General features: G+C 44.9%; 1 protein-coding gene across 1 annotated transcript; it reads left to right on the top strand.

Annotated features, from left to right (window-relative positions):
- Window positions 1-27141: 27141 nt before the first annotated feature.
- On the top strand, window positions 27142-137543 carry MARCHF4 (membrane associated ring-CH-type finger 4). The gene is made up of 4 exons (XM_083153681.1): window positions 27142-28774; window positions 98915-99076; window positions 104042-104234; window positions 136159-137543. The coding sequence occupies exons 1-4, from the start codon at window positions 28322-28324 to the stop codon at window positions 136521-136523; spliced, it is 1173 nt and encodes a 390-aa protein (XP_083009807.1). The 5' UTR covers window positions 27142-28321; the 3' UTR covers window positions 136524-137543.
- Window positions 137544-144179: the final 6636 nt, after the last annotated feature.

Raw genomic sequence — 144179 nt, 5'->3', positions numbered from 1 at the left:
GTTTTGATTTAACTTCCAAGTCCAAAGTATCAAAGCCTGGTCCGACCATGTATCAGGGAGGATATCTATACTTTGGTATGTTGTATGGTCCATTTGTCACATCAAATGAATCTATTTTAGAATAAGAATTGTGAACTGAGAAGTAGAACTTGTCATCACGTCCTTAGGGGTTTTGGATTCTCCATACAGCATAAAAATCTAATTTGGCTAAAAGATTACAAAATGCAGAGGAAGAGCCTGTAGAAGGAATGGCCCTGAGAGATTGGTCATGCCTGATTTATCAAGTTTAGGATTCAGCACCAAATGAAAATCACCCATCAGTATCCAAGATCCTTTAGCAGATTTTTGGATCAGAGAACATCATTTACAGAGAAAAGACATTTGGTTGGAGTTGGGAGCATACACCAAAGTAACCATTTTATCATCTGAAAATATTGCTATAAGTACTTTATATACCTCCCATTTTTATCACTTATTTGGGATTGTTAAACAAAATACATCTTATACTGGGTACACACCAGGACGACAAGGGTCCGATCCCATCAATCTAGATCCAATTCCAACCGATTGGATGTAGATTGTGTGGTAATTGGGCCCTTTTCTGTCCTGGTGTGGTCCGATACTGATCCGATGCGCGGTCCCGCGGGTCGGTCGTTATTCAGATCCTACCTGCAGCAGGTAGGATCTGGAAACAACCAAACTCCCGGGTGCGGGTCGCCATCGGATCGGACCCACTCACGGTGCACATCGTGAGCGGGTCGTGCCCCCCGCGTCATCGTGAGCGGGTCGTCCTGGTGTGCACCCCGCATTACTACTAAATAAGATAGCAACCCCATTACATTTAAAAGGCTAATTAGCAAAATAACCTAGGAGGTATTTATGATCCCTAAACTGATGGACTACAATTACATTTCTAAGTCTCATTTGCTACTACAGACACACACAATGGAACACATGTGCTGTGTGACTTAAGCTATTTATACATATAAGCAGTTGAATGATTTGAATAACTATCTCTTTGTGCAAACATTGAGTATTCTCAGAATCATGCCCCTTGTCTCTCCCCCTCATACCTTACTCCTTGTCTGACCTCACTCATGCCTAAATGTTCTTGTAACTTTTTTCTACCATTAAGCCTGTTCTTTATTACCATTGTCCCTCCCCCTCATGCCTTTTCTCCCTTACACCTTATTTAGCCCCTTTATTCCTATTTTATATTAACCTTTTTTCTGACTGTTTTACATTAAATCTTGTTCTCATACACATTCTCATGTAATACTTGTTTGACCCCCTTTTGCCTGCATCTCTGTATTGTTATGTGCGTCCCCTTCATTCCATTACTTCCTTATTCATTGTCTCTCCCTTTGAAGTTTGTTCACTCTTACCCTTTGTCTCATATTCTCATTCCTTTTCTCCTATATCTCTTGTCTGACCTCTCATTTCTGTTCTCCATTATCCCTTGTCTTACCCTTGCACACCCGTTTTCCCTTACCCCTTGTCTATCTTCCATATGGCTGTTCTCACTTACTCCTTTAAACATGTTATCTGTTGCCCCTTGTCTTGAACAACCCCTCCTCCTTTTTGCCCATTTTTCATTTATACTTGTCTTATTCCCATCATGCCTGATCACCCCTTGTCTAGACACTCATATTTGTTCTCCATTATTCCTTGTCTAACTCCTGCAAGCCTGTTTCCCTTACTCCCTTATGGCTGTTCTCACTTATTCATTATCTCTCCCATTCAAACCTGTTCTCTGTTGCCCCTTGCTTCTAACCAGCAGCCACCCCCCCCCCCCTTCCCCACCAGACCATTCTCCATTTACCATTGTATTACCCTCAGCAATCCTGTTCATCCTCTCCCGTTATATCTTGCTTAAATGTCTGGTCACTCCTTGTCTAACCCCTTATAACTGTTCTCCCTTAACTCTCGTCTTTCAACATTATGTCTGTCTTCGATCTATTACCCCTAACTCATCCCCTTATTTCTATTCCACCTTAACGATGATTATCCTCATTTCTGTTTTCCCTTACACCTTGTCTGACCTCATGTCTGCTCTCCTTAACCCTTATCTCGCCCCTTCATGCAAGTTTTCTTTTTTTTTTGCTTCTTCATTCATATTCTCCATGATGCCTTTAATGGACACATCATACATCCTCTCACCTTTTATGCATCTAGTGCCTGTTCTCTCTTACTTGTTGTCCGTCATAGCAGGAATACAGAAACTGTAGCATATGTGAGTCACAGTTGGGCATTGGTTCCCCGTGGTTGCTAGAAGTTATGTTTACCCACTGTATCCCATTGTCACATACTTGCAAATCTTTTCTAATATCATGGACTAATATCATGGACTGTGACATATTTTAATGGTTTAACTTTAAATATGTAGTAACCAATAGCAATGAATTTGTCATAATTATGACACTGGATTCCTGTTCATTAGTATTTTTGCTCATTGCGAGACTAAGCACTGCTGGTTCTTTGTATACTGAATACAGTTTTGCTCATCTCATTCTGTTCTCCTCATTCTTTCAGAACGCACTATTATTAAAGGGGAGTTTTTAAAGTGGACCTCTCACCTACACAGTGGAGGCAGCTATGTTCTGACAATTAACTCCATTAGAATGTGGTCATTGTTTCAGTAGAGTAAATGGATAAGCTTTAATTGTACCATGATTGATGAAGCTCTATGACCACTCTCAGTCATGGTAATAAATAACAAACATGTAGAACAATCCTTCAGAATAATAAACATACTGCATGTGTGTTAAACCATACAAAGATGATAACAGTTGCTACTCTTTCATTATGTTGCTGAAAAATCATTGCAACCTATATTTACTGTTGGAACACAAAGGCGATTTTGCAGCAGGAACTAAATGTCAAAGCTGGAAAATTATTTAGTGTTTTGTGACATTTCTAAGAACTGAATTGCTAGTCCTATTTTATTCTTCATTTCACCTGTTTTTTTAATGGTTTTATTTGAGGATCATTAAATACACACATACTATGGCACAGGTAGCAATACAAGGAGTAGTATAAAACATTGCAATCCATATATCTTGATGCAATATGAATACATTATGTGAATTAAAAACAGGGATAATCAGGTAAACAGTTTTTGTTTGTTATGGTGGGGATTCAGGGCCTGATTCAGATGCTCACCATCGAATGATTTATCTAGCCTTCCTGAATAAAAGTAAATCTAAAGCAAAAATCATAACATACTAGATAAATGACTCAGTAGCACATACTATGGATGACCATTGACCATCAATGATTCATAATCATCAATGGTTTATAGTCGATGTATAATACTTTTGCCATTGATGGGTGTAGGTTTCCCCACATCGATGGTACAATTTTTCTTCCCCCCCCAAGGTGTCGGCTCCACCACTGGCACTCGTGAAGCCATGCAACAAGGTTCTAATTAGGCCAAGGGCAGTTGGTTAATAAAAAGGGGTGACCATTGATTGGTGAAACCCTCAATGGTCATCCATTTCACAGTATCCTGCCATCGATGGCCACTTGTCCTATCACTATTTATGCTTGGGAGAAAATAAACATCATAATATTAGCCCAAGACATGGCAAAAACATACCAGCTAGCGGAGGAGTGGGCACACATGAGACATACAGGTGAGAGACTGTAAGAACTTACATTGTAATTGGAGGGGGGGTACTTGTGTACATTCACGGCTCCCACAATGTGCATCGTACAGGGAAAAATCGCATCGCATCGCATCGCATGCGATCTCATGCGATCTCATGCGATCTCATGCGATGCAATGTCATTTTTCACTGAAATTATGAACATGAGTTGACATCATGTAAAATGCACCCCAAATGTCATTTTTCACACTGTACCACCCTCATTATCAACGCCAACCCGAAGCGTGGCGAGCGCAGCGAGCTCGCGAGGGGCAGCGGTACGCGTCCTACGACCTTTTCATTCCCCCACTATCCACATCGGCGTGGAGTTGAGAATAGAAAGTGTGGCGAGCGCAGCGAGCCACCGAGCCCGAAGCGTGGTGAGCACAGCGAGCCCCGCAAGGGGACACGGATACCTGTGAAGCCCGCGAGGTTACATTATCGACTCCCTAAACGCAAAAAAAAAAATCCCCCAATCAATAATCTCTATACAGAAAATAGCCAAAGTCACACATCACCGTCCTATACCAGATTGCAGTATAGAAATACACATTACAATATATTATTATTGCAAGCTTTTATTATTATTTTATTTATAAGGCGCCACAAGTGTTTCGCAGCGCCGTACAAAGGAACAGTACAGGGAGACAAAACTTGGTGTTTTTGGTAGGTATCAAAGTTGTTATTGTGCATACTGTACACTGATGTGCCAAAAGTCATGGGATAGCAGTATGTAAAAGTAATTGTAGGGGACACCACCGTACTGTGGCGTCTTGGAAATGCCAAGACCTGCGCCAGACATTCCATTTCTGCAGTTCACACATTCAAATTTCCTCGATCTACGGTGTCATGAGTTTACCATAAATAATGTATAATTGTCCCTCAAATACTATTGCCTGTCACTTAGACAGATGCAATATTCAGATATTCTTTAGCAAGGAGCTTGTACCAGTCAAATGCATTGATCTACAGTGAATGCAGTTTGAATAGGTTTAAGAATACAGATTAACTGTAAATGCTGCTAGATTTGGAATGTCCTTATAAACTCTAAATTAGTCCTAATGCACTAATATACTTTGATGGCAGCCTGAAGATGTAGCAAGCACTTTTACCGTATAATCTACATGTCACACTGTACTCTAGTCTTCTATAGAAATAGAGGACTTCGCAGAGTTCTCTTTAGCATTTTAAAATGTCTAAGACACAGTGGGCCTAATTCAGAGAAGTATGCTATCCTACATACTATGCTATCCTTGCAAACATTCCTGATGGTGGGTTGCCTGTACAGGACCAGTTCTGCGTCATTGCACGGACCCACACATCCAAAGTGATTTGAACTGTGTCCATCTCTGAATCAGCCCAACATTTGGGATCAGAACTGTAATAGTCATCACTGACTTGCCTAAAGGCACTTTCCACATTGTTCATCAGGCTGAATAAGCCCTGTGGTGTGCTGGCACTTAGGGGTCAATTCAGGATCACACATAGAATTCGGCCCCTGTCCCGCTATTCGGGTTTGCGCATGCGCATTTATGTGCATGTGGAAACCCTGATTGCGAACGGCTCTGCCAAGTTGCTCACTCACCAGGCAGTTCTCAGAGGAGAGGGAGGGACTGGGGTGGATGGGGGGAGTCCCCATGAAAACGCTGGATGTTCCCAAGGGTACGCGGATGGGCCAATGCCTGCGGGTGGGCCCGGGCGGGCGGCTGACTTCACATGATGTTAGCCGCCCGCTCTGTCTTCATCCAGGGGCACCCGCAAATAAAATCAGTTCAGACTGACTCTTATTTGCAAATGCAGGAGAAATCATTCACTCCTGGATAGAGAAAACCAGTCATCTTCGGGTAGACCTTCATAGGAACCACCATTTTGGGTGGGCCCATTTATAGTTATCTCCTGTGGATAACTGATCCTGAGCTCAGGAGGACCAGGGTGCTACATAAGCATGATCTTAAAATGTGTACATCTCCACATTAGCAGCACATGCCTCTTATCAACTATGTGTATTTGAGCTAATGTGATATCAGGTGCTAACCCCTCTTAACAGGCTTATATACTGTACATGTTTCAATCGCTAATGTGCCCAGTCTACACGAATCCACTGTCCCACCCATCTACCCCTGTTTACCTTATCCAGTAATTTTCACTATGGCCCTTATTCTGGTCGGTGCGGATATATCCGCGTGCGTTCGGCCCGCCGATGTTTTGTGTCTGCGCATGTGCAGAGGCGTCTCTGCGCATGTGCGAGCGGGGCGTACGGCAAAATCCCGCACGATATGTGAACACTCCGAACAGGGGGTGGAGAGGGGCGTGAAGGGCTATTTGGGCTCATTATCATATGCATACGCCCTGCGTTTCATGGGCGTTCCCATGCAAACGCTGGGCGTACGTATGGTAATGCGGCCGTGACGCATGTGTAGGGGGCGGACATATGACATCGCCGGATGTCAGCTGCCCGCCCAGATCCCTGCTTTTGCATGGAAAAATGTCCGTGTGGTCTGAGGTTGCGGGAGCTGGTGGACCACTCGGTCCTGCATTCGATGGTCTGCGACCATCGAATGATGGGGGAGGTTCCCTCAGATGGAGGAGGCGTATTCCGTTAAAAATACACGTGCGGTCCGTTCGGCCAGCTTCTTACCGCGTACGGACGGAGTTGGCGATCCGTATGGAAGGCGGGGTTTCGCACGCACGGTCCTGGCCGCATACTCGGATCCGGCCGCACCGATCAGAATAAGGGCCTATGTCCTTCCTCAGAAAGTCAATGTTATGATGTCACAATTTTTCTAATTGTTAAAATCTTCAAAATATATTGGCATTTGCCATAAAAACAGTTGAAATGACAACAGTAGTGCTAGGGCTAGAATTAGGTTTAAAATTAGTGTTAGGGTTACCTGAAAAATACCATTTGAACATTATGAACATGTCAGCATTTCACCATTACAGTAATGACAACTTTGCATATTATGGGTGACATTTAATAGAATGCGATTTTATTGCACATTTTTAAAATCGCACCATATCGCCGCACATCGCACTTTTTGAAATCGCATTTTTCCCTTGTAATACGATGTGGTGCGATTTTATGACACATAAATGTGTGATTTTTCCCTCAGGTCATATGCAAGTTTTGGGCCAACTGGAGTGCGAATTACAACACTGCCTCCGCATGCCAAATAACCCCCTAACCTATTGGCCCACCTAAGTCCCATACATTATGCATCACACCCCCTATATAAAGGGGCACAGGCGCCAATTTGACTTTTGAAAGGGAGTAAGGAGCATGGAGAGGAGAGGTGTGATGTTTGGGAGAAGTCGAGTGGCAGTAAGTAGTGGTGGCAGAGGGAGCAGTGGCCCACTGACAGGCAACAGCAGTGCTAGAGGAGCCAGGGGCAGAGGCAGCAGAGGAATGCTAACACCCAGCACATTGAGAGGGAGAAGCAGCAGAGTGGCAGGCAGCATGGCCACAGCAAGGCCAGGCCCAGCCCAGACCCCGGAGGAGCAGGCAGAGCAGGAGGAGGTGGAGGACCCTCTTGCTTCCCCATCCCATCCACTAACCCAGGACCTCTTCACCACACAGACAGAGGAGGAGGGTCACATCTCAGATGTTGACTGGCCTGAGGTGGAGGAAGATGGAGGTGAGGAGGAGGAGGGTAAGACTGCTCTGGAGGAGGAGGCAGACATGGCCACAGAGGAGCTGGAGGAGGAGGGAGAAAGTGGACGCACCCAAAGTGGCCAGAAAGTGAGGTTTTCTTATGATGAAAATGCTGCACTAGTCAGGGCGATTATCCTTGTATATGACCGGCTGCTGGGCAAACATAATAATAGAACCACCGCACAGCGCAAGAGGGCCATGTGGAACTCCATTACAGTACACACACCCATGTTACATACACAATAACCTAGATTACATTCATCTCTTGCTGCTACATACCAACGGAAATTAATGTAATGAGAACCAGCCATCACTCTTATTATCAATGTTAACATTACATAAAGTCACGGGGTACATGTGTAAGTACATAATACCCATTGTTATGTGACATAACCCTCAATACACCTTAGTAACATGTAAGTACACATATACTGCACTAGTATGGTTGAATACTTACCAATTTTTCTGTATCCACAGGATCCTCACAACTAGGGCAACAACCCATGGAATTATTGGAAAATATGGACAAAGATATTGAAATAATTCTCCAGAGTCGTTTTTACCTGATGAAGAATGTGTCAACTGTGGTGACACCCAACCAACCCCCACACACGCAATCACCCCACACACCTTCTACCCCTGAACAGATAGCTCACTCATTGCATACATTTAAAAGTAAGCAGATTGAATTCATTGCCATGCAAAGCCATCAAATTGGCAATATTCAAGGGTACATTAGAAATTTGTTTTTCAACAAGTTAAAAAATTGACCACCAGTGTACGTGTTGCTGTGGGCACACTTCAGGATGGCTACCACCCTGGACACACGTTTTTCAGAAATTACTCAGGCCCTACGGGAACACAATAGTCATGTTGCTTAGTGAAACTATTCTAGAGCAAAATCAAGCTATTACTGCACAGACCAATGCCTTAATTGCTATGCAGCGTCAAATAAATCATATGGAGCTGAATTTGTTAGGGGCAGCTACATCTACTGTAAGTAGTGTCTCCAGTACACCAGTGAGTGGCTCACCCACTTCACCCCCACGTCGGAGTGTTAGGACCAGGGATGGTCTGGGGTCAGGGACGAAGGGAGGATGTGTACGTCCTCCCTATGTGTACGTAAATGATTGTTTAATTTACATATTTGTATACATGTTAATGAGCACTTGCAAATTGATTTTCTTGTGACATGCTAAATGTTTGGCCCAGTAAAAGGAGCCTATTTTTCAAATCCATGAGTAAAGATGTAATTTACCATACAAATGTCTCTGTGGTTTATTTACTCCTAATGTCTTTTTAATAATAGTTAAATGGTTTAATGGTATATGGTCATGTGTATGTATGGGTGTAAATTGAAATTGATGTTGTGGGATTGTATTTAACTTGAATAGGTATACAAACTTTTAAAAATGTACTTACCAGCATGTATTCAGCAAGGGATCCCTCAGGTTATCCAGCTTCTGCTATAGGCCTCTGACTACTCCCCTAAATATTGATGAAAATGTATGGGTATTGGTTTATTGTATGTGAACACACTAACAGCAAAGGTACATGGTAGGATAGAGTCTACTGAGAAGTAGCACCTGATGATCTCACTACGCATCAGATCCCCCCTCTGCATACCCCTCACTACTGTAGGTGTGGTAGTTTGAGCTTCCTGCACGACTGCTGCATTGTCATCCTCAACATAAGAAGGTTGGGAGAGGGCTATGTTGTGTAACATGCAGCAAGCCTGGACAATCATCACTACTTTTGCTGGGTGGTAAAGCAGTATTCCTGATAACCTGTCCAAACACCTGAAACAACTTTTCAGCACCCCAAAGGTGCATTTCACAACATTGCAGGTGGCCACGTGTGCTTCATTATAACGGTGCTGTGCAGGGCCTTCTGGGGAACGCAGAGGTGTCATGAGTCAAGACACCCAAATCCTGCATCACCTTTACAGAATAGATGAGGTCAGTGCAGTATATGGTAACGTATGTGCATTGGGCTAACATGAGTAAGTGGGACAACAGCAATATGCATTAAAAACTGGTAAAGGAGAGGGACTGCTTCCACCTATATATTGCACATATCAGAGGGGGGTACACAGTGCAGTGCCATTTATATGTAAAACAACATGCACATTAGTCCAGGGAACACTTACTTTTGGTAATGACTGGTTGTAACAACAGGCATAGGCATATTTTTGGCAGAATTACTGCATATTGTAATGGTAATGTGGATTTAATGTAGTCGTGGGTATATTTAATACAGTATTGGGACACTCCCCAGGAGTGAAGTAATTTCTTAGTATCTTAATTTACACATTGTGGTATAGGCGCCCGACAGTCAGGATCCTGACAGTCATTATCCCGATATCAGGATCCCGACTGGCTGGACCCAGACAGCATGGTGAGCGCAACTAAGCCCCTTGCGGGCTCGCTACGCTCGCCGCGCTGCGGGTCAAGCTAGTGGAACTCATAGGACTTGTTTAAGAAGATCTCTCTCATGAGTCTCTCACAGGGTTCAATTCAATGTTTTGGACGTATTTACCTTTTTCAAGAACATATTCAAACATCAGGAGAGTGGTGGTACATACTTATTTATTTATTTACAGTTTCCATTGCACTTTACCAGGGCCGGCCTTAGGCATAGGCAAACTAGGCAATTGCCAAGGGCATTTGGAATGCCTAGGGGCATCAGCAGATTCTGCTGATTAAAATGATATGCAGCATGCCTATATTCTGTGTGTGAGTGAGGCTGTATCTGCATATGAAATAGTGTATTCATGGAAATCACTGTAACATAGCATTCCGTATGCAGTTACAGCCACAGTCGCACACAGAATATAGGCATGCCACATATCATTTTAATCATCGGAAGCTCCTTGTGTGTGCTCGTCATAACAATGCAAAGAAGACAAATTTTCAGCAAAAAAGGCCCCCAACGTTAGCAGAACTGGCCAGGAGCTGCATGGCCTATTGAGACAAAATGTATGAGGAAACATCTGTATCCAAGCAGAAGCAGAAGTCACAGTGTTAACGGCTGTAAGAGTGCTGTCTGCGGGTGGGTTGGTTGTGCAATAGTGTTCGGCATATGTGTAAGGGGCATTATGTGTGTAATGTATAAATGCATTAATAATGTGTGACATATGTGTAACAGGCATTATGTGTGTCATGTGTATAAGGGTATTAATAATGTGCAACATATGTGTAATGGGCATTATGTGTGTCATGTGTATAAGGGCATTAATAATGTGCAACATATGTGTAAGGGGCATTATGTGTGTCATTATGTGTATGAAGGGCATTAATAAAGGTTGGCATAATGTGTAAGGGGCATTATGGTTATAAGGACATTAATAATGTGTGTCATGTGTAAGGGGCATTACTGTGTGGTATTATCAGGGGTGCCGAGAGAAAGGGGTAGGGGGTACAAATTACCCAGGCCAAAGTCTGATGGGAGGGCCCAGTGGGGGCCCCGGGCCCCCTCCCCTTAAGTGACAACAGCAGCTGCAGCTCTTCTCCTCTGCCCAGCACACACTGCTTTGTGCTGGGTTGCAGTGTGGCCATGGAGGTGGTTAAAATACAATATTTTCTCAGGATTTTTTTCTAAGGGTATAATGTGAGGAGTAATGTATATAAGGTAAAGTGGTACTACAGTGTGATGTAACGTGAATAAGGGACACCATCGCATGATATAATGTGAATAAAGTTGCACTACTGTGTGGCATAATTTGAATTGGGGGCAAAATTGTGTGTCCCTGTTTGGGCTGCGCACCAAATGTGTGCACTGTTTCTATTTAAAATATTGCGGGTAGGGGCACCAAAATGATGACTGCTATGATGAGGGTTGATGGTGCTGGTAAAGGGGAGCAGGGTCAGAGGCGGAACTAGTGGCGGTGCTAGGGGGCACCAGCCAAAATCTTGCCTAGGGCATAATTTAGGCTAGGGCCGGCTCTGCACTTTACAATTGGATATATTGTTTATTTATTATTTATTTATTAACAGTTTCTTATATAGCGATATATATGTGTCAGTACCTGAGTATTTTGTGAACCCGAGCGCTGGACAGGATCGGTCGGGGCTCGGAAGGAGGCTGGTTGAATGTAGGTCTTTCTCATAGGCCGGACTATGGCAGGTCAGCCGACACAGGATACACAGGATGCAGGACGACTCCTCAGGAGGCGCTGATAGCTGGGGCAACCGGCAGTCAGGATTTCCCTGAAGCAAGACACTGAAGGTGAGCAATTGCTGGCAGACGGGGTTTCACCAAAGCAAGACGTTAAAGGTGAGCAGGTGCTGGCAGCCGGGGTTTCACCGAAGCAAGACACTAAAGGTGAGCAGATGCTGGCAGCTGGGGTTTCACCGAAGCAAGACGCTGAAGGTGAGCAGGTGCTGGCAGCTGGAGTTTCACCAAAGCAAGATGCTAAAGGTGAGCAGGTGCTGGCAGCTGGGGTTTCACCGAAGCAAGACGCTGAAGGTGAGCAGGTGCAGGCAGCTGGAGTTTCACCGAAGCAAGACACTGAAGGTGAGCAGGTGCTGGCAGCTGGAGTTTTACCGAAGTAAGACGCTGAAGGTGAGCAGGTGCTGGCAGCCGGGATATCACCAAGGCTGTGGAGCTGAGGGTAGACAGGTGCTGGCAGCCGGGTTTCCACCGAGGCTGGGAGCTGAGGGTGGACAGGTGCTGGCAACCGAGGCTGGGAGCTGACAATATGGTTGGGTTTTATTGGGGTGAGGTGCTATCCAGCTATCAGGATGGTGAGTATTTGTTTGATTGTCAACTTTGACTATAATCTTATGTGTATACACCTTGTAGACTTATACTACTTAATAAAATAATAAATTAAAACTCAGTGATCAATCATATGACACAATTCATTGACGGTACTCCATCAACAATGACAATACATTTTTCTAATATCAGATACTCTATTGCAGTTTAAGTATGGCAATTAAACTGGCCCTTTTTGGTCGGTCAATCAAAGTTGACAATCTTAAACAAATAAATGATGGATTGCAACACCCCCCCCCCCCCCCCCCAAAAAAAAAAAAGAATTAAAAAAAAACAAAAAAAAAACCACACATCCATACAAAACCACTATTGTCCCAAGTCCCACTAACAGGGAATCTGGGAAGAGCAGCTGCCTTGGTTCATTCTCATAACAGACATGTATAATTGGGTTATACAAAAACCACATACTGTGTACTGTGGCCCTTATTCAGATCTGATTGCAGTACAAATTTGTTCTCAAAATGGGAAAAACCATGTGCACTGCAGGTGGGGCAGATGTAACATGTATAGAGAGAGTTAGATACGTGTGAGTTATACCCTTTTTACACCGCTGCAAAACCCCAGGCCTTCGGCGGGTCAGACCCTGGTCAGCGGCTGTGTAAATGGGACTTGCCGTGTCCTTTTACATGGGACTTCTACCCAGGTCCCGGCTAGGACCTGGGTAGAGGGTGGTGTAAATGGATAATATTTACATTAATGGGGGACGTGGGAGCACAGACAGCCTGCGCTGCTGTCTGCTATACTCTGCAGAGTATATAGAGGCAGCAGAGGAGGTGAATGGATGCCTGTGTGCGGCATCCATTCACCTCCCGGACAAGTGCTGGGCTTGCCCCCAGCGCATCGGTCCGGGTCCCGCTTGGAGATGATGTCATCTCCAAGCGGCGCCTCAGGAACCACCTGCGCCAGGTGGGGGGGGGGGGGGGTTGCGCTGGTGTAAAAGGGACCAAACGCCGGTTCGCACCCAGCTTGAAGTTGGGTCCAAAAACCCGGGTGCGACCCAGCGTTTTGGTATAAAAGGGGTATTATTTTGTTTCTGTGCAGGGTAAATATTGGCTGCATTATTATTATTACACATATTATTATTACACAATTTAGATTTTAGTTTCAACACACCCCACCCAAATTTAACTCTCTCACTGCGTCATGTGACAGGTCTTGTAGCCCACTTGGAAATAGACCTAAACATTATGCCATTCCCTTGGGAGGCGGGACGGGCACAGCAATCGTTTTACACTGCTGTGCACAGAACAAGCATATGTAAGATACACAGTAGTATACTAATACTGGTTTCACATTACAAACCTGCTTTCAACCCGTTTTTGTAAACGTGTCTTAAAACGGGTCAAAAGCCAGTTAAAGCCCTTTCATATTGCATGTTGTAAAAGGTATATTGCAGTTTCAATTCCGTTTTTGTACCTTTCAGATTCAACCCGTTTCACCTATAGAAAGCCATACAATGTCATTTTAAATGTTTATTTCCTGCTTGTGGGTGGGGATCATGCAGGGAGATAATCTATGACCCTTGTGTGGTTATCATTTGTAGCAAATACTGTTTCTGAGCTGTTCAGACTGCAGGGGAAACGGCTCAGAAACGTGTAGGATCCTGCTTTTAACACATTTCAAAATACCAGTATTCTGGAACTGGTAAATTGACAATGGAGCTTTCACACTGCAGCTGTTCTCGTTTTAAAACGGTAAAAAAATGGCAATATACCGTGTTAAAGCTGCAATGTCATACTGGCTTCACATTGCAAACCTGCTTTCAACCCGTTTTTGTAAACGTGTCTTAAAAAGGGTCAAAAGCCAGTTAAACCCCTTTCATATTGCATGTTGTAAACGGTATATTGCAGTTTCAATACCGTTTTTGTACCTTTCAGATTCAACCCGTTTCACCCATAGAAAGCCATACACAGGGCAGCCGAGAGGAATGCCGGACCCTGGTAAAATTTTTGGGGGGTGGCCTAAGTGTGGGAGGTGTGGGCACTCCCCCAAAATGTTTAGAGGAGGGTGAAAGAAAACTCTAAAAACTGTAATCTCAGCAGCAGCACACACCTACAGCATGTGCTGTGCTGACAGCAGGCTCAGCATGACCTCTCACGCTGTCACGCTGGAGATAACCTATCACCCATGTGTGGTTATCATTTGTAGCAAATACTGTTTCTGAGCTGTTCAGACTGAAGGGGAAATGGCTCAGAAAAGTGTAGGATCCTGCTTTAAACACGTTTCAAAATACCGGTATTCTGGAACCGGTAAGTTGACAATGGGGCTTTCCCACTGCAGCTTTACCCATTTTAAAATGGTAAAAAAAACAGCAATATACCGTGTTAAAGCTGCAATGTGAAAGGGGTATGAAAGGTGTTTTAATGGTGTAGAACTCTGCATCAGCTCACATGTATAAACCCACACCAATGACTATTGTCAATATTTTTCAATTAGCCTTAAAGCTTTGATAATAGATTAGCTTAGATAATACATTGCTGCATTAATAACTGAGCTGCTTGGAAGGCATATAGTAAAGAGGAGAACAAAAAAAAAGGAGTGCTACCTTTCCAAAAGGGAACAATCTTTTATACAAAGAAGTTATCAATTCCGATATAAATGTAACCAGAAGGACAATAAGTGAAATGCGCAGTATACGTAATCTTTCCGTAACTTGCGTACCCTTTAACCTAGCTACGTTCGAACAAAGCGTAGCGCAACGTAGCGGACCTTTTCCGTGTATTGTACACGCTGGATCAATACCAGTAATTGAGTATCCCTTCGCTGTACTTAGTATCTGAACTGCAAATACCTTTTAAGGACAATGGAGGTTATTCTGATCGGAGCGGCCAAACGTGCGTACGTTCCATATTAGCGTACGCTCTCCGTACGCGGCCGTTGAGGTTAAGTCCACCCACAACTCAGCCGCATACGTACGGCCAGAAACAACGTCAAAGGGGAGTGGCGTACAATTGAGCGTACGCCAACGTACACGGACGGCCCAGCCCTTACACTCCGTCAACTGGCGTACAACAGAGCGTACGCCACCGTTTACGGACGTCTCTCGTCCGTCTTCCCACCGACTTCTTGCGGAAATCTGAGCGTACGCCAGCTTGCACGGACGGGTCGCTATTGTTTTCAATGGAAAACTCAGCTTATGTCACCGCTCGTGAGAGTGAGCGTACGTCCGTGTACGCTGGCATACCCTTCACATATATGGACCTGCAAATCTTGCCTTTCAACTAAAATTCAGACAATTAATTAATTATTCTAATTGTTATTCAATTATTGTTTTCTATTAACTCAATTGTCTACCTTAATAAAGACCCTAATAAAACAAAATTTTAACCCTCATTACATGTATATTTGTTATGTTCTAATGTGGCATTTTAAGCACTATCTATGTGTCCCCACATTGCTTTTACTTGTAAATAAATTTATGTTGGTGTTTGTGTGTACGTACTAAATTATGTCCATAATTAGTTTGTCCAAAATGTGTAACATGTATACCTACCCTGATGTTATGTGTGATGTTTTAATCGAACAACATTACACATTCATGCATTTTCACTATGTGTTATTTAACTCAAAAACACACACATTCACACATCAATCGTTACCCCTCACCTCAAATTACAAATATAACTGACATTACACATCTGTATGTACCTGCCCTTACAAACCCTCTCACATATTTATGATGAAAATCACAGGCAACTTCTAACTGAACATCAACTTTTTTTATTAATAATATAAAATTTAAATATTAAAAAAAATTAAACAAGGGCCTGCAGTTAGGCGAAAAGAATATGCAGGTACAGGATGGTCAGGAACATTTCTTGGAGTATATGGGCCACCTCCTCCTGGTGCTGTTCAGTGTCTGTAGTGAAGGGAAAAAAAACATTATATTTAATATATCATATACACAAATGTTTGTTGTATTTGTACATAATAAGAAGTTGTGAGTTAAGTGTGAAGGCCACATAAATTTTTCAACTACATTGAAGAAGGGTATGCTGTAAACACAGTACTAAAAACTAATATGTTAACACACACATACTGTACATATTACATAACATTAAATAGATTCCTCCTTCTTGGATGAATGTATGCTGTATCCCAATTGGTAGTTTTGTTTTGGGGGACTCACCTCTAACCTCACAATTAGGCTGTGCTATTTAAGGGTTATGACATTGTTGTGGCTTAAGCACTCCTTACTATTTAAAATTTAGGACATTGCTGTACAAATTATAGGCCTAAAGCTATGTTTGTAAAGCATGCATCCGCATGGCCTCACACACTATTAACAAAACAATCTATAAATTTATGTTGCACATCATGCTGGGAAGTGGAGTTACACAACACCTGGATCCACATAACTACAACACCACTAATGTCGGATATGTCATTGGATGTACTGTTATGTCAATTATTCAAGGGGTGAGGCATGGCCACACTCAAAAAAAACCACCAAGGGGACCCTTGTTCCTGGAGAAGGACAGGCCACACCTCATGGTCGCCCTGCAGTGATATGTTGCAACTAATGTTGATGTTGGATACACATATGTGGTTGTTGTGATTGTTTATGTGTAGAAATGTGTAGGTAAACATTAGACACATTATTTACTTACGGCTAGTTGAGCCATCCTGCTCGCCGCTGGTTGGGTGTGCGGTGGTTGGGGGGGTCAGGAGCAAGGGGGATGGGATAGGACTTGGGATACTGGTAGTGGGTTGGAGTGGGGATTGGAGAGGTTTGGGGGTGGGTGGTGGAGAGGTGTAGGGGGGTTGGAAATGGGGTGGGGTGTGGGTGGGGGTAGGGGTGTGGGTGGGGGTTGGGGAGGGGGTGGATTTTGGGGAGGGGGTGGGGGTTGGGGAGGGGGTGGGGGTTGGGGAGGGGGAGGGGGTGGGGGAGGGGGAGGGGGTAGGGGTGTGGGTGGGGGTTGGGGAGGGGGTGGGGGTAGGGGTGTGGGTGGGGGTTGGGGAGTGGCTGGTGGAAGGGGATGGCGAAATTTGGTGGGCCCCAGCTGGACCCATTGTCTCCTCCTCTTCCTCCTCCTCTTCCTCCTCCTCTTCCTCCTCCTCGTCTGGCTGCTCCTGGGCTGCCTGCTCCCGGGCTTCTATGCGTGCCCTTGCCCGTGCTGAAATGTTCATGTTGATGGCATAGAAATCGAAGATTGGGTTTCATAAAAAAAGGGGGAAAGAAAAATTCACATTAGTCATGCTCATAACCTTCCAAATTATCATTGCTGTTATATTTCAGACATTTATCATGCAAACTAATTGATATGCTACACCCAAAAACTGAGCAACTACTTAAACCCCCCCCATATACACCCCATATACACCCCCTATACACCCCCTATACACCCCCTATACACCCCATATACACCCCCTATACACCCCCTATACACCCATATACACCCCATATACACCCATATACACCCCATATACACCCCATATACACCCCCTATACACCCCCTATACACCCCCTATACACCCCATATACACCCCATATACACCCCATATACACCCCCTATACACCCCCTATACACCCCATATACACCCCCTATACACCCCCTATACACCCCATATACACCCCCTATACACCCCCTATACACCCCATATACACCCCCTATACACCCCCTATACACCCCATATACACCCATATACACCCCATATACACCCATATACACCCCATATACACCCCCTATACACCCCCTATACACCCCATATACACCCCCTATACACCCCATATACACCCCATATACACCCCCTATACACCCCATATACACCCCATATACACCCCCTATACACCCCATATACACCCCATATACACCCCATATACACCCCATATACACCCACATACTCAGGAACATATTTATAAAAAGTACAGAAAACATTGCAAAAAAACGCAGACATACTAGTAAATAAAAACTTACATCAGGCAATATGGCGGCGAATAGAGCAAAGTAACACTGGCTGCCGCCGGCGCAGGTCAGACCAGCGGCGCTCCACCTGTGCCAGGCTTCTGCGGACGCCGGTCCTGGTGTATATTAGGCGGCGGGCAGCATTATACGCCCGCCGCTTGTCCATGTTGGACACATATGGGCCCCTGGGCCCCAGCCGACGGTCCATGACCTCAACCAAGGCCAGCAGCTCCTGGGTCGAAAACGCGCGAGCCCTGGTTGAAGTCATAGTGGCAATGGCGCAGTTATTAATTGCAGGTACATATATCACTTTTGGTGCTTGCTGATTGGTGTAAAAAATTGTTTGTTTAGTATTAACTTTATTAATCCCTCTTACATGAACAAACTGGATGCGAATAGAAACTTACGCGGACCGTTCCGATATACACACACCATAACCAACAGCATGCATTCAATGTATAGAGAGGAACTGTATATACAGTGTGCGTAAAAGAATACACGCAACCGTCTACTAATAAATACGCTGCTAAAAGGGGCACAATACACCGATTTCCATGGAGAGACGTACTGTATATACAGTGTGTGGAAAAGAATACACGCAACCGTCTACTAATAAATACGCTGCTAAAAGGGGCACAATGCAACATGTTGGTGTATGACAATTTCATACTCATTACATATGTAAGGAAAGCATTATAACGTGATGTTTTGAAATGTGACTCACAAAGCATACACGAACTCCAACAGATACCAGCTGACAACACTCATCATTGGAATGACAGGTGCACACATTTCACGATGTAGCACACAATGCTCCACAACCTGTGTATGTGCATATAAAGGTGATTGATCAGGTGCGTTGAGACCTGCGTAATTTAAGCGGCAATTATCGGCGGGAAATATCGGCGTAAATTAGCAACTACATTGCAGGGAAAAATATACGCCCCCTTGTTCATGGCGGGAGATTAACATATAAATATTCAGTCAGATGCAGGCCAGAATTGCTGCAAACATGTCTAGCTCAGACGATTCCGCAGCTGAGGACGCTCTACAGAGAGCTACAGCAGAATCCCTGCTTGAAGCTTTGCAGAAGAGGGAACAGGAGCGGAGAAGGAGGGCTCAAGAGAGAAGTAGCCTGCAAGACCAAGCGGGCCCCTCACTAACAGGCCCTGTTCAACCTCCACCAGCTCCACAAGGGCCAAGCAACCAGCCAGAACAAGAGGTTGCATCTCTCCAAACAGGTGTGACCCAGCAGGTGCATGGTGAGAGAACTGGGGCCACCAGAAAACGAGCTGCAACATCTAGGGTGAGGACTGAGCAGGATACCACCACCAAAAAGAGAAACCCTGCATTTGTAGAGGCAGAATTAAGAATTTTAGTGCCCAGAGCACGCGAATGGATCGAATTGCCAACCAGGAAGCCGGGTGCCAGTGCAAGGAGAAACCTTTGGGACAAGATCACAGAGGAAGTGAACCAGGTGTCACCAGTGGTCAGAGATTGGCAAGCGGTGAAGAAAAGGCAAGTGTGTTTGTCCCCCTGATAATGTCATATATGTGTACATATGTTACATGTATGTTTTGAGAATAATAGAAAGGTGTGTTTGTAGATAGTGCTACACTTCAATGTCACATGTGAACACAACCATGTCTAATAACCCACATTGATATATGAAACATGCACCATTGGTGTGATGTGAGGTTATGGGCACAGTTCTGCTCATGTGAAGTATGTGATGGGACAAGAGAAAGTGTGTTTTTGAAAGAGTTGTTGTAACATGTTCCATATGATGCTACTGAAACAAGAATGACCAAACTGTGCACATGTAGCTGGTGAGAAACTACACATCCCAGTATGCCATCCCATAGTTAAATTACTCCATAATAACCACACTGTCAAGCTATGGTGGAATGTGTAGTTTCACAACAGGTGGAGGTGCATAATTTGGCCATGGATGATGTCATTTCTGCATAGTGATCTATGTATGTGCATTTAGTGGCCTAATGAATGAGATGAGACACTGAAATGCCTCCTAATGGAGACATTAATGTGTGTGTGGGACACATATGGCTAAAAAACATAAGATCACCCACACTAGGAAATGTCACGTAGCACAGTGGTGATATTTGTATTTTTAAACTTGTAGGTGGACAGACTTTAAAACGACACTGAAGAGAAAGATGACTGACCGGTACAACCACAGCATGTCCACCGGGAGAGGGCCTATGCCAGATAATTTGGAGTATACCCCCCTGGAGCAGGACGCCTTGGATGTCATTGATGTGGCCGAGGTCAGGGGGATATCCAATATGGATAGTGAGCTCCCGGCGGAGGTCTTTGCTGCTGCTTTTGATGGTAAGTCACAGTAATGCATTGTATTTTGAAAGATATTTTTTTGTGCGTATGTGATGGTGACATTGTTTTCAATTATTATCCTAGAAGAAGCAGAAACCCAGGATGAACCGGCAGCATCTTCCTCTGCAGAGCCACAGGTGGAGCAAGTGGTCCAGCCTCCACCAAGACGACACCCCCAGCCACAGGAGACATGGGATGCCAGCGTGATGGTGATGCTGGAGAGGATCGAGCAGCAAGGGGTGGATGCTGCGATCCGTCAGCAGCAGGTTGGGGAATTTCTGGCGGATTGGAAGGCCACAAACAGGCAGCAGTGTGAGGCCTTCAACCGCATGAATGACACTCTGGCGGCTGGCATGCAAAGCATTGGCCAACACCTCAGCCGCCAGAATGAAATTCTTGCAGAGCTGCTGACCACCGCCAGGTCCCTAAGGGACAATCCCCCATCTGCTGGCCCACCCCAAGCTGCTCCCCAACCTTCCACCTCTGCTGACCCTCCTGTGTCCACTAGGGGAAGACGCCGCAAGCCATCTGAGCCAAAGGCCCCTGTCCCCAAGGCCCCATCTAAAAGGGGGAAAAAAGGGCCCAAATAATGAGACCTGGTTCACTTCCTCTGTGGTTGGACCCCAAATGTTTAAATTGCACTGGACATCCACTTCCTGAGTTGGCCATCGATCCATTTTCGTGCCATGGGCATTAAAGTTCTTATTTTGACCTCTACAAATGCAGGATAAATTTTTGGTGGTGTGTATCTTGCTTAGTATTCACCCTGGTTGTTGCAGTACGTATTCTGGTGTCCCCATTTCTTTCACCATTGCATTTGCAGGGTAACACATGTTTGGAGATATGCAACCTCTTGTTCTGGCTGTTTTTTTATTTTTGTGTCTATTTTATTTGTTTATTTGATTTATGACATGAAAGTGTCAAATAAGCTGTGATGCTGAACAGCAAATAAATTTATTTTACCAATTAAAACAAAATTGTTGTATGTGTAATTTCTTGTGTGAAACAAATACTAGATTTATGTGTACTTACTGACCAGGGTATTTTTGAACATTTGTTGAAGTGTGGTAGAAGTTTCCCATGTGTAACCCTCTCCATGGCCATTCCCATGTTCCTATCCAACTTTTCCCTGCTAATTAGTTTGTGTCAGCACATGTGCAGAGCAACTTAATAGGTGAGAAAGCAGTTTGTGTGCAGGTGAGGTAGCTCCTACAGTAGTAGGTAAAAGCAGGTCCAGAACAATGCTTTCCTCATGGAGTGGGTGAGGCAGACAAACAAGGGTCAAAAGGTACATTTGTGTAGGAATGCATATGTGTCCTCCCTAAAAAAAGATGTGTGAATCGGCCAAACATGAGAAAATTGCTTGTGAACAAACATGTATAACTTTTTAAATATATATGATTTTACAGTGTCATAAGCAGATGTAGGAATCCTTTGTTAGAGAGATGTGAGTGCAATAATGTGATTGGTGGCATCTTACATCCAGAGTGTAGTAAAATCCAATTCATAGCAGATCAGATAGTGGTACAGTTCTGTATTTTGGGTACTATACAAAGATTGTGTGCAAAATAGTGGGCATGGGCTTAAAACATTGCTGAAACATACTTTGTAGGTGTTAGATGTGGTTTATGTTATTGTATCATAAATACAAAACCTATGTTTGTATTAGAGTGAACACGTTGACACATGTCGACTTGTGTAGATTGAGTGTGCTACTGTGTAAAGTCTATGAAAGCACGTAGTGAATGTGTCTAACTGTTTAACAAATACCTACCTTAGCATATATAAGCAGGTCTTAAAAAGATTCTTACCTTAAATTAAACAAACCTTTAAATGTAGAGAAGTATAGAAAGATAAGCTTCCAATGTGTTTGAGTGCTGTGTGTGGCTTGCAGGTAGTGAAATCATGGTTTGGACTTAATAGACTGCAGCAGTGCTTATTACATTCAGGTGTATGTGTTTGAGTAGTAATCAGCGTTAATTAGCAAACCCAGGCGCACGCAGGCATGCGGTATCTGTAGGGGTGGTCTGAGCTAGCGGTTGGCGGCCGCCTGTTTTGTGTCCGAAATGAACGGTGCTTTAGGCGATCGTGCGGTAGTAGCACCGCTCATTTTTGGTGCACACCCCCGTGTACGTCCATATTTACGCCCATTTTCCCTCATTATTTCGGCCGCTCCCCTCAACACGCCCCTATGCCGCCCCCAATGCCCGTACTCTCGCGTACAGGTTTTTTCGCACGGAGAGACCCGTCCGTAAGCGTTGTGGAGTGTTCGCGCCTGCGCATTAGCGAATGTACGCATGCGCAGATCATGAAAAACCCCGGAACGTACGCGTACGGCCCGGCCGCACCAACCAGAATAAGGCCCAATGTCCATAATAAACCTTTACCTCCAGATGCGAATGAGAGTCGAGACAAAGATGTAACTCAAAGTGAGGAGATTGAATCTCCTAATAATGGGGCAGATGTATCAACCAGCGTTAAGTGCAAAAATGCACTTAACGCTGGTTAACTGGGGGGATTACGTTTATCCTAATGTATTACTAGCGCACCTAACGTGCGCTAGTGACAGCCCGCCGAGTTACGCTCTGCGGGGCTGTCCCTGCAATCCCACCCAGGGATTAACGGCCGGGGCGATGTATTAACAGCCTTCAAGGCGTTAATTTGCCCCGGCCACTTCGCCAGCTCAGGGCTAGCGTTGTCCTATCCCCCACTATGGGGATAACGCTAGCCCTGCATCTGGCTTGGGCTGCGCTGGAGATCTCGCAGTTTTAGCGAGATCTCGCGCATGCCCAGAAAGCCGGCCGGGGGGGGGGGGACGGTGAGTGCGCATGTGCGGGGCGGCGAGGGAGACGATAAGGAGAGCCGTTCACGCTGGGGATAACGGCTCTCCTTAACAGCTGGGATGGGGTTAATACATCTGCCTATAACCATTGCCCGCTTCTCCACGTAATGCTGGCGAAGCGGGAATCGTTATTCGCCAAACGTTATAGGCAGATTAATACATCTGCCCCAATGTATTAGTCCCTAGCGGACAACAGGGGGTTACAGAAAGAAGAAATACAGTTTAACACGTGATACAATTCGCTTAACAATACTAAATACAAATCAAACACTACTAGGGGAAAGAAACAGGTACAGAATACAATCAGCCAATAAACAATATAATATAAGTACAAGGAATGCAACCGTTTACCGTCTCATCAAATATGCGCAGCGCAGTCCGGTCGGAACTCGCTATGTTCAAATAGAACTTTAGCCTGGTCAATGGTGAAGGGATAGATGCAGTGCCGAAGTGACCGAGCCAGCTCAGGGATTGCTACTGTATATTTATAGGGTCCAAAAGGGGGGGGGGGTCAAAGGCCGTTTCCATTGGTCAAGGGTTCAAATGTCAAGTCCTCAGGGATTGGAGTAAAGTATTACACTTGATTTGGATTGGTGCAGGGGGAGTGTACTTCGGTGTCCTTTGTGTGATGGCATCGTCGTCGGGGTTGTAAAAAGCAACAAGAACTGGTTATAACTTGATTCCTTTGTCTCACACAGTTCTAACAGAAATAGTACATGGAATATGGATTTTGTCCGTAATTATGAGTTGCGAAGTTTTCGCTACGACCGGAGTTCTGCGCATGAGAAACGGAACATAACGATACTAAACATTATACAGACATAATTGTGTATTGCTGATTAACCTATGTGTGGTGCACTAAACCTTTAATTAACTATATTTTATTTTGTGTAAGTATGGTATTATGAATTTATGTGTATTAGTATGGCTGCGCTTATGGTCCACTTCGCTACACAGACTCGGGTATAATACTTTATTTTCGCAACTCTGCGAACCAAAATGGCGGCCATACTATCCTAAAATGGTCTGTGTGCAACTCGACTTTAACAAAGTAATGAAGCGCTGCAATGGAAACAAGCAGACTGTATAAAAATAATTTATTCTAATCTGTTTCTTGAAACATTTGTAGCAGGACTTTTTGCCCATATACTGTAGATACATTTCTGATATAATTCATAAAAACATTTATTTTGTTACAGATTTGTTCTGCACCTCATATACAATAAAAAAAATATATATAATGTATAAAAAGAGCATAAAAAGCGTATAGAAAGAAGAAAAAAATTAAAATTGACACCAACCGCACATACCACCACACTAACCGACCACTTAGTATCAATACTGGTAACACCAGAGCCGGCCCTAGCCTAAATAACACCCTAGGCAAGATTTTGGCTGGTGCAAAAAAAGGGGGGTTATACAGCGCTGGGTTTTTCTGAATGATGATGATTAGACACTTGGTTTATGAAAATACAAAATACATTTATTGTACAGTATAACAATGAAGAGAGTACTCTCTTCATTGTTATACTGTACAATAAATGTATTTTGTATTTTCATAAACCAAGTGTCTAATCATCATCATTCAGAAAAACCCAGCGCTGTATAACCCCCCTTTTTTTGCTCTATATTCTCTACGGGGAGACTTACACCCTCCCTCATACAGCAGCTTTAATTGACTTTGAGGTTCACCCTCTTCTTTCAAGATTTTGGCTGGTGCCCCCTAGCACCGCCACTAGTTCCACCTCTGACTCTGCTCCCCTTTCCCAGCACCATCAACCCTCATCATAGCAGTCATCATTTTGGTGCTCCTACCCGCAATATTTTAAATAGAAACAGTGCACACATTCAGTACGCAGTCCAAACAGGGGTGTGTTCTTGCTGAGAAGGGGCATGGCCACACAATTGTACCCCCAATTCAAATTATGCCACACAATAGTGCAACTTCATTCACATTATATCATGCGATGGTGTCCCTTATTCACGTTACATCACACAGTAGTACCACTTTACCTTATATACATTACTCCTCACATTATTCACATTATACCCTTAGAAAATGATCCTGAGAAAATATTGTATTTTAAGCACCTCCATGTCCACACTGCAACCCAGCACAAAGCAGTGTGTGCTGGGCAGAGGAGAAGAGCTGCTGCTGTCACTTAAGTGGAAGGGCCCCGGGCCCCCACTGGGCCCTTCCATCAGACTTTGGCCTGGGTAATTTGTACCCCCTACCCCTTTCTCTCGGCCATAGGTGCCGATTTCTGTTTTTGCTTGTGGGTGCTCAAGCCAAAAATATAGAGGAGTGGCTTCATGGGGAAGGGGTGAGGCCACAAAATGATACCAATTTATATTACGGAGCACAGTTGTCTCAAAAATTCAAATTACGGCAACAGAGTTCCACATACATAAATGCCCCCACAGTGCAGGTACATAAATGCCCCCACAGTGCAGGTACTCCGCGGACAGAATACACTCTTCCCGGCATACTGTTTCCCAGGTGGCAGGTCCGGCAATGTGGGTGCTGCAGCCACAAATTAGTTAATATGGTGGCCCAGCAGCGGGACTGGCACCTATGCTCTCGGCACCCCTGATAATACCACACAGTAATGCCCCTTACACATGACACATTTTTAATCTCCTTATAAACATAAGGCCCCTTACACATTATGCCAACCTTTATTAATGCCCTTCATACACATATGTTGCACATTATTAATGCCCTTATACACATGACACACATAATGCCCATTACACATATGTTGCACATTATTAATGCCCTTATACACATGAGACACATAATGCCCATTACACATATGTTGCACATTATTAATGCCCTTATACACATGACACACATAATGCCTGTTACACATATGTCGCACATTATTAATGCATTTATACATGAAACACAGAATGCCCCTTACACATATGCCGAACACTATTGCACAACCAACCCACCCGCAGACAGCACTCGCACAGCCGCTAACACTGTGACCTCTGCCTCTGCTCGCATACAGATGTTTACTCATACATCTTGCCTCAATAGGCCATGCAGCTCCTGGCCAGTTCTGCTAACGTTGGGTGCCTTTGTTTGCTGACAATTCGTCTTATTTGCATTGTTATGTAACCAGTATACATAAGGAGCTTCTGATGATTAAAATGATATGCAGCATGCCTATATTCTATGTGCGACTGTGGCTGTACCTGCAAACGGAATGCTATGTTAAAGTGATTTCCATGAATACACTATTTTGTATGTAGATACAGCTGCACTCACACACAGAATATAGGCATGCTGCATACCATTTTAATCAACAGAAGCTGCTGGTGCCCCTAGGCATTCCAAACGCCCTAGGCATTTGCCTAGTTTGCCTATGCCTAGGGCCGGCTCTGGGTAACACTGCGAAAGGTACGTGTGCCTGCTGGTGGGGAAACCCATTAATAGAACAATCAGAAATCAGCCCAGACAGTTCCTCTCATTTATTCCTATTTATCAAAACACTGGACGTTGTACAGATCATTTGGATATCATAGATCACCAAAAAGGAACTTTGTAATTATATACAGCTAAAAATGCAGTGCAAGAAATTCTTCTTTGTCATATACAATTAATGTTTTTTTTAACAATTTTTTCTTCTCTCTATATGCTTATTATGCTCTTTTATATATATTTTTTATTCTAAATGAGGTGCAGAACAATTCTGTAACAAAAATATTTTTTTTATACATTATCTCAGAAATGTATTTACTGTATATGGTTGTTAGCAAAAACACCTGCAACAAATGTTTCAAAGAAACAGATCAGAATATATTATGTGTACACAGTCCGCTCATAGTAAAGAGGATCACCATGTCAAAGACTTTCTCTTGTCTGGAAACTAATCCATCAGCTCCAGTTCCCTACCCCACCCCTCTTTCTAGCTGCCTGCGTCAGCACCTCCAGCAGGGTGACGTTGCAGACTGGGAGGGAGCTGTCCACAGGAACAGAGTGCTGAAACTGCAGCAGCTGCCGTCCTGTAACTCCCAGCAGCACTCTGCGCTGCCCAATCCATTCCCCTTCCACCCATCCCCCAGACACTGGTGACTGGTGCATTACTGTCCGTGTTTGAACCAGGAATACCAACAGTCCCAAGGATGCAGGAAATCATATATTTCCATCATATAGGAAGTGGAGACCTTCAACGCTGAACAGGAATCCTTCCCCTAGCATCCCAGGGAGGTAGCAACAGCAGCAGAGCCAACAGAAGGATCCTCACAGCATCAGCAGCAGCAGCACAACCCGGGCGAGCACACAGCATCAGAAGGGCAGCATCCTGAGAGGAGCTTGGTATCCTTGTAAGGATTATCAGCATCTAAAGAGCTTGCGTGCATTCAGGGACTGGTGCGGAGATGGTGGCATGCCATGCCAAGGCAAGACAGCCCCGTCAGCGGCATAGGAAAGGCTCCTGAGCTGCTGGTATTGCATTCCTTTGCACGGAGGTTGGCTACACACACAGACTATGCAGTATGACTGCTGCTCAGGCGTTATTACTTTGGGGCAGTATTCTGCTCTTGGTGACGTTGCTGCTATGATGAATGGAGGAGACGTGAGTCAGAAATTGAGACGTTTGTTGGAACCAGAAGAGCTTACACTCTCGTTCTTGTAAGGATGCTGTGCAGTGGTACCGTCCCCTCTCTCCCTTATTCCAGGAAACAGCAGCAATGTGCCTATGACATGCACACAGGCTCGGGTTAGAATTAGAGGTTGGGGACAAATGGAGTAAATGGGGAAACAGTTTGATGATTATTCCTGAAATGTTGCTGATGTTGTTGCTTGAAGTCAGTGAGTGACTTGATTTTGATAATAGCAAATTTTTATTCTCGCCGTGTACTTTTTATTACACTTGTCAGTAAATTGCTGGTTAGGAGGAGGAAGCAGACTAGGAAGGGTTATGTTACAGCTGTCTGGGTGCTACATGTCCTGTTTTATACCAATCATTCTCCTTTGCTAAGCAGATAAGTACTTTCTAAGCGATCAGGAACTGGAGTTGTTTGTAGATAGGTTACTACTAGAGAGTGAGCAGAGCCCAAGCTGATAGCACACTCCTCCTGGGCGCTGACCTGGGTCTTTCTTACTTTATATCTTGGAGAGAAAAGCCCGCACATGTTCTTGAGAACCGTCCTGTTCTTATGGTGCTGCGGATTGCTGAGTCCAAGACAGATGTTGCGTCATCAGGGTCTCCTCAAGTGCCGCTGCCGCATGCTCTTCAATGACCTGAAGGTCCTCCTGCTCCGGCGCCCTCCGCAGACGCCTTGTCTGCCTATGAACAGCTCAGAATGTGACTTAGGCGCCGGAGGAGGCTTGGCGGCCAACAACAATACCCTGACCGCACTGGGGAGAGCCTGGAGGGTACGAGCAGATGGCAGTACAGCAGAGGAGGACTGGTGTTACCCAGCTACAGCCCCGGGGCTTCAGCACCAGCCGATGTCCATGGTCAGTAGTAACTCCTCGGATGAGTTCTACAAGGGGAAAGCGGAAGACAGGTACTCTCTTGGCAGCCTGGACAGTGGCATGAGGACCCCGCTTTGCAGAATCTGTTTCCAAGGACCAGAGCAGGTGAGTCCCATCCTTGTAGAACACATTATTTTATTATTGATCAGGGCTTATCTAAATGTAGGAAACCATTGCCAATAGATCCTGTCTGCAGCAGGCTATAGAGTTCTCTAATATGATAATGAATGAGATAATCGTTACCTGGACCCAGGGTGAATCTGAGTTAAGTGAACACAAATTGATTGTTAGCCATGATGACTGCATTGATTCCACATCTGTGTCAGAACTCCCAATAAAACAAGTGAGCAAACCATTTCAGGTCAGCAGGCTAATGTATGGGTTTGCAGCCAGAGATGATCTACAAGTCTCAGCAGCTAGTTGGCAGAACATAGAACAGAACAGCTGATGTTTTATATCAGCTGCATTTTAGGAAGGCAATGGATAATGCTTGTGATCTTTGCTGTAGACCTGTCAATCCCTGACCAATTCATTAGGGAACAGAGATTCAATGTGGAATTTGTGTTACCTGCTGCCTAATTATTTCATACTGGTTTATCTTTGCTCATGCTTTCTCACTTTCCCCAATAAAGCAGATAATATGGTGTAAAACAGAGATGGAATGTTACTGATTAAATACTGTTTGAAAGCACAGTACTTATATGTTGGATGGGCCGGGCGCCCACTATAGTTTGTACGCTCATACCCCCACTATCCATGTCGGCATGGAGGTGATTTTATATAGTGTGGCGAGCGCAGTGAGCCACCGATCCCGAAGCGTGGCGAGCATGGCGAGCCCCGCGGGGGACGTGGAAACCTAAGCAGATAGCTTAGTTGGCGCACAACTAACATATAAGTACCGAAAGCACATGTCTGACACATGTTCTAACTTCTATATTGCATATTGTATTGTATGGAGACTGCTGCAGTACTTTCTTCATGGAATACAATCTGTTTCCTGTACACATCCACTTGGCATGTCTATGGTGCTGTATATGTATATTACGCTTAAATACTGCATGTTATCTCCTGCAGTTCAGAATTCCTGCTTTAAGGCCCCCATCCACTAGTGTGATATGGCCACTTTCAGCAGCGTAACTATAATTTTGGCGCCCCCCCGCCGATAATAAAACACGCGCCCCCTCACCCTCACCCCCACCCCGGACGCCGATGCCCCCCCAACCCCCCATCCCCCGCATACTTACCTGTATTCGCTGCGCTGGTCCCGGCTCCCATTCTGGCTTCATTCTGATATGAAACACGGACCATCACAAAATGGCCGCCCCCATACAGCAGACAGTTTCAAAGAACTGGCTGCTATATGGGGGCGGACATTTTATGGTAGCCCGTCGCAATAGCAGAATGAAGCCAGGGGAGCCGGGACCGCCGCAGCGAATATAGGTAACGCTGCGGGGGATGGGGCATTACGATAGCACCGCAGCCCCCCGGCGCCCGCACTTACCCAGCGCCTCCCCGCGACCGCGGGGGCTGCGGTGCTGTAGTTACGCCAGTGGCCACTTTTTATGCGATTCCGTTGCGTCACATAAAAGTCACACTTCAAATTTCATTTACCAGCGATTGCAATGTGAGGAGCTTTCCCGTGCACCTCGCATTGCAGTCGCAGATCCTATGGGCTGCAATGAATATTTGTTGCAGCCTGTAGCCCCTGCTAGGATCGCATGAGATAAATTCTATGCAAAAGAATCGCATACAATGTATATAATGTAATTGTGTCCCCCGGGAGCCGCTAGGTAAGATGGCGGGGTATCGCATGTGAGGTACAGCATGAGATATCTCACACTCGTGTATGGTCGTCTTTACTTCTATTTTATGTTGCGGTGTCAATATTAATGAAGTTTACATTTTCTGATAGATTTCTGAACTTTTTATGTGCAGTACTGTATAATTATGTATAATATCTCACATATTATACATATGACTCCTCTTGCTCTTTCTAACAAAATGCTACTGATGTGTCAACGATTGCGTAGAAAAAGTACTGCATTGTTTATTTCTATTATTATTATGTACCATCTACAATTGGGCCCTTATTCAGATCGCTTCGCTCGGATGCAAATTCGGGCAGCGCACTGATGTTGTACGTATACACATGCACACAACCTTTTCTGCGCATGTCTGTATGCAGGGAACGTGAGAACTCGGCAAGAAGTCCGGTCGCCGAGTGCTCGCTCCTGGCCTTCCGAGCAGGGGTGGAGAGGTGCATTGCGGCCTGATCAGGGTCATTACCATATACACACGTGTGTGCGTATGGAAATGCTGTCATGACATGCGTGCGGGGGGTGGACAGCTGACGTAACCGGATATCAGCTGCCCGACCATATCCCTGCTTTTCTTCGCTCATATGTATGAGTGGTCTAGACCACTTGTACATGGGCGAGCGCTTTCCACATCATTCGATGTGGGCCTTGGTTAAGCTGTGAGTTCCAACTGGAAAATGAAAATTATTACCCAGGGCCCTCTTACTTCTTGGTCTCTCTTTAAATCCCAGTCTGATTTGATTACTGTTTTGTTGACAATTATAAAGTGCAGTGGAATTTGCTAGCACTAATTAAATAAATATTAATAAATAATGATAAATGGCAGAGAACATGATCTAAAGCAGGCATGTCCAACGTTGGCCCTCCAGATGTTGTGAAACTACACATCCCAGCATGCTTTGCCATAGTTTTAGCATTCTCTAATAGCAAAACTGTGGCAAAGCAAGCTGGGATGTGTAGTTTCACAACATCTGGAGGGCCAACGTTGGACATGCCTGATCTAAAGTGTATCGGGAAAGTGTAAATATTACCTGGAAAGTCTAATAGATCTTAACATGTATAGTTTGGAGCAGAGAACGGAAAGGGGGGACATAATGGAAACTTAGAAATAGAACAAGGGATTTAACAGGTGGGAGACATTATTCAAACAAAGAGAAGTTTTAGAACAAGAGACATGCACTGAAACTGGAGGGAGCTAGGTTCAGGGGAAATCTGAGGAAAATTGCTTCCCAGAAAGGGTAGTGCATAAATGGAATAGCGTCCCGTCAGAGGTTGTAGAGGCTAAAAGTAAAGTTATTTAAACATTCTTGGGATAGGCATATAAATATTCTCACAAAAAACAAAGGATTAAAAAGGTGTGAGATTAGTCTGCCCCTCTTTTTCCTAAAGGGAAAAGAGATGCAGACTAGATGGATCAAGTGATTCTTATCTGCCGTCAAAGTCTCTGTCTGTATCATAATAACAATTTAAATTACACCAAAGTTATAATCTTTTCACGGTTACTAAAACTAATGCAAGTGTGGGTTGATTAGATAATTCCATCTTCAGAATGGCATTAGTAGAGTAGCCTGGTTGGAGAAGGATCTTGTGGGCAGCTGCTGAATGCATAGCAACTTTTATACCGCTTGCAGTTGTGCTTTAATTTCCAAATCCAGAAGTAAAGTGACCTAGTGACTTACAGTAGTATCTCACTTCTTACTGTAACATTCGGTGTCTTGGTAACTATAGATTGGTACGTAGCCTTGGAAAGGTACTGTATGTAACAATGCTATAGCTGCATCATGTGGAGATAAGGACTGTCTGGGGCAGATCACAATTTTATTACATACCCCTTAAAGAGTAGCAGACAGGAGAAAGACAATGGGCCGGATGCACTAAGCTTCAAAAGTGATAAAATGGAGAGTGAGAAATAGCTAGCCAATCAGCTTCTACCTGCCACGTCACAGACAGGAGCTGATTGGCTGGTTGTTTATCACTCTCCATTTTATCCCTATTGAAGCTTAGTGCATCTAGCCCAATATCAATTTTCATGAAAATAGAACCTTTGAGGTAGACTTCAATGTGGTACTTCCTATGTCATGAGGCACTGGTTCTTAGTGACTGACAAGGTGTGTTCTCATAGTTGTAAAGTATGGGACAAACAATAACAAATCTTCTGTTGACAGCCAGAACTGGTGAATGATGGGCCCAGGTGCACCAATAGGTTTTGCGCCCAGGTCAGTAAGGAGGGTAGTGCTGGCAATACGGCATGGGTGAAAGCAGTAAAGCTCTCAGGGAGGGCTGAGCACTAAGGAAATTGGGGGCTGTGGAGCAGCAACACAGAGAGCATGGATGTCATGTTAGGGTACTATTTGGGCACCCCCTATGACACACAAATTGGAGAGGATGGTGTAGGGCAGGCATGTCCAAAGTCAGGCCTGGGGGCCAAATGCGGCCCGTGCTGTCATTTCAAGCGGCCCGCAGCCTCCAGCTGGAAGCGGGCAGAGCATCAGATGTGGGAAGCACAGCACATTACACTAAAAGTGGGGCCCCGGCGAGCGTGCCTTTACCTTGCTGTCTGCTGCAGTGAGGTGGTGCCGGCCGCCACAGTCAGATGTGTTTGGCGTCCTACCACTGCTGCAATCATATATCACCCTACTCCACAACATACTTGCCTACCTGACCCTCTCTATGCGGGAGAAAATGCTCTATTTCTGGACTTCCCTGGTAATGTATGATTGCCATCACCTGTGGGGAGCTAGGCAAAGGTGTTTCACCACAGGTGATGGCAATCATATATTACCAGGGAAGTCCAGGAGCAGTGCATTTTCTCCCGCATGGAGAGGGTCAGGTATGCAAGTATGCTCCACTATCACAGTGACAGCAGTGTTTGGGGAGGGGGGCAGCAAGGGGGAAGCTTGCTCCCGTAATATGCAGAGTGGAGGAGGGCGGCAGCAGGAGCCCAACCATCTCCTGTCCTTGCAGTTCCTGCTTTGCCTCTCTGTCCTCTGGCTCACACAAGGGGCTGGGAAACATAAAGAGAAGGGAGGGGGTAGGCAGGGGGACATACAGTCAATGGGAGCAGAGTGGGGGACATACTGTGAAAGAGGCAGTGATGGCCATTCAGAGAAGGGGGAGCAGGGCTGGGGACATACAGTGAATGGGGCAGAGTGGGGTACATAGTGAATGGGGGTCATACAGTGAATGGGAGTCATACAGTGAAGGAGGGTCAGGCCTGGGGACATACAATGAATGGAGGCACTGATGGACATTAAGAGAAGGGGGGCAGGCTGGGGGACAGAATGAATGGGTGCAGAGTGGGGAACATACAGTGAATGGGGGACATACAGTGAAGGAGGGGCAGGCTGGGGGACATACAGTGAATGGGTCAGGCTGGGGGAAATACAGTGAAGGGGCAGGCTTGGGGACATAGAGTGAATGGAGGCAGAGTGGGGGACCATTCTGATGTGATTAATGATTCAAAGAATGTCGGGCTGAATGGTCGGCCCCCACACATTTACACTTCACCAAATCTGGCCCTCGTTGCAAAAAGTTTGGACACCCCTGGTGTAGGGAATCCTGTGTACATCTAAAAAATGTGTGCATTGTCGATTATCCGCTGCAGACGCTATATAAATAAAGGATCATATTAAGAATATTACTACAAATATAAACTATATGGTCAAAAGTATTCAGACACCTGGCCATTACACAAACAGGAACTTTAATAACATTGAATTCAAATTGATATACTTAATATGGAGCTGGTCGCCTTTTGCAGCTATAACAGCATGTACTATTCATTTCATAGAGGGCTTTCCACAAGATTTTTGTGTTTCTGTGGGAATTTTTGCCCATTCATTCTGTCGAACAGTTGTGAGGTCATGCACTGATGTTGGACAAGAAGTCTCGGCTCGCAATCTCTGTTTCAGTTGATTCCAAAGGTACTTGATGGGGTTGAAGTCTAGGCTTTGTCTGAGCCAGTTTTTCAACAGTGAACTCATCAAACAATGGGGCAGATGTATGAAGTGTCGTTATGGGGGAGAAGGGGCATCAGCGCACGTTATGTGGGCTTTCCCCAAACTGTTGCCACAATGTTGGAAGTATAGCATTGTTCAAAATATCTAAAATATCTTAGTAATCTAAAGCATTAAGATTTCCTTTTACTGAAGATAAGTGTACTAGACCAATCCCTGAAAAAACAGCCTCATACCATTATCCCTCTTCATCAAAGGTCACAGTTGACATAATTGAGTCAGAGAGGTAACATTCTCCCAGCATATGCCAAATCCAGACCCACGCATCGGTCTGCCAATCAGAGAAACGTGATTTGTCACTCCTCAAAACACGTTTCCACTGTTCCAAAGGCTAGTGTGAGTGTGCTTTACACCACTCAATCTGATGCTTGGCATTGGACTTGGTGAAGTGAAGCCTGCATGCAGCTGCTCACCCATCGAAACCCATTCCATTAGGTTCCTACCGCACAGTTTTTGCTCTTACATTAATGCCTGTGAAATTTCTGATCTCTTCAGCTATGGAATCAACAGAGCATTCCAGAGCATTGCTCTTTCTAGCAATATCCTCAACAGATCATAACACTAACAACCTGCGGGAACGTGCATTATTGATGATATAGTGGGTACACACTAGACGATGTGCACAAAATTATTGTTAACGATGGTCGTTATCATGCATATCGTTCCCAAACTGTTCCTTGGCTCAGTTAATATAATTTGGCCAAGAGGTGCCGTGAAAGATTTTTTATATCCCAGGGTGCTGTGATTCAAAAAAGTTTACACATGTAAATATAGCCAGAGCTAAATTAGAGCTTCCGGGAGGCCTGGGGCACTTAACACATGTGAGCCCCTATGGTCTAAAATATCAGTATAATAAATAAATATATATATATACATACATACATACATACATACATACATACATACATGCACATTGTATTATTCAAACCTAATCAGCACAAGGCACATGGATAATGGGGGGATTCTGGTTGGTTTGCAAAAGCAAACTGCTTCCTTAATGGACAAAGGGCCTTATTCTAGTTCACTCTTAGAGGCAAATTCCTTCTTAGCTGGACAAAACCATGTGCACTGCAGGTGGGGCAGGTGTAACTTGTGCAGAGAGAATTGGATTTGGGCGGGGTTTTCTTCAAAGCGAGATCTATATTGCAGTGTAAAAATAAAGCAGTCAGTATTTTCCCTGCACAGAAACAAAACAACTTACCCAAAGTTAAATCTCTCTGCACAAGTTACATCTGCCCCCCTGCAGTGCACATGGTTTTGTCCAGCTAAGAAGGAATTTGCCTCTAAGAGTGAACTAGAATAAGGCCCAAAACCATGTGCACTGCAGGTGGGGCAGATGTAGCATGTGCAGAGAGAGTTAGATTTGGGTGGGATGGGTTCAAACTGAAATCTAAATTGCAACGTAAAAATAAAGCAGCCAGTATTTACTCTGCACAGAATCAAAATAACTCACCCAAATGTAACTCTCTCAGCACATGTTACATCTGCCCCACCTGCAGGGCAGCATGGTTTTATCAAGTAAAGGAGTTTGCTTTTGCAAACCAACCAGAATCACCTGCAATGTTCACACATCATCTTCCCACAGTGATCCTCTATTAGTAGCTGTACAGCCAACAACTGAAATTTAGAGCCTAATTCAGACCTGTTCGCTAAGCTGTGTTCAATCGCAGTCTAGTAAACAGGTCAGCGCCACCCACCACCCCGCCGGACACCCCCCACCCGTATCGCCTCAGTAACATGCGAGGGGATGTGTCTGAGAACACATCCCCTCGCATGTGGCCGAAGGGAAGAGAAATCATTTGATGTTTGCCGACCATCAAATGATTTCTCTCCCCTTTGGAAATAAAAGTGAAAACTGACTTTTATTTCCATCACTGCTCACTGAAATGTGGGCGAGCGCGCCCATGGGAACGCCCAGCTTCCTAATACCAGTGTTTCCTAATACCAGTGCTTCCCAATGTCAGTAGTTAATTGGCTCTATCCCAGGAGTCTTGCTAAAACCTCCAATAGGGAACCAGACAGCTTCTGCATGGTACATACTTGACTACCCCCCCCCCCCCCCTTCCCGTCCGGGAGGCTCTTGAAAATCAGGTCCCCCTCCTGGCCCATTGGGAAGGTGGGTGTGTTTCCTGAATGGTTCCTGGAGCTCCTGCACTCCCTTTCTCCTCAAGACAATTTCAGGAATTTGTTACTCACCAGGGAGGGGTTAAAATGATGCAAATTGCACCATTTCGCGTAATTTTAGCCGCATCTCCTCTTAGCAGACACGAAACGTTCCCCAGCCTGTCACTCAGGCAGCGAGCTCCCCGGTGAATAAAAAATTTGCCAAAGGCACTCGCTGCGGGGGTTTGCACATGCGAATTATTGCGCAAAGCCCCACCAACGGGGATGGGGTCGAATTCGGACCTGTGCGAAAAGGACTAATTCAGCAGACTAATACCTGTGCTCCCCAATGTCGGTGCTTTGTCATTTCCAGCCTTTGGCATTTTCTCTGTGGTAAAAAAGCTGAAAGCCTCCCAATGCATAGCAATGTTCCCATGCAGCTTGTTTTATATTAGGATGACTCACTCACAAAATGAGCAAATACCCACAGATTCAGAGAAATCAGTGTGGAAAATGTTCTTATTATCTGAAGAGAATTTCAAGCACTTTTTAAGTAGGGTTGCAATTCAATTGTTTTTAGTGTAACCCCAATACTGTCCAATATTGATACTTGCTTATTTTAGGTCTATACTGTATACAGTACTGTTACTATTTTGTACAGTACAAAAACAAAAAAAAGCAGCAAATTCATCCATCTAATGCTGCTTTCCCACTGCCTACACGGGTAAAGACCCAGTTTTTTTAAACGGGTCTTTAAACGTGTAAAAGCCATAAAGCCTCTTTCCCACTGCAGCTTTTAAACGGTAAATTACCGTTTAAAAGCCGTTTTTGTCCCATTCCCACTTACCCGTTTAAAGACCCGTTTAAAATGATAGTAAAGATGGAGGGGGGGGGGGGGTTTAAAAAAAAAAACAAAAAAAAACGGCATGGGATCCCCCCCCCACTGCCGTAACCAGTACCAGGCTGAAAGAGCCGGGGCTGGTATTAAAAAATCAGGAAACCCGACAAATAGGGCTTCGCTGATTTTTTAAAACCAGCCCCAGGCTCCAGGTCCGGGGCTGGTTCCCAAAATACGGGGGACAAAATGACTAGGGGTCCCCCGTATTTTAAGAACCAGCCCCAGGCCAAACCAGCCAGCAGGGTAATGCCATAGCCGGGGGACACTTATGATATAAGTTCCCACGGCCAAAGCATTCATCCCTACTGACCAGTCAGCCTGGCCAGGGGCCCTGGGGGAGTGGGGACCCCCCCAATGAAGGGGTCCCCCCCTCCAGGACTTACCTGACCAGGCTGAAGCCTGGTACTGTCCCCGATGCCCCTGGGCGGTGGGCATCGGGCTGATGGAATGGTGTAAAAAAAATAGAATAAAAACTATTGTCTTTTGCTGTGGAACTATGAGTCCCAGCAAGCCTACCCCGCAGGCTGGGACTTGGAGAACCACAAGTCCCAGCCTGCGGGGCATTAAAGGGCCCGCTGGCACTTGTAGTTCCACAGTAAAAGAAAGAGTTAAATAAACACACTGACACACGTGAAAAATAAAAGTTTAATACATACATACAAACACACTGATACTTACCTATCTTGAGCCCGTAGGTAGCCTTCAGTCGGTGTCGGCATCCGGTGTCGGCATCCTCCTCCGGTGTCGGTGTCCGGTTCCGACGCAATCCATAGGTGTAGCTGTGGAAGGAAACTATACTTACAAGTGTCCTCCGGCGAAGATCACGTCCTCTTCTGTCCATGTAGCATCCCCGGGACTTGGCAAAATAACAAACCGGCTTAACGCGAAACCCACGGACTGTGAGCAGAAGCCGCACGGTGTTTGTTTACATTGTGCGGCTCCGCCCCCGAATGCCGCTATTGCCGCCTTGCGGCCTAGCAGCTCCTGATTGGCCGCTAGGCCGCAAGGCGGCCAATAGCGGCATTCGGGGGCGGAGCCGCACAATGTAAACAAACACTGTGCGGCTTCTGCTCACAGTCCGTGGGTTTCGCGTTAAGCCGGTTTGTTTTTTTGCCAAGTCCCGGGGATGCTACATGGACAGAAGAGGACGTGATCTTCGCCGGAGGACACTTGTAAGTATAGTTTCCTTCCACAGCTACACCTATGGATTGCGTCGGAACCGGACACCGACACCGGAGGAGGATGCCGACACCGGATGCCGACACCGACTGAAGGCTACCTACGGGCTCAAGATAGGTAAGTATCAGTGTGTTTGTATGTATGTATTAAACTTTTATTTTTCACGTGTGTCAGTGTGTTTATTTAACTCTTTCTTTTACTGTAGAACTACAAGTGCCAGCGGGCCCTTTAATGCCCCGCAGGCTGGGACTTGTGGTTCTCCAAGTCCCAGCCTGCGGGGTAGGCTTGCTGGGACTCATAGTTCCACAGCAAAAGACAATAGTTTTTATTCTATTTTTTTTACACCATTCCATCAGCCCGATGCCCACCGCCCAGGGGCATCGGGGACAGTACCAGGCTTCAGCCTGGTCAGGTAAGTCCTGGAGGGGGGGGACCCCTTCATTGGGGGGGTCCCCACTTCCCCAGGACCCCTGGCCAGGCTGACTGGTCGGTAGGGTTAATGCTTTGGCCGCGGGAACTTATATAATAAGTGTCCCCCGGCTGTGGCATTACCCTGCTGACTGGTTGTGCCTGGGACTGGTTCTTAAAATACGGGGGACCCCTAGTCATTTTGTCCCCCGTATTTTGGGAACCAGCCCCGGACCTGGAGCCTGGGGCTGGTTTTAAAAAATCAGCGAAGCCCTATTTGTCGGGTTTCCTGATTTTTTAATACCAGCCCCGGCTCCTTCAGCCTGGTGCTGGTTACGGCAGTGGGGGGGGATCCCATGCCAATTTTTTTTTAACGGGTAAAGGGCTACCCCTTTCCCACTGCCGAAAAAACGGCTCTTACACAGTAAAAACACTGCTTTTTACCCGGTTAACAAATACCGGTATTTGTTACCCGTGTAAAGCAACCTGGAGCTTTCCCACTGCAGCTCTAGCCGTTTAAAAAGGCTAAAAAAACGGCATTTTACCGTGTAAAGCCTGCAGTGGGAAAGGGGTATCAGGCAGGCATGTCCAAACTGTGTCCCTCCAGCTGTTGTGAAACTACACATCCCAGCATGCCTTGCCATAGTTTTGGCAATCTCTAACAGCAAAACTATGGCAAGGAATGATGGGACTTATAGTCCACAACAGCTGGAGGGCCATAGTTTGGACATGCTTGATCTAAGGGGTTTCCCTTATAGGGTCTAAGTCAGTGGTTCCCAAACTGTGTGCCATGGCTCCCTGGGGTGCTTCGGGACACATGCAGGGGTGCCCTGGGTTGGTGGTCCAGGACCATCTCTAATTATTAATGGTTAATTATTTATGAGCAAAACCAGTGCTGGTGGCTGCCAATCATAAAATATGTACAAACAGAAGCAATTCCTGCCCTTTACCACCAGGGCCGGTGCTAGGGTGTCCGGCGCCCTCCTGCAAACCATACATTTTGCACCCTTTCACATTGCCATTGCAACAAGCTGTAGCCCGATTGTGGGAGTGTATGCAACATTCAATCCTATGGAGGCTCTCGGGTGCATGTACATGTATGCATACACCTTCTCAGTGCTGTGTCCGCAAAATGTTGCAGGCACTAAAGGTGCCCATACACACTGCGAGAATCGCATACGTTATGGGCCAGATCGAATCGCATCGCACGACATGCATGCAATGTGTGTGCGATGCGATCCGAAAGCAGTACAAAAAGTATGTGCAGCACTCGTGACTGAGGGGGAAAAGAGGGGAGAGAAGGAGGAGATGGAAGAAGAGGGGAGGAGATAGAGGGGGTGGAGTGTTGAGGGCTGGCAGCGGCACTGGCACAGCACACTGAGAAGAGGGAAGGAAGGGGAGGTGGCGCTGCTGCCTGTTCGTCATTTGATTGACAGCTGACAGGCACAAGGAGCAATGGGTAGGGGGCGGATCCGGACATGACATGTCATCCAGGCATTCACAGACAGTGCTACATGCCTCAGAGCAAGTGTCCGTGAGGAAGAGGGGGCAGGTCGCAGGAGGAGGACAGTGTGTGCGCGGTGCAGGGAGCTGCTCAGCCTCTCCATACTGCCACCCGCTGTCAGACAGGCGCTGCGGGTGGCATGCAGGAGGCAGTGACAGTGAGGGCTGAGGCAGCTTTAGCAGAGCAGGGAGGGAGACAGCGCCTTTTCAGCATGGCGCCTCCCTGCTTTGCAGGAGCTGCTGAGTGGGTAGCGCCGGCCCTGCTTACCACATAACTGCACTTAAGAATCACATATAAACCCAATCTAATTAATTTATTTTTGGCCTAGGGGTGCCGTGAAAAAATTCTGATATTCTAGGGTGCTGTGATTAGAGAAAGATTGGTAACCCCTGGTCTAAGGTAAAAAGAGATTCATACATTACATGTCTTCGACTTCATCATGTCTTTTGTCATTGAATGCTACTGCATTGACATTCTGAGAAAAGCGGACATAGATAGAATCCCTGAGAGGAGACTCTGCAGTTGTTCTGGGAGCTGGACTTTTCATAATTAAGCCCTGCCCCCATTTCGGCAAAATGCCGCTATTCACAGCTCTTAGGGGAAAAGGTGGTACTAAATTACGCGATTTGCTGAGTGCCTTGCTTACCCTTCCTTGAGGCCATGAGGGGGACACAATTATCAGGACCCTCCCGGCCAGTCTGTGATTTTCTGAGCCGACATGTGCTGACAGGCGGTATTTCATGCCCTACCATCCACTAGGGTATGGAGGGAGAATAAAATAGGGTTCTTGTGTAGTTGCCATGCTGGCACCGTGAAACTACACAAGTACCTAAAATAGTGTGCCGAACATAGCGAGGCACCGTTCCCTAAGCATGGCGAGCGGACGCGGTGCACCGATATGGTGCCAGTGTCGAAAAAAGTGAAAAACCCATGTTGACCTTTTGACTGTCGAACTTGCCAATGTCAACCTAATGCTTGTGTCAACCTAAATGACCCTGTCAACCTATCCCCATGTCAACCTAAGCCCACTTCAGTGGTCGACCCAACGCATGTCGACCTCGGTTGTGTCAACCCTTTGACCCTTCTATGTCTCTTGCTTTGGTTTCTCCTCCCACTCTCTCTATCTCTCTAACATCAGTATGTTTCAAGGGCCTGTTTATGAATTTAATATAATTATATGCTGTCCATTGTTAAAGTCTCTAAGGAGGGTATCCTATTGTCATTTACCACACAGCAAAAACAGGACTGCTTATCAGGGATTATGCTTTGCTTGCCTGAGCCACAGGCGGAAACATAATGTCTGCTAAGTGCTAGCATTGGGGACTCATCCCACAGGCATCAGGGTAAATAGGATAGCCCCTGCTGAGCCTATTGGCAGTGATATATTACCGCTGTTTATAGGATATCCCCAAGCAAATTTTGAATTTAAAACATAATAGTCACAAACTTCAAACGATTAAATGGTCTTGCACAGGAACCCCTGAAGGTCTTACAATGTGTGCACATCCTCATTGCAAGTGGCCCATTTCTCTCTTTTGTGGTTGGCCTCAGTGATTTACATCCACACTTACAGTATAACCAGGGTTGTCAGAATGAAGGGGGGTGGGGAGCAAGGGGACAGCTTGCTCCGTCCAAACATTAGAGGCACTCTTTGAAGGAGCAGAGGACCGACGAGGGTGGACGAACCCCTGAAGCAGCAGGCTTGTAGTGTCCCGGGCTCCATAGTAGTTTATCAGCCCAGCAGTGCTGCCAGAGGTTCAAAAAGGGTGCAGAGCTACACAACACTGTACAGTGCACAGCCAGTACAGTCTATACAGAATGAGCAGTGGAGGAAACCTCCAGAACCAGCCTTATCCACCCTAAATGGTGATATTTTTGACTGGATGAATGTGTGTATGACATTTGCCTGTGTGTGTGTGTGTGTGTGTGTGTGTATGTGTGTGTGAAAGTATATGTGCATGTGTATAGGTGTATGAATTTAACCCACCACTTTCCGCAGCCTAACCCTAACCTCCTCTCATGCAGCCTAACCCAGCCCTCCCACAGCCTAACCCTGACCTCACCTTGCGTAGTCTAACACTAACCTCCCCTCATGCAGCCTAACACTAACCTCCTATCCCGCAACCTAACCCTAACCTTCCCTCACGCAGCCTAACCCTAACCTCCTCTCACACAGCCTAACTGTAACCTCCCATCCCACAGCCTAACCCTAACCTCTCATCCAACAGCCTAACCCTAACCTCCTCTCACACAGCCTAACCCTAACCTCCCATCCCACAGCCTAACCCTAACATCCCATCCAACAGCCTAACCCTAACCTCCCCTCACACAGCCTAACCCTAACCTCCCCTCACACAGCCTAACCCTAACCTCCCATCCCACAGCCTAACCCTAACCTCCTCTGACACAGCCTAACCCTAACCTCCAATCCCACAGACTAACTGTAACCTCCCATTCCACAGCCTATCCCTAACCTCCCCTTTAGCTTCCTAACCCTAACCTCTCCTGCAGCCTAACCCTAACCATGCCATGAACAGGAAATGGTTGTGACACCCCTTGTTTTCCTGAACGCCGGCCACTTTCAACCCCGTCCCTCCTCATGAATGCCTCTGTCTGTCAGGCAAAGGTGTTTGCATTTTTGAGATTCAATAGCAGGATCCTTTCTGAACACAGGATAATTGGGAAATTGTGCTACTGATTGCCCTTTGAACAGTGGAAAGATTCAAATGCTAGTCTTCTGATGGGATAGTTGGGATAATCTGGAAACTGTGTTACAGATCGCCCTTTGAGCGGTGCCAAGATTCAGATGATGGTCTTCTGAATGCCAGCATCTTGATAATCGGGATGCCAACCACATTCCCATTGGAGGTTTTCAAATTATCATAAAGACCTCAAGCATGCCACCATGTCTAGAGATGTCCACAGTAGTTTACAGCCACCACAAGTTCAACTATTATTCACTGGTCTCTTGTTTTGATGTGAAAGCCAATATGTTTTATTTTGTTACTTGTGGGGACCACAGAAATTGTTTTTTCACATGGGGGTCAATGGATTTTTCTTTGTGGGGGCAAATGTGTTTTCCCTCTGGTGGTCTGATGGTGTCTTGGCAATTTCAAAATCTCTTACTTTTTTGGGAAAGGGGATTGTGGGAATGGACCAGTGCACAGGTTGGTGTTAGTTTTAATGAAAGGAGAGGTACTAGAAAATACGGTACTTATGTAGTATCTGGGCTGCCGATTTTTTGATTGTATGCCTTAAGTTAAGGCATACAATCAGATGCGATGCGATATCGCATCGCATCGCATGCGACCATCGGATGCGATGACCCGATTTTTCCATAGGAATCAATGTTAAAATGGACTGAGTCCATTTTAACATGGAATTCAATGGGAAAAAGGGGTCCTTTTCATACCCCTACTATCCAAGTGGGCATGGAGTTGGATATAAACCTGTGGCGAGCGCAGCGAGCCACCGAGCCCGAAGCGTGGCGAGCGAAGCGAGCCCCGCGAGGGGCCGGTATTCTGTGTCCCCTCGCGGGGCTCGCTACGCTCGCCACGGTTCGGGCTCGGTGGCTCGCTACGCTCGCCACAGGTTTATATCCAACTCCATGCCCACTTGGATAGTAGGGGTATGAAAAGGACCCCTTTTTCCCATTGAATTCCATGTTAAAATGGACTCAGTCCATTTTAACATTGATTCCTATGGAAAAATCGGGTCATCGCATCGCATCGCATCCGATGGTCGCATGCGATGCGATGCGATGTACCCAATTTAGAAATCGGCAGCCCAGATACTACATAAGTACCGAAAATACTCTCTCTTTGTTGGGGCAATTCGTAAATAGTCCTATGGATTTCAACAAGGAGGAACTACAAGGAAAACCTAAACACAGAGTGGTTGTTTAGAAAGTTAGTGATACAATATTTTAATCTTGTACGTGTAAATTTAAAAAGATTTCTTTATTAGTAATTTAATTAAAATTAAGCACTAAACATCGACAAACAAACACAACCAGACAGGTACATATAGCAGGAAATTTTTGGTGAGCTTTTCAAAAGTGAGCACTTAAGTCTGGAAAAAAATTAACGGTATGCTCTTCAAGAAACACACACCTTACCACAAAAAGGTGATGGGTGTGTTTATGCACAGTTCACAATTCAAAAAGTGATGCTCTTCAAAAATTACAACGCTCTACTATAGACGGTAATAGATTATTCAGAAATCACAAAATAATGAGCATGTGACAGTATGGGCATAGAGGAACAGTTTTGCGGTCTATTCAGCAGATACTGTAACACGTTTTATGGCTTATAGTAGTGAAATCACACAAGTCAGTTATATGCAATCGTACATGATCATTGCGGATGGCCTGTGCATATCTCACCTGTCTTGAATACAGATAGATGCCTAGCTGTAAATCAGCATCTTCACAACAGACGATCGTTTCGCCCTGGATGCATTGAAAAAGCCTTCAGGGCGAAACGATCGTCTGTTGTGAAGATGCTGATTTACAGCGCCAAGGAGACATTGATCATTTACAAGTGCCTCCGTTTACCGCACATGTGTGCATGCCGGTGAAGCACTCCCTGCTGACAGGCTGACTTGCGCCGGCTCCAGAGCATACAGGAGAGACGCTGATTGACGGCGGCTCCGGAGACACGCTAACACAGAGCGGCACGGACACCAGGGACAGCGTGTTTCTCTTGTACAGTGGCACACCCGGCGGAGATCAAGGACTTGATCCCCTGGGTGAATCTAGAGGTATCCACTGTCTCCTCCTCCCTTTCTCCCTTTCCTCTCTCTCTTTTTTTGCACACCAGCATTATCCCACACTTGTCTTTACTTATAACAGCCGGACTGCATGCTGGATGCCGCTCATCCTCCACCAATACAGTTAAGTAAGTAAGAGTGCCCCAAAATAATTTCAAAATCTCATTTGATGTGCCGCAAGTTGAAAAAGGTTAGAAATCAATTCTCTAGAAGGAGAGGGCTGTAGGTAGCATTTATCTTCCCATCCTGGCTACTGCTCTCATATGAATACGCAGAGCATTGGGTGAAGGAGCATATTGTTTATTAACTTGTGTAAAACATCTTCCCTTTGGCCCCAGTTGGGCCTCACTATCCCTTTTCCCTACTTTTGATTTACTCATCTGCTTTCTATCCCTCTGTATCCTCTTTACAATCCTTAACACTGCTATCATATCTTCCTTTAATCTTCTTTCCTCTCTACTTAACATGCCCAGAGCATCTAATCCCTACTCGTAGAATCTGTAGCTCTCCAAGAGGTAATGCAACATTGAAAAGCAGTCAGAACTCCCCAGAGACAGTGCTCAGCACTCAGCAGATCAATGGACTTCATTGGAAATGCTAACATTTTGTCAATTTTTCCGATCCATGGGCTGTTGACCTTTAATGTACCTCTTCCCCAGATCACATGGGACTCTAGCAAGAAAGTTCTCTTGGGCTGTTTCTGGGGAAAGATTACCTATACAATTGCTTAGTTCAACAATGTGTGTGTGTGTGTGTATGTGTGTGTATATATATATATATACAGGGTTTCAATAAAAAACGTTTATCCCTAACAAATTTCTCGTGTCATTCTGGAAGGGGACAAGGATTTGTCATATTAAGTGTGATTAATAATATTTTAATGACTGCTGTTTAATTGACTAGGTGGTACTAAGTCCAGCGCGCTCCGATAAACCCATCCTTTATATATACATATATATATATATATATATATATATATATATATATATATATATATACAGTTGTGCTCATTTGTTTACATACCCTAGCAGAAGTTATGATTTTCTGGCCATTTGTCAGAGAATATGAATGATAACTCACAAACGTTTCTTTCACTAATGGATAGTGATTGGGTGAAGCCATTTATTGTCAAACAACTGTGTTTACTCTTTTTAAATCATAATGACAACAGAAACTACCCAAATGACCCTGATCAAAAGTTTACATACCCCAGTTTGTAATACCGTGTATTGCCCCCTTTAACATCATTGACAACTTAAAGTCTTTTATGGTAGTTGTAGATGAGGCACTTTATTTTCTCAGATGGTAAAGCTGACCATGTTCTTGGCAAAAAGCCTCCAGTTCCTGTAAATTCTTGGGCTGTCTTGCATAAACTGCATGTTTCAGATCTCCCCAGAGTGGCTCAATGATATTGAGGTTATGAGACTGAGATGGCAACTCCAGAACCTTCACTTTATTCTGTTGTAGCCAATGACAGATCAACTTGGCCTTGTGTTTTGTATCATTGTCATGTTGGAACGTCCAAGTACGTCCCATGCGTAGCTTCCGGGCTAATGAGTGCAAATTTTCCTCCAATATTTTCTGATATGCATTCAGCATGCGATCAATTTTGACCAAGTTGTCAGTGCCTTTGTAGCTCACACATCCCCAAAACATCAGCGATACCTTTCATCATAGGCCTTGTTGACTCCTCTCCAAATGTAACGTTGATGGTTATGGCCAAAAAGTTCAATTTTGGTCTCATCACTCCAAATGACTTTGTTTCAGAAGTTTTGAGGCTTGTCTCTGTGCTGTTTGGAATATTGTAAGCAGGATGCTTTGTGGTATTTGTATAGTAATGGCTTCCTTCTGGCGACTCGACCATGCAGCCCATTTTTCTTTAAAATGCCTCTTTATTGTGCATCTTAAAACAACCACACTACTTTTTTTCAGAGAGTTCTGTATTACAGATGAAGTTATTTGTGTCATTTTTTTTTTGCATCCCAAACTATTTTCCTGGCAGTTGTGGCTGAAATTTTTTGTTGGTCTACCTGACCATGATTTGGTTTCCACAGAATCCCCCATTTTTCACTTCTTAATTACTGTTTGAACACTGCTGATTGGCATTCTCAATTGCTTGGATATCTTTTTATTTCCATTTCCAGTTCAATTACTTTTTCCCGCAGATCCTTTGACAATTCTTTTGCTTTCCCCATGACTCAGAATCCAGACACGACAGTGCAGCACTGGATGAAAGATGCAAGGGTCTTTCAGGACACCAGAAACTCACTGACCTTTTATACACACACACTGATTACAAGCAAACAGATCACAGGTGAGGATGGTTACATTTAGTAACCATTCAAACCCGTTTGTGTCAATCTGTGTGCATGTTATCAGGCCAAAATCTCCAGGGTATGTAAAATTTTGATCAGGGTCATTTGGGTAGTTTCTGTTGTCATTATGATTTAAAAAAAAAGTAAACACAGTTGTTTGACATTAAATGGCTTCACCCAACCACTATCCATGAGTGAAAGAAAAGTTTGTGAGTTATCATTCATATTCTCTGACAAATGGCCAGATAATCACAAATTCAGCATCTTTTCACTTGCTTCTCACAAATGTTCTTCTGTTCACCTTAAACTTTGATTCATCTGTCCATAAAACTTTTTTACAATCTACCTCGGTCCAACGTCTGTGTTCTTTTGCCTATATGAATCATTTCCATCTTTCTCAAATTGGAGACTCTAATGTACTTGTCTTCTTGCTCAGTTGTGCTCTGAAGGGAGTAGTATACACTGTTGTAGGAAATGTTCAGTTTCTTGGCAATTTCTCTCTTGGACTAGCCTTCATTTTGAAGAACAATAATAGATTGTCGAGTTCCATACAAAAGTTCTCCTTTTCCGGCCATTTTGAGAGTATATTCGAATCCACAAATGTGGTGCTCCCTATACTCAACTAGGTCAAAGGAAGGCCAGTTTTATAGTCTCTCTAACAAACAAACAAACCCATTTTCAGCAGTGCTAACATAATTGCACAAGGGTTTTGTAATCATCCATTAGTCTTCTAATGCAATTAGCAGACACACTATACCATTGGAACACTGGTTGCAGGAAATGGGTCTATACACCTACTGTATGTACTGTAGATATTTCTTTTAAAAACAGATGTTTGCAGCTAGTATAGTCATTTACCACATTAACAATGTATAGAGTGTATTTATGATTAATTTATGTTATCTTCATTGAAAAAAAAAACTGTGCTTTTCTTTCAAAAATAAAAATAAGGACATTTCTAAGTGACCCCAAACTGTAGAACAGTCGTACTGTATGTGTATATACAGTATATTCTTATATTTAATTAGTTGCTGTAGGCATTGCCATCATTTCGGCATAGTAACTTGTGGAAGAGTTTTCATTAATGCCCCACAGTCTGGAAAATGTTGTCAGTAATTACAATGGTAATTGAAGTTTATTGATTTCTTTTAAGTAAGCAGGCATACAAAGGGAAAAATAGATGAATAGATTATATGATGCCTGAAACATGTGTCAGCCGACTAGCTCACAATTCCACCTAGGTATCTGTAACCTCTCCACACATCGAGCCCTGTTCCCTCTGAATGACATGTGAATCTTGGATTAAAATCTATATAGTTATTATTGCAATTTTTGGCTATTAGTGGAATGAAAACAAGATGACATTCCTGAGTGCGGAGGCCAGGTTAACTCATAAGAATTCTCTTCTTTGAATGATGAGGCAGGTATCTGTCACTCTGCAGAATGTCCGACCGGAATGCCGGTGCCCGCCTGTGTTCACATAGGGACGCACAGCATTTTCCTAGGTGCACCCACGCCTACTGCCCGCCTCCATTCCACCACCCACCCCTGTGCAAGGGCCATAGCAACTATGCAAGTCGACGAAGGCGCCCGCACAGCAGCCCTGTACATGTCTTATTGTATTTTCAAGCAAAGTTCATGAAAATGCAATTGTTAGGTATCGTGCAGAAGAGCATATTAAAGACATGGAAACCTACAGGCTTTCAACATGTTTCATGGCATATTTTCGATCTGATAATGGGATATTCCTAAACATGTTCAATAACAGAATACAGTGTCAGCTCTGTTTAGTCTATTGATATATTTCAATTGGATATCGGAATTTAGTGCTTTTTAATCACCATTTATTTTTAACAAAAGAGCTATTTTTTAAGGAGAAATATGTTATGTCTTGAATTTATGCTGTCAATATTTCTACATCATTTTGTCTCATGGGTTTATATGGTTTGGTTTTGGTGATGGAAACTTGCGCTAGACTAAGCGGCTCTTATAGTAAATAGTGATGGGTTGATTGAAAGAGCGCTAGAGAGAATAATTAATATGAATTATGGACATTGGAATTAATGGGGAAAAAAAGGATGAGAAAAAATGTGAAAATTGATTATGAAAAAAATGGCTAAGAGTGGTACCTGTAAAGAAAGAGGGTTAGTATAATGTTTACACCCTTTTGGGGACAATGTAGTGGATTGGAAGAAGTCAGTTGAACTCTATCCCTAGCTTACCCTATCTTCCAAGTCTGTTTGCGGCCGTAGATGTTATCAGCACGTGCAAGTTAGATGGTATTCCTGCTGTTCCGTGCGTTGATCGGCACTATCTATCTGCTGCTGCAGCGGCAGAGATCTTCCTCTGCTGCAGCCGCTGTGGGTGCTGGCCGGGTCCCCCGATGGTGTAGGAGGTATCTTAGCGCTGTGGATGTTTTTAGCGCTACCCGCCGTGTACTGAGCGTACCGGAAGTGACCAGAAGTCGCCGGGAATCGCCGCTGACGGTCTAAGCAGACTTGTAGATGTTAGGCAGTGCGGTCTCAGAGTTCTCCTGAGTCTTCTTATTTGCTGTCCAACGCGTTTCGTGCGACCTGCGCACTTTTTCAAGGAATATTGTGAGGTTGCCAGCAATGTCTATTTATAGGACAAAACTTTATTGAAAAAACAGGAAGTGCTCTTCCGGAAGTTTTAAAAAAGTGGAGGGAACCACATGTTTCCTGTTGCTCACAGGCAGAAACAAGAATCCTTCATTTATTTGAAGCAAAAAGGGGATAAAAAACAGGGAAATGGTTAAAAGTAAGGGAAATATATGAGACTTGGTACCACTCTATAAAAAAGCATTCAGTTCTATATCAATATTAAGGCCTGCAGGTTCAAGTGTCTTCATGTCAAAAATCCATTTAGTTTCCTTTTTTTTAAGTTCACTTACTAGATCGCCCCCACGCCAATTTCTGTTAACTTTTTGTATAACTGTGCATTTCAGCCCTGCTGGGTTTTTTGCATGTTTTTCACAGAAATGGTTGGAGACACTGTGTGTTTTCAGCCCTTTTGAGATGTTGTAGATGTGCTCTGCAAAGCGAATCTTGGCTTTCCTTTTTGTTTGCCCGATATATTGCAGGCCGCAGTTACATTCTAATAAATAAATTACTCCTTCTGTATCGCAAGAGAGTCTGTCTTTAATTTTAAACTCTCTTCCAGTTTGGTTTGATTTGAAAGCGGTTACTGGCTTAGTTGATGTTTTTTTATTTCTGCATGCCTTGCAGTTTAAGCAATCAAAAAAACCATTGTTTTGAACAAAGGTGATGTTAGAAGGGTCTTTGGTGTAACTTGTAACAAGGTGACTTTTTATGTTTTTTGCTTTGCGATATATTATTTTTGGTTTATTGGGTAGAATGGGTTTTAATGCTTCGTCCAACTGAAGGACGTGCCAGTGTTTCCGGATCATGTTTTCAATTATTTCAGTGTTGCTGGTGAATTGCGTAAAGAAGGCCATATTGAAGTCTTCCTGTTTCTTTTCTTTTATTTTGTAGGTAATGAGGTCTTTCCTATCTGTATTCTTGATTTTATCAAGTTGTTGGTCTAGTAGGGTTTCTTGATATCCTTTGGCCATAAAATTATTTTTCATTTTTTTCGCTTTGTTTTTTAAAAGTTGCCTCTTCTGTGCAATTTCTCTTTACTCGACGAAACTGCCCTACAGGGATGCTTCGAATCCAGTTCTGGTGATGATTGCTCGTTGAAGGGAGGATGTTGTTCCCATTAACTTCTTTGGTATGAGTTCTTGTTTTAAATCTATCATCTTCAACGAAAATCTCTAAGTCTAGGTATACTACCTCTGATTTGCTTGAAGTGGTAGTGAATTCCAAATTGAAGTTGTTTGAATTTAGATATGCATTAAACGTCTCCAGTTGTTGCTCTGACCCTTGCCACACAAAGAAGACGTCATCTATGTACCTGTACCACTGTACGATGTGTTCACTGTGCTGATTCTGTGTCCATATATAATCGTCTTCCCATTTTGCCACAAAGAGATTGGCATAGCTAGGGGCTAGTGGAGTCCCCATAGCTGTGACTCGCTTTTGTAAATAAAAACGTCCGTCATGCCAAAAATAATTGTGGGATAAAATGAAATGAATGTTCTCCATAATGAAATTTACCTGTGGGTTCTTTATTGTTTGATCTGTTGATAAATAATGCCTTGTATGCTCACAGCCTTGAGTGTGTGCTATACAGGTGTACAAGGATTTTACATCAGCTGTACACAGTATGTACTCCTTCTTCCATTCAAGATGTTCCAGGACTTGGAGTATAGTGGTTGTGTCTTTAAGGTAGCTTCTTTGTTGCCGTACCAGTTCTTGAAGAAAGTAATCTGTATACTTCGACAGATTTGACGTCACAGAGTCTATCCTGGAGATAATGGGACGTCCGGGGGGGTGCGTCGTGCTCTTGTGCACTTTCGGTAAAAAGTAGAAGGTCGGAATTTTGGGGTGTTTCTGGTAGATGAAATCAAATTCTTTTTTCGTAATGATGTCTCTCTCCAAGCCTTCTTCTAGATGTTCTAGTAATGATCTTGAAAAGGACTCTGTGGGGTCGTGATTTAGAATCTCATAAGTTGTTTCATCGGAGAGCAAATTATTTGCCTCTTCTTTGTACATATCGATATGTACAAAGAAGAGGCAAATAATTTGCTCTCCGATGAAACCGAAAGTGCACAAGAGCACGACGCACCCCCCCGGACGTCCCATTATCTCCGGGATAGACTCTGTGACGTCAAATCTGTCGAAGTATACAGATTACTTTCTTCAAGAACTGGTACGGCAACAAAGAAGCTACCTTAAAGACACAACCAGTATACTCCAAGTCCTGGAACATCTTGAATGGAAGAAGGAGTACATACTGTGTACAGCTGATGTAAAATCCTTGTACACCTGTATAGCACACACTCAAGGCTGTGAGCATACAAGGCATTATTTATCAACAGATCAAACAATAAAGAACCCACAGGTAAATTTCATTATGGAGAACATTCATTTCATTTTATCCCACAATTATTTTTGGCATGACGGACGTTTTTATTTACAAAAGCGAGGCACAGCTATGGGGACTCCACTAGCCCCTAGCTATGCCAATCTCTTTGTGGCAAAATGGGAAGACGATTATATATGGACACAGAATCAGCACAGTGAACACATCGTACAGTGGTACAGGTACATAGATGACGTCTTCTTTGTGTGGCAAGGGTCAGAGCAACAACTGGAGACGTTTAATGCATATCTAAATTCAAACAACTTCAATTTGGAATTCACTACCACTTCAAGCAAATCAGAGGTAGTATACCTAGACTTAGAGATTTTCGTTGAAGATGATAGATTTAAAACAAGAACTCATACCAAAGAAGTTAATGGGAACAACATCCTCCCTTCAACGAGCAATCATCACCAGAACTGGATTCGAAGCATCCCTGTAGGGCAGTTTCGTCGAGTAAAGAGAAATTGCACAGAAGAGGCAACTTTTAAAAAACAAAGCGAAGAAATGAAAAATAATTTTATGGCCAAAGGATATCAAGAAACCCTACTAGACCAACAACTTGATAAAATCAAGAATACAGATAGGAAAGACCTCATTACCTACAAAATAAAAGAAAAGAAACAGGAAGACTTCAATATGGCCTTCTTTACGCAATTCACCAGCAACACTGAAATAATTGAAAACATGATCCGGAAACACTGGCACGTCCTTCAGTTGGACGAAGCATTAAAACCCATTCTACCCAATAAACCAAAAATAATATATCGCAAAGCAAAAAACATAAAAAGTCACCTTGTTACAAGTTACACCAAAGACCCTTCTAACATCACCTTTGTTCAAAACAATGGTTTTTTTGATTGCTTAAACTGCAAGGCATGCAGAAATAAAAAAACATCAACTAAGCCAGTAACCGCTTTCAAATCAAACCAAACTGGAAGAGAGTTTAAAATTAAAGACAGACTCTCTTGCGATACAGAAGGAGTAATTTATTTATTAGAATGTAACTGCGGCCTGCAATATATCGGGCAAACAAAAAGGAAAGCCAAGATTCGCTTTGCAGAGCACATCTACAACATCTCAAAAGGGCTGAAAACACACAGTGTCTCCAACCATTTCTGTGAAAAACATGCAAAAAACCCAGCAGGGCTGAAATGCACAGTTATACAAAAAGTTAACAGAAATTGGCGTGGGGGCGATCTAGTAAGTGAACTTAAAAAAAAGGAAACTAAATGGATTTTTGACATGAAGACACTTGAACCTGCAGGCCTTAATATTGATATAGAACTGAATGCTTTTTTTATAGAGTGGTACCAAGTCTCATATATTTCCCTTACTTTTAATCATTTCCCTGTTTTTAATCCCCTTTTTGCTTCAAATAAATGAAGGATTCTTGTTTCTGCCTGTGAGCAACAGGAAACATGTGGTTCCCTCCACTTTTTTTAAACTTCCGGAAGAGCACTTCCTGTTTTTTCAATAAAGTTTTGTCCTATAAATAGACATTGCTGGCAACCTCACAATATTCCTTGAAAAAGTGCGCAGGTCGCACGAAACGCGTTGGACAGCAAATAAGAAGACTCAGGAGAACTCTGAGACCGCACTGCCTAACATCTACAAGTCTGCTTAGACCGTCAGCGGCGATTCCCGGCGACTTCCGGTCACTTCCGGTACGCTCAGTACACGGCGGGTAGCGCTAAAAACATCCACAGCGCTAAGATACCTCCTACACCATCGGGGGACCCGGCCAGCACCCACAGCGGCTGCAGCAGAGGAAGATCTCTGCCGCTGCAGCAGGAGATAGATAGCGCCGATCAACGCACGGAACAGCAGGAATACCATCTAACTTGCACGTGCTGATAACATCTACGGCCGCAAACAGACTTGGAGGATAGGGTAAGCTAGGGATAGAGTTCAACTGACTTCTTCCAATCCACTACATTGTCCCCAAAAGGGTGTAAACATTATACTAACCCTCTTTCTTTACAGGTACCACTCTTAGCCATTTTTTTCATAATCAATTTTCACATTTTTTCTCATCCTTTTTTTCCCCATTAATTCCAATGTCCATAATTCATATTAATTATTCTCTCTAGCGCTCTTTCAATCAACCCATCATGGGTTTATATGTACAAGGTATGTACTTACAGTATTTTGCCCATGGACTAACTACCGATTGACAGAATCACAAAAACCAAATGCCAATGGACAAAATACAGGTACAGATCAAGACAATAGAAATACTGACAACATCAAAATACCAACAATCCAAAAAGCGACAGGTACAAAACATTGATGCAACCACAATGCCGACAGCCAAAATAACAACACAATGATACTGAATGCAGTGTTTCCAGATTTTTTTCACCAATACCGACTTGTTCATACTTTACCATACCAGTGGGCATAGAGTGAGATACAATAGTATTGACAAGCGCAGTGAAGCACTGTGTCCGAAGCATGGCGAGCACAGTGAGCCATGCGATGGGACACGGTCCACTAATACGGTGTCGACATTACAACTGTGTCGGCATATTAACATGTTCTGCATTATGATCATATCAATATATTGGGCAGGATGTTCTAACATCCGCTGCCCGTTTTCGCTCCCCTCCGCCGGTACCGCATTCTTAATAATCGCATATGCTCTAACATATGCGATTATTAACGCAAGGGACAGCTCTTTTTATAAGAGCTGTCCTCTGCGATGCAGCTCCAGCGCTAGACTTCCGGGTCTGAGACCCAGGAGGCCCCATGCGCATTTGCAGAGCGTTGGGGCTGGGTGTGGGGCATGATGGGAGGAATCCGTGACGGATCCCTCATACAGCTCTGCGGTAAGAAACCCATAGGCTTCTGCAGGGAATCGCCAGCTTTTGCTGGTGATTCCCTCAACATAGCTGACACTGCGGAGGGGGGTGGGGGGTGGGGGGGTTAGAGCATACAGAAATGAGGTCATAAGCCTGAAAACAGGCTTTTATCACATTTCTGGTTTAGAGCATCCCGCCCATTGTGTGCTTACTTTTAATTTCAACTGTCATTATTATGTCATATCTCCCAACATGGCCCCTCCCAGGATGGACACATTGCTCTGTTCCTGGACTTCCCTCTTAATGTATGATTGCCATCACCTGTGGTGGAACACCTTTCTTATCAATTAACCTGTTCAACACAGATGAGAGTAATCACACATTAGGAGGAAAGTCCAGGAGCAATTGGTATTTTAACTGTCAGTAAATCATACTGATCCCATGTACAATAACTAATCAGGACAGATGTACCCAGGGAACCCCCCTGTCGGCGGCCCTGTGTGTATGGGAGATCTATCCACCTGGAAGCTCAAAGGGGATTGCCTAGAATACATTGCTCAGCATGTAGGCTAGGCCAAACTCACCCCATGTGTATGGGGCTTTAGGATCATAGTTTAATACCAGTCCATATGCAAAGCATAACTTGTGTGCATTTGCTCTGTACACTGGAACCAGCGCAGTAACCAGCACTTCTGGTGCCCTGTGCCTGTCCCGCCTCCTTTACCTGTGATGTAACACACAGGGGACGGGGTCTTAGGTGTCCAGAAATTACAGCAGTCTCCAGAGTCCGGCCCACTGTAGAGACACTAATAACGCTGTACTGACTGCAGGTCAGGCGATCCACGCACCCTGCAAGCTGTAAATGGGGGGGGGGGGGTATTTGGCGGGAAATGGTGCGCTCACTGATTGTTGTGGTACTGACTGGAACCATATGCATTCATCTATGTCCAAAACAGAATCGTATGTGCTAGGGTCCCGCCAGGGCACTTAAAATGGTACAGCATTGCCTGGCGATATTGGTGCCAGTAATATGACACACAGTGATTTATGGAATGGAAGAATAATTTTGTAACTGCAAAAACTTCCATTCCATGAAGGAGCTGGACATATGCTATACCATAAAGAATGAGCACACTCAGCTCCTCTATCCTCTCGTAATCCCTATTTCCTGAAGCAGACACTGCTTTTCCATCATTTTAAATGGAATTTTGCTTTGTGAGTTTTTTTCATGTATTCAAAAATGTTAATGCTTTTTTCCCTCTTTTTTTAAAAACAATAGAACATTACATATTTATTAATATGGCCCAATAGCAAATGTTTGCTATATATGTGGAAGATGTTCCTGGCTGTGAATACAGCTCGTAAATAGTGTTATTGCAGATGAGCAGCGCACATCATTAACAGAGCAGTTATACAAGGCACCATTGGGTTCCTTAAAGCAGTGCCCTCTGTCTAGACAGACCCGGCGCTGTGCAGCTGTACTCGCGCTCTGAGGTTTGTGACATAACGGATGCTTGCTGTATGCTGAACAGCATTTGTGTTGCAAACCACTGAGAAATTGAAGTGGATCATTTGTCAGGATCTGGCTCTTTCGCCTGCTGCAACGAGTGATGTGGGAAGCCAGTAAACAGCTGGATGCTGATGTAAAATTATTGTTTAAATTTCAATATATTTTATCGCAGTAATTTAGGAAAAATTACAATCATTTTGAATTTAGTAAATCAACAGTTAGAGACATGGGGCCAGATGTATCAAGCTTCAAAAAGTGATAAAGTGGAAAGTGATAAACAACCAGCCAATCAGGTCCTACCTCTCAAACTCAACCTGTAACATGACAAGTAGGAGCTGATTGGCTGGCTGTTTATCACTCTTCACTTTTTGAAGCTTGATACATCTGGCCCATACAGAGTCAGATTGGGATGACAAACTTCCCCTGGACATTTCTGAAAGCAGCCTTCATGGAGACGTAATCTGTTGATGGGGTAGGGTCTGTTGAAGGGGGCAGAGTCCCTCCTCATAGGGCCTGATTCTGAGTTGGACACAGTTGCAGCTGTCTTTGTGCATTTCCCTGCAGTTTCTGTGACTTTATGCTAAATCCAATACAATGCCCTTTCCTGGTGTCATGGGCAGATTGGGAATTTAAATTGCCCATGGAAAAATTTCCAAAAAGTGCGTGCTTTAAATGCCAACATTGCTAGCCTGACACCCTTTTTCTTTAGCACATCCAAACCAGCATGCCACGCTTTACCCCAGAGCTGGTGCCACCACTAGGCAGCTTTAGGCATCTGCCTGTGGGCGCCGGCCACTGGAGAGTAGTGCTTGGGAGCAGGTCAGCGGTGGCCGCACCTCCAAAATACACCCCCCCCCCCCCTCCATGGATTTTGCACTGGAGCAAGTCAGCGGCGGAAGCCCGACCCTGCTGCCGCAGCCCATGGAACAGGTGAGCAGTGGGTCGGCTGCACCCCATGGAGCAACTCGGCGGTGGCCACATGCCTGCCGTGGGGCGGGTGTGTGGGGGCCGCACCCCCCCTCCTTGAGCACTGCGATGCCTTGCACCGCCCCTGCTTTACCCCCTAACACACCCACACTACCAGTCTGTCACACTCTACCCTCTCCCACCTCATGCACGCGGGCCAACCGGCAATCTTTACTGTGGCTTGTTTTGCCAATCCGCCCATGGACATATAACAGTTGTTTTATAGACAGCAAAGTTTACCATACTGTATATAGGGTTCTAAAATCATTATTTCTAACCTTGGCAATGTTTTGATTATATGGTCTATTCATTTTGTAAATACATCCCACCCAGCATCGCAATAATACTAATTACATGTGTATTAAAATATGCAATTAGTACAGGTCAGATATGCCGTATCCGTAGATCTACAGTTTTCGGAATATCTTATTTTTTTGTGGGGTGGACCGACCCTCCCTTCAGCACTTAGCAGAAGTGTTTTTATACTCACTTATTCCCCAAGTGTCCCTCAGCATTCCTCGGCGTTCATCTTTCAAGGCATTCCTGGTTCCAATGATGCCTTGCATTCAGTGGCGTAACTACTGTAAGGCAGCCCCAGCTGCCACTTGGGGGAGCAAGTGGCAGCGGGATCTGTGTGGGCGCTGGCACCCGTTCGATGCACTGGCATGCTGCTGCCTGCCGCTGCTTGCTGGCTGAGCATCGGAGGCGAGTCAGCCACAGCATGGGCGCAGCCATGGCAGAGATGACAAATCCCCCCACTGTATACAGAGCTGGCTATTGGCTACTGTGTACAGGATGGGCAGGCGGATGGGTGGGCGGACGGACGGGCGTGCTGGGGTGGCCTGGGACACATCGGAGCCAGGGGAAGCAGCAGTGTCTGCTGCTCTCTCTGCCTCTCTCCTACTTCAGCTTCTCAGTTATGCATGTGATGTCATCACGTCACATGCTGGGGATACACTCTGGAGAGGAGTAGAGGGGGGGGGGCGCCACAAACTTTTTGGCAGGGGGGAGCAAAATTTATAGCTACACCACTGATTGCATTGTCACCGGTGCAACTGCGCAATGCATAACTGGGACCGGAAATACTTTGAAAGATGGATGCTGAGGAATGCCGAGGGACACCTGGGGACTAGGTGGCTATGAAAAAAAAAACTATACCCAAAAGAAATGGAACTTGAAAAGGCAAAATTTTGTTTCTCAATTCATCAATAATTTTGTTATATGGCCAAAGTAATGCACAATAAATATTAATAGTCTGTGGTTTCACTGTATAGTGTTTTTTTTATATCTTGAGCACTGACGGTTGCAAGAGCTTAATACGCCTCCAAATGACAGGAATACGTTATCCATGACTGTTCAGCCTAACAAGACATATTTTGATTCCTTGGAATGAATTGTTCCTACCCATCTTGAACATTAGTTTGACATGTTTTATCCTAGGAAACGAAAACTTCCCTCCGATGAATGTACTGTAACTACGTATCTGCAAAGATCTGTTTGTTCAGAGCTTGTTACATTTAAACTTTTCCTCTCCAGGCTCAGGGACAGATTATACCCCACATGTTTTACATATGCTAAATAAAATATGGTGAGTTTAATTCATAATGCACAAAAAGCTTTTCAGGAATGTGACCGTGGGGCAGATACATTTCTCTGTATAAAATCAGCAGTATATTTAGCATCTTAGCTCTGAGAGTAAATGACTTGAAGTAGCATTTATTAATTCTGCTAGAAACTGGGCCAGAGAAAACTCATAAACCTGCCTACCGCCATACATGATGAATCCCTCTCATTCCTTGGGATGTCGGAGTCTGTTAATGCAACAAATATTGCTTGATTTTAATATGGCTGCAGAGTAAATATTTGTTTTTGTCAATTTAGGAAAATGAAAAGTGATAGGAAAAGGAAATTATAATACAGTTAGTAGCAAAAAGGTATTATCAGCCGGTGGGTTCAAGAAAGCAAATGTATAAAACCCATATGGAATGTGATTCTGTAGGTGAGAGAGAGCACCATTACAAACTATTCAGAAAATGTTACATATGGACCAGGGCAGATACCAGGCGTATCTATAATGAGTACATTGTGTGCAGTACACACTGGCCCCTGAGTCCCGGGGGGGGGGGCCACAACACAACAATATTGTAATACTTACCCTCCGGTCAAAGGGAAGCAGCAGATGCGCTCTAGTGCAATATTGCCAGAAAAATGGCCGCTGCAACATTTTATCTGGAGGTTCGCACATGTGCAGTAGGTCTGAGCACTCAATGTGCAGACCCTACTGCTCCCGGCACTTAGAGGAGGGGACCGGCTGGAGGAGGCTGCACACGGCCCCTTCCTCTCTTACGACGTTCATTAGCAGGGGTGGAACTAGGGCTGGGTATTATTAAGTAGACTGTGTCTAAATAGACAGTCAATAGGTCGACCATTATTGTTCGACAGTCAAAAGGTCAACACATGAAAAATGTTGACATGCACTAGATCGACACAGACAAAGGTCGGCATGCAATGGGTCGACATGGCCAAAGGTCGATGTGAAAAAAGGTTGACACATGAAAAGGTCTATATGTGTTTTGGTGTCAGCATGAACCCTCAACATAGTGTAACGCGTACCCTTGCTTGGATCGCTTCACTCGCCATGCTTTGGGTCATTCTCAGTTGTAGTCCGCATGGATAGTTGACCTGAACTTGTCAACCTGAACTTGTCACTAGACCTTTGTGGGCCTCATGGCAACATTTTCAAAGGTCTCCCTCTGTGCTCCGCAAGATCAACTAGAGCCGGGGTGGGTTTAGGGAATAGCTGGGGGAGATGTAGGGGAGCAGAGGCTTGTGCTTGTTGAAGAGGGCAAACAGCACAGAAAAATTGAGCAGTCGCACCCCCTTCCCCCAATGCTCAAGTAACCTCAGACACACCAGGGAGAGGGTAGGCACCACACAGACACACACACCTACACCATGGTGGAGGCAGACATCACACACACATATCCAGGTGGAGGCTGGCACCACACACTCACTGAGGGCGGAATGCAGGCACTACACATTCTGAGGGAGGAGGCTGGCACTAATCATACACCTGGACGTAGACTGTCACCAGACACACCAGGGGAAGGCTGGCATACACATACACCAGAAAGGAGGCTGGCACCACACTTATGCATCAGGAGGGAGGCTGGCACCACACACACACACACACCAGGGGGAGGCTGGCATCACACACCCCTGCTGCCCAAATCCCGTTTCTAGCATGCGCAGGGATGTATAGGTGAACCCCTTCCCTCACATGCACCCGAAAGCAGGAGAAACCATTTGATGGTTGCTAACCGATGAATGATTACTTTATCCTTCGCTTTGAAGAGTCAGTCCATACTTATTTTTCCGATGCCCGCAGAAATGCCGAATTAGGAGTGGGCGCTAACAGAATGTTACATCAGCCACCCACCCCACGCAGGTATCAACACTCCTGCGTTCCCAGAGCGACACCCAGCAATTTTATGGGGACTTCCATAAACCACTGGGCGTTCCCCTGCTTGTGCCCCCTGCCCGCCCCTTCTCTCCCCTGCCAGTGCGAACACCTTGGCAAGTGTGATACTGATGAGCAGACCCCCCTTCCATTGAAAACGGGGCAAAATACGGACCTGACCGAACGGGTCTGAATCAGCCCCACGGAACACTTTTATATTCTCCCTCTATGTCCACTGGGACGGTAAAGTATGAAAAAGTCAGTTAAAAAAAAAATCATGAAAAACTCAATGTCATTTTCCATGTGGACCTTTTTGCTGCTGACATTTAGCTTGTGTCGGCCTCCTGAACACATCGACCTAATGTATGTCAATCGTTTCATGTGTCAACCTTTTTACCATTGACCAATAGTGGTGGACCTAGACACTGTCAACCTAATGACCACGTACCCCCTTGTAGATATGTAATGGAGAAGTTCAACTTTGAGGCAGCGTTATTGGCATACTGCATATGACAATGTTATAGTTAGACGCTATTGTTCTACACACCGTATATGGCATATTATTTCAGTAATAATCATGAGGCCAGACTATAATTATGTTTATTTCTAGTACTTTCCCTATTGTTCTAGGAAGAGCCAACTCCAGCTTAATACCACTGATTAGCACATTGTTTCCTCTTTTAAAGACAACTAAAATGAATTCCCTGCAAAGCAAATGTATGCTGCAGTCGTGATCAGGGCAGCCGAGAGGAATGCCGGGCCCCGGTAAAATTTTGGGGGGGTGGCCTAAGTGTGTGGGGTGTGGGCACCTCCCACACTTAGACCACACCCCCAAAATGTTTAGAGGTGGGTAAAAGAAAACTCTAAAACCTGTAATCTCAGACGCAGCACACACCTACAGCACATGCTGTGCTGACAGGAGGCTCAGCATGACCTCTCACGCTGTCAGTGAGACACTCATGCTGAGCCTGCTGTCAGAACAGCACATGCTGTAGAAGTGTGTGCTACTGTTGATACCCTGGAGGGACGGAAGGGGAAGGGAGGGGTCGAACCAGGGCCCCTGCGGGGCCCCTTCAGCAAGCCTGGGCCCGGGTAATTAGTACCTGCTCCCCCCCTCTCTCGGCTCCCCTGGTCGTGATCACAATACTGGCACATACAGTATTTGGACCAGACAAGAGAGTTCCTATAGAAGAAATGAGGGCAGGACAATTGTGTCATTGTAGCTCAACCTCCCCGACATAATGCTGCAAATTGGGGCATTGTGTATCACATGGCGGGAGCATGAGGACACAAGTCAATGAGAAATATGGGGGATGTGTGCTGCTCTCCAAGGCTCTATAAATATGGAGTCTCCCAGATGTTCACTAAGATGTGATCTGATTCACCCATGAGTCCCAATTCCCTATCATTTGTAGAACTGGACTCTTGGGAGTAAATCATTTTAGTATACAGGGAAAGGTTTAGCCCTGGCAGAAAAGGAATATATAAGGATGACCGGCAGATGGGATGTCGGTGGTCAGAAGACCAATGGTGACATTCCGAAGGCGGGGATCCCAATAGGGGTCCGGTAACCCTAACCCTCCCTGTTAGTTCCTAACCCAAACCTTCCTAATCCAGCACGCTAACCCTTCCTTTGCAGCCTAAACCTAACCCCCCCCTCCATCACTTCAGCCTAAACCTTACCTCCAACCACACTCTGGGGCAGATGTATTAAGCCTTAACAAGAGATACATTCAAGGGTGATAAAGAGAGATAAACATCCAGCCAATCACATCCCAACTGCCATGTTACATGCTGTGTTTGAAAAAAGTCAGTAAGGAGCTGATTGGCTGGATGTTTATCTCTCTTTATCATCCTTGCATTTATCTCGTTAAGGCTTAATACATCTGCCCCACTATCTCTATAAGATGGGGATGGCAGCAGTCAGAATTCCAGTATTAGCATCTCCAGCGATGTTGGTATTTAGGCACTTGGCTACTGGCCACGAGTCTGGATTCTGGCATCAGTATTTTGACTGCTGGCAACCTGATTGTTGGGGTACTAACCGCACAGAAAAGATAGGCTTAACAGTGGTTAGCAGTGTCCATAGCCACTGCATAAAACAGATGTTTTATCCTCCGTATAGTAAACCAATGACAGTTTCTAAATCTGGTTATTTGCATTAATAGGAGAGCCATGCAAATCCACCACTGCACAGCGGACCCCAGCAGTATGCCAGACTTTCCCTATTACTTGCTCCACAGAATTCATTGTGATTTACATTCAATTGTATGTTGGCAGTTAAACGCAGAGACACAGCGAGAAGGAGTCTGCACATTTGTCTTAGATCAGTTAAATAGCAACAAAGTCTTCCCTGGGATCTCAGGAACGTTAATACAATTAAAATGCTGGTGTTATTTTATTTTTTCCTGCTTCAGCATTTTGTCTAATCCCAGTATACTGTATCTGAGATTTTTGGGAGAGGTATAAAACTATCACTGACTGGTTCTACGAGTGCACAGCCCCACACAGGGATTAAATAGCCAAGAAATATTACACATAAAACATTAATAGCTTTGCTAGTTTAACACCCTCTACAGTCAGTGAAATGTGCAAAGCACAAGAGACGTTTACTACAAATGGAAAAGTAGAATATAATGGAAACCTGCAAAGCCGCGGCCAGCTAAGCCGTGTAACACCTGCTCCCTAGACAGTGGGGTTTAAAGGGGCAGGAAAGAGACATATTTATTGTGAAAGCAATTCATGGCCTGCAGATCTCTTCTTGTGTTAAACAACAGTCCTAACGTATTGTATTGAAGATGTTTTGTTTCAAAATTGTTGAATGTTCATTAAAGCCAAGTATTTTATTTCTGCGTGGCTTGATGCATTTTCCAAGTATTTTATTTCTACGTTGCTTGATGCATTTTCCCAAACTCTGCCATTACAGGCCATGTTTAAAGTCACCAGCACAGAGGGCTTAGTACTGTCAGTTTGATTTAACCAGTTGGATTTAAACATGGATATCCTTAAAACCTGGACTGCAATCACAGAGTTTGGAAAACTCTGCTTAAGGCAACTAAGCAAGGAATCACGGGGTTAAATGTAATAGGGTGAGAGAATCAGAACGTGAGAGATTTGGTAAAGGTGCCCATACACGTTACAATTATTGTATACAATATCGCATCTCATCGCATCTCGGTTTTGCAATGAGATGAGATGAGATCTAGTACAAAAAGTATGTGATGCACATACTTTTTGTACTACATTTCTTCTCATCTCATATCATCACAAAACCGAGATGCAATGAGATGCGATATTATATCCAATATTGTATACAATAATTGTAACTTGTATGGGCACCTTAAAAATTCTCCAGTATTTTTTAAAGTGGCAATCATTTACACTGCAAAACCAATTTGATTTTGCAGTGTAAATGATTGCCCCTTTAAAAAACTGGAGATTTCTTACCAAATCTCTCACTTTCTGATTTTCTCACCCTAATACATTTCACCAATGGTTTCCATAAATAATTAATTATACCAGTACGTATTACTGCACCGTAAACATGGTTCGATTTGGTCTATTTTTCTACGATTTTGCTTATATAATTATATATATACGTAATTATATTATCGAATGGTTTTCAGCTGCATTGTATGCCGATCTTGATGCTTGACCCCACGGCATCGAAATTGCATAGAAAATAGACTGTGCAGGCAAGACTATATAGTCCAAATCAAACGCGTTTTGCTTGCTGTTTGATTTGATGCCAATCATGTTGGGGTCGAATCGCAAGCAAAATTGCACCGTGTGGGCACCCCTTAAGGAAACAGACAGTTATTTGTTTTCAAACTTTTTTAAAACTCATTTATTAATCAGTAAATTTGCATTTAGGACTCAATAGTAAATATAATATACCTCCTAAATGCTCCAGTTACAGCAGGACCTAGGTCAGGGTTGTTTATAATCATAACTGGTCCTGATCGTCGGGTAATTGGGATGTATTTTGTATTCTAAAACCCACCAAATACACCTGTGAGCGATACTCTAATTTGATACACAGGTGTTCTTTAATCAATGCTCCTGAAGGATTGGCTGAAACAGCCTTTTTATACTTGAAAGAACCTGTGCCCCTCATCTTCTGAGGAAACCTTTAGCCCTTATGACAGAGAAACGTGCCAAGTGCCAAGAGCACTACTTGGCAGCACATCTTGTCCCTTCAGCGGTCTCCCTCCCTGTATCCGAAGTGAACTGCTGTTGTGCCTTGAGGACCGAGGTTGGGAATGCATATACTACAAAATATTCTGATTTGTATAATGTAAATTATACTGTACTCTTAATCCTATGATACCATAATACAATCTAGCAAATATTCCTATTAAGGATAGATATTACTAGATTTGCTCTGTCAAAAGCTAAAGGCCATTGTGATTTTAGATATGCAAGGGTCACTCTAGTTCACATGCTTTCCCACGCGTTTGCACGAGGGAGCGATGATTTCTATCTACGCATTCGCATAATGTTTTATGCGCATGTGCATGGTCCCTGGGCAAATAAACTCGGCAACTTACATAGTAGCCGGCCTGTTCGCATGGCGTCCCCATAAAATATCTGGGCATTCCCATGGGAACTTGGGTTGGAGGAAGTGTGCCGGGGCGAGCGGCTGACATCACATGATGTTAGCCGCCCGGTCTGTCTTAGGCGGGCAGTCTCCACTGCAGTGGCGTAGCTACATATGTGGCAGACCCTGCGGTGGCTTGGGGGAGCAGCACCAGCAGGGTCTGTGGTGGGCGCCGCTGGCTGAACTGACAGGTGACCCAGGCAGCAGTGAGCCCTGAGCTGGTCCCGCCCTTTACATATCTAATGAGCGGGGACCAAGTGCAGTGCATATTGAATGAGCTGGTCCCTGCCCCGTGCATATGTAACTACGGCGCCTATAGTCCATCGCCTCACCCCTTCTTGGGGGGGCGCCGGAATTTGTTTTGGCAGGGGGGAGAAAAATTTCTAGCTACGCCACTGCTCCACTGACTCTTATTTGTGTGGCCTGAAGAAACCATCTAATGATTGCTCCACCAACAGGACATGCAGGGATGTGTCTTGGTGGCACATCACTTTTGAGACAAGAACAGCAAACGTAAACTGCACCGGAAACATCAAGCTGTACTTTGTCCTCTAGGGAAACTTAGGAATTTACAACCTCTGTGTGGTACAAAAGTGATGGGCGGAGTTTCTCAGATCGAGCACAACTGGTTTTCTGAATATTTCATACTGTGGTTTAGAATCATTTAAATAAGGTTAAAGGGTTAAGAATTCACTTTTACAACTGCACTCCATGCTTTTTATGGGACAAACAAACATTATGGTATGGGCGGGATGCACTAAAGCAAAACTGCGGTAAAAACCCTGTTTTCGGGTAAGCATACTTGGCACATAAAGAGCCTTATTTTATGGAAAAACCCTTATTGGTGTCAACCTGGAAATGGGAGTGAGGGGTTGGCACATAGGCCCTTATTCTAGTTTTCTCTTAGCGGCAAATTCCTTCTCAAATTGACAAAACCATGTGCACTGCAGATGGGGCAGATATGACATGTGCAGAGAGAGTTAGATTTGGGTGGGGTTTTCTTCAAAGTGAGATCTATATTGCAGTGTAAAAATAAAGCAGTCAGTATTTTCCCTGCACAGAAACAAAATATCTCACCCAAATCTAATTCTATTTGCACAAGTTATATCTGCCCCACCTGCAGTGCACATGGTTTTGTCCATTTGAGAAGGAATTTTCCTCTAGGAGTGAACTAGAATAAGGCCCATAATGTTAATTGATTTCTACAGTCATGCACTGTGATTGGTCTGATTTTGTTGTAAGTGTTCCTTACTTGAAATAGTTCAGTTCAAATTCACTAAATATACGACTGCAAATTATTGACAGCCACCCACACTTCATAACTGCCCAAATGATCTTATTAAATAAACCCCATTAATTCTCCTTCTCTACTAAAATAATAATGAGTGTAGTTGGTGTTGGTAACATTTGCATTGTTATTGGCTGGTTTGTACTAGCTTGACTGTTCTGTGATTTTATAGATGACAGGTTGTAACCCTTAAATCTCATCAGTTTCATACAACTATTGTGTGTTTTGCATCTATTTGCAAGCATTATACTCTTTCATATCTGTATTTGCATCGTTAATGATACCGATAATGATGCATCATGAACATCGGTCAGTGTGAACACTCGTTTACTATTCAGTTAAATATATCGGCAGACATGGGAGGGGCTCAGTGTGTACTCACCATACTTACTGACCAGTGCTTCTGGGAGAAGGATGTTTTTAGCCCCACCCCCTTCAGGACACGTACACCCACAAATTCCGGTATTTAACCGGCAGGGTAGGAGGATGCCGGGAGGGGGGGGGGGGGGGTTGCGCAGGGGTCCAGGGGAAGGCCAGGAGCAGGGCCTGATTTTCGGGAGCCCCTGACCTTTCCTGGGAGGGTAGGCAAGTATGGTTCCCAACTTTAGTTGTGAAGTAAGAACTTTCAGTACACAGGAGCAGAGCCGAATTTCCCATTAGGCACGTGAGGCACCGGCCTAGGGGCGGCACATGTTTGGGGGCGGCACTTGGATGCCTGTGATAGTACTGTCAGCCCAAAATGTACTAATAACTGCAAAATATCCACTGTACTGTACTATATTCCATCTTAAATAGAGTGTAAATGGATAGGACATGCAGATACTGCCCCTATAAACTGTCCTACTTAGTAAACATTATTGTTGTGCCTAGGGGCGCCCTCATCCCAAAATCCGCCCCTGCACAGGAGCCTTATATAAATAAAGTTTTTACACTAATGGTTATTAAATGGAATATACCTTGTGCCCAGATGCAGATTAAATTGCGTGTCCAGATGACAACCTATGCCTATTACTTTTGGATGGATTTAAAAGTCGATCTGATCTGAGTGGAAGGCTGAGCCTGTTTACTGCCATCACTGCTCATTATGTGACAGATTGTGTGTCAGCAAGCACAGGTCAATAACACCTGGGACGGTGCCACCATGCTGCATATATCGCACTGGCTTTCCATTCACTTGTCAGTGCCTTAATCAGCTCATCCAGGGATCTGAAACTCAAGAACAACTGTACAGGATGGAGAAAGATTAATCCTAGTACAGCTGCCCCTGTAATTACACATAACAATCATTCTGCAAGTCATAATCCCAAGAACAGATATCTGCGACTAGTGGTTAATAGAAGAATGAGAACCCTCGCGCTGATAAGAAGAAACATGCAGCGTAATGAGCGTAATGTACAACAAGCCCAGAAATAGGCTTATATCGCACTCATGAATATGCCTTGTATGTATCTCTCTGGGCCTGATTCAGACCTGATCGCACAGCTACAAATTCACACAGCAGCCGATTATGGATAGACTGTGCATATATACGGGTCACAGTATGCATGCGTGAGTCCGTGCTGCGATGAACTGTTGCAACTTTTTCTGTTCTCTGGCCATTCACGAGTGGCAGGGAATGGGCGCGGGTCACCAAGTGTTTTTTGAGAGTGTCAAGAAAATCTCAGGGCATGCCGTAAAAATAAAGCTGGGTGTGTCAGGGGAAACGCAGGCGTGCCAAATCCTATTAGGAGAGGGTGTGTGACATCAGTAGCAGCCGCTGAGTAGGTCCTGGGCTACGCCGTGGCTGTGATGACTAGTGCCAGGTATAAAAATTAGATGTAAGCCTGTTATGATGGGTTTTGGACATTTTCGCGTGGCTGCAAATGGATGTGCAGTCGTACACATCTATTCGCAAGGCAGGATTTCACTGGAGCAGGGCGGAGGTTAACTGTCAGGGTTTGGCTGAGTAGCTGCACTTGTGGCTTTCTGTTAAATCTGTGTCCAGGGCAGAGAGTTAATTGTTCCTGATGGTGGAAAAGTCACCAGGGGTGTGTGGGGGGGGGGGACCACTGGAACACTGTGGGTTATTCTGATTGAGTCGGACGCATACGTGTGCGGACGAAACGTGTTTTTTAGCTACTGTGCATGTGTACCATACCCAATGCGCATGTGCAACGACAGCACACCGCTCTCAGACTTGACCCAATGATTAAAAATTCATCCCTGATCATGGACGGACAAAGTGGGCATAATGTGGGCGAAACTGGGCATATCCTGGTGAGTATACGGGGGTGTGTACCGATACTGCACGGACGTGCATCCGCTCTGCTTGGCGAGCGGTCGGGACGCTCCTGGGCCAAAATCATCTGTCCGCCAAAAACAGGTCTATAGTTTCTTAGACCATCCGGCTGAGTAGGTCTGCAATCAGTTGGCTAATTACCACGCACCACACCTAAAATCCTGACCCTACCCAATGAAATCCTGCCTTACTAAGGGGTTTGCAGGGGATGCAAATGGATGTGTATGGGTAAACATCCGTTTGCATGTAGCTGCCTAGAAGAAAAATCATTTAATTTTCACTTCTCATTGAATGATGGTGGCTGCGAGCAAAACAGAAGCTGCTGGGCAGGCATTGACACCATGCGCCCGCCCCTACCAGGCATAAACACCCCTGCATTTTCCATGATACTCCCAACATTTCATAGGGTGTGCCCAAGGTTTTTGCAGGTACACCATGAAACGGCCGCGATCCACACCTACAAACCCACTCCCTGTCAATCAGACTGCGAGGCCTCGTGCATGCGCAATGCGGCCAATGCACATGTGCAGTAGCAAACTATTGCCCAGCACCCAAATTCCAACCTGGTCAAATGGGTCTGAATCATGCCCTGTGCCGGAATTATGGCGAGCACAGCAAGCCATGCCAGGGGATGCGGTACTTTAACAATACATACTGTACATACACATATTTCATTTAGTCCTGGATGACTAGCCACTGTACATGCTACAGACAGTTGACCCTTTGCAAACTGCAGTTGACTATTAGTGTGCAGTATAATAAAATCCCCACTTCTCTTCTCCATTCTGCTCTGCACATGTCTCACCATTGTGCTGATTCAGTGACTCAGTCATCAATGTCAGTTACTGCCGATATAAAGTGTTTCTGCATATACAGCAGTGTAACAGCATGACACATATCTCTGCAAGTGTGTAAGAGGGAGATATATTAGAACTCAGCCAGCACACTATACCGCTAAGATTAAGTGAGGGCTGCATAGCCATGACACTATATAAGAGTATTTAAGTTTTGTGACTGTGAGTAGTTGAATAAAGTAAAGGGTTAAAAAGCTAAGCAGATCATCTTAGTGAAGGGGGAGGTTAGATTGTATGAGATCAGCCTATCAGAAAGTTAGAAGAGGTAATGACATGAGAGCACGATTGGTGTAATGGCTAGCATTACTGCTTCACAGTGCTGAGTTCATGGGTTCAATTCCTCCCACGCACTTACTGTGCAGAGTTTGTGTATTCTCCCCGTACTTGCGTTGGTTTCCTCCGGGTACTCCGGTTTCCTCCCACATCCAAAAATATACTGGTAGGTTATTTGGCTACTAACAAAACAAAACCCTAGATTGGATGAGTGTGCATGTGGTAGGGAATATAGATTGCAAGCTCCACTGGGGCAAGGACTGAGGTGACTGTTCAAATATTCTCTCTGTAAAGCGCTGCAGAATATGTGTGCGCTATATAAGAAATATATTAGGGCAATTTGCAAACTACGAAATTAGGGGGCATTTTGCCGCTGTGGGGACATGGCCCAGAGGCTCTGTGAGCGTCTATTTAGTGCTGGTAAGCAACTGACCGGGGGGACACTGCCGTCCGCGGGAGGGACGTGGGCATGTCCCCGAAAACCGGGACGTTCCCGCAGTAATCAGTTGGGAGGTATGCTTGCGGTATGGTATTGATGGCACATCACCTGCATCTGGCAATGCATTTTAAGATTTGTAGCTCCAAGACAGCTGGTGGGCCATTAACTGAAAACCACTGGTGTGGTAAACCTTTGTGCATGCAATCTCCCTTTATGCAGAGTAAATAATTGTCTTATAGCGTCAAAAAAGGTGGTAAATAGCATTAATAATAAATAGGTAAAAGAGTAATTGTAAATAGTAAAAAATAACAATAGCGACATTTTCTAGGACAGGACTAATCCCTAAAATCTGAAACACAGCTGTAAAGGTGATTTAGTCTGCGGGAAAAGTACCAGTCCAAGTAAATACAAAAATAATCTGGAACATTCTGAATGGTTGTAAATATGGATTATATAATATAGACCCATACTTTTTCCCGCAAATGGCATATAGTTTTTCTTTTTTTCAATAAACGTTTTATTGGGGTTTTTGTTCAAAAAACATGGAATCAGAGTTTCATACACAGGTTTCACAAATGTTGATTTCAACAGTATAAGAAATAATGACATTATTTTGTTCAAGGTTCCAGAAAGCAGATCAAAATAGCATAGATAATAAAATAGTATAAATAACCATGTTGTGTAACACGATCAATGAGTACAAGTATAATCAGTAATAAATGGGGCATAACACTCCTACCAACATCTTAGGTATCGGTCTATATCCTACTGCTACTATAGATGTTCTTAATAAAAGAGGCCTCATGAGACTGTTACAAAGTATTAAAGAAATAAAGAGAGTATTATGGCTTACAGCTTACAGGGTACTGCAATAATATCATAACTAGGGTATCAAGTTTGATAATTAGCGTATTTCGCCTTTGTGTTAAATAATAGGATTAGATCTTTATGATCGTATAGGCTTAATAAAAATGTCATTAGTTATGCGAAGTGCAAGTGGGTGGTTTCATCGTAAACCATCCAGTGATTTCAGAGGATTGGAGGAATTATATACGGTCATCGGGCTCCAATGTGGAAATATATGGTTTCCATTTCTTGTCAACACATTTAATAGAGCCAGGAAAGTGTAGTTGGAATGTACGTCTGTCAAAATACATATGCTGCATCATCATAATTTGTAGCTCCATAACTGAGGGGGCCGTCCTAACCGTCCAGTGTTTCAATATGAGTTCTTTGGAAACAGTCAAAAGCATAGTTAACATTGCACATAAAGGTTTGATATTGTTATCCTGTAACCAGTCATCAAAATGTAAGCATAAGCTGGCAAAAGGGGAGGGTGTGAGGGTTAGGGAGAAGTTAACATCTATAAACATATATATCTTATGCCAGAAACATCTGATCTTAGGAAAATCCCAAATACTGTGATAGAAATTAGCCCACAAGCTCCCGCACCTGGAGCAGGAGGCATACACAGATGGGTCAAAGTGAGCACGGATGGAAGGCGGCATATAGGCCCTGTGAACAGTTTTAATATGAACCTCTTGAAGATAGGCAGAGCCTAGAATCTTCAGTGTAGAAGGGTAATTTGACATCAATATGGTGTTGGACGTGATTTTGGGTATGTCATTTTGCCAGGAGGTGACTAATCTTTTCTGAAGGGAGGATTGTATATGTGCTTAAGCTTATATGGGTGTTCCTTCCATTTGTGTAAAATTTTTGGGAACTTGTGTACAGTAGTTACACGGCGCCAGCATGGCCATGCGTCTGAGTCCCTTTGCGGGGCTCGCTACACTCGCCCATGCTACGGGCTCGGTGACTCTCTTTGCTCGCCATGCTATCTAAAATTAACGCCATGCCAACGTGGATAGTGGGGGTATGAACTATCCACGTTGGCATGGAGTTTATTTAGTTTATTTATTGGAGTTTATTTCGTTTATTTAGAAAGTTTGGTGAGCGCAGAACCCGGAAGTAGCGCGCGGCCATGATGGCGCTGTGTAACTGCACGAGTACCAATTTTTGCTATGGTTGAGGATGAGATAGGGAGGTAAGCAGTTAGTGACATAGACTTAACGTAGTGGTGGGTCTGAAGAAACATAAAGAAATGGTAATTCGGTATGGAGTAGGATTCTTTCAGGGAAGTAAAAGTCTTAATGAGACCTCCTGGATCAAAAATTTGATTGGTCGAGCATAGTCTCCTCTCCTTCCAGTGGAGAAAAAGGTTATTTGATAGGGATGGTGAGAATGGTTTCCCCAAAATGTGGCATAGGGTGAAGGCGTATGATCACAGCCCAGCTTCTTGTGTATCTTGACTCATGATATATAAGTGTCATTAAATAGAGGGTGTTTCAGAATGTGAGGTGGGATAAAGCTTCTGTTTGTGTGTACTAGAGCATTCAGTGAGTACGGATAAAATAAGTTAGAATCTAAGTTGTGGTCCGTGTATGTGCTTTTTTCTAGGATCCAGTCAGCTGCGCACCGGAAAAGGATGGCCATGGAGTAAGAGGAAAAATCAGGGGTCCCAAATCCACCACTAGTCTTGTCTAGTATAAGCTTAGTATGAGCTATCCTTGGCTTCTTGCCTCGCCAAAGAAAATGAGAAATTGCTCGCTTGTGCCGTTTCTCATCGTGAGGTCTGATATTGAAGTGGAGTAATTGCATTATATACAAAAGTTTGGGAAAGATTACGGTCTTTATCATGGCGATCCTTCCCAGTACGGATAGAGGGAGATCTGCCCAGCCTTCTAGTTTCGTTGAAGTGAAATTGATATCAAATAACGAGGTTATGCTGCCTGGGACTTGTATCCCAAGATATTTAAAGTGTGAGCTGCTAATTTTGAATGGTGAGGAAGTAATGATGACGCTAAGAAGGGATGGTGAAAAGTTCAAGGGTAAGAGTTCTGATTTTGAAATATTAATTTTTTATCCTGCCGTTGCGCTAAATTCCGCTATTAATTTTAGAATTTCTTGTCTAGAGGGGATAGGATCTGAGACAAATAATAACATGTCATCTGCAAACAGTGACATTTTCAGTTCTACTTTGCCAATCTTGATGCCTCTATAGACAGATGACATTCCGAGGGCCATTGCTAAGGGTTCCAAGGCTATTGATAACAGTAAGGGTGATAGGGGATAACCCTGTCCAGCCCCTTTTTCAATGACAAAGGGGGCTGACAGGAAACCATTACATGTTATTTGAGTATTCGGGTTGTGATAAAGTACCTGGAGGATGTGAATAAAGGTGTCCATTCAATATGGTCAAATGCCTTTTTCCGCATCTAATGAAATAATCACACGATGATCTATTGTATCAGGGGACGAGTCGAGGGACAGGGCTGCTATGACTTTCCTGACATTCACCGTCGAATGATGGCCAGAAATGAATCCTGTTTGATCGGGGTGTATGATTAGAGGTAGGATTAGTTTGAGACGGTCTTCTATCATTTTTGCAAAGATTTCGTAATCAAGATTGAGATGGGAGATTGGTCGGTAAGAGCTTGGAAGTGAAAGATATCTTCCTGGTTTAAGGAGTATCTTGAGTATAGCGGAGTTGAAGTGTAGGGGAGGGGATTCAGACTGAAGGATATCGTTGAACACTTTGACTAACACCAGACCTATGTGTGGGAGTAGAAGTTTGTAAATTCTCTACAGAAGCCATCAGGGCCAGGGGCTTTGTTAGATTTAATTGTTTTAAAAGCTGAGGTTACCTCTTCTAGTGTGATCTGGGCTACAAGTGAATCAGTCATGGATGTCGTGATTTTGGGGAAGTGAAGAGATTCCCACATTGGGGAAGGATGAGAGGCACCAGGATCTAGAGGAGGGCTATTGAAGGTGTCTTGTTGTGTGGGCCAGTCAGGTTCAAGGATGGGTGTATTGGGAGCAGCACATGCTGACTGATAGAATGTGGAGGAGTATAATTCCTTACAAAATGTTTGCATTATGTGCGCAATTTCCTTATTGGTAGTTGTTACAGAGCCTTGAGGGGTACATAAAGGTTGTACTACCGCAGGCTTAACGGTCCCTTTAAGTAAATTAGAGAGCAGTTTTACTGATTTGTTGCCAAATCTGTGGAATTTATGATTGATTGATTGAAAAAAGGTATCTACTGTATCCCAATATGTATTTTTGTTTGTGTGTCAGAGAGGGGTCCATCTTATAAGATTGAAATGCACCTGAAAGGGAGTATTTTCTAGTGTAATCTCTATTGGAGGCAGCGGTGAAGGAGTGAAGGAGATCAATGAACCTCTGAGAATGGACTTCATGGACATCCTGAACAGAGAAGGGTTAGAAAGAAGATGTTCTTTATTTGTATCTAAGAAGTCCTTCCATGCCGTCTCCAAGAAATGTCTTAATTTCTCGGACTTCAAAAAATGAGAGGGAAATCTACAGAGCCTGGACAAGCCTGGTTCAGTTGGAAGATGTAAACTGGCGGAAACTAAGGCATGGGGCGGGATGTTGTAACATCCGCGCCCATTATCGCCGGCTACCGCATTATTAATAACGCAAGGGACAGCTCTTGCGATATGAGCTGTCCCTTGCGATGTGGTGTCGGCACTGGACTTCCGGGTCTGTGACCCGGGAGTCCATCTGCGCATGCGCAGACCCCGGCGCCGGCCGCAGGGCATGCTGGGAGGGATCCGTGACGGATCCCTCAAACAGCGCTGCGGTAAGAAGCCGATAGGCTTCTGCAGGGAATCTCCAGCTTTTACTGGCGATTCCCTCCGCAGCGCTGGCACTGCGGAGGAGGCATATAGCATAAAGAAATGCGTTTTCGGGGTTTTTACCGCATTTCTGCTTTACAGAATCTCCCCCATGGTAAGAAATTAATATGGGTGCTATAGAGGTTTCCAAGATTTGTGGGAAGAGGGCATGTGAAATAAATAAATTGTCGATTCGTGAAAGGGAAACATGCGCGGCCGAGAGACAAGTGTAGTCTCTATCAATGGAATTAAGAGCTCTCCAAATGTCCACCACACAAAGTGACTTTATAAAAAGGTTAACGCCAATTTTTGGAAGAGGTGAGGGACATAGGAGAATCTAGAATTATGGTAATGGGTGGTCCCAGATCCAGACATAATAGCAGGGGGACCTTTACGCGGCGTAGCCGCGTGGCAAAAAGGGGGCATGGCCTCATGGGAAGGAGGCGTGGCATCACAAAAAGGGGTGTGGTATTACACTTTAGACCATACACAGTAATGCCCATTACACATTTTAGCAAACTCCGTAATACCCATTACACATAAAGCCAAACTCCGTAATGCCAATTACACATAGGCCACACATCATGATGCACATTACATACTATATAAAAAACCGTAATGCCCATTACATATTTGCCACATAAGTGCTGCTTACCTACGTGCTCATTGCTAGGGGGTTCTTGCTTGATGGCACCATAGTACCCATTACACATGATGCCGCACACCATAGTACCCATTACACATGATGCCGCGCACCATAGTACCTATTACACATGATGCTGCACACATAATGTCCCTTACACATGATGCTGCACACATAATGGCGCTTACACATGATGCTGCACACTGTAATGCCCCTTACACATTAAGCCACACATTATGCGTAATGCCCCCACATACCGCCACTTGTAGCGTCCCTTAAGCAATGCCCCCAAAAGTACTACTTACTGCAAATTTTTACATAAGCCTTCGCTGCTGCTGCAGGAAGAGATGGAGAGTGGTGCAGCTGCTTCTATGGGGAGAGGAGCAGAGCACAGCGCAGAGCACGCTCCCACTCCCCTCCTGGTGACCCCTCTAGCCGAGTGGACATTTGAAATATTGTGCGCGCTGTTGTTGTGCATGACGTCGGGGGGAGCACGCCGGGCGCCGGTACCACATGATTAAAGGGGGGGGGGGGGGGGCGGGCTGAGGTGAAAGTGGGGAGAAGAATTGGAGGGGAAGCTGCAGGGGTGACAGTCATTGACAGCTGGGCAGAGAGCAGGGGGCTGCCCGGCTGTATTCAGAGCACTGCAGGTCACGGCTGTTTGAAATAATACCCCTTTCACAACAGAAAATGCAGGGATTTACCCGGGAATATGGTCCCAGGATTATGCAGGGACATTCCCATGCTGACCCCTTATACACCAGCCTAGTCCCGCATTTTCTGGTGTGAGGGGGAGAGACAACCACTCCCCTCTCCCTACCCCCCTTTAACCAACCAGCTATATCTTCGGAACCAAGTGACCCATTTACATGAGACCAGTATCATATTGAAGAACTTTTGAGTTGGCTTCAAATGATTTTGGTCCTGTGAAACTGGGCTGTTTGGTTCCAAAGAAATCTGTCCTCAAAGAACATAAACAGTCATGAAATTACATTTAAGACATTTTAAAAAACGGTTTAACCTCAATATCCCTGGAACCAATTAACCCATATGGATCCAGCCTGGTATCAGATTGAAGGCCCAGCGATTTGGGTTCGACTGAGATCAACCTCGAGCTTCAGTGATGCCGAAGGGGGAACTGGCAGCCGTTGAACTGGGTGGGGGTCGGAATTAGCAGGTCCCATGTAATCCTATAGGGAAAACGTTCCAGGTTTGCCTGGCCGTATCTCCGGTTCCCAGGGGGCTAGAGACACGGGGCTGGGCTCGTTGGAAAGCCCCACCCCTAAGCTACGAAATGTAGATTCGCCTATGGTGAGGGAATGCCTATAGTTGTAGACTTATCCAGAGTTTGAGAGGAAATCATGTTAAAGTCTCCACCTTTTTTTTTTTAAATCATGTATTTTTATTATATTTTTCAATGCACAGTAATAAAAACATAACAAACCTTACATAATACAACAAAACAAAAAAGGAAAGTAAAACAAAAGAAAAGTAAAGCAAATCAATTTCAAGTGTGCGTTAGATCAGTTCAGTCATGTCAGTACATCATGCAATATAAAATGTTCAGTATTTGCGCTAACAAGCAAAAGTATTATGATCCGTGAGACATTAGTACAACAGGTGTCAATAAAGCGACCGGTGTCGTAGATCCTTGTTGTGCTAAGCAGGTCTAATTTAAAGATTATAGCGGGCTATGTATCAGAATCCTGGATATATAACGGTGAAGACGTCCAGGGGTGCCAGACCTTTTCGAATTTATCTGGGCATTTACGCTTGTTATACATAAATTTTTCATGCGAGATAGTAGTGTTAACAAGAGCTATCCACATATGAATAGAGGGTGCGTTGGGGCTCATCCAGGCCCTCGCAATACACACCCGGGCAAGCATGAAGAGATTATTCAAATAAATCCTCTGAAATTTGGGGAAAGCCTCCTCCATTCCTAACTCAAAAATACACAAACGTGAGTCAAGGACAGGTACCTGCACTTCAGTACTTCTAATCTTATCAAGTACCTGTTCCCAGTAAGTTTGTAATTGTGGACAACTCCAAAGTAGGTGCCAGAAATTTGCCCCCTCCTCCCCGCATTTGGGACACCCACCACCCGCAGTACCCCCGATTTGCAACAGCCTATGTGGAGTCCAGTAGACCCGGTGCAGAATATACAATTGGATCTGCTGGAATCTGGCGTATGCCGTGGCTCGCTTAGGTGACCCACACATATGGGACCAGTCCTCATCATCTAAAGGTCCTAGGTCTGCCTCCCATCTGCCCCGTAGTGCATCTAGTCGACCGACCCCGGCAAAGGTGAGGAGAATGGAGTATAGAGCAGAGACCCTCCTCCGGTCAGGGAGTTCACGGACCATCGTGTGGACCGAGCTGTCCGCTAGCTCAGGGGTAACACCCCTCCACTGTGTATTCAGCGCATGCCTTAACTGGAGATATTTATAGAAAAAATGCCTCGGGATACCGTACGTATTTTGTAACCGATCAAAGGAATGTAGCACACCTTCCTGAAAGAGGTGACCAATCTCAGCGACCCCATAGGACATCCACTCCCTACCCGCCCCCAGTTTACAGAGTTCAGGAAAATCCCTATTCCGCCAAATAGGCGATCTGGAGTCTATGACTCGGTCATCCCTCACCACCCTCGCCGCCAACCAGACTCTACGAGCCTGCTGTAGAAGAGGGGAGAGGTTCACCAGGGGCACCTGGGCCAGCAAGAACTGCAAGGGTGTGAAAGCCAATCCCGCTTTAGCCAAGAGTGCACTAGGTAAGTAGCCATGATCAACCGGCTCTATCCATTCTACCAGCTGGGCAAGTTGGGCGGCTAGATAGTATAGCCTCAGATCAGGGAGCGCCAACCCCCCATCCCACCGGGACCTGCATAAGGTTTTAGCTGCAATACGAGCGCGTTTCCCACCCCAAACGAAGGTGGTAATACAACGTGAGATGAGCTGGAATTTAGTGGCTGGGATATATACTGGGGAATTCTGCAGAATGTAAAGAAATTTGGGTTGAATTATCATTTTGATTAGATTCACCCTGCCAGTAACCGATAGGGGGAGCGACTGCCAGGTCCGAGCTCTTTGTCTCAGTGCGTCTATTTGAGGTGTCAAGTTTAGGGTCATAAAATCTGTGGGAGAGTGGGAGATCTGTATACCCAGATACTTAAATTGGGTGCACCAACGAAGTGGGTAGTTATATGAGGGAGGTTTTGAAACATTGGGAAGTAATGGGAACACCACCGATTTATCCCAGTTAATGCCCACCCCTGAAAAACGGGCGAATTCTGACATTAAAGCGAGAAGGAAGGGGAGTGAGGACGCCATATTGGTCAAGTAGAGTATCATGTCATCTGCATATAACCCAATTTTTTCCTCCCTGCCCTCAATTAAAAGGCCACCCACCCGAGGAGAAGCTCTGATACAGCATGCTAATGGTTCCACAGCAAGGGCGAAAAGTAAGGGGGACAGGGGGCATCCCTGCCTAGTGCCCCTACCCAAGGCAAATGAGTCCGTAGTATAACCATTAACCCTAAGTCGGGCTGCCGGGCTGGAGTATAGCAACTTAACCCAGGCCAGAAAGTTTGGCCCTATCCCAAACTTTGTCAACACCGCCCATAAGTAACCCCATTCCACCGAGTCAAAGGCACGAGCTGCATCCAGAGAGACAATAACTGCATCTTCCAGTCCCTCACCGGCCCACTGTAAATAAGTAAACAAGCGGCGCAAATTAAGAGCTGTCGATCTTCCCGGCATAAAGCCGGTTTGATCAGCATGCACCAGCTCCAGCACGACCGCGTTTAGGCGTGTGGCTAGGAGCTTGGCCAGCACCTTGATATCCGTGGACAACAAAGAGATAGGCCGGTAGGAGTCTGGAGACAGCGGGTCCTTCCCAGGTTTAGGAATTAGAACTATCAGTGCCTCCGACATGGATGGTGGGAGAGAGCCCTGTGCCAGTAAATAATTGAAAAGTAGGAGTAGCCTCGGGGCGAAGTAATCTATATGGGTTTTATACAGCTCGATCGGGAGTCCATCTACCCCAGGGGCTTTGGAATTAGGGAATGATTTGATTGCTATCTCAACCTCCTCCAGGGAAATGGGGGCCTCCAGTAAGTTCCTTGAGTCATCACCCAATCTAGGGACAGTTATCTGGTCAAGGTAGTCACCCAGCTCCACCATCGTGTAGTCAGTTCTAGTCCGATATACGGAGCGATAATGGTCATGAAAGACCAAGGCAATTGGGAGAGTACCCTCACACAAAGTACCGTCACTCTGTTTTATACTATGTATAACAGTGGGGGGAAGGTCCTCTCTAGCTAAGTAAGCCAAAAATTTGCCCGTACGGTCCCCCTGGACATAGAAGTCATGCGAACGAAACAATAGCCGTCTCTTAGTTTTTTCAAGCAAGGTTTCATTCCATTTTTTGTGAACGATCTGCCACTCCACCCGGTCTGTCTCCCTTCCCGAGTTCAGGTATCTCTGCTCCATCTCAACACATCGCCTCTCGAGCTCTGTTTCTGTTTTGCGTGTAAAGATTTTTAACTGCGCCACTCGGGAGATCAAGGAGCCCCGTAACACTGCCTTGAACGCATCCCAGACAAGGGGGCTGTTATCCTCTATAGGATTATTTACAAAAAATTCCTCCCAGAGCGCTAACAATTCGCAGGCGGCTCCCATCTGCGACAACCAAAATGGATTAAATCTCCAAAATCTAGCCCCTCGGGGGCAATCCAGCTCCACCTCCAAATACACCGGCGAGTGATCAGAGATCCCTCGCGGCAGGTAGTCAGCAGCCGTCACAGATGGTATTAGACGCCTGGAAGTGAAAGCCATATCTATCCGTGAAAAGACTCCATAAGAGCTCGAAAAACAGGAAAAGGACTGAGCAGATGGAAATTTAAGCCTCCAAACATCCACCAGGCCTAGCTCGGACATCAAGCGGGCAAACGTAGTGGGCCCACTCCTCCCAACGTCCCCAGTCGGGCGCCATCTGTCCAAGGACTCATCCATCACTGCATTGATTGGGGATAGGGGAAAATCCTGGACAAAAGTACAAGCCTTGTGTAATATAGAGGGCTGGTAAGGGGGGGGTATATAAATAGCCAGTAGAATGAAGGGTTGTTCGTGCAGGGTACCTGCCAAAAAAATATAGCATCCCATTGGGTCTACCTGCACCTTTTGACATTTAAAGCCTGCGTTTTTATGAATAAGGACTGAAACCCCTCTAGAGTTCGGATGGAAACATGAGTGGAATACCCACCCCACCCAGGGTTTTTTAAGAGCAAGCACCCGGCTGCCAGTCAGATGGGTCTCAAACAAACATGCAATACCTGGTGAATACGATTTGACCTGATTCAGCACCAATGTACGCTTCACCCTGTCATTGAGCCCTCTTACATTCCAACCTATAACCTTCACCATGTAGTAGTAGTAAGGACACTGACAGGGAATATTCTGGTCTCCACATTGGGCATCGTATAACACCCGCCCCCATGCTGCCCCCGAATCAGGAATGTTAGCAATACGCACACTTGAAAGACATTAAAATAAATGAAAACAATAAAAAACACAAACCCATAAAGCAAGTAAGAAAAATAACCCCCCCCCACCCGGCATACCCACCCCAACATAGGTACACTTATACCCTAACCGTAAACCAACTATATCTCCTCTAAGGAGTCAATGCTCTAAACCTAAATGCCCTTAAGGGGCAGCCCTTACTATGGCCTAAAGAACATGTAGCTCCTAACCCCAACATTAATATCAGAGAGAGAGGTCAAAGATAAGTAACATGTTATGCTTAATTTCAATGCCACTTAAAACAAAACATTCCTAGCAACCTGCAAAAGAAAGGATTAGGTTATTAGTGTCCCATGCAGCATCAGGGAGGAAGGTCTCTCGGAGCCGGCTGTAGATCCGCCCAGGTCGAGGCAGCTTGCGGAGTATCAAAGAAGTGGGTTCGGTTGCCATCAACCACTCGGAGCCGCGCCGGATACATCATGGAGTATTTTATCTGAAGAGATCTCAGCCGTTGCTTCACGCTGGTGAAGTGGGATCTGGCTTTTTGAACCTCCAATGAGAAGTCCTGAAAAGCAGCTACTCGAACTCCCTCACACTCCATTGGGCCCTTAAGCCTGGCCAGTCTCAAAACTGCATCGCGATCTTTATAGTGGAGGAATTTTGCGATAAAGGTGCGGGGGGGTGCCCCGGGAGGGAGAGGACGGGTAGGGATCCTGTGCGCCCTTTCAACCGCAAACTGTGGGGTAAATTCCTCTTTCCCAAACAGGGAGATCAGCCATCTCTCCAGAAATCCTTCCGGATCAGTGCCCTCTGTTTTTTCAGGAAGGCCCACGAAACGGACATTATTTCTCCTTAACCTCCCCTCCATGTCCGTCAGTTTTTGCTGACATGTCGTCATACGAGATTCCAATGCAGAGACACGATCAGGAATGGGGGCACAGGTATCTTCCAATGTTGAAACCCGATGCTCAACCTCCCCAACCCGGTCCCTCAGCTTCTGCATGTCCTGCCGGATAAATGAGATATCAATCTTCACCTCCCCCACTCTGTCAGCCAAGCGTTTTTCAGAGTCCGTAATGGCCTGTAGGAGTTGCGCAAGTGTAACCTGCGGGGGTTGCTCCATCTCAGAAATCGGGGAGGGGAGTCGCTGCAAACTAGGAGCTGGGGAAGAGGCAGAGGAGGTAGACGGCGCTTCAGGTGCACGTTCAGTTCTGGCAAATCCGGCCAATTTCGCCGCAGCAGCAGCTCCAGACTTGCGGCCCATATGGCAAAGTATCAGGCCCCGTATAGGGAGTAGGCACAGTCCATGTAATGCAGCACAGGCAGACAGATAGAGCAGATAATGTACTCACAGGTCAGCAGTCCACAGGTTCTATTATCCTGATCTTTTAAAAGGGGAGGCTCCCCAATCAGGGGACAGGGAATGTACTCACAGATCAGCAGTCCACAGGTTCTATTATCCTGATCTTTTAAAAGGGGAGGCTCCCCAGTCAGGGGACAGTCCTTCCAGGGTATATTCAGCAAGGAGAGAGTAGTCAAAGGGCAAGGGCAGGGGGGACTGGGGATCAAGGGGGGGACACAGGGAGCAGTCACCCAGCAACCAGGTGTAATGTCCAGGTCCTGCGCAGAGGGAACACCACAGCCTCCAAACGCTGGTGCTCCAGTAGCCCTCCGCTCCAGCTATCTGACCGGGCAAGCCTGTGTAAGCCCAGCACCTGTCTCAGGAAATGGCGCCTGTGTCTCCTCCGCACCCTCCACCCCAGGAACCCCAGGGCGTCTTTATATAGTGTTCCAAGGGACCCTCACCCCCTCCGCTGGGTATGGCACCAGATCAGAGGCTCCACGACCCCTCCAGCACGCGCCCCTCACCTCTGAACACCAGCGCCTTGAGCCCCGACGCCGATGCCACCTCCAATATGGCGCCGACTGGTCCGCTTCCTCAGCTCCTGTGGGGCTGCTCCCGGAGGCCCCCCGCAGCCCGATGACAGGCGCCGCTTCCACGGGGGAGCTGCGACGGACCCGGCCTCCCCCCAGGTAGCTCTACCTCCCGCCGTGCAGTCCACACAGCGCCCGCAATCCAAGTCAGGCCGCGTTTCAAGATGGCGCCGGCTGACACAGGACGCGCGATGGGAGCCGGTGCGATGCAGCCGCCCACCCTTCTCGCCGCACAGGAGCTTCAGGCAGGTGTTGTAGGTGCAGGGAATGCTCCCCCAACTGTAGGGTCAGCTTTGGGGTCCCCTCTCTCTCTCAGGATGATGCACGGATGCTGTAGAGTCGGGAGCTCAGCAAGTGCACGTCTCACTCCATGCCCCGCTAGGCCACGCCCCTAAAGTCTCCACCTTTAATTAGATTAGTATCCATATACAAGGTTAATAGGGCAGTTAGTGACCTGAAGAATGATTTAGAGTAAGCAGGAGGGGCATAGATATTAACTAATGTATATGATTTGCCTAGCAGTGTCACTGTTGCCAATGTACAGTATATCTACCATCCGTGTCCACCACTGTGTGAGCCATCTCCAGGGCGAGAGACTGCCAGGCCAAGATCACCACTCCTCGGGCTCTGGAAGTAAAAGAAGAGGATGTTATAACTGTCCAGCCAAGCATCTGCAGTTTGGGTATTTCAGAGGGGACCAAGTGAGTTTCTTGCAGGAATGCTACATTGACATCACATTTATTTAAATACATCATCATTTTTCTACGTTTCATTGGGGAAATGACTCCACCCACATTCCATGTGCATAATTTAAGGTCAGACATCATTCAGTGTACCAATGAAAGAAATGTAAGTACCAAACGGGTGCATCAATCAAAGTCAACGATACAATTCTAGCATAGACTGTGGTTTTAGAAGAGGTTACAGACCAGAGTGACAGACCAGAGTGTAAGAGAATAGGATGTAGTGACAGTGCGCCCTGAAAAGATAAGCGAAGAGTGGGGTGTTGGAGGTAAGGGAGTGGAAAAGGATATTAGGAAAAAGGGGATATAGGGATAGAACATAAATAATGAGACCATAGGCACCAGTGCCTGTAGGCTGGCTTCCTAAACTAAGAAACATAAATAAATCCTGAAGTATAAACATCTAGATCTGGGAACATATGGCGGCTCCGCTTTCCACCCTCAACCCAAGAAAGAAAATACATGGCTTTACAGTTAGCCACGAACCCGCTTGACAAACATTAAACTTAAATCTGTAAATAAGTAGATAGAGTCTGTACCACTTTTGATCACATAAAGCATCTGTAAATAGTTCAGGGGACATTATTTACTGTATAATAGGCTAAACAAGTCTGGGAAGGTCCGTGGAGTATGACAATCTGAAGTGTGTGGTATTGTTTTGTGTGTGTGCGACGTGAGGAATATGGAGACCATTCAGGGTCAGACATGGGTTAGACCAGGGCTGGGCAACACCGGCCCTCCAGATGTTAATGAACTACACATCCCAGGATGCTTTGCATTAGTTTTGCTATGTGGCCATGCTGAAACTGATACAAGGCATGCTGGGATGTGTAGTTCATCAACATCTGGAGGGCCGGTGTTGCCCAGCCCTAGGTTAGACGAATGAGGATGTGTCAGGAGTGGATCCATGTCAAGGTGCAATGTCAGTAATGTCCTCGTTTCTAGCCCTGGAGCATTCTCTTATGTACAGTATGCAGCTGCGTCAGTGGGGGTCGAAAAATCTTTGAAGGTAGAACCGTCATAAATACGTAGTTTAGCTGGGTATAATAACCCGAATTTACGTGTGGAGCATATATCTGAAAACGCTTTCCTGGCATTAGATAATTCAGCTGAAAAGTCTTGAAAAATTTACAGTTTGTGGCCCTCCCATTTAAGATCCTTGGTTTTACGAGACGCTGACCAAATTTCTGACTTGTGAAGATAATTAAGACATTTAAATAGCGTGATGCGCGGTCGGGGTCTGTTAGAGGTCGGTGGTGGTCCCACCTTATGTACCCTCTCTATAACCATGTCCTGGCAAACCGCCTCTATGCCTAGGAGCAAGGGAAGGGGGCTGCGGACAAAATGGGCCAGTTCAGGGCCCTTGATAGATTCAGGCAGACCAACCAAACTAATATTATTTCTTCGCTATCTGTTCTCCAGATCTTCAACTCTATTCCACAATTGGTGATTTTCCTTAGAGCTTCAGTACGTCACATTGAAGATTAGCTTTATCATGGGATCTGCTGCTCTGTGACAGTGACTCTTTGTGAAAGCTGCTGCAGCTGTGAGGTGATGTCCTCTACAGCTCTGGCCAGGGTCCACTCCTCAGAAATAAATGGGAATTCTGGAAGTGGTGGGCAATGATTAAAAATTTTCATTGCGATTAATCGCATGACATTTTTGCGATTAACTGCGATTAATCGCAGTGATAGGCAAATAAGTGCACTTACCTAAAATCTCGTTGCCAGGGGTTCCATGCTTGTTGCCAGGTGGGATTACATGCTTGTTGCCAAGGGAGATTGCATGCTTGTTGCCATAGTGGGTTTCATGCTTGTTGCCAGGGGTTTACTTGTTTGTTGCCAGTGGGGGTTTACTTGCTTGTTGCCAGTGAGGGTTATGTGCTCCATGCCAGGGGGGGATGTGCTCCATGCCGGGGGGGGGGGGGGTTATGTGCTCCATGCCATGGGCATTATATGCTCCATGCTAGGGGAGGTTATGTGATCCATGCCAGGGGGGTTACTTGCTCCATGCCAGGGTGGTGGTGGGTTACTTGCTCCATGCCAGAAGGGGGGGTTACTTGCTCCATGCCAGGGTGGTGGTGGGTTACTTGCTCCATGTCAGGGGGGTGGGGGTTACTTGCTCCATGCCAGGGGGGTTTCCTTGCTCGTTGCCAGCGGTTGCAGGGTACACAGCGCTCCCGGAATCTGCACTTCCGGGTAGCGCTGGGCACTCTGCGCTTCCGTGACAGATGCTAGAGGTAAAGGAGCACCTCTAGCGTCTGTCTCCTTCACAGAGGCGGCCATATTTGGAGGGGCGCAGGGTCTCCATCTGAATGTGGACGGAGACTCTGCACCCCTGTGGCGTAGGGCCGTCTGTTTCCCTTTTTTTTTTCACTTGAGCTGGAGTGCTGCATTATTGGTCTTTATATATGTATATATATATATATAAAGATCCACAAAAAGCCTGCACTCGCACAATGTTTAGATAAGGCAACCGTGGGGTGTTCTTTAAGGACCACAGGCAATGCCCGTGTCCATGTACAAAGGCAAAAAAGCCTACCAGAGGTAGGTAAGAACACTCGCCAAATAAGAAACAACTGAAGATACTCCTAGTTGTTTTAAATATAAATACAGAGTCAAAATGAAAAGAGGTTGTTTAACCTGTTTCTTAAGTCCATCTTCCAACGTTTCGGTCAGCGACAGTGACCTTTGTCAAGGAATGGAACCAAGGAGGCAACACTGCTGTACAGTAGTCTGGAGACAACGGGACCAATTCCCAGGAGAGAACAGTAGCTGTTCCCCCGCTCCTGGGCTGAGGCACCATATGCTGTACTACTGATGCATCCTTAAAACGCTCCTTGATAAAGGTCAGGTTATGACCGAAACGTCGGTCGTAGCTGTTCCCCCGCTCCTGGGCTGAGGCACCATATGCTGTACTACTGATGCATCCTTAAAACGCTCCTTGATAAAGGTCAGGTTACGACCGAAACGTCGGGGCAGGATGTTTATACTATGTTGGAATAAAATTCACAAGTTACTATTTATCTTCAATTGACTCAAGTATTGGATTTATTTTGAACTCTTTGGAGAGTGTTCAGTTCAGAGAGTGTTCAGTATCCTTGCAGTTAACTGCCGGGACGGATTGGACTATATATATATATATATATATATATATATATATATATATATATATATACTTGTGGGGTCCGGCACTCCCAACAATTTTCCAACTTGGGCCAGTGCCTTCACAGAGGGAATTCCATATGTAGCAAAGGTGCGATACTCGGTCACTTAGAAACGCACAAATGCAGAGACAGAGGCTGCTAGCTGAGACAACGTTTAATTAACTGTTGAAAACAGTTAATTAAAACTGAAACGTTGTCTCAGCTAGCAGCCTCTGTCTGCGTTTGTGCATTTGTAAGTGATCGAGTACCGCACCTTTGCTACACATATATATATATATATATATATATATATATATATATATATATATATATATATATATAGTATCCTGAAGGCGGCACTCCCAAGGAATAATTGACACCAAACTGTGGTTTTCTTTAGCCTGACGTTTCAAGGCCGTCTGGCCTTTTTGTCAAGGTGCACCTTGATAAAAAGGTCAGACTGCCTTGAAACGTCGGGCTAAAGAAAACCACAGTTTGGTGTCAATTATTCCATGGGAATGCCGCCTTCAGGATATTATATTTAGCAGAGTCTGTACTTTGCTTAAGGAAGGCACCCAAGTTGTTCTGACTTCCATCATCAGGCTTTAAAGCTCCAAGTCCTTATATAAACACCAGGGCCGGCGCTACCCACTCATCAGCTCCTGCAAAGCAGGGAGGCACCATGCTGAAAAGGCGCTGTCTCCCTCCCTGCTCTGCTAAAGCTGCCTCAGCCCTCACTGTCACTGCCTCCTGCACGCCACCCGCAGTGCCTGTCTGACAGTGGGCGGCAGTATGGAGAGGCTGAGCAGCTCCCTGCACCGCGCACACACTGTCCTCCTCCTGCGACCTGCCCCCTCTACCTCACGGATGTAGCGCTGTCTGTGAATGCCTGGATGACATATCATGTCCGGATCCACCCCCTACCCATTGCTCCCTGTGCCTGTCAGCTGTCAATCAAATGACGAACAGGCAGCAGCGCCGCCTCCTCTTCCTTCCCTCTTCTCAGTGTGCTGTGCAAGTGCCGCTGCCAGTCCTCAACACTCCGCCCCCTCTATCTCCTCTCCTCTTCTTCCATCTCCTTATTCTCTCCCCTCCTTTCCCCCTCAGTCACGAGTGCTGCACATACTTTTTTTGTACTGCTTTCGGATCGCAATGCACGCACATTGCATGCATGCCGTGCGATGCAATCTAGCCCATGACGTATGCGATTCTCACAGCGTGTATGGGTACCTTTAGTGCCTGCAACATTTTGCGGACACAGCAATAAGATGGTGTATGCATACATGTTCATACACCCGAGATCCTCCATAGGATCGCATGTTGCATACACTCCCACAATCGGGCTGCAGCTTGTTTCAATGGCAATGTGAAAGGGCGCAAAATGTATGGTTTGCAGGAAGGCGCCAGACACCCTAGCACTGACCCTGATAAACACTATCCTAATACTGCGCTGTATATATGGGAAAATGAATTAACCTTCATCGCCTTTTTTCCTACAGATTCCCTCTTGGTGGGAATCAAAAGGAAACCGACAACAATGAAGGACTGGCGCCAGCAAAGTGGTCACTATTAGATGCCCAATATGGGTCTGTTTAGGAAAACACACGTAGAATGACAATAAAGTCCATTTATTAAAAGTTCATAAAAGAGTGTTGTTGTTTCCCTTCAGTTTTTCAGAATTAAATTCTTCATATTCAGTAGAACTAATTGCAGTTGTAATACTTGTAAAGTACCTTACGCGTTTTGTCTCACAGAGACTTCATCAGGGGTAAACCTTAAACCCATTGCTCAGCACAGATGGGGGTGGGCACCCTGCGCTTTCCTTACAAACCAATAAGTTTGCATACACAGTGGTTGGGTAAACATCAAAAATGAATTTTATTTAAATTAATAGTGTAAAAAAGTTATCCAGGATAGTTCAGCAACAATTAGAGAATAAATTAATTAAAAAACTGCTGTGCATAGGTATGCTATCCAGATAAAGAAACTAAAATAAAATAAATGACATCTAGTACCGGTATACGAACACAACGGGACTGGGGATCACAAGACAATACATAAATCAGAGTCCAGTACCAGAATAGTGCTTGATGCAGCAATTGCTGAATATGAATCCTTGTTTAAAAGTTAGGTTGGTAATTTAAAGTAGGTACCTACTATCCAAGGTGCATGGGTGTCTGCCGGCAAACTTACCCGTCCGTGCCATGTGTGAACAGCGGCGATGGCGGGGTAACCACAGTCATCAAGTAGTTTCACCTCTAATTGGTTGAGTACGCCCGTGTAGGCAGTAGTCTTCCCATGTGTATGTGGCTTTACATTTATGTCTGTCCATCCCTCTTCCCTCTGGGCAAAACCTGGATGTACCCAACAGACACTTCTCCTCTGCTTCCCTGCCATTTATTATTATATGCAACCAGGACAGTCTAGTATTTGTACACATGAACCTGACAGTAAACCTTCTTTCAGAATGAATGCCATCCCTTATCCTTATTGTGTTACGGAGCAGGCACAGAAAGGCGGTATGCAGCCACAAAATTATGTAACTTGCAAATTCTGATCTTTATGTTTCATAAACATGTGAACAGATGGAAAAAGTTGTAAGGAAGATGAACTTTGTCACATTTCTGCCACTTCTGTGTCTGTAAATAAATACATTGGGGATGGACATATTTCACAGCTAACAGGGATCCCTAAGCCAAGAGATTTCACTTCTAATTACTGAATATTGTCTCTTTGCTATAGAGACTGCGCCATCTGCCAGCTGGCTGTTCTTGGGCCATTTGCTGTGCTGATACAGGAGTACTACATAAAGATGTTTTTAACCTCCTGGGGCTACTGTTTTTGACCTCTATTGTCTGTCCATTGTTTCCTCTTAGATACATTTTTTTTGCTGTTCTGGTTAAACCTTATGGTGTGTAGTTATCAGTTACTAGTCATCTGAATAATTATACAACTTCATATCATTTTGCTAAAAGCAAGGCTTTGCTATAATATAACCCATACCTTGGTTTCATCAGAGTAATGAAAACTGACAATTGATTGGTTGGGTTCTTTATTGTGTCTTATTAAATAAATCCTGCTATATCTATTTTCTGTTTTGAATATCAACTTATTGCACAAGAGTTCATGGTCTGATTTCATATGTTATATATTTATATACCCACATACTTCCCAACCTTTGAAGTCCTCCAACCAGTATATATAGACTGTGTGCCACTACATAATTTATTATTATTATTGTATATTAACAGTTATTTGTATAGCGCACACATATTTCAAAGCGCTTTACAGATAGTATTTGAACATTCACATCAGTCCAGTGGTGTTTTTTACCAATGGGCTGCAGGGCTGCAGCCCCCCAGGTAAAATCCGCCACTGTAGTGAAGCCAGATTCCTATTGGTAGTCCAACCTGCCAGTCACCAACCTGCCAGTCACCAAGGCAGTCCCATTGGGAGGTGTCCCCTCCCTCCAGGATGCCTTGCTGCGGGCTGCCGTGCAAAAACGGCGAGTGCGCATGCGCAGTAGCTATATGTTTTGGGTGTTTTTTAAATGTTTTTACACAGTGGTCAGCTTGTGTGTCCATCAGACACACACAGCCGATCACGCTGGCCCCGTTCCTGCACTGCTTTCTCTGCCCTTTGCCATGGCGGCCAGTCCCTGAACTTCCGGGTTTGTGACCTGGGAGTCACTCTGCGCATCCCCCGCAGTGACGCCAGGGATCTTAAGAATGATCAGATCCTTCTGATGCGGAGAGAAGCCCAAAGGTCAGCTTTTACTGGTAATGCCAGCTTTTATTGGTATTACCCTCCACATCGGAGAACCGGTGGCAAGGTCGTTGTACTTATGGGAAATGCGGTAATCCCCCGAAAACTGGATTTATTTACAATTTCATTTATACAGTAGTACATCTGAGATTTTCTCACTTGAAAAAGCGAAATTGTGACCGACGTTACACACTCCCCCTTAAAATGCTCTGGCGCACCTGCATTATTTTGAAACAGGAAATGGCAGGTCACCACTGTCAGTCAGATTGCAGGGGGATTGCGATTAGATTGGTATTTCTATCGCTGATTTGGCGTGCACATGTGTACTGCAATCCGTACACATGTGCATTCATTTAATAATCGCTCAGTCTGCAACTTTGCATATCAGCTGTTAACTCTGAATAACCCCCTATGCACAACGTCCCCATTCAGATTGGGTAGCCCAGTCTGCATCAGTAGGTACAGAACATGGTAGGGTGGAGCATAAAGTATAAAGATGTTGTGCCATTCAGATGTGCTTCAAAGCATATGGCAAGGGCATAGAGACAGGGGGCGGGAGTAACGGGTAAGAGGAACGGGGTGTCTTGATCATTTGCTTTTTTTTTCTATGTGCCCTACTATGGACGAGTGGCCAGTGCCAGCACAAATGACCTTATTAGATGTCTCCTTGTCCAGTGCTCCTTCTCACCTTTTATTGTTTCCAGCTTCCTTCTTGAGCCGGGCCCTCTCAGCTCCACCATTCCGGGGAATATCACAAAGAGCAGGCTGTCAGGAATTGTACTTTCAAACAGATACATGTTTCATGCTATTTGCAAAGCACAAATCACAGAGCTGGACTAAAACTCCCAGCAGTTTTACATTACTATGGAGGCATGGCCAGTGCTCTGATTTTTATTTTTTGTTAAATTTGAAAAAAAAATTTTAACGCAGAGTACCTTTGTCGGTTTCTTCACATATTCACCTCCTACATTTAAGCATTTATCATATCTGTCCAGGAGCTTGTTATACTCAGTTGTCTCAAGTCCAGTGAACCAGTTACTGTCTACAAGGTTCAACTCATCTTCACCTCCACAATGTTTTCTGCCCAGGTTATCTTTGTGCTTAATGAAAAGGTGAAAATCGCTTGGAGCAAGGTCTGGACTATATTGTAGATGATCGAAAATCTCCTACTGAATACTGTGATGGGCGTCTCAGTCAGTCTTCATCATGTATGTTTGTTAATCCATCCATTATTGAACATTTCACATCACTTTCATACATCACCATACTCCAGCTGCAACTGGTAATACATTTCAGCTAGTGAGGCCAATGCCGTTTATGGTATAGGGCAGTGATGGCTAACCTTGACACTCCAGCTGTTGTTGAACTACATATCCCAGCATGCCCTGCATCAGTTTTAGCATGGCCAAACGGCGGGTTTGCGCATCATCGTTTGTCGTTCGTAGCCTACACACTGAACAATATCTTTCAGAAGGGCCAAAATTAATGATATTGGTTGAAAAATAGTACAGTGTGTATGCACCTTAAGAGAAACCTGCTACTTAAAACAAGTGATCTATACTTGGTAAAACTTTGGGGGGGGGGGGGGGGGTTTGTAGTGTGTATGACCTGTGCTTAGTTTAGAACAAGATGGCAAAGTATTTATCTTGTTGTTGTATTGTGTTTTGTTGCTTAATTAAGTTGATTGAGGCCAGTTGCATTTGCAACATAAACCTTGGACTTGTGTGATCTCGCAGCTGCTGTGCACTACCCCAGTAGATGGAATCTGTTCCCCTAACCCTATAAATACATGATGTATACAAAGGCGGCACTCATGAGACTTCATTATGTGATAAATTATTCATGCAATCCATGAATCCAACATATATTTTGGGAAGCAGTCCATCGTCAGGGTTAAGTTGGATTCATGGATGGAATAAATGAATCACATAATGAAGTTTCCTGAGGGCCACTTTTACCTTTCCATATGCACGGTGAGCTATACCGTAGGAGTATACCGGAGCAAGCACTGACACCGCAAAGAGTGCTGGATTGCTTATTGCGTCTGCTGCGCTCTCCTCACCCCGACAGCAGCAGCAGCAACACAGAGTTGCACTGCTGGTGGGAAATTCTGGCACCGTGGGGGCATATGTGTTTCTGGCACTGTGGGGGCATACCTGGCACCGTGGGGGCATATGTGTTTCTGGCACCGTGGGGGCATATGTGTATCTGACACTGCACTATTGGGGCATATGTGTATCACACCTCCATTTTTATTGGCCATGCCCCATGTGGCATGTGGCCACATCCAATTTACCAATAAGTAATTTTTTAAACTTGCACCGCTGGCTGGGGCATAGTTTATCTGGCATTACTATGGGTATTGAGGGCATTTTGTAACTGGCACTGCTGGTAGCATGTGTATATATGGCATTACTGGTGGCATTATGTGTATATATTGCACTACTGGGGGCATTTTGTATATATGGCACTACTGAGGGCATTATGTGTTTTAAAAAAAGTTTGGTACTTATGAAGCCCAATTAACCTACGTACGCTTGCGCAAGAAAATCGCATCGCACGTCCCGTTTTAGTGCCGTGCGATGCGATCTCAGTAGTTAATTTGCATGGAATATGGATGGACGTTTGTTAGTTACCGTAGCTATGCTTTCAGAATAAGCTTAAGCTACGGAAATAGCGTAGTCTGTCAGAACATGCGTAAGTGCTCCCGGTCCCTGTCTGCTTCATTCTGAGGTGAATAACTGATAGTGATGGCTGCATCAGTGAGTGCTCAGAACGCGACAGAGGTGACAGTCATAGGAGGCGAACAACTCACCATGTTCACCTTGCCTAATACAGAGGAGGAGGCTGTGATGTTTTTTTCAGCGACACCAGTTGCTGCCAGTCACACAAAATTGTGTGAACGGCCATCCGATGCGGCTATTGCTGAAGGTGAGCATGTGGCGCTGCCACATTAAGGCCTGCCGCAAAAAGGTCAGTCTGAGAGCGGCGCACTGGTTCCCGGGGTGCCGGTTACCCTTCCTCACCCTTATCAGATTTTTATATACTCGTGGGCGGAGGAGATGACCAGTGTGTTGTACTGTGACCGGGAACTGCACATGTCCATTAAAACCACCGTGCAGTACAACAGCTTGAGGAGGGAGGCATGTGCGATGGATTTACTTTCCCAGCCCCAGAGGCAAATTGGCGGTCCTGGCATGGTGGTGGAGGTAGATGAAAGCCTTTTTGTGAAGATGAAGAATCATGTGGGGAGGATGCTGCCTCAGCAATGAGTTTTCAGGGGGATCTGCAGAGAGACAGGTGCATGCTTTCTGAAGAGAGATGCCAGTACGTTGATGGCCGCAATCAATGTACATGTTGCTCCAGGATCTATAATATACTCAGATTGCTGGAGAGCATATAATACAGAGCAGCTACAGCAGGCAGGTCATGAGCATGCAAAAGTGACCCATCGCTATAACTTTGATGACCCAGACTCAGGGGTTCACACCCAAAATATAGAGCGGCTGTGGGGGGCATGCAAATGGGGAACAAGCACCATCGAGGAACGTCCCAGCAACATTTGGAGTCATACCTCCAAGAGTTCATGTGGAGGAAGAGTCTGGGTGCTGCGAATCCCTTTGCCCATATTCTGCAGGCTCTCACACTCCTGCCCAAGGCAAATTCACTGCCTTCATAGTGGCTGAATTTTTATGTTTTTTCTTCTTGAATTGTGATTATTGTTGTTACTTATCTTGATTACTGTTTATAAATGTCATTTATTATTGTGTTTTATTGGTTAATAATTATTTAGTAAATTTACAGTTTATTGTTAACACATTAACTCATTACTGTGTCAGATGTATGGTATGGCTGGTGTGAATGTGTTCCTAAAACCCCACCACTATCCACACCACCCCGAAGCATGGCGAGCGCAGCGAACCCCCAAGCCCGAAGCGCGGTGAGGGGTTGCGGAAAACATGTAAAGTAATCGCTTCGGGCTCGGTGGCTCACTTCGCTCGCCACACTATCTAACGTCCTATAAAATGACATGCAATCGCATGCGATTTTGCATCAGGTGCAATGGTATGCGTTGTGATAAGCCCGGGGCGAGAGAGCAGTGAATAAATTACTTAGGAAGATCGCATCGTATGGCACTAACATGGGACATGGGTTGCAATTTCCTTACACAGAATAGGCCACTAAGCAAATTGCTTAGTGGGCGCCCTAGTACTACATAGGTACCAAAAGTTTATGCAACAATTGACACCTGCCCCTTTGGTAGCTCCACCCACATCACCACCCACTTCTGCCCCACCGATTTTCCTACATATAGTAATATGTGTATATATATATAGAGAGAGAGAGAGAGAGAGAGATACAGATGTACCACCGCACTCACCATTCCTAAGAATGGGGTGCAAACAGCATCCACACTTCCCAGTTTGGGGTGCAGTGGCCTCTGACCACACACTGTAGTAAATACAAATACAGGGGCTCAACACTCACCCTAATAAACTAACTCACCTTAACATCCAAATAATCAAATAATTAAATAATGGGGCTTTAGTTCATGAATTGATCAATGCATTTAAGCTTGCAGCCCATCACCAAGGGACCCCATTTCACTGTAAGTCCTACACTAACAACTGATCTCTCAAGAACCTGGCAATATATATATATCATATATCATAAATTGCGCTAACTGGGATCAACACAAATGACCCGCATACCACCAGCGAAAATACTGTCTCGATGACTGACCCTTGAGGAAGATGCTTCGGCATCGAAACAGCAGTCAGTTTTAAGGAGATATTGAATCTGTGATGCCTGCCATTTATACATCATATCATAAGCACGATCTTATTCAAAATTGATAGGCAGTTCTGTCATTTTATTATTATTTTTGGAGCACGTGACACTGTTGCACTTTATTAATTTAAATTTAAATGCTATAAATCAGTATTTTTGCTGCTGGTGTGCTGGTCATTTGTGTTGAACCCGGATAGTGCGATTTATGCTAGTGGTTCTGTGGACCAGGCCCACATTGTATAGTGATCCTACCTACCTACCCACAGACATTGGGCAGTATTCAATAATAAATTACGCAATGTGCAGCAAATCCTGTTTAGGATTCGCTACACATTCGCAGGTTCCGGAGGGCTGGAGCATTTGCTGCCAGCCCTCATTCTCACCCTATTCAACGACTCAGGGGCTCGCTGCCCCTGATGGCAAATTTTAATGGTATGGCGGCAGGCAGGGAGATGGAAGCCTCCCTGCCTGCCCCAGAATGTGTGGGGGGGAAGGAGGGCTCCCGGGGACACAGGCAGCAGAAGCAGCCCCCTGGAAGAGCTGGCAGGGGACACGGGTAGGGAGCCGCTGCACTGCTCCCGCTTCTGCATATGTAATGAGTGGGAGCAGTGTGAAGTGAATATATGAATATGTAATGAGCGGCTCCTGACCCCCTGCTGGCGAATGGCGAAAAAAAATTGAATGTATATTCATGTGCTGCAGGCACATGAATAAAAATAGCATGACTCTTCACAGAAAAAAAATTCAGATTTCTTTTACACCAGTTCACCTTAAAAAGATGTCGAATGCAAAACGGTGAACCATGGCGAAAATCATGCTGAAAGCAGTTCTCCATCCTAGCATTGAATACACTCTCTGCGAATCCCAGTGAAAACCCCATTGAAATACACCAGCGAATTGCAGCGAGCATGAAACGGAAAACTGGTTGGCATTCACTGTTCGCTTTCTGCGAACAGTGAACATTGAATAGGGTGAATCAGATTTTCAGTGTAAAAGATTCACTGCAAGGAGTGAAAACAGCCAGATTCGCTGGAAAAAAGGTGACTAAGGAGCATTGAATACTTCCCATTGAATCGCTCACGTTGGCCTGCGGCCTGAATGTGGATGCACAAGCTGCCCGTTGCAGTCACCAGTAAATCTCTGTCCAACAGAGCGTTCCTAGTCATTTCCATCCCACTAAACGACAGTGACACACCTCCTTTTTTGGGAAACAGAGGCTGCATTCAGAATCATTTTTTCCTCCTTTTCTGTATCTGTTTCATCCCTTTTTTCACAATAGGGACTACTTTATAAGATAGATATACTACTCCTGTGTCCCAGGACCCAGTCTGCACATGTGAAGAACAAATCTTGCATGATTGTTGTTAGCCTCCCCTCTGGTTAGCCGCAGAATTACGGACTAGCTGCAGTGTTGGGGGTGGTGGTGGGGTGGAGTAGATGTGGCAACCGATCCCAATGTTTTTTTTTTTTTGGGGGGGGGGGGGTGGAGTAGGTGTGGCAACAGATTCCATTCTTTGAAATGGGAGGGGGGTGTGCCATGCCCATTTTGTAGGTATGCTGACCCAGCTTCTACACTGTCAGATGAAGGCTTCTTGGACTTAGCAAAGGGGCTCTTGCTGACTGGGCGACAGCCGTGACCATTGTGACCAATGGTCACGATGGTGAGCCAGTGTTGCTTCTTCAGAAGCAGACTCAGATGGCAGATGCTGGCAGGAGGCGTCCAATTCATACGTACAGACAACTCCTATAGCATTTCAGTTTTACTTGTATGGTATTGTGTTGCTGCTTCCTTGCAGCTGGGCAATACCAACCACATTAGAATCAGGCCTATGTTTCAAGCTAAAAGACCAGATGCACTAAGCTTCAAAAGTGATAAAATGAAGAGTGATAAACAGCCAGCCAATCAGCTCCTACCTGCCATGTCACAGACTGTGTTTGAAAAATGTCAGGCAGGAGCTGATTGGATAACTGTTTATCACTCTCCACCGTATCACTTTTGAAGCTTAGTGCATCTGGCCCCATATTTGGAAAAAGTAAAAAAGTGATGTTTAATGCAATGATAATTAAAGCAAAAGTTCATTAATATGGTTCCAAAATATGATTATAACATTGTTTTATAAACACAAAACTATAGTGAAGGTTTATCAAATCTTGGCGTGAGATAAAGTGGAGAAGTTTCTCAGTGCAACCAATCAGCTGCAGGCATTTTTTTAGCACAGCCTGTAAATGACAGAAGCTCATAGGTTGCTACAGTATGGGCAATTTGTCTCTCCGAGATTTGATCATTCTCCCCCTATGTTATTCCCAATAACAGAAATGTAACCTGTAACTTATGAACCACTTTGTACCAAATTCCAGAAATCTACAATTTATTTCTATGGAGGAGTAGTAACACATGTGGCAAGCTCCATATAAAAACAATTGATCCTATGTTTATTGAATACAAAGTAATTGGATACATTTTTACAGTTCTACTAAACACAGGGTTAAATGTGTTGTGTCTGGTGACCTGCAGGGGGAGCTGCTGAGCCCGTGTCGCTGTGATGGATCTGTGCGTTGTACACATCAGCCCTGTCTTATTAAATGGATTAGTGAGAGGGGATCCTGGAGCTGTGAGCTGTGTTATTATAAGTACCACGTCATCGCTATAAGCACAAAAAATCCCCTTCAGGTAAAGGTAGGTAACCCATGCTTTATTTAATATAATTATTCAACACCTTGTTGTAGATTGTTTTTTGTACTGTATATCCAGAATTAAACATTTCATATATATATATATATATATTTATATTTGCATCGTTCTATATTTGTATACTACAGATGGGTCTTGTCCCATCCTTGCTGGCGGGTCGCCAGAACGTACGCGCTGGCGACCCGCCAGCAGCCTCGCCAGCGAGGAGACTGAGACGCGCGTGCGTCTCACGCGCACGCGCGTCTCAGTCTCCGTCGCTAGCGCGACGGAAACCCTGTCCGTCTCCGCCTCAGGGAGACGGACAGGGTTAGGGGGGGTTAGGGGGGGGTGCGGGCAGGCGGCGGGGACCCCGGGTTACCGCCGGCAAGCCGGCGGGGACCCGGGGGAACGGATCGAAGCGCCGTCGGAAGGGGACGCGCGCGCCGCTCGTGCGCGCGCGTCCCCTTCTCACCATCGCCATGGCGCTGGCGGGGGATGGCGGCTGGCGACGCCAGCGCCATCCCCTGCAAAGATGGGACAAGACCCATCTGTATATTAATATTGATAACTTAATCCAGCTAACTTTTAATTTTCAAATACATCTGTTTCAACAGAAAATAGTTTTACTTATTCTTTTTAGTTTATCAATGTGAGATGTATATTGTTTTTCTTTGGGTAGCATACAGTATAAATTGCTTTTTGTTCTTTTACAACTCCATTATATAGGAAAATAGGAAAAGAGTTTTACAGGATTTTGCTTTTTGTGAATTCTGTAGTGCTGATAAAAGCCCATTCATTTACATAATGGTGTAATCATCCAGCTTTACCTAGTATATACAGCTTTTTTTTCTCTTCAATCTGAATCATGGCTAAAGCTGTAAATGCAGGTATTTTTCTCCCACGCTTATTTAAATGATCTTCTTACTTTTCCTATTTCAGCTTGTCTTGAGGAGACCTCGGGCCAGATGCACTAAGCTTCAAAAAGTGATAAAGTGGGGAGTGATAAACAACCAGCCAATCAGCTCCTGTTACAGGATGGGTTTGAATAATGACAGTTCAGAGCTGATACCCCTTTCACATTGCAAAAACCTGCTTTCAACCCGTTTTTCTAAACATGTCTTAAAACTGGTCAAAAGCCAGTTAAACCCCTTTCATATTGCATGATGTAAAGGTATATTGCAGTTTAAATACCGTTTTGTACCTTTCAGATTCAACCCGTTTCACCCATAGAAAGCCATACAATGGCCCTTATTCTGGTTGGTGCGGTCGAGCCGCATATGCGGCTCCGACCGCACCAGACGAATCCCCGCCTACAAGACGGATCGGCACGGCCGTCCGTACACGGACGGCTGCCGATCCGCATGAAAATGGTGGAGGCGTACGCCTCCACCATGGTGGGAGCTGCCCCCTGCATTCGATGGTCGTCGACCATCGAAGGCAGGTCCGCACGCCGCGGCAGCTCCCGCAAGCTGAGACCACACGGACAATCGTCCGTGTGGTAGCTTGTATGGGGGCTGAAAGCTGACATCCGGCGACGTCAGCTTTCCGCCCCCATGAGTTGCGTCATGGCCTCATTACCATGCGTACGCCCCGCGTTTGCATGGGAACGCCCATGAAACGCGGGGCGTATACATAGGGAAATGAGGGCATGAAGCCCCTCACGCCCCTATACGCCCCCTTTGCGGCGTACTAACGCTATGTGCGGCGAATTCGCCTGCACATGCGCAGATTGACCTCTGCGCATGTGCAGACGGAAAACATCGGCGGTACGGCCGCACGCGGGCCGTACCGCACGAACCAGAATAAGGGCCAATGTCATTTTAAATGTTTTTTTTCCTGCTTGTGGGCGGGGATCAAGTGTGGTTATCATTTGTAGCAAATACCGTTTCTGAGCTGTTCAGACTGCAGGGAAAACGGCTCAGAAACGTGTAGGATCCTGCTTTTAACACGTGTCAAAATACCGGTTTTCTGTAACCGGTAAATTGACAATGTAGCTTTCACATTGCAGCTGGAACCGTTTTAAAGCACTAAAAAAACGGCAATATACCGTGTTACAGCTGCAATGTGAAAGGGGTATGAGTGGCTGGTTGTTTATCTCTCTCCAATTATCACTTTTTAAAGTTTAAAGCTTGGTGCATTTGGCTTATTGTTGTTTAAAAAGGAGGGGGGGGGGGTTCAATTCTGGGGCACTCCAACTTGCCATCTATAATAATTGGAGTCTATTAAAGCTATTCAATTGTTGCTCTGATCAAACACCCATTACTCTCAGCGCACACTATTTTTCTCACAGCTTCCGGAGGGGTGAGAAAAAGTGTTTAAAGTCCGTAGTTTGGGCACACAAAGCACGTCAAACCTGGATGGTTAGATGACCACGTGGCAGCATTAGACAGGTTTAGCCGTGCAAAGCTTACAGTTGCGTAAAATACTAATGGCCGTCTGATTGGAGCAACAATTTAATAGTCTCCATAGATGAGCATAGACAGCCAGCAGCGTGCATTGAATTCCCCTCTATAAAACTATTAGGGCTACATTTACTAAAGCTTCGAAAAATGAAAATAAATAATTTGGCCCATAGCAACCATCAGATTCTATCATTTCTCTGTTGCATTTAGGAAAATGATAAACAGAATACGAATCTTTTCATTTTAGAAGCTTTAGTAAATATAGCCCTTAGTCAGCAAAGACCTAACCTGTCCGAAGTAACGAATTGGGTTGACCCCCTAAGTCTTATGCTGTGTACACACGGTGAGATTTGACATTAGATTTTTGACTATATAGTCAAAATCGCATGCAGATCGTATGCTGATCATAAGCAGATCGCATTCAGATCACACAGGTTTTTTACCTTTCGATCCCGATACGCGCTCCAGTGACAGCACAATCGAAACCCAGATAGACAGGGCAGCAATGACTATAGTGCAAATCTAATGCTGATTGTATGAATTGTATGTAAAAAAGTACAGAGTTAGCAAAGATTGCATAGCACTCGAATCTTAAATCGAATAGCAAGGGGATCTCACCGTGTGTGCACACCATTAGTGATGTCACTACAGCAATTCCTTTCTTGTTAATCAGGAGACAGATTCAACAAACTGTGAAGTTTCATCAGCTCCCAATACTAGGAAGGACATTTACTAAAGGTCAATTTTGATCAATTTAAAATCAATGAAAATTGATATTGTAAAATATTTGTAAATTAATATTTGTAAAAATCACCTGTTAGCAAATGTGTGTTTCAGCCGCTGAAAACCTACATTGATTGAGATAAATTTGAATCAGTTTCCTTCAATTTTAAATTAGAGATGTGCAGGCTCTGATTTACTCTGATTTCAAAGCAGGATCTTATTGGCTATCAACTGTCAACAACTGTCTTGTGATTTGGGATAGCCAATAAGATCCTGCTTTGAAATCAGAGTAAATCAGAACCTGCACATCTCTATTTTAATCAATCAAAATTAGTCTTCACTAAATATTCCCCCAAGCTTTCCGCAATACAAAGAGCGTGATCTTATACTTCAGCCAAAACAGGCAGATTCCTACAGCTCCTGCCATTTAGTACAAGTACAGTTTTACTCCAATTGCTCACTGCTATTTTGCAATGCCATTTCTTACCAGTACGCATAGCTTCTTCTCTACGCACCCATACTGTGTGTATCCAGCTTTGTAAACTAGATTTTATTATAAATTGGCTGAACATCTAAGTATGCCTTAGAATAAATTTACTTTAGAAAATATGAGGTAAAAGCAAATACCGACTATAGTTACTCAGTGCACTGGAGCATAATTGGAAGGAATACTGTATGATGTTCTTGTTTTACAGCATGGAAGGATAGGGAAGTACAATGTGCATGGTTTTATGAGGACATATCAACATGCACTGGTAAATCGGTTGCTTAATTATGAAGAATGAATGGCTCAGTGGCTAAATGCACTGACCACCACTGATCTGAACAGGCTCGGATGGATGCCATTTTTTAGTACTGTGTCAGCTACTGGTGACCTTAGACGTGTTGCCTCACTGTGTCACAGACACTGAAAATAGGTGATGGTCTAAGACTGAGAACAAATCAAATTGTCAGAATGGAAAGTTATGGGATATTCCTCAGACATGTAGTGGTACAGATAGAGTCATCCTCATCTAGCCTTTTAATAGGATTAAGTGAGCCAGAGCTGTCGGATTTAATCCTATGCAAATCCCCTACTGTATTGTTCTATATATTGTATTGCAGCTGAGAACAATAGGCCTTGGCTCACCATGGCTCTCCAGAGAAGGCTAGCTGAAGAAGGCTCCATCTGTATATTTACAAAAGCTTCTAAAAATGTAAAAAGTTGATGTTGCCCATAGCAACCAATCAGATTTTGTCTATCATTTTCTAGGGTGCAATAAAGAAATGATAGACAGAATCTGTGGGCAACATCCCCTCTTTTCATTTTAAGAAGCTTTAGTACTGTAAATGTAACATATAATATTTTGTTTATAAGAAATTAGTTTATTTAAATAACATAATATTGCACATATGTTATTGGAATCATTAGTAATTACCCATTAATACATGTTTAATTACATTCCAATGTTGCATATTTTTATATTTCACATTGACTAGGGCAAATGTAGGTGGCCTTGTGTGCTGCCTTTGTAAGCTACATCCGCCTGTATGCTCTGCTGTCAGTCAGATAGTAAGGGATAATGGGCCAGATGCGCTAAGTTTCAAAAGTGATAAAATGGAGAGTGACAAACAACCAACCAATCAGCTCCTGCCTTACATTTTTCAAACACAGTCTGTGACATGCGAGGTAGGAGCTGATTGGCTGGCTGTTTATCACTCTCCATTTTATCACTTTTGAAGCTTAATGCATCTGGCACTATACTGTATGCTTAGAATAAAAAAAAAAATGTCCATGTCCAGCAATATGCAATCAGGAGATATTGTTGTTCTCCAGAAAACTTGTGATGTTTCTTTATATTTACAGTGGCAAGCCATTTCCCTGACAGTGATTGAGAAGGTTCAGATTGCAGCGGCCATCTTGGGCTCCCTTTTCCTCATTGCCAGCATCTCTTGGCTCATCTGGTCAACCTTCAGTCCCTCAGCAAAATGGCAGCGGCAGGACCTGCTCTTCCAGATCTGTTACGGGATGTATGGTTTCATGGACATTGTCTGTATAGGTAAGAATAGTGGGGCTCAATATGTATATTTATGAATTAATGTAACCGTTAATTTTAGATGAACAACCTCAGTATTTAGTAAGCTCCATATGAAAGTGAAATCACTGAGTGATAGTATATTAGACATAAAAGCCTGTTTATTACTGAGCTCAGTAATATATATATGATAAAAAAAGACATGTCCGTCATTCTCTCCCATGCTCCTCTGGGGCAGAGTGCCTTGTTAAGAGAGAGGAACTTGTCTAGACAGATTATGCCTGACAGACTTGCAGTCTTGGTCTGACACAGCCCATATATGTTTAGTCACAATATATGGGCAGTGTCAGTAATGGATAAAATGTTTGTAGTATCATCTTTTTGACCCTGAACATGGACAGGTAAAGTTCCCAAGCCTCGCTTGGGAGGGATGTTAGTTGTCATTGAAAATCAACTTATTATTTCTACACCAAACTTCACTGATGTATGTGCTGTAAATCAGAAATAGCCTGCAGCCCTTTAACAAATGATTCTTTGAAATATGAAATGGCGATAGGCAGGGCCGATTCTACCTTTAGGTAGCTGCTTAGGGTGCCAGGATCTGGAGGGGAGGGGGGGGGGGGGTGCGCCACAGAACCTATCACAAAGTTAAAGATGTCTATGAAAAAGATATCCTTGTACTTAATGCAGGTGGCAGCTGTGGCTCTCTTGAGATGCCAGCTTCACACATCACTTGAGGGGTTGGAAAGTGGGTATCTGTGGCAGTGTGGGGTTGGTCAGGGGCAGATGACATTTTCCTGGCCAGTACTTCACAACAAATGTGTTGTGAAGTACTTGACAATGCCTGGAAAGCATGTTGCTGTGGGGACCATATCGCTATTGCCATCAGCGGAAAAGTGACAGACAGCAGTAAGATAGATTACCACTGTTTATTAAATACTAAAAGGACATAACCCCTTTAGAAAATGCTAAAGGGGTTATGGGGGAGATTCTGTAAAGCAGAAATGCGGTAAAAACCCTGTTTTCTGGGTTTTTACCGCATTTCTATATGCTATATGCCCCCTCCGCAGTGCCAGCGATGCGGAGGGAATCGCCAGCAAAAGCTGGCGATTCCCTGCAGAAGCCTATGGGCTTCTTACCGCAGCGCTGTTTGAGGGATCCGTCATGGATCCCTCCCAGCGTGCCCTGCGGAAGTCCAGTGCCGGCACCGCATCGCAAGGGACAGCTCTTATCGCAAGAGCTGTCCCTTGCGTTAATAACGGCATATGTTACAGCATATGCTGTTATTAATAATGCGGTAGCCGGCGATAATGGGCGCGGATGTTACAATATCCCGCCCTATGTCTCTTTAAATAGGGCCCAAAGTTTTTAACCTACTAAATGCATCCTCTCTCTCTCTCCATGCAGCATTATTGCTCTACATTAGCATGTGGTACCAATGTGAAATTACTATTAAATGAATGATATTCCAATGGGAGGACTGATAAGATCAGAGAGAGTATACAGATTTATGGGAAAAGGGAGTGTGGACACCAATTGATAATACACAATACAGAAGAACTATATTCAAAGTCCTACTAAACCATATGTGTGTGTTATGCTGCCATTCTTATGAAGTTCAGGCTAATCTATCAATTAGACACATAGGGGGGGAAATTACTAAAATGGAAGTTCTATTTCAGATGGGTTGTTGCTATAGGCAACCAATCAGATACTGGGCCAGATGTATCAAGATTCAAAAAGTGATAAAATGGAGAGTGATAAACAGCCAGCCAATCAGCTCCTACCTGCCATGTCACAGGCTGGGTTTATAAAATGACAGATAGGAGCTGATTGGCTGGTTGTTTATCACTCTCCATTTTATCACTTTTGAAGCTTGATACTGTACATCTGACCCACCATCTATTACCGTCTAGCAACATCTCATGTGAAATAGAAACTCACATCTTAGTAAATTTCCCTGACACAGTATATGTACAGCTGTATTAATTTCCTTGGGGCATTTCCAATTTAATAGGACAATCCCATGGCCAGCATACTTGTGCTGACTTGCAGGAAGTCATGGGGTACATCTGTGATGCACGCACCCGGTACAGTGTCTTCATAGGCAGGGAGGAGTGTTGAAGGCCACTTCATTTGCAAACTGAGCATTCCTATAAAGTGACACAGTCAAGCCCCCATATGCTTCCCAATTTGGATATGACCAGTGTTTGGAGGTATGGTAACAACTCGCTACCCGGTAGTCACCTGTGTCGGGGGAGGCTTTCGTGACTGTTGCCAAGCAAGACTATATACATTGCATGGTAACCATTCATACAGTACTTACAGTCCAGCAATATGGTAGCCCCCAGCTATACCATTGTTGTAATAAACAAGCCCATCATGAACGTCATTTTAGACATCATTGTCTAAAAATATTGACAATACCATTCTGATGCTGCAAGGAACAGCTGGTAAATCTAAATGGATGATAAACCCCTATTACTTTGTATGTGTTCATTATCCTACTGCTCTAAGCTGTTCCCTCTAATAATAACACAGCCGTAGGTCTGAGCGTTGAGTGGGTGGTTCTTCCTGACTTGGCTACATATATCTGTGCAGATATGGCCAACATCTGACTGTGCTTTGTACCTTGGGCAGCTGTGGCTCTCTGATCGTGTCTGCATTTATTGTGTTTACAGTAGTTATCAGTTTATACTAGTCACTATCAGTAGTTGGTACAGTTGCCATGCTACATTATCTTTGGTATTTTCAGCGTCTAGACAGTCCTGAGAGACTGGAAGAATCAGTGGTTTGCTAATGAGCTGCTAATGATTACACAGAACAGGTTATTATATGCTCCATCTATTTCCTCACACCAGTTCTAAAGCACAGGAATAATAGCACATAGACTGCTTGGTCTACAGCAGGCATGTCCAACCTGCGGCCCTCCAGATGTTGTGAAACTACACATCCCAGCATGCCTTGCCATAGTATTGCTATTAGGGAATGCTAAAACTATTGCAAGGCATGCTGGGATGTGTAGTTTCACAACATCTGGAGGGCCGCAGGTTGGACATGCCTGGTCTACAGCATGATGGTCCACAGTCATTAGGTCAACACCATTAGGTCAACATGGGAAAAGGTCGACATGGGTCTAGGTCCACATGGGAAAAGGTCGACATGGTTCTAGGTTGAAAGGTCATTAGTTCGACAGGTCATTAGTTCGACAGTGTCTAGGTCGACAGTCAAAAGGTCGACATGGGGTTTTTCACTGTTTTTTGAGCCATGTGCCGTCAGGTGGTATTTCATGCCCTACCATCCACTAGGGCGTGGTGGGAGAATAAAATAGTGTGCGGAGCGTAGCGAGGCACCGTGCCCGACGCATTGCGAGTGCAGCGAGCGATGCGAAGGGATGCGGTGCACTTTAAACTGTGTCCATGTTGACTGTGTTGACATTCAGGTAAAAAAAACAGTGAAAAACCCCATGTCGACCTTTTGACTGTCGAACTAAAGACCTATCCCCCTCCCGGCCCCCCGAAAGGAGGCCAACCCTCCCATCTCCCCGGCGCCACAGCATTAATTTCCCATGATTCGCATCTTTTTAGGTCTGGGCTAAAGATGCAAATCGCATCATTTAGCCCCAACCCCTCCTCAAAAACCAGCGAATTGCGGGATTTGCAGTACTGAGGGTGGGGCTTGATGATGATCCCTGGTACAATGGTACACTAATATGGTGCCCATGTTGGCAGTTGTCGACATAGACACACAAATTGTGAAAAAAGTGTGTCAACCTTTTCACGCGTCGACCATTTATATGTCAACCTTTTGTGTGTGTAAACCTTTTGTCATTGTTGACCTAAACCATGTCAACCTTTTTCTATGTACATATTGCCTGTATACCAATAGTGGTCAACCTAATGAAAGTCGATTTAGACACTGTCGACCTAATAATAATCCACACCCGATACAGGGTCCGTCCACCATTGCAGAAGTAGTTTACGTGAGAGCAGCTGTGTGCCAACAGAGGAATAAATACAGGAAGGAAACTTGTATTTTCATAGCACATCTCCAGCATACCAAACTGAACCATAGTGCATAGATAGCACAACCAGGAGCAGACTCAAGTAAATAATTGTTAGCCATTACCATCTGTCAAGATCAGAAGGATGTGAGCCGGTGCCTACTAGAGACTGCAATCTACATAATGAGAGAAAGACGGCGGCGAGCCAACGCCGTTTCAGCCTGACGTCCTGTTTTATGATCCCGCAAGTGAGCCCGAAGCACCAGCCAGCAGTGAACTTTACAGCTTTGAAATTCGTGATTAATTTGCATGGAAACATTGGCTAATATAATGGGTGAAAATGCGGTTGCACCTATTAATTTTGCTCAATTTCCTCTAAAAAGTAAAACAAAAAAATGAAATGTCTCTGATTGGTGTTAAGAGCTTATTGATTTTTCGGTTCACTAGATGTCCTTTTCTCCTGCTGATGTCAGAACACAGAAATGGCTGCATCTCCCCCTTGGCAAAAATGATTCAGATGACAGAACTCCGTTCTCACAGACTGGAAATGCTCCATCAGTAAAATACTGACAGGGGGAGAAATCATTCCAATGAGTAATAGCTTTGCCTCCCGCTGCTCTGTTCTCATGCAGATGGGCTGACGTTAAAATAAAGCAAATTCATAAGATTTGTGTTGATTTTATGATACTCTGTCTCATTTACTAGTAAAGACCTTGGCAGGCTGTGGTGGTTTCAGAGTGGTAGTTATAGCAGTGCTCAATAACCGTTTCCCTTTTCGGAAAGAGACATTAGTACATTGGGACATGTGTATCATAACACACCCTAACATCCAAAAATGTATAGTACACAGGAGAAGCATGATGGCCAGATGGCTAGCATTGCTGCCTAACAGTGCAGGGGAAGGAGTCGTGGATTAATTACAACCTATATGAGTCGCTTGTATGTTCTCCCAATGTTTATGTGGATTTCATTGGGATTTATGTGTTAGCAACAATTTCACTCAACGAAACTTGTTGTTTATGTAAATATATTGACTGGAAATAAGTGTCTTTTAAAGGCTATTTGCTTGACTCTGAAATCCATCATTAGTAAACCCAGAGGAATATCAAATTAGCCACACTATGCCCAAGAGGGTTCACTTTTCCTCAGAAGCTGCAAGGAAAGATCTGCACCCTCAGGAATATAAGGCCTCATCCAGAGATGGGCGGAACTGCAGAGTGGCACGCAAGCGGCTTTGCAATTCTGTTCATCAAAATGCAAATGCATTAGTAAAGCCGGGGTGATTTCAGCCATAATCATGTGTACGGGGCGCCGGGCGCCAGTCACGGGCTCCCATGGCCATCACTGGGGGTCGCTGGTCAAAGGAGCATGCTCCTGTGACCAACGGCTTCCGCAGGCAGAATGTCTCATTTTTATCAGCGATCATCTCTGGCCGCTGATGAAAACGGGACACAGAGCAATATGATCAACATGATATGATTTAGCCAATATCGCTCAATGATCGTATTGCTCCGTGTGTGTCTATGGGGCCCATAGGAGCAATATACAAGGCGACCTGGGCAGGATCTACCGCTCAGGATCACATTGCTGTATGCATTCCTATCTGTATGTGTGTCTGTGTAGATGCAGGGACAGAGGCTCTGAAAGGTGCCCATCCCTGTCATCTGCTTTACTGGGTGCACGCATGCGTGGTTAAAGCTGACCCCACGGCTAATATGCGCTGACCACACTGCCCTGCCGACAGTGCAGTAAGTAGCCCATGGGCTACAGTGAGCTTCCGCCATCACAGAATGGCGGTAGCTCCATGACCCGATAGGATGCTGCTCAATATTGGTACTTTGGGCAGCATCGCTTCCCCATAGAAAACTAAGTGGCAGATGGGATTGCTACAGGGATCGGATATTCCTACTACTGTCCCCACCCTCTTATATTAGGGAAGTACATTAAATTTGTGGTTAACCCCCCAAAAAGGGTGTTTTGGGGGAATTAGCCGCAAATATTCAACAGTAAATATTAAATATTAACGGGTTTTGTTTGGTGCATCTCGTCCTATGTACGGCTAATGTTTGAACCCAAAAAGGTATATCCCCCCAAACAGGTCCTGATAATTCACTATGAGTCATCGTGTGCAGTGTGCACTGTACACCACTCACCCAGCTATAAACTGATTACAGTGAACTGCCTGCTTCTGGCAACGAGGTGTGGAGAAAGTACACTATGTTTCTTTTTTTGGTAACGTTGTCAAAAACTGTAGCTAAACAAGTGTAAATATAATGACAGTGATTTGAAATGCTTCATGTAATTGCCTGCCGGCACAGCTGCAGACTATCAGCTCTATGTAGATATATTAGCACCCAAATAGACATTAACCCACCTCTAAAACACATTGCGGCTGTTACAAAGTACGATACAAAGCTTCTATACATTTAGCGAAGAGAAGACCACAACTAATTAAGATTTATTTAATAAAGTGCCACTATTTGAGCTAATATGACCAAAACTGTTTGCACCCAATTGATTTATGTATTTAGGTTGGCTATTTATACCTGATTGCTGGGCAGCCAGCTCGCACCCAGCATATGCACGTGCACAGAAATGGGCGTTCGCAGCAGTAAACCTTCGCTCCCCCACGCAAACGTAAGGCCGCCTGTGCGCAGCCCAGGACTTACTCAGCTGGTGCGATATAAGCAGTCGGACGTCACACGTTCCTGACTTCACACATGTTCCCCTTAAACATGTAGTCGTGCCTGGGTTTTTCCCGGTAAAGAACTGGTTACTACTCACCAATGCCGGCTTTCTGTCAATCAACTTCTGTACGATCATAAAAGTAGCAGGATTTTATTGTACGATGGCCTTGCGCATGCGTACTATGAACCGTAATCATGTGCATTCTATCGATAATCGCCCACCCAGGGAATTTGCAGCCGTGCAGTCAGGTCTGAATAACCCCCTTAGTTAAATCAAGATAATACTTTAATTCACCATAAAGTCAATAAAAGATATGTAACCTTTACAACAATGTCAGAACTACCCTCAGTGGAGAGGATGAGAGCGGCTGCTAAAGGGCCAGGATTTGAATGGGATTCGGCCTTTGACACCTTGAGGCACTTTCAAAAATGTGCAAGGATCCGTCCATGCATAATGGGACCATCAGAAATCAGAAAAGGAAAGCAGGAGTCAAAAAGTAACAGATTTCAAAAATGTAATTCATTTTGCTGTTCAGACGTTGAAAAAGTTGGTCTGCAATCAATAATCATTTTCAGCCATATTTTTGGAGTTACTAGCCAAGGCTAATAAGCTCGTTACGCATCTAAAAATGTATCTAACTGGTGGGAACAAAAATCTGGTAATGCATTGGAGAAAATGACAATTGACCATTTGCTCCCAAATGCTGGAAAACAGACAATAATCATTCAAGAGACATTGGTTAAATGTGCAAATAAACATTTTTGTCCTGTTTCCAGCATTTGGGAGCAAATGCATTATTGTTTTAATGTTGTTAATACAGTGACATGACAAAGTTGTTCCCCCCCCCCCCCCCCCCCCCTTTCCTGATTTTGTCTATTTTTGCAAATTTGTCACTCTTAGGGCTATTTCACACTGTCCGGCTCCTGCCGGACGGTGAAATCCCGCACGGCCAGGAAGCCGTGCCGTGCACAGTTGTTGTGAATGGACACACTAGTGTTGCAGCCGGATCCCGCCACTGGAAGGGACGGCTGCCGGGCTGTGGCCATCCCCTCCATGATAAACTGATGTGTGCAGCATGGCTTCCTGGCCGTGCGGGTTTTCACCGCCCGGCAGGAGCCGGAATGTGTGAAACCGCCCTTACTGAGTAAACACAAAATAATGTTAATTACATTTTTTGGTTTATTACTATAGTGATCATTCTAGACAGTTCACGCTGAAAGAAGAGATACATTTAGTAATGTGATCTTCCTACTATCACTTAGCCCTAATTACATTCATTGTCTGCCAGCCAAGATGCCATTCCATCTCTCTCCAAAACATCTGCCCAGATTAATCAGTTGTATCCAAATCATTGTAATTCTCACACCAAGCAGTTCATCATTTAATGGGCATACACTCAGCCAGTGTGAATTCTGCTGTATGAAATCCTGGCCTGCCTCTTTGTCTTATGGAGTATAGGCAGCATGCCAAACCCCGGCAAACAAGACACAGAGGTATTACATTGGTGCCACCTTCTACTTGGAGTCCAGAGCTGAAGATCATTCTCCAGCTGCTTAGCAGCAGCATCCCTTTCTGACCAGAAGTGAAGCAGTGCGATCTGGCAGCCTGGCAGATATTGATAGTTTAGTAACAGAGGTTTGATGTGCTGTGAGAAAGAGCAGGTGCATCTGGACAACAGTGATTGTCCAAATGCTGTTTTCTAGCCCCCTGGGAACCGGAGATACTGTCAGGCAAAGCTGGAACATTTTCCGCTAATTCCGACCCCACCCAGTTCACCGGCTGCCAGTTGCCCCTTCGGTATCACTGAAGCTCGAGGTTGATATCAGTCGAACCCAAATCGCTGGGCCTTCAGTCTGATACTAGGCTGGATCCATATGGGTTAATTGGTTCCAGGTATATTGAGGTTAATCTGTTTTTTTTTTCATTTCTTAAATGTAATTTCATGACTGTTTATGTTCTTTGAGGGCAGATTTCTCTGGAACCAAACAGCCCAGTTTCACGGGACCAAAATCATTCGAAGCCAACTCAAAAGTTCTTCAATATGATACTGGTCTCATGTAAATGGGTCAGTTGGTTTCCGAAGATATAGCTGGCTGGTTAAAGGGGGGTAGGGAGAGGGGAGTGGTTGTCTCTCCCCCTCACACCAGAAAATGCAGGGACTAAGCTGGTGTATAAGGGGTCAGCCTGGGAATGTCCCTGCATGATCCTGGAACCATATTCCTGGGTAAATCCCTGCATTTTCTGTTGTGAAAGGAGTATTATTTCAAACAGCCGTGACCTGCAGTGCTTTGAATACAGCTGGGCAGCCCCCTGCTCTCTGCCCAGCTGTCAATGACTGTCACAACTGCAGCTTCCGCTCCAATGCTTCTCCCCGCTTTCACCTGAGCCCGCCCCCCCCCCCCCCTTAATCATGTGGAGCCGGTGCCCGGCGTGCTCCCCCGACGTCACGCACAACAACAGCGCGCACATTATTTCAAATGTCCACTCGGCTAGAGGGGACACCAGGAGGGGAGTGGGAGCGTGCTCTGCGCTGCACTCTGCTCCTCTCCCCATAGAATCAGCTGCACCGCTCTCCATCTCTCCCTGCAGCAGCAGCGGAGGCTCATATAAAATTTTACAGTGTGGCACTTTTGGGGGCATTGCTTAAGGGATGCTACAAGTGGCGGTATGTGGGGGCATTACGAATAATGTGTGGCTTAATGTGTAAGGGGCATTAAGGTGTGCAGTATCATGTGTAAGCGGCATTATGTGTGCAACATCATATGTAAGGGACATTATGTGTGCAGCATCATGTGTAATGGGTACTATGGTGTGCGGCATCATGTGTAATGGGTACTATGGTTTGCGGCATTATGTGTAATGGGTACTATGGTGCCATCAAGCAAGAACCCCCTAGCAATGAGCACATAGGTAAGCAGCACTTATGTGGCAAATATGTAATGGGCATTACAGTTTGTTATATAGTATGTAATGGGCATCATGATGTGTGGCACAATGTGTAATGGGCATTATGGTGTGTGGCCTTATGTATAATTGGCATTACGGCGTGTGACTTTATGTGTAATGGGTATTACGGAGTTTTCTAAAATGTGTAATGGGCATTACTGTGTATGGTCTAAAGTGTAATACCACACCCCTTTTTGTGATGCCACGCCTCCTTCCCATGAGGCAACGCCCCCTTTTTGACGCATGGCTACGCCACGCAAAGGTCCCCCTACTGTTATGTCTAGATCTGGGACCACCCATTACCATAATTCTAGATTCGCCTATGTAAACGATGATGATCCCTATTGATAATGATAGAAGTTGGGCTGATATAGAGCTGAAGGAAGACATGTTTGTGGAGCGTTTCTTGCATGTTTTTGCATTGCACATTCTCATGAGCCTTGTGCAGCTGTGGGTGATGTAAATTCATGCATATTTCAAGGGCATTTCCACTTGTGACTGAATAGACCAGAAAAGGGCATCATTCTCATGTGAGTAATATTCAGTGAGAGTGTGTCCACAGCCGGCTATGCAGGTTAGACATAAATGTCCAGGCTTATCTTTTGCATTAGCATAAGCTGCTGCTAGTGTGCACTGATGGTGATGACTAGCAGTAAACCGAGTGTACAGATAGGGAACCATTGGCTCTGATTCAGACTTGTACGCTAATTAACCTGATGGCTAGTATACAAGTTCAATGGTGGGGGAACTGCACGTGTGTGGGACCAGGGATGCCGAGATGTATGCCGGGCCCCAGTAACATTTTGGGGCTGTGGCCTTATTGTGGGTAGTGTGACCTCCTCCCACAATTAGGTCACACCCCCAAAATGTTTAAGGGGGAGTGAAAAGAGTCGAGGGGGGGAGTGTTATTGTGCCCACCCACCCACCCCCCAGCAGCAGCAGCACACCTAAAGCATGTGCTGTGCTGACAGCAGGCTCAGCTTGAGCCCTCACATGTCATTGAGACGCTCATGCTGAGCCTGCAGTCAGTACAGCACATTCTGTAGGTGTGTGCTGCTGCTGCTGCCCGAGAGGGACAGAGAGGGAAGGGGCCCTCTAATTACCAGGGCCCCTGCTGGCGCTCCTCCAGCAAGCCTGGCCTGGATAATTACAGTAGGAGCAAGTTTCATCTTTGCTCCTTTGGCCACGGCTAGCCATGGCCAGCCATGGCTATTCTATTGTTCTCAGCTGCAATACGTATTGTATTGCAGCTGAGAACAATAGAATAGCCATGGCTAGCCATGGCTAGCCACGCCCAAAGGAGCAAAGATGAAACTTGCTCCTACTGTAGTACCCCCCTCTCTTCAGAGACAGATTAATGTCTAAATGGGCCTGGATCTGAAAATGATCAAGGGCCTATTATGCGCAATAATAGGGGTTGCGGCCAGCATCTAATAATGTGGGGGATGTGACCAGTGTTCTGTTTGGGTGGTCTGCTCATGGGTGTGTCTCTATTTGTGTAAATACTTTCAACTAAATATATATACCTGGAAAATGCAGGGGGCTGGCATAAGAAAAATGCAGGGAGATATATTGGCGGGTGCACTCCAAAGGTGCACCCGCAGGACGCCGATGTCCTAAGATACTTGCGGGGTGAGACGGCATTCCAGTTATAAAAAAAATACTGAAAACTGAAACCTTTTATGTGGTAACCTAAGTTTACCACACCATATACCCCTTATACAAATCATGCAACACAATAGTAACCCCCTTATACTGTACTTGCCTCTTACACATTATGCCACATGGAATGAGACAAAATTCACACCGATTCACACTATGGCACACAGATGGAGTCAAAATTCACGTTGTGCCACACAGATTAAGGCAACAGTCACATTTTGCCACATGGATTGAGCCAAAATACACACTATACCAGGCATGTCCAAACAGTGGCCCTCCAGCTGTTGTGAAACTACACGTCCCAGCATGCCTTGACATAGTTTTAGCATTCCCTAATTGCAAAACTGTGGCAATGCATGATGGGACTTGTAGTTTCACAGCTGGAGGGCCATAGTTTGTACATGTCTGCACTAAACCAAACAGATTGAGCAATAATGCACAATATGCTTCATAAATAGGGGCATTGCGCGCCAAAGGCGCACATTAAAAATTTACACCATAATGTTCATTACATGTTAACCTTCACACCATAACAGAGACACAACATACTCTTTAAACCGAGGATCGAGCACAGTGGCCAGAATGTATTCCTCTAACAGACCACCCTCATATCCTGACAAAGCGTATATCCATAGGAGCTACATGCTTTGCAGAATTGCAATGCTTTAGCTCCTCCTTCACTTTCGCCAGCTGCTTCTGCAACAGCCTGATCAGGGGAATAACTTGACTAAAGCTGTCAGTGTTGGAGCTGACTTCATGTGTGGCAAGTTCAAACTGCTGGAGAACCTTACACAACACTGAAATCAGTCTCCACTGCACTTGAGTCAGGTGCATCCCGGCTCATCTGCCTATGTCGTAGGTGGCCGTGTAGGCTTGAATGGCCTTTTGCTGCTCCTCCATCCTCTGCAGCATATAGAGGGTGAAGTTCCAGCACGTCACCTCCTCTTGTTTGAGGTGATGGCAGGGCAGGTTGTGGAGTTTTTGCTGCCGCTCCAGCCTTCAGAAGGCAGTGGCAGAATGGGGAAAGTGTCCAGAAATTTTGCGGCAAAATGATACGCCATTAACCCCACTCCCAGAACACAATATACCCCCCTTGCCAGCACACATAATTATACACCATCCCCCCTCTCAGCCCACATAATTATAGGCCATTCCTTGCAACACACATAATTATATGCCATCCCCCCAGCGCAAATAATTATACACCATTCCCTCCCTTCTCAGTGCAAATAATTATAAACACCCACAGCCAACGCACATAATCATACACCACCCATCCCTTCCAGCGCACATTACTCTGTGACCCCCAGCAAAATAAGCTGACACTCCCTTAGCACACTCTGTTAGTGTCGTCGTCTTCCCCCCACTACACTAATCTGTGGCACTCTCCGCAGAAATCACCACCAGGACCCCCCCAAAAAGTAGTTTTTACCAGAGTCTCTTTTGTGCATGCTATTCGGCTGCTCCACTCGTCGCATCAGCTGGGCTCCTCCAGTCCAGTCTCCAGTGACTGTGCATCATGTGAGTCAAGAGAGGGGAGGAAATGACGGAAAAGGAGACGTGGGAGAGGGGAGGGCCAGGCGATGGTCTTGCATGTATGTCAGTACCTCACAGTTGAGACAGGGTGATAAGTAGAGACCTCTGACAGTGCCGCTGCTGCCTGTGTGACAGGCGCCGCGGCAGCGCAGACTGGCAGCCAGTAGCGCACAGCAGGGTATTCTCATACCCCGTGCGCTACTGGCTGCCAGTCTGCGCTGCTGCGGCGCCTGTCACACGGGCAGCAGCAGTGCTGTCAGAGGATGCAGGGAGTGGCTCTCCAGGCCTGCGCGTCCCTGCACCAGCACCACATACCTTGCTGTGCGGGTAGCGACGGCCCTAGCCACCGTACACGAGACACTTTTTAATGGAAATCCCCAGTGCTGTCTGCAGGGGATCTCAGAGGCAGACACGTAGCTGCGGTCCCCACTCTGCGGCCCTCCAAGTAGGGTGAGCGGCCGTTTCTGCAGGGCATTAGGGCCAGCCCACTGGAATCTGACCCGGTGTCCCAGCATGCCAATCCGCCGCTGCCTATGGGCACCTTCACAGTCCATGTTTTAAGGATATCCTGGCTTGAGTCCAGTTGTTTATATTCAGTTGACTGATGTAATTCTGTTCTCTCACATGGACATCCTTAAACCCTGGACAGTAATTGCAGAATTTGGGAAATTCAGCCTACACTGTTTTTCTGAAGATCATGTGGTGTTAATTCCAAGATGTATCGCAAGACCAGAGGCAGAACTCTGGGAGGCAATGGAGTCATCTGCCGCCGGGCTCCTGCTCCCAAGGGGGCACCTCTCCTCCCCATGCAAGTTTAAATCAGTTATTTAAAAGCCAACATATTGCTTCTGTGGCTGAGTTCTGAAATATATATGTGTTCTCTATGTCTCTATCTATATTTATTCAAATAAATATATACTTTATATAAGGTTATATAGGGTTGTGTGTGTGTGTGTGTGTGTGTGTGTGTGTGTGTGTGTGTGTGTGTGTTTGAGGGGGCACCAATATATATTTTGCCTCAGGGCAACTGGAACGAACTTACGCCACTGCGCAAGACCCGTGACACTGACCCACAATATCATGTAATATTTTGGAGCTCTATAAATCATGATAAAAATATTATGTTATACTGAATCAGCTAATGTTAGCCCACATTTATACATATGTAAACAATAATAAGTGTAAAATAATGACTTGGAGACATATTGGCGATGAAAAGGGTCAGGTTTACTAATTAATAGCTGAAGTTTACCAGAGTTTAAATGTTCAAAAATATTAAATTATCAATGAGTTGGATTTAATTGTCAACACTTTCAAAATAATTAGCAGCTTAGCAGCTCTTCCAACACACCCATGAGGTGGCTGCTCAATGTCGTTTTTTTTTTGGGGTGTCGCCAGTAGCCCTAATCCCCAGCTTGTTCACGTCAATTCCCTCCAGTTTCAAAACAGATAATTAAAAGAGAAAAACACTGTAAACATGTAACAACAATTGTTGGAACTGGAGGGATCAGTGACAAGTCTTTTAATTGTTTATAAAATTCAAAAACTGTAAATTGAAAATAAAAACACTCTAAAAGTGTAAAATATTTTGAACTTTAAAATTAAACAGGAACTTACCGCTTTAGACCATGATCTTATGTTTGGTTGTTCTGCTTTGCTGGGGAGCCGTCAGTAAAGGTGGGAGAAATGATTTGGGTTCAAGAGTCTCATGCGGCACAGAGGGCAGATGTTGTTGACCTGCAGCCATTCTGTCAGACAGGGAACATGGAAGGTGTGGTGACAGTACGATACAGCCATTTCTGTACCTACCCCAATGTCAGAGATACAGATGGAGCAGTACTCTGGTTCCTCTCCGTCTGCAATGGTGCGCCTGCTGTAGGTGGGGAGATGGGACAGGACGAGCCGCATGATGCTGTCCAGCAGGAGGTGATCTACTCTGTCTGCAACTGCCTGATGGTCTCTTCCTCTTCGTCCAGATCTTCCTCTTCCCGATATTGGTCCAGATCTTCTTGCTGACTGACTCCCACGGGATGGTCTGCGGCGTCCTGACCTCAGCCATGTCCCTCTGATGTTCGGGCTGGGTCCATCTAAAACGATATTTCATATATTGTAGATATAACAAATAGCCATATGTAACATGTGAGAATCAGATATTGCTGGTGTACAATAAGACTTCCAGCAGTAACATGATTTATATATTATATTACTATACATCTGAAAAACAGAGCAGTAACAGTATGAGTGTATGGATGCAGGCCCCAATGCTTAGCGGTTCCTGATCTGTAACTGACAGCATGGGTGGTGCCAGCCAGTAACACAGGGACACTGGCCAGCCACCACTACTATAATCCCTCCCACTACAATGGCCAACTGCTAGAGATGAGACATTGGTCTAAGATTTAATTTACTAAACAAACATTTTACTGACCTTCATTTCCAATCAGCTGGGATAACTCTCGGCGGCTCATTGTAGCCGGAGGCAGAAGGTGATCAAATTAAAAAAAAAAAAAAAAAAGAAAAGGGAGGAAAAAGAGAAAGAAAAAGCACAGATGTAATTGTGCGCTGAGCTCCACTCACTGATAACTCACTAGGAGAATCACTGTCAGAAAATAATCGCCTGCAAATTGTTCTCACCTGAGAGGCCTTTTCTCCTGCGTCCACATCAGCTGCTGTCCAGGAAATGCCAGTGATATTGCTGTGCACTGAGGATTGCAATGTGGCATGCGGGCGGCAGTTGGTGATGGTCATGCGGCACATCACATCTACAGTATACCCCACATTATTCTCTTCCCTCTTATGTTACACAGGGGGACAGGTGGGAAACCACCAAGAACAGGGTGTTTTAAGGCATATACTCAAACTATCTCACATCTGCTGCCAGGACTACTGGATTGTACAGAGCCACATGGAAATGCACATACAGAGTATATACACACATTGGTCTGGGTTTGTCAGTCGCACAGATACTAATCACCTATAAAGTACCCCTTTATTGGTGTCTATCTACACAGATCATGAGTCATTTTTCTGGGGTGTGCTACCACTGGACAATAAGCAGGGGCTGGCTGGCAACTTTTAGCCTGGGGGCCAAGTCCAGAGCACTGGCCCATAAGTAACAACGCATCATTAAATGGCGGCTTTTCAGTAAAAAAAATATGTATTAATAAAAAAAAAACATAATAACGACACCACAGGCTGCTCCCCCTGTATAATAACAGGACGCCACAGGCTGCTCCCCCTGTATAATAACAGTACAGCACAGACTGCTGCCCTGTATAATATCAGAACACCACAGGCTGCCCCCCAGTATTAAAATAACAGAATAGGACACCACAGGCTGCTCCCTCTGTATAATCATACCAGAACATCATAGGCTGCTCCCCCTGTATAATTATACCTTACACCACAGGCTGCTCCCCCGCATAATAACAAGAAGACACCACAGGCTGCTCCCCTATATTCAAAGATCAGGACACCACAGGCTGCTCCCCCTGTATAATTATACCTTACACCACAGGCTGCTCCCCCTGTGTAATTATACCAAGACTGTCCTGGTAAAATTATACAGAGGGAGCAGCCTGTGGTGTCCTGGCAGTACACCACAGGCTGCTCCCCCTGTATAATTATACCTTTCACCACAGGCTGCTCCCCCTGTATAATTATACCAAGACTGTTCTGGAATAATTATACAGGGAGAGCAGCCTGTGGTGTCCTGGCAGGACACCACAGGCTGCTCCCCCTGTTTATTTATACCAGGACACTACATGCAGCTCCCCCTGTATAATTACATCAAGGCTTTTCTGGTATAATTATACAGGGGGAGCAGCCTGTGGTGTCCTGGCAGGACACCACAGGCTGCTCCCCCTGTATAATTATACCAGGACACCACAGGCAGATCCCCCACCCCCATTATAACACCCAATACATACAGATGGGGCAGGCCTTATGCTTGCTGGCGAATCGCCAGCAGCATGCCGCTGGCGATCCGCCAGCAGCACGGCGCGCCATCTGACTGAGACGCGCGTGCGTCCCCCACGCACGTGCGTCTCAGTATCCGGGCGGCCGGCGGGCGAGGCGGACGCAATACTGTCCGCCTCCCGCTCGAGGGGGGCTGGGGGGACCCGAAGCGGCTGTGGGGGGGTGCGGGCGCCCGGTGTGGGCACCGGGCGCCCGTCGGACGAGGACGGCAGCACCGTCGGAAGGGGACGCGCGCACACCTCGTGCGCGCGCGTCCCCTTCCGACACACAGATGGCGCCGGAGCAGGGAATGGCGAATGGCGTCGCCATCGCCATCCCCTGGAAAGATGAGCCCGGCGCCATCTGTAGTACTGTAACTTGCTTTTAGGCCCGGGTCCGTGCTCCACTGCTGCGGCTCCCGTCTCTCTGCCCTGCCTTGCTTCCCCACGCTGAGGCTCCATCCTCCGAGTAGCAGTCCTTCGTCCACCGCGGCCTGCCCCTTCCCCCCTAGAGGCACGAGTGGTTGGCCAGGAATCTGGCCAAGAATGTCAATGTAACAGGCGGCCGGCCTGGGACACAGAGCCAGATTAAGGTCTAAATGGGCCTGGAGCTGAACGATCAAGGGCCTATTATGTGCAATAATAGGGATTGTGGCCAGCACCGAATAATGTGGGTGGCATGACCAGTGTTCTGTTTGGATGATCTGCTCATGGGTGTGTCTGTATTTGTGTATATACTTTCAACTAATTATATATGCCTGGAAAAGGCAGGGGGCTGGCATAAGAAAAATGCATGGAGATATATTGACGGGTGCACTCCAATGTGCCGATGTCCTAAGATACTTGCGGGGTGAGGCGGCACTACAGTCATAAAAAAATACTGAAAGCCGAAACTTGGTAGACAACATTTCAGCACCTTTTGTGTGGTCACCTAAATTTACCACACAATATACCCCTTATACAAATCATGCAACACAATAGTAACCCCCTTATACTGTACTTGCCTCTATTACATTATGCCACATGGAATGAGCCAAAATTCACACCGAGTGAGCCAAAATTCACACTATGGCACATGGATTGAGTCACAATTCACATTATGCCACACAGATTAAGGCAAAACTCACATTGTGCCACATGGATTGAGCCAAAATACATACTTCACCAAGCATATCCAAACAGTGGCCCTCCAGCTGTTGTGAAACTACACATCCCAGCATGCCTTGACAGTTTTAGCATTCCCTAATAGCAAAACTGTGGTAATGCATGATGGGACTTGTAGTTTCACAACAGCTGGAGGGCCATAGTTTGGATATGCCTGCGCTATACCAAACAGATTGAGAAATAATGCACAATATGCTTCATAAATAGGGGCATTGGCGCGCATTAAAAATTTACACCATAATGCCCATTACATGTTAAAACACACACGATAATCTTCATTACGTATTATGCCAAACACCATAATGCCTATTAAAATGTATGCTACATACTGTATGTGTTGCTTACCTACATGTTCATTGCCAGGGGTTCCATGTTCATTGCCAGGGGTTCCATGCTCGTTGCCATGTGGGATTACATGCTCATTGCCAAGGGGGAATACATGCTCGTGGTAACTTGGGGACAGCCTTCGCTGGGCAGAAATGACAGCCATTAACAGCCATTAACAGCCAGGCAGAGAGCAGGGGGCTGCCCGGCTTTATTTAGAGCACTGCTATTTGAAATAATACCCCTTTCACACCAGAAAATGCAGGGATTTACCCGGGAATATGGTCCCAGGATCATGCAGGGACATTCCCGGACTGGCCCCTTTTACATCAGCCAAGAGAAAACCACCCCCGCCCGCTTTAAATAACCAGCTATATCTTCGGAACCAACTGACCCATTTACATTTGGGCTTCGAATGATTTTGGTACCGTGAAACTGGGCCGTTTGTTTCCAGAGAAATCTGTCCTCATACAACATGAACAGCCATGAAATTACATTTCAGAACTGAAAAAAATTGGTTTACCCGCAATATCTCTAGAATTAATTTACTCATATGGACCAGGTATCAGATTGAAGGCCCAGCGATTTGAGCTTGACTGAGATCAACCTCAAGCTTCTGTGATGCCGGAATTAGCGGGTCCCATGTTATCCTATGGGGAAAACGTTCCAGGTTTGCCTGACGGTATCTCCGGTTCCCGGGGGGCTAGCGACGCGGGGCTGGGCTCATTGGAAAGCCCTGGCCCTCAGCTACAAAATGGGGAGTGGGCCTGGAGCTGTAGCTCCATCAGGCCCATTGTTAATCCGGCCCTGGTGTCACCCCATTTCTGGATACAATCATTCACCAGAAGAAATTGGATGGTAATATACAATCTACTTTGTCAGCTATTCTCATTGGAGATCCCAACATCACGCCCAATATCCCTGTGATATATTGTTTTAAATATTGCACATTGAGTTTTAATGTCTAATTATTCACCTTAGTATTGTAGTTAATAATTTGTATATTTTAATTGAGAACCGTCTTGTCCAGTATTTGGGACTTGGCACATCTCCATTTTTTATCTTTCATATTAATCAGACTCTGACAACCCTGTGCCAGCAGCTGTTGATCGCGCACCACACATTATTCATTTAAAAAAAATTCCGACCTATGTAAGGGTTCCTTATATATCAAAACAATGCTTCTGCACATGTTTTTCGTGTTATAGGTATGTTTGTCTTATTCTTGTCTCTTTATATATGGCCAGATCCCGACCTGATATACTGTAATAAAGATGAAGGATGGAAGTTATATAAAGTAGTCGATTCTGTTATTGGCAGAAATTAGGCTAAATTAAGAAACTCCTTTACAGGAGTTTGTGTATACCATGTTTGCCCTCATATATGGATTAAGAAAGATGGCTGAATCTTCACCTGATGTATGTAGATAAAGGGCGGAACTACAATTGACTGAGATCAACCTCAAGCTTCTGTGATGCCGGAGGGGGAACTGGCAGCTGTTGGAACCGGGTGGAGGTCGGAATTAGCGGGTCCCATGTTATCCTATGGGGAAAACGTTCCAGGTTTGCCTGACGGTATCTCCGGTTCCCGGGGGGCTAGCGACGCGGGGCTGGGCTCATTGGAAAGCCCTGGCCCTCAGCTACAAAATGGGCCTATTTAGAGAGTGGGCCTGGAGCTGTAGCTCCATCAGGCCCATTGTTAATCCGGCCCTGCCTCTCTTGGCGGCCCTGTGCAGGACTCATTCACAAGAACCAGTTTACGCAAATTACAGATGTTCAGTACTTTAAGCATGCACTGGACCCAGAGGAATAGCTAGGTGATATGATTCATGAAGCAACACTATGTTTTGATGCCCCCCCTTCCCTAGTCATTTTTTTTCTTATAGCAATGCCTCTTGCATATTATGCCACACAAACTGTAGTGCCCATTAAATAGTATGCCACACAATCTGTAATGCATATTGCACATTATGCCACACACCATAATGCCCATTGCACATTATGCAACCCTACTGAGGGAAAAGAGCACTCACCAAATACAATTTTTTATTTTTTTTTAAACAGTAGCTTATTTAATCCGTGTATCAAACAGCAAAGAAAGGTATTGAACCTGTATAAACCGTAAAAAATTTCGGTCCAACATCAGGGACCTTTGTCAAGAAAACAGCATCAAACACTGAAGGGACACCTGCAATAATCGCTTTATTCAAGTCAACAGATCACGATTCTCAATGGATTGGAGCCTGTCACACAGCCTCCCAGTCCCGGTATTTATACCTCACATCCTGATAGAAAAGTGTAGCCAAACAGCCTTGCTCTTCATACCGTGGAACGCATGCCTGGAGGCAGCTTTAGGCTGGTGGAATGCACTGCCGCACTCCGGGTAAAACCGGAAGTGCCCGGCTTGCGTGAACAATAGTAATATCAAACTAGGTACTTGTGTATTATAGCGGCGCCCATCGCATCGCATACCAAAAGGCATGCGATGGTATGCGATGCGATGCGATATCGCGCAATGTTGTACAATGTCATACAATTTTAAAATTGTATGACATTGTATATGGCATACAATGCCATACAATGTGATGCGATGCGATTAAAAATTGTATAAGCACCCTAATGGGTGCTTACAATGTTAAATGCACCCCCACGCCACCCCCCACTATAAACATGAACCCAAAGCGTGGCGAGCGCAGCGAGCCCGCGAGGAGCGGCGGTACGCATCCTACGACATTTTCATACCCCCACTATCCACGTCGGCGTGAAGTTGAGAATAGAAAGTGTGGCGAACGCAGCGAGCCACCGAGCCCGAAGCGTGGCGAGCACAGCGAGCCCCGCAAGGGGACACGGATACCTGTGAAGCCCGTGAGGGGACGCGATACCTGTGAAGGTATCCGCGTCCCCTCGCGGGGCTCGCTGCGCTCACCGCGCTTCGGGCTCGGTGGCTCGCTGCGCTCCCCACACTTTCTATTCTCAACTCCACGCCGCTCCACTATCTACGGATAGTGGGGGTATGAAAAGGTCGTAGGACGCGTACCGCCGCCCCTCGCAGGCTCACTGCGCTTGCCACGCTTCAAGTTCACGTTTATAGTGGGGGGGGTGGTGGCGTGGGGGTGCATTGAACATTGTAAGCACCCATTTGGGTGCTTAAAAGCACCCTTTAGGGTGCTTATACCATTTTTCATCGTATAGGGGGCAAAAATTGCGTCGGATCGCATCGCATGCCATCGGGTGTATGGCATGCGATGCGATAAAAACATCGCACGACCAACATCGGGGGCGCCGCTATAATACACAAGTACCTCAAACTATTATTTGAGACTTATCCTAATGTGGTGGGCAATACCAACCAACTTAGACGCCCACAACTGTGTGCATTCAAATGCAAATTGTGTGTCTAACTGGAGGAGACACATCCAATAAGTACTTTAACGAGGTCATACCAGGACTGGGACTGGTGACGATCTGACACACATCCACTTAACATAACTCGAACACAATATTAACATGTTTCACATATAAAAGTACCCTACACCATAATATATTAACAAATTATTGTTTGTTCATTATTGTGAATTTTAATTATTATTTATTTTTATTTCTTATTTTTTGTATTTTTTTTTATTTTGTATTTAGTTTTTATTTTAATAATTTCTACTTCAAATATTTGTTGGTACTTGTGTATTATAGCGGCGCCCCCGATTTCCATTGCGCAATGTTTTAATCGAATCGCATCGCATGCCATGCACCCGATGGCATGCGATGCGACGCGATTTTTAGCCCCTATATGATGAAAGATTGTATAAGCACCCTACAGGTATCGGAGTCCCCTCGCGGGCTTCACAGGTATCCGCGTCCCCTCGTGGGGCTCGCTGCGCTCGCCACGCTTCGGGCTCGGTGGATCGCTACGCTCGCCACACTTTTTATTCTCATCTCCACGCCGACGTGGATAGTGGGGGTATGAAAAGCTCGGAGGACGCGTACCGCCGCCCCTCGCGGGCTCTCTGCGCTCGCCACGCTTCGGGTTCACGTTTATAGTGGGGGGGTGGCGTGGGGGTGCATTTAACATTGTAAGCACCCATTAGAGTGCTTATACAATGTTTAATCGCATTGCATCGTATGGCATTGTATGCCATATACAATGCCATACAATTTTAAAATTGTATGGCATTGTAAAATATCGCACGATATTGCGTCGCATCGCATACCATCGTATGTCTTATGGTATGCGATGCGATGGGCGCCGCCAAAATACACAAGTACCTATTTGTTTATATTTTGTATTTTTTTATTATTTATTGTTTTATATTTATTGTGATTTATTTTATATCTAGGTATTATTTATTATATAGCTATTTTATTTATGATTAACATCTATACAAGAGGAAAATATCAATATAACAAACATTGCAATACTCGTGTTCTGTCAGAAAAAAAACCCCACAACAATTTAATTAATATTAAAAATTAATATAATAAAAATTTAAACATTTGAAAAAAAAAATACTTCTTGTGTACAATCAAAAAAAGACAATATACAATGTTCCTTTGAAAAAGAAAGAACAACTCCTCTTCAATGCAAATGTGTAGAAGTCCAATCTCCTAGCACAAAACGATGGAAAAATAATTATTCTCGTTTTGTCCCCTTGGGGCCAGGGTGTCCGATCGGTAAATCCACCAAGATTCTGCCTTACATAACATTAAATCCCAGTCTCCTCCTCTTTTTAGTTGGGGTACCCATCAATTAGTCTACATCGGAGACTTGGCTCCCTCTGCAAGAAATGACGGGGAGCAGGTTGGTCAGCTTTTTTAGTGTCTAATGTGGCCTGTATGCTGCTCCTGTGGTTGGCCATACGATCCCTAAAGCATCTTGTGGTCATCCCCATGTATGCCAATTTTCAGTTTTTATTTTTTATTATAATTCTATTTTTTGTTTGTTTTTTCATTGTTGTTGTTTTGCAATGAGAGCATGAGTATTGCAATGTTTGTTATATTGATATTTTCCACTTCTATAGATGTTAACCATAAATAAAATAGCAATATAATAAATAATAACTAGATATGAAATAAATCACAATAAACATAAAACAATAAAAAAAATATATAAATAAATATTTGAAGTAGAAAATAATAAAATAAATACAAAATTAAATACAAAAAAATGAATAATAATAAATAATTAGTATAATAATAATAATAATAATAATAATTCAAATTCACAATAATAAACAATAATTTGTTAATATATTATGGTGTAGGGTACTTTTATATGTGAAACATGTTAATATTGTGTTCGAGTTATGTTTAGTGGATCTGTGTCAGGCAGTCACCAGTCCTGGTGTGACCTCATTAATGTACTTATTGGATGTGACTCTTATTATTATAATTTCATTTATAAGGCGCCACAAGTGTTTTGCAGTGCCGTACAAAGGAACAGTACAGGGAGACAAAATTTAGCATTACATTGAATAAATAAAAAAAGAGTACAGGCAAAGAGCGCTGCAGTTCAATACACATTACAGCTTAAATATAAGTAGTGAGGACTCAATCAATGTACTACTAGAGGCTTGTGGCCAATGATGGAGATGAGTATGTGGACAAAGATGCAGCGGTGTAGCTAGGTGCCATGGTGCCCAGAGCAAGGGCATATTTCGCGCCCCCCCATATAAATTGGGGGCGTGGCTAACGGAATCTGCTGCGCTATATAAGAACCTATAACGGAATCTGCTGCGCTATATAAGACACTGTGATGGAATCTGCTGCGCTATATAAGACACTGTAGCGTAATCTGCTGCGCTATATAAGACACTGTAACGGAATCTGCTGCGCTATATAAGACGCTGTAACGGAATCTGCCGCACTATATAAGACACTGTAATGGAATCTGCTGCGCTATATAAGACACTGTAACGGAATCTGCTGCGCTATATAAGATGCTGTAACGGAATCTGCTGCGCTATATAAGACGCTGTAACCGAATCTTCTGCGCTATATAAGACACTGACGGAATCTGCTGCGCTATATAAGACACTGACGGAATCTGTTGCGCTATATAAGACGCTGTAACGGAATCTGCTGCACTATATAAGACCAGGGCTGCCGATTTTTAAATGCTCCTCTCCGGGAGAAGCCCGGAGAGGAGACTTTCCTTACCCGATCGGGGGGCGGGGCTTGACTGTGATGTCATTAAGCCCCGCCCCCATTACAGGAAATAGTACAAATGACTGATCTCAATGGAGAGGGCGGGGCTAAAATGACACGATTGTGCCATTTTAGCTCCGCCCCCTCCTCTGAGACCCTCGGATTGTGTCATTTACATGCCGCGATTCGGGGGACTCAGGGGGGACTCAGGGAGACTCCCGGGAATTCCGGGAGGGTCGGCAACCCTGTATAAGACATTGTAACGGAATCTGCTGCGCTATATAAGATGCTGACAGCTGTAAATAAATAAATATATATATACAGATAAAGACAGCAGGAGCCAGAGAGATTCACTTCCCCCCTCCCCTCCCCCGGGCCTCACGAATCCCCCAAACCTCAAGTTTATTACTAAGTTTATTAACATCATTAATTAGCTTTAAAAAAAAATCCACCTTGAATAACGAGATAACAGGGCGGCAGCAGAAAACTTTCTCCTCCAGGCTACAGCCAGCGCTTGGGAAGGCTGATGACACTGCTGTAGCCAGGGAGGAGGGAGTGAGTCACTCTGCGAGTGACAGGTGACTCTGAGAGGAGTCTGGGGTGCTGCTGCGCTGTGCTGCCCGGAAGCCGGACCGAGCAGCAGCAGCAGTTTAGAGAGGACAGAGGAGTGAGTCAGCCGCCCGGACGTTGCGATTGGCGGCAGGGACCGCCGGGGCGAGCAGGGCAGGAGGCAGGCGCCGGGCCGTGCGCGCTGCCCACCGTTAGTACTATTTAGTATGATCCTTGTGCAGGGATCATTTGCGGAGGGGGGGCAGGCCGTAGGCGCCATTCGACCAATTGGCGCCCGGAGCATGAGCTCTGGTGGCTCCGCCCTCCCTACGCCTCTGCAAAGATGGTTTTTGAGTGTTTGAGTATAGGAGAGCTGTGAGTGAAATGTGAAGAGAAGAGGGCTTTAACAACAGGAGGGAAGAGGGCCCTGCTCTGAGGAGCTTACAATCTAGTAGGAATCACAGCATCATACACAATTGAAAGTCTAATGCTGCTTGTGGGCGGGGAGGGAGCGGTGACGGCATCCGTTTCTCAAACTGGAGAAGTGTTGCCGGGATTGTGGAGAAATGGTTGAGCCATGAACTCCCTCTGAGGATGGAGATTTTTTGTCTCTTGCACAGACCTATGGTGCCTGGATTGCATGATACCATGGGTCACACAGCGGCCGATTTAGACCCTCTGTGGATGGTGGGGTCTAATGTGCATGTGCAGGCCCCGGCTATGAGCGCCTTCAGCAAATGTTTCCTTCGCCGAGACACTAGCAGCTTGACTGACAGGCAGGGGGCATTCCTGGGTGGACTCTTGATCAGCATTATATTAATATTAAGTTGGGGGTTTATTTTTATTTTTTTTGGCATATGGCACTCCGTTATCTGCATGTAGATTGCATGGTCTTTAATGTAGAAGCTGATAGGTTTGTCAGCATTTGGTCTTATCTAGCATTAGCAGTGAATGTCTGACCTGATTACCATATATATACTCGAGTATAAGCCTACTTTTTCAGAACATTTTTTATGCTGAAAAAGCCCCCCTCGGCTTATACTCGAGTGAGGGTCCCACTTGAGTCAATACGTTTTCCCAGTTTTTTTTTTGTAAAATTAGGTGCCTCGGCTTATATTCGGGTCGACTTATATATACGGTACTTCCCATCCTGTTAGCGTTCCTTGCACCTGCCTCAGCAGATATATTACTGCCAGTGGCGGAGATACCGTAAGGCAGCCCCCGCTGCTGCTTTGGGGAGCGGGGGCTGCGTGGGCGCTGGTTGCTGGACTTTAGTGGCAGAGAATAGTGCCTGCAGACAGCAGGAACGGGGGAGCCGGGTGCTGGACAAGTGAGTGTCCTGCTGCGCACACTACACAGTATGCGGCTGCTTGCTTGCCACCTGCCACGTCTGCCCACCGCCGCCTGCCATTGCCCGCCGCTGCCCGTGCGCTCGCTGAGTCGGCGCGGGCGCGGCCATGATGAATATGTAAAAAAAATTAATAATTTGACGGGCGGGCGAGATATCCAATGGGAGGGGGTGGGCGGCCGGGGGCGTGGCCTTGTAGTGTCAGACTGAGGCAGGGGAAGCAGCAGTGTCTGCTGGTCCCTGCCTCAGCTTCAACTGCTCTTATGCGTGTGACGTCATTACGTCACACGCTGGAGCCTGGAGAGGAGCCGGGGAAGCCCGCAGGAGGCAAGAACAGGAGAGAAAGTGAGGGAACAGGACAGAGAAAGTCGTCCCACCCAGTGAAAAACTTGTTAATAACAGAGGTTTGTTTTTTATACACCAGTATAAAAAAGTATGTATATATATATATATATATATATATATATATATATATATACACATACATACATACATACTGTATAGGTGGGATCAGGCGGCATGGAGCACCGTAGTAAGGGGATGCACGCGCATCTACCGCCAGGCCCTGCAAGAAGGACTGGCACTCCATCTGTATGTATATATATATATATATATATATATATATATATATATATATATATATAGCCCGGTGGTATAGAAGTATATACACAGACGGCGGCACTCAGTGGGTTTTTTCAAAAGGTGTATTTCAAGCGGTCCAACGTTTCGGGGACTAGCCCCTTTGTCAAGGTGCAGGAAACTAACAAAAACAGTGAGTTTACATCAAACTTATAAAGGGTGATACATTACCGTGTGGCGTGCTCGTACAGACGCCGGGGAGCCCGCTGCCGGAAGCCGTTCAGACCGGAAGCCAGAGATCCGGATGTAGAAGGTGGTTCATCTGCGTGTCAGCGTCATGACGCTGGAACGCAAGCTTCATGTAGATAATGGCGGCTTGCGATAGCGGCTGTCCGGCGCTGTGAGAGCCACATCTGAAGGTTTCCTTGCGTTCCCTTACTACGGTGCTCCATGCCGCCTGATCCCACCTTTCCGCTCCCCCCTAAACCTGCACGTCTCCCTGAAACGGAGACGGGCAGGGTTCAAGTCCCCTGCCGCCTGGAAAAAGGGACGCGCGTGCGTGTGGGGTGCTCGCGCGTCCCAGTCAGATAGAGCGCCGGCTCGCTAGCAGGGGCGTTCTGGTGAGTCCCAGCACTGGTTGAGAGGCGCTCCATCTGTACATTGTGAATATATATATATGCGCATGTGTGTGTGTGTGTGTGTGTATATATATGCCTTACCAAAATGACATGCGGGAGGGGGGGGGGTGCAGTAAAATTTTTGGCAGGGGGGATTTATAGTTACGCCCCTGATTACTGCTATCACTCAGTGACATGTTTCTATTCTCAGATAAAGTTACAGTATATGGTAAGGAGTCCTAGGTGATATCTCTATAGTCCAGACAACAGAGAAGATACTTTCCTCGCTCACTTCCATCTATCAGAAAGAGGCAATTGTAGTCCCTCTGTGAGTGAATTACACAGGGCATTTGGGGCCTGAGTCAGCAAGGCTCACTAAGCAGCGGTTGTTTGCTGCTTAGTGATCCCCGAAATGCCGCCCGTCCGAACGGCCACCACCCCCCACCATCGAATCCCCTCATTAACATACGTGAACACATCCCTTTGCATGCGGCTGAAAGGGAAAATAAATAATTTGACTTTTATCTTCCTCGGAGTCCACCGAAGAGGGTGCGGGCACTGACATCATGGCCCGCCTACGTTCCCAGAAGATGCCCATGAAACGTATGGTGTTCCCCTGCTGCAGCCCTGTTTCCGCTCCTATCCCTTCCTCCCCGCAAGGAACAGCCTGACGACTGTGTAACTCGATGAAGCCGTTGACATGCTCAGAAATGCACATGCTCAAACCATGACCATCGGTGCTGGAGCCGAATTCGAATCGCTGTGAGCAATCCTAAATCTGCCCCTTGGTACTGCTTCACATATATAAAATCTTGGTAGCTATGTATAACATGCAGTCATGCAGTGGTATATTTAGGGGATGGGCACACAGGCCTAAGACACTCCCTCCCCCTGTTATTTGTGGCATATTTAATTGTTTTAAAGGACACCGTTCAATGAAGGAGGGCTCACAGTGGCATTAGTCAGCAGTACATATAGGGGGAAATTTACTAAGAACACGAATACGACTCAGTCATATTCCTATTCTTAATACAAATGAATACGACTAGCAACAGCTGTATTTTTGGCGAAATACTATTCGTAAATAGGGAAGATTTACGAATAGATTTCCCCTCTTCCTTACACAGGTGCCACTGTGTGTACCTTTTAATTACCCCCTACCCAGTAAAGGTGCCACTGTGTAATTCCCCTCTCTGGGCCTGTTGAGGGGTCCTGGGTCCTCCTGCTCCCTAACATTCCCCCAGCCAGCCTGTTCGTTCACCTGTCTCTTCAGGGAGAACTCTGACTCAGAGACAGTCAGTCCTCTCTCCCTGCGTGATGTGCTGGAGATGGGGGGAGTGATCACACCCTGTGAATACCCCCCCCCCGCAGAATTTGAAGTGGCTTCACACCGCACATATTACATAGCTGATTCACCACTCCCTCCAAGATTGGCCATGCCCCCTTTTAATTATCCAGACCCAGCAGAGCTGTCGTTGCCCCTGAATATGCATGAAAATGGATTTGACATTAATGTTTGGGTGTGTAACCTAGCGGTACAGGGGGTGGTCATGCATCACGCCCCCTTTTTTGGCCACGCTAGGGGCATTCCCAGACCAGAGCTGCTTGCCCGTCCTTCTCCCGTCCCCCCAGTCCCTCTCCATTGTTAATTAAACAGCTTTTGTGATTGGATTATATTTTCTGTATAAGAAATGTGTCTTGTTGCTTGGTGATGTCACTGATTCCTACTGAATGTGCAGTGTAGGTGACAGATGCCGCAACATCCCTCAGATCTATATTGTTAAATAATGGGCAACTGATAAGTTTTTTTTCTTATCTTTCTTTAAGATGATGGAGGAGGTGGGGCGGAGGAGAGAGGGGCCTACCTCCCATCTCACTTTCATCATTCTCACATTATTCCACACAGTGATTTTTGTTACAAACAAGTCAATTTGCAGCTGGTCCATCCCTCTATCTCTCATTGTACTGATTCCTGATCTCAGCACGAGAAATCAATACCCAATTTTAAGCACTGGAAAAGAGAGGAAATAAAAACAAGGCACTGTTCATTTCTATGGAGTGATTGATTCTGGTGCACAGATGCTGTTAGTTTCATTCCGTCACAGTGGCATTTGTGATTGCATCCGGAGTACACGAGAGGCGTTCATTGAAGAAGTACTGATACAAAGATAAAGGTTATTGTATGCTCAATTCTTTGTTTCTTTAAAGCCGCCTCCAGCCAGGAGCTGCTTGACGCTATTACACAGCCATATATTACATCAGGGAGCCATGGATCCACAAAAAGATAAAAGGATGGGCGTCATAACACAAATAATGAAAAAGAAATGAATGAAACCACTCCTGCATATGAATATTTTGGTGAACGCTTAATTTTAATTATATGTACACACTTAGAAGCGCCCCAGTTTCCCCGCCTCCTCCTTTACTCAAACAAGGGCCACTAATAGTAGGAGAGATTTCAGTTTATCATTGTTATACTGGTATTAAGAGCCATTTGTACTCCCTAATCTTCCTGCATCATTTAACAGGAACCTCATTTAAATTTTAGGATTAAATAGATGTTGGCCTGGCCCCTGCCTCTTCAATCATGATTATAAATGGTCAAGTGCAGTAGAATTTTGTTGTACTGAACATTTTAATGTCCTTTTCTACAAAAAATTGTTCTGGTCACATTCACTTATTTTCTGTATGTGCATATTAGTTTTGAAGAACGAATACCACAGATCCTGTGACATCCAGGATCAAAGGCCCCCCATAAATATATTTGTTTTGTTAATTGCCTTTGACCTTTGTGGTGCAGCCAGTGCACGCAGTTTAAACTCTTCAATGGCACTCCTGAGAATTTTCTGGGTTATGTTCGCAGACTGGCAAACTCAGAAAATTCTCGAGTGCCACTGCCTGTGCTCCCTCCCGCCAGGCAGCACCACTGAGCTGAGCGCTGAGATCAGCGTCGCGATCAGCTTTAGCAGCTGCCCGGTTCCTGCTGCCTGGCCCTGCCTCGGCAGTGGCTGATGGACTGTTCAGCGGTGCTGCCCAGACCCGGAAGTTGCAGTGGTGTTTTTTTTTTTTTAGGGAGCACTCCCAAGAAAAAACTTGCCCAGTAGGTAGCGCTCCCTAAAAATAAACACCAGTGAAGGGGTTAAAAAGCACCATTGGTCACTGCGGCCCTATGTTTTGTGTTAGAGTCTCCATTCCCCCATGAACCCTGAGCCTGTTATGCGTGTCCCCTTTGAACCCCGCCTTGTCGCAGTGCCTGGTTTAAATTTGCATCAGGTGTGCTTTTAGTTTCTTCTGTCAATGGCAGGGCATTAATAAAAGAACAATCAAACACAGAACTCAGAGAGGAAGATTTATCAAAACTTGGAGAGGGACATAGCAGAGAAGTTCCCCAACCAGTAAGCTTATTGCTATCATTTTATAGAATGTACTAGATAAATAATATAAAACAGCTGATTAGTTATTTATGGGCAACTTCTTGTCCTCTTGTCTAAGATTGGATACATCTCCCTCTGCATCGTGGATTTGATACATCCCATCATTTACTGGGTACCTATCCGTTTTATTGATACAGGTATGTATCTACAAATGTGATTAAAATCACAAAGGACAGCCCTCCCAATAAGAACTGCCTTTTTGATAGGATTTACAGGTTATTGACTTGCACCAGTTTACACTGAGAGGGATATGATTGGATCCCTCTCAGAACATATTTGAAAATAAGTTCATAAGCTGTGCCTACCTGGTCAAAGCACCAGACTATATTGAATGCCGGAGCTTAGTAACTACAGGTTGAGTATCCTTTATTCAAAATTCTCGTTACAAAAAGCATTTTGGATGAGGGATAATTTCAGATTTTGGAATAGTACCTGGTGCCCTGATGGTTCCCCGACATCCACGGTGCCCCAAGCATTCATGGCAACAATCGGTCATCTTCAGCGGCATCTCTGGTCCCAGGGGTGGATTGCATCTCTCTGGGACTGGAGATGCCACTGAAGAGGAACCCAGAGGCCGCCGTGGACATCGGGGGACGAGGTAAGTATGAAAGAAAGGGTCTGGGGAATAAATAAATTCTGAGAAACATCTTGTGACAATGATGCAAGATGCAAAAAAGGTGATGTTCTAGGCAAAATGTTGACTTTTAGGGTAAAATGTATTAGTATGAAAGAATCAGAAAGTGAGAGCTTTGGTAAGAAATCTCCAGGTTTTTTTAAAGTGGCAATCATTTACACTGCAAAGCCAGTTTGATTTTGAAGTTTAAATGATTGCCACTTTAAAAAAAAACTGGAGATTTTTTCCCAAATCTCTCACTTTCTGATTCTCTCATCCTATTACATTTCACCCTTAATTTCCTTGATCTTCTTCATATATCTTGATAGTAGGCAGGGAGTGATTCTGTGTGATGAGATGTTTGATCTGTATTTTGTCTTGTTTTTCAGGATTGATTATCCACGAGGGACCCTCGGTTTATCGGATATTTAAACGATGGCAGGCAGTGAATCAACAATGGAAAGTTCTGAACTATGACAAGTCAAAAGATTTGGAGGATCAGAAATTAGGGAGTAGTCAGCGGACAAACCAGCGTAATCCATCCCAGACTAATAACTCCTCCACCACTGCTGACACAGCCAATAACGCCACCCCTGGCGAGAATGGTAACAATAGCCATGGCCATGCGGGGGCTCTTTCGGACCACCACTGTGCTTACACCTTCTTTCACATTCTTAGCCATCTTAGACAACATGAACAGAGAAGTCAAACTAGCACAAACAGAGAGTTTGTAATGAGAGTGACCACTGTCTGAGGTGACCAGAAGGCTTTATCTGGGAGATGTGTGCCTTTTTGTTTTAAAATAAGGCCTAAGCTGGACCTTCTCACAGGCGGAGAGCTTTAACGAGGTCCATGAAGCTGATGTGGTGCTAGTCTGGCCTAGTCCATGGCTATTTCTAAAGTGCAATATTGACTGTATACCGAATAAAGACATAAGTATGATTATTGCACCCATCCAAGCTGGTAGCTCTAGCAGGCAGCAGAATGAGTAAAATGGCCTCCTGCAATGTCCATCATGTCTCACTTTCTGTTTATAAGCTGAGATTGAGTTTTCGGCAGAAGTGGCAACAAGCACAATGGTGAACTGGTTAAATGTTTGCTAAAAATTAAACTCTAGGCTCCGGCTTCTACTGCGGAGAATCTGTTTATTTTAATTTGACTAATTCCCCTGAGGTTTCTAAATCACATCAGGGTTATTCACGCTCATTGTCTCACCCCATCCCTAAATCTGCCAGGGCTGCCGAGAGTAAGCAGGCAGAGACATAAAGAGCACACACAATCCTCTATTACCACCTTTATTCATCAGGAAAGCATTTGATGCTCGTGGCTGGGTTTCTACTCTCAGACGCTTTAGACTGATTGACCCCAGGCGATAATTATTCACCCCAGTCTCCGTTAGTGTAACAAATTACTGACAGTCGATTTCTCCACACTTTGATGGAAGCACAGGATACACAAAATTGTCTTAACAATGTCAGGGAATTGGGGATTGTATCTACTTCTCCTGATGCTGCATTCAGGTAGCTGGGGTAAAAGCACAACAATTATTGCAATAAAAAGAATATCAATATTAAAATGGTAAAAGATCAACAATTAACTAAAATGACTCAACTTATAATAAGATGATCTGCAAATTAATGTACAACAAAGACACTACACACATTATTTTTTAAACTGGAAATTATCCCTTTAGTTCCATCACCGCAGCACTAAGGATATTATAATGATAATTTTTGTAATATAATCAAAACTAACAGTGATTCTGTTGAATTCTATAAGGGGGGGGGGGGGGGGGGGGGGGAGCTAGTTAAAATGATACATGTCTGTTCAACGCTCCAGCTCACAAGAAGATAAGTTATAAAATGCTGCATTGGAATCACCATACAAAACAATGTTAAATGTTGGCATTCTTTGAATTATAATCAGTCAGAGGGTTAAGGTGAACTATTGTAATTGACAGAGTGCAGGTGCTTCATTAAGACCCATGGCTTTCACTTAAATGGACCTCATGGGGTAAATTTACTAAGATGGGAGTTCTATTGAAGATGGATTTTGCCCATAGCAACCAATCAAATTCTACTTATTTATTTAGCACCTTCTGGAATATAATAAATAGGCTCTGATTGGTTGCTATGGGCAACACCCCATCTTCAGTAGAATTCTCATCTTAGTAAATGTATCCCCATGAGTGCAGAGTGTTATCATTGAACACTAAGGGCCAAATGTACTAAGCTTGAAAAGTGATAAAATAGATAGTGATAAGCCATCAGCCAATCAGATCCTACCTGCCATGTGACAGGCTGGGTTTGAAAAATAAAAGGTAGGTGCTGATTGATTGAATGTTTTTCACTCTCCATTTTATCACTTTTCAAGGCTTAGTACATCTCGTCCTAAGCCCCAATGAGTCTTAATAAATACAGTGATCTGCAGTGGCCCACTATCCCAGGCAAAATCAAGGCTGCAAGGGTATAGCAGCACTGTTTCTTTGTATGGTACTACTGCATGTTTTAGACAGAAGGCAGGCAGATATTTTGTTGATGCCTCTCCCAGTACAGCTCATCTTATTATGAATTGGGCAAGGAGATTATATCATTTTCATTTTCACATACAGTCATGTATTTTTACATCAAATAATCCATAACTTTAAAGGAGATAAAGAATATCTAAACAGTCGTATTATTTAAGACAGTGGGTGTTGAAGTTTTAATGAAGCACTTATAAAAGTATTAGTATATTACTACTGTGATTCCTGTTGTATCTTATGATACCTGCAAATCTCCTGTGCTAATATTATAATGTTCATATTGGTTACAGTGCAGTAGTTTTGGCGGTGTCACTGAAGTAAATCATTATAGTAATATTACAGAAACATTGCAGTACTGGAAAATGTACTAAATTCTTGTGGCTTCCATTGGGGTCTATCTGTGCTGCTTACACCAGTATGATTATGTTTGCTCTATTGAGGTCATTGCAGACCCTACCCCAGTGTTAGGGCATTACCTGCAAGGACAGTGACAGTGGCTGCAAATGCCACTACAGGTGTGTTCCTATACACAATGGCTGAATGAAAATATGCAAATGTAGCAGCCATCAGCGTTAATACTAAGATTCCCACTGGTGAATCAGGCCCAGTAATGCTTTTTCTGCTCCAGTATAAACACAAGCTCACATACTCCAGAAGGGGGTAGACAATCCAGCCAACAGACTTGAAGCTTTCGCCGGTTACAACAATTTGGAAGATATGTTGATGCAAATACAAAACCCACATTACATACAGTTATATTACGTCCCTTTCGCAAGAACATTTTGTGCTTTTAATGCCACACGATACCCTGTGACAAAAATGCATTAAATCTGTTACTTTTCCTGATGTGTTTTAATGGAAGCTGTACTACATAAAAAGTTTTATTTTTACATAAACAAATACTAAGTGGACAGTTGTTGAGTAAATACAAGCTGGAGCGATCGCTTTCTGGAGTGAGTACCTACTTAAGTGTGTAACAGTGTGCTAGCTTGAGTTGCTTGCTAGAGTGAGTATCCTCAGGATTTGGCGTGAGTGAGCAAACATTTTTCTGGTGAGAAGAGTGAGTATCTTCAGGAATGAGTATATTCTGAAGAGTGAGTACCTTCTGCATTGAAAAGTGAAATTATTCTGGAGTGAATGCTAAGTATCTTCTGGCATGAAGGATGAGAACAGGAGTCCTATAGCCAGTATCTGTCAGAGTTATAAATATGCTAAGGAGTAAATGTTTTGTAGATTGAGTATCTTCTTCATTAATATTATATAATACAGGTTGAGTATCCCTTATCTGAAATGCTCGGGACCACGAGCATTCCGGATAAGGGATTTTTACGGGGTTTGGAATAAATGATTTTTAAACATACTGACCTTCCCCTGGTGGTGCCCTGATGGTCCCTCGGCATCCACGTTGTTCCCCGGCATCCATGACAGGCCTTCAGCACCGTCTCCAGCATCTCCAGCGGTCCCAGGAGTGCATTGTGCGAGTTCCCAGGAGTGCCGGTGACGTCACCGCCGCGCGCACTCGCGCAATGCACTCCTGGGACCGCTGGAGACGCCGGAAACGATGCTGAAGGCCTGCTGTGGACGCCAGGGGACTTGGTAAGTAATAACCAAGTTTTTTGGAATAATTCGGATAATAGATATACGGATACGGGATACTCAACCTGTAGAATGAATTCTGGGTTGCACATTGTAACCAGTATCTACAATAGCTATGTGTTCAGGGCCGGTGCTAGGTTGTCCGGCACCCTCCTGCAAACCATAAATTTTGCGCCCTTTCACATTGTCATTGCAACAAGCTGCAGCCCAATTGTGGGAGCGTATGCAACATGCGATCCTATGGAGGATCTCGGGTGCATGTATATGTATGCATACACCATCTCAGTGCTGTGTCTGCAAAATGTTGCAGGCACTAAAGGTGCCCATACACGCTGCGAGAATCGCATACATTATGGGCTAGATGCATGCAATGTGTGTGCGATGCGATCCGAAAGCAGTACAAAAAGTATGTACAGCACATACTTTTTGTACTGTGCGATGCCCGCAGGAGCGCACATCGCATCACATGCTGCTATTGCAGTGTGTATGGCCACCTTTAGGCACATAACCCAGCCCATTATTTAAAAAGTAAAAAGGGGGTACCTGGTGGGGCAGACAGGCTGTGCACAACGTGACTTCTACACTGCAGGTCCTCCACACCTCCTTCCTTCTCCCTGCAACAGCACCTTGGGTGCTGATCTTATATTGGAATCTTGATAGGTGAGTACCCAAAATATAGAAACAAAGAAAAAAAAACCACAATAGTGTATTATCAGAGGGTTAATACAGTGTAATGACATCAATTTCCCAGCACAAATTTGATGGGACTCGTACCCTAAGGATTGGTCTACTGTTCAGGCAGACCAATCTGAGCTTTGGGGAGGAGCGGTTCTGTACCGTCTGGTCTCAGTTTGTCCAATCACGATGTCATGTGGAGAAAGAGAGAACTGATATGGTGTAATATCGTTTGAACATTTTATCTCAAATGTTTTATAAAAAGATGTGCAAACTCGTACCGTATTCCCAGGTCTACTGTTTTAAGGCAGACCACACAGGCTTTGGGGGGAGCGGTTTCACACCATCTGATATCCCAGGATCTCCGTAACCAATTGCATATAAAAGATGAGAAAAGCAGGTATAGTATAATACCGCTTTATTCACAACATATAAAAACAACAACAGTGGGGTTTAAAACAACTGACTCTCACCGAGTGTATTTGTCCACACAAGCAGACAAAAAAGGCAGATGGTATTATCAGGCGTCCCTGCAGCCCTCACGGTGGTAGTCCAGTGTAATGTCCCCTCCTGCTCCACGGCCAACGCATTTCTAGACCACAATGGTCTCTTTTTCAAGGCATGTGGAGCATAGGTTTTGTGCACATATTTATACCCCCTTCTGGGGGAGCCTAATACCAGACATAGAATTACCTAACGTCTAATCCGCCCCCTCCCGATTCCAAATCCTGGATTTCACCTCCTTTCTTTACATAGCGCATCTCTTTACAGCTGATCGTCATTTTTTTCTTTGATTCCGGTAGTTGAACAGGGCGGATGTGACGTTAATCATCTTCCGTCCCCTGTAGTGGTGAGATTTTCTTTTCATTGTTTCCGTGCCCGGACTTTTTGCGGAAGTGACGCGACTTCCGCCGACTCAGGATGACGCGTGTTTGCATTCCATTTCATTCTTACTTCCTGGAGACACGGAATTTTGCGTTCCACTGCGCTATATTATCTTCTGTCATTCGTTTTTACAGAATATTGTCTCTAAAATAGAGCGTTGTCATATCCTCCGTAATTCTCCGGTATGGAACAAAGAAAATATGCATATATTAGATCTTATAATTTAAACAACGTCAGGATATGAAATGACTTTGTGCATTCTGTGCAAATAGCATTCTTAAAGTGACAGTGTGCTCATATTGAAGGTGATAAGGGAGTTTATAAAGTGCACTACTAGAATAAAAGTTAATAACAATCTAAAAAGTTAAAATACATCTAATTCATAAAATTCAAATCCTATTCAAATGTTGCAGGCACTAAAGGTGCCCATACACGCTGCGAGAATCGCATACATTATGGGCTAGATGCATGCAATGTGTGTGCGATGCGATCCGAAAGCAGTACAAAAAGTATGTACAGCACATACTTTTTGTACTGTGCGATGCCCGCAGGAGCGCACATCGCATCACATGCTGCTATTGCAGTGTGTATGGCCACCTTTAGGCACATAACCCAGCCCATTATTTAAAAAGTGTCTAAATTAATCTAAAAAAATCTACAATTATTAAAAAATGTTTAACTCTTGTGTAGTCCCTCCTCTTCTATCTGCGTAGGCAGGACGCTGAGGACGCCATTACACCCCTCTCGTGACTGAGGGGGAATGGAGGGGAGAGAAGCAGGAGATGGAAGAAGAGGGGAGGAGATAGAGGGGGCGGAGTGTTGAGGACTGGCAATGGCACAGCACACTGAGAAGAAGGAAGGAAGGGCGGGGCTGCTGCCTGTTCGTCATTTGTTTGACAGCTGACAGACGCAGGGAGCAATGGGTAGGGGGCGGATCCAGACATGACATGTCATCCAGGCATTCACAGACAGCGCTACATGCCTCAGCGCAAGTGTCCATGAGGAAGAGGGAACCGGTCACAGGAGGAGGACAGTGTGTGCACGGTGCAGGGAGCTGCTCAGCCTCTCCATACTGCCGTCCGCTGTCAGACAGGCATTGCGGGCGGCTTGCAGGCTGTGTGCACTCGCAGTGCAGGGAGCAGCTCTTTATACTGCCCTCCGTCCACTGTCAGACAGGCGCTGTGGGCAGCGTGCAGGAGGCAGTGACAGTGAGGGCTGAGGCAGCTTTAGCAGAGCAGGGAGGGAGACAGCGCCTATTCAGCATTCAGCCTATTCAGCATGGCGCCTCCCTGGTTTGCAGGAGTTGCTGAGTGGGTAGCGCCGGCCCTGTATGTGTTGACTCTGTTGAGTGATTATAATAACCATTATCTACTGCAGTGGGAATGCTTCGTGGAGTATTATGAAGAAAATGAGTACCTTCTGAAGTTGCAAACCATTATCTGCTAAAGTAATGAATACATTATTCAGTAAACATTGTGTGGACTATCTTCTGGAATGGCGGGTATCATTTAAAGTTCATTCTGTAACCAGTATCTGCTTCAGTGATGAGATAATATTGTTGGCAGAGTGTTGCAATGTTTGGGTGATTTTAAGCCACACAGCAGAATAATCAGAACGTTGGTTTATTTATCATTCATATGATAACAGTGGCGAAAGATATTCGAGTTTCTGCAGCAGCACGAGGATCAGCATATACACAGCAAGGCATTCACGATACAATCCGCAAACAGGCATACATTAAACACTGCATAAGCCACAGTGTGTCCCACATTGCTCTATATCAGTGATTCCAAACTGTGGGGAAGATGTTTTAAACAGTGAAAACAGTAGAGAAATGGACCAGTGGAGAAGTTCAAACAGCGACCAGCGGATTAGTTGCTTTAGAAAACTTCCCCAATGGTCCACTTTTCCACTCTTTTCACTGCTTGATACTACACTCCCTTTGTCCTCAAGGCTCCTATCAGTTAAAGTTTTAAGGCTATTCATTGTTGTACAGATGGTTTATTCAAATTTACTTAGGTACGACTTAGGACTACTGTGCTCAAGCATCAATATCCTTATAACATGGACTGTTAGGGTGCCTTGAGGACAGAGCTTGGGAACCTACATAGTTTTGCTTGAGACCCACCGATTTAGGTCAAATTTGCAGTTTCATTAGGAAAACTGAAAAAAGTAAATGTGCCCTACAAAAATAAAATTTGGATGTCTTATGTGTGGTCAGATCAGTCATGTTGTGCCCAATACAATGGTAGAAACATTTGCAGCACGATGTTCAGCAAGAGTGATGTGGCAGAAATATCCATAAACTAAACTAAGTTCAAGTTGGAGACTTGGAGTGGACATTTGTGGAATGACTACTACCTCAAGTGAGTATTAGCTAAAGAGAGAGTTGTCTTTTCACTTCCACACAAGAACAGAACACTTACGTTGTCAGGTTTTTGTTATATTTATCCCAAAAACTTTTTGAATAAAGCAATGTGTAAATTACAATCCAATAAATGTGAGGGAAAATGTTTTTAATTGGAAACACTGCGCTGACTATTCTAATGGCAGCAGGGCTGAATTTATAACATGCAGTGACAACAGTTTAGTTAAAAAAGAAATATTATTTATTTATAAAATTAAATGCAATGGTTGCCACCTATATTAAACCATTAATAAGTATATATCATCAGTAAAATCATTCACATAAAAAGTATGATTCAATATATAGGTGTATAACTATGAGAC

Source organism: Crinia signifera, chromosome 7, assembly GCF_055691185.1.
Source record: "Crinia signifera chromosome 7, ASM5569118v1, whole genome shotgun sequence".
Taxonomy (NCBI): Eukaryota; Metazoa; Chordata; class Amphibia; order Anura; family Myobatrachidae; genus Crinia; species Crinia signifera.
This window is presented reverse-complemented; position numbering and strand designations above follow the sequence as displayed.

Bases quoted from the DNA above. Each gene is read 5' to 3' on its own strand.
- MARCHF4 (XM_083153681.1), top strand. From the start codon at position 28,322: ATGTTCTTGAGAACCGTCCTGTTCTTATGGTGCTGCGGATTGCTGAGT. The intron at 99,077-104,041 runs GTAGGTAACCCA...TTATATTTACAG, and splicing joins AAAATCCCCTTCAGGTAAAG to TGGCAAGCCATTTCCCTGAC. The intron at 104,235-136,158 runs GTAAGAATAGTG...CTTGTTTTTCAG, and splicing joins CATGGACATTGTCTGTATAG to GATTGATTATCCACGAGGGA.